Genomic DNA, 144,100 nt, shown 5'->3' on the forward strand with positions numbered 1-144,100 from the left:
TGCAGGTCTACAATTTTATCCCTGATGTCCTTACACAGCTTTCTGGTCTTGGCCATTGTGGAGAGGTTGGATTGAGTGTGTGGACAGGTGTCTTTTATACAGGTAACGAGTTCAAACAGGTACAGTTAATACAGGTAATGAGTGGAGAACAGGAGTGCTTCTTAAAGAAGTGAGAGCCAAATCATACAATGTGATTTTCTGGATTTTTGTTTTAGATTCCGTCTCTCACAGGTGAAGTGTATCTATGATAAAAATGACAGACCTCTACATGCTTTGTAAGTAGGAAAACCTGCAAAATCGGCAGTGTATGAAATACTTGTTCTTCCCACTGTATTTTACTTTGTATGTATAGATTATTGTTCATGTTAGAAAGACAAATAATTCCTTTCTCTGTTTGTCAGGTTTGTCTGGTCAAAGTGTGGCAGACATAAACTCAAAGGGGACTGACGGTGGAGTCGGCAACCTTGATTTCAGAAAGATTATGATTGACAGCCTACCACAGGGTCTCAGAGTGAACACTTAGCCTTTTTGTCAAGACTGAAGCCGACCTTCGCTATAGCAAATATGATAGGCATGTGATTATAGTTTTGGCAGATGAGGAACAATGGGAAACAAATTAGTAAAAAAGCGAGATACAGAAAGCAAAGGAGGTAGCAGCAAAAGAGGGTGGAAATTACAAGTGCCAGTTAAGTTAAGGAGAAGAACAGCAAGGGGGATAGTGCAGACAATGGATACAGAGTTAATGAAGTTGAAGGAGGAAGCACAGAGCTTATAATCAAATCAGTCATAATTGTTGTGAATGTTGAAGGAACTAATGGAACATTTTAAGAAAGAAGTGATAGGAGAAGAAGGCCTCAATGCAAGGCCTGAAAGACCAGGAAGAACAAATACAGAAATAATAGAAATAGGGGCAACTGCAAATAGAGCAGGTCAAGGCCAGGGATTAGTGGAACCAGTAAAACTGAAGGTAAAGACAACAAGAAGAGGGAACCGGAAGCTGGATGGAAGACATGGGAGAGGGGACGGATATTTGAATAGAACAGGTGGAGAAGATACTTGATTGGAAGAAGGGGGTGGGGCTAAGGTAGAACAGAGAGGAGAAGATACTGGATTGGAAGAAGGGGGTGGGGCTAAGGTAGAACAGAGAGGAGAAGATACTGGATTGGAAGAACATTGAGGGCAGAGAGTATTGTGATGAATCAGGGTTATGTGGGAAAGAATGTTCACCCGGGCCTCAGAGGTTTGGTATGTTGGACCAGAATGTCCTTTCATGAGGATGCAGATAGCAAGACATGTGGGACCAGAAAAACATTATACACCAAAGGAAACAAAGTGGAGTATGGATACCTCAATGGTAGGTTGGACTTTCTAGCCCAAATGCAGACAAATAATTTCAAGAAAAAAGGAAAGGCTATTGACAATAAGAAATGTGAGCAGATGATAATCGAATGCAAAAGCACTACAGGCGACATGGTTGGGAAACTGTTCACTAAGACTCCCAACAGTAGGCAAGCTGTAATAAACAGAATGCACAAGTATAGCTATCAGGTTCAGACCTACATGTACATTCTGAAGAATCAAAATAATTCTCAGGTGAAAAAGGCAGCAATGATTGTGAGACACTACCACCAAGGAGGGAACCCTCCCAGGGACATCCACTGGAGTTACCTAGAGGCAGAGCCCTCTGTCCAGCGTGAGATAGAAGAATTGAGGATTTACTTCCAGACTGAGGTGCTGGCTCGCTATTTAGCCCTCCTCAACCTGATCTTCCTGAGAGAATGTCAACCTTCAAAGCAGGAACTTTTATAAGTTTGATAGATACTGCAGTGCCATTCATATTTACTGGGTCAGTAAGCTTTTTTTGGCACCATTTAAAAATGACCATACTTTCTATACAGTCACCATATATCAGTGGAACAAATGATTAGTAAAACGTTTTTGGTAAGCGAGGAGTGCACTGCATATTTCCCAAGCGAAGAAAAAGTATACTTAATTGTACTTGAAATGTATTATATTTGTCCTCAATTTACCTAAAATATATACTTTTTTCCCCATACTTATTGAAGGTATACTTAAAGTCTAATGAATTATAATGATTATGTGCTTTCCCATACTTATTGGGAATGTATTGTAATATATTTCTGTAAAAATATATTTTACATATACAAAAATACATTTCAAATCAATCATGTATAAATTGTGATTAAATATATTCATGAAAAGCATATTTAGTATACTTTCCCGTCATTCTTGTTAAAGTATATTGACAAAAAGTATGGTATAAATTAAGGTCTGATTAATTATAATTAAATATAGTTCACAAATGTACTGAAATCTAATTTCCTCTTATTTGTATTTAAGTGTTCTTCCACAAAGTGATACTTAAATGTAATGTACTGTAGTTAGTTAACCAATGTATTCTAAGTACAGTTGAACTTAAATTCCTTTTTTGTATTTCAGTACATCAATGCTATTATCAATCCCATATTGAGAAATTTTAATAATACAATAAAGAAAAACAACAGTGCCAGAAGCGGTGGGGATGAAAATCAGTACCTCCAAATCCGAGGCCATGGTCCTCAGTCGGAAAAGGGTGGCTTGCCCACTTCAGGTTGGTGGAGAGTGCCTGCCTCAAGTGGAGGAGTTTAAGTATCTAGGGGTCTTGTTCACGAGTGAGGGAAGGATGGAACGGGAGATTGACAGACGGATCGGTGCAGCTTCTGCAGTAATGCAGTCGATGTATCGGTCTGTCGTGGTGAAGAAAGAGCTGAGCCGCAAGGCGAAGCTCTCGATTTACCAGTCAATCTACGTTCCTACTCTCACCTATGGTCATGAGCTTTGGGTCATGACCGAAAGGACAAGATCCCGGATACAGGCGGCCGAAATGAGCTTTCTCCGCAGGGTGGCCGGGCGATCCCTTAGAGATAGGGTGAGAAGCTCGGTCACCCGGGAGGAGCTCAGAGTAGAGCCGCTGCTCCTCCACATCGAGAGGGGTCAGCTGAGGTGGCTTGGGCATCTTTTTCGGATGCCTCCGGAACGCCTTCCTGGGAAGGTGTTCCGGTCCCGTCCCACCGGGAGGAGACCCCGGGGAAGACCTAGGACACGCTGGAGGGACTATGTCTCCCGGCTGGCCTGGGAACGCCTCGGTGTCCCCCCGGAAGAGCTGCAGGAAGTGTCTGGGGAGAGGGAAGTCTGGGCATCCCTGCTTAGACTGCTGCCCCCGCGACCCGGCCCCGGATAAGCGGAAGAAGATGGATGGATGGATGGATGGAACAGTGCCAGAAAGAAAATGCTATGTTTCGGGCAGTTTTCCCCAACAGGATTGTGTTTTAATTTGAAAAACTGGTGACAAACAATCATGATGATTAAACACATTTCACAAGCCACATTTAACGTCATATATTATTTAGTGAAATCAACACACAATGTACAGAATACATTCCAGTACAAAACATAATTGAAATAAATCACCCTTGTTTAACAATTAGGCATTTTACATGGCCGTGTTGTTATGGGGAGTCAGACTTCTAATCGGAAGGTTGCAGGTTTGATTCCAAATGATGTGGTGGCCTAGAGCAAGGCACGTCACTGTAAGTTGCTTCAGGGCAGGTCCCTGTACTTAGTGTAAGTCTGGATAAGAGTTTTGTTCAGTGTTCGACATTCGACATGTTCAATGTGTGGTTCTCTGGATACATCATGCAAAGTAACCCCGTCTCATTGGTCCCTTACAGGTACTCATACTTCGGAGAATAAAGTCAGAATTCTAACGTTAGTCAGTTTAACACAATGCCTAATGGTGTCCAGCGAAATAGTCAAACTTGGCATGATTTTAATGCGTGACAAAATGTTGAGATGTTATACCAACACTGAGCAAACGTATATCACTGTGGTGTAGTAGTTAAAGACAGCTATTCACGTGGGAGACCCTGGTTCACATCCAGTGAGGGCAACAACATTTATCACTTCTAATTGTGGGCCGGCTGAACTATAGGCTTGCCTGGTTCCTTTTCTGGTTTGTTGACACTGATTGTGAGGATCTGCACATTTATATGTATAAAGTACTTTTAGCAATGTGTTACATGTAAACAGAAAATGCACATTTCCATGCCAATTTATACTTATTTCTTATAAAGTCATATTTGGTGAGCTGATAATTCACCACAAAATGACATCCATGAAAACAAAAAAACAATGAAAATGAAACAATAAAAAAACCTAGTTCCTTCAAAATAGAAAAAGAATTGTACCTCCTCACGGTACATAACGATACAAGTCCCATCTTCTTGGTGGACATCCTGTGGCTCTTGTTGGTCTGGCAAAAGATTTTTGTCAACATCACATCTGATGTTCTCCCTTGCGATGCAGCGGGGGAAAATCTCTTTCATATTTTTCCTATTTGTTACATTGTTTCATTGCCACCTGGCCTTCTCAAGAATTACGTTCCTTGGGAACTATTGTAAAAACCGCTATTACGTTCTATGCCAACACATGTAGTGCCATTACGTCGGTCAAGAACGTTATATATCAATCCACATTTTGAATGGCCACACGTGGCGCTCTCCATACAGGTTTTGGTATTTTATTATTATTTTTAAAACAACTGATTTGGCTTGAGTGGGGATGTTGAGTGGGGATGGTCTACATAAATTGCCTTAATTGGATAGTTGACATCCTACAAAAATATTGGATTTATTTTTCTAAATATATTATGTTCTTGACCAACGTAATGTACAACAAGCGTGTACTGCTCCCTGATTATAGCACAAGGCCTTACGGATACTAAATCACATTCTAGGATGCATATTGACCGTAGCGGGTTTGACACATGGCTACAACACCCATTCAGATGTTTCATTAGGAGATAATGTAACTCAAAGAAAATGTATTTTGTGAAAATGTATAATGCTGAAGATGTTTTCTCCAAAGAAATTCTGGGTTTATTTGTGTTGGAACCCGCTGTATGACGAAATGTTTAAGTTGAGAAATTACTTTTATAGAACGTTTACCAGCATTGTGTGATGACAATCTGTTACCGATTCAGAAAAACAACCTTTTAATTATTGACGATTTAATGGAAAGTGCATCAGAGAGTTTGGAGATGGAGAGAGTTTTCACACAATATTGACACCAACCTGAGTCATCTACCTTTTCCATGGTTGTTTAAGGCAAATCTAGTAGAACTATTAACTTGAACACAAACTACCTCATCTTGTTTAAAAACCCACGTGACAATCAGCAGATTAGTATTTTAGGAATACAAATATACCCCAGCCTTTCTTGTTTCTTTAATGATGCAACACACCCACCCTTTGGTTTTATACTTTTAAGGCTACAACACCAGTCTGAGAACAGGATTATTTTCTATTGATTGGCCTGTTGTGTACATTCCAAAGAAAGTTTGATCATGTCTAAACAGATTTGTAGAAATCTACCATTTCTGAAGATGCTATTTAACGCTCCGGCAGGTCAATGAAAAGTTCTAAAAGTTCTAATTCTATCACTCTGCGAAATTGCTCTTAATCTAAGGCGCAGTAATATACGCTTGACAGAATCACAGCTGCATAAAGTGAAGTGAGAAAAATCCAACATTATAGATGTCTTGAAAGAACACTTCAGTCGCAAATAAAAGAAAAACAATCAACCAATCTGGAGGTTTGAGTGCCGTTCCTAACCAGTCTAATTGCATCGGGATGTGGTTAAACAACATGGATCCCGCTCAGAAAATGTTTCTGGTGCTGCAACATCAGTTAGAAAAACAGAGAGAATCCAAAACAACTAGCACCGATGTAGGACAATCCGTTGAAAATGAGATCCCCAAAATGTCCACTTCTTAACCAATGATTGAACAGTACTGACTGGCATTTGCAAGGCACTGAATATATTTTTATATCCTTTCTATCTTTATAAACTTCCATTACCTTGTTACGCTGGTCCTTTGGCAGTTATTTTCTGCTCCCCATGGCTCAGTATCTAGCCTGCTCAGTGCATCCAAGTGAGAGCTAACAAACTCACTGACTATTTATACACAAACACTAATTGCAATTTAAAAAGCCACATGTGTAGGAAATGTACCTTTAATTGCCATTTTCACCTGTGTATTTCACCTTGTGTGTCTGTAACAATGCCAAGCATTCAAGGATCAGGGCCATTTGGGTGATTTCTGTTCTCATTGATTTAAAAAGGAGACAAACAACTATGTGGTTATAAATGGCTTCTTTATATCACTATCCTTAAATAAGTGATCATATATGACCATGATGAATCATATTTTCAAAATCAATGCCAAAATGTCACAATTTCTGCCAGGGTATTCCATCTTATGAGCACAACTGTATGTACTGCATGAACCTGCCAGTCCATGCTCTTAATGCAAACTTTTAAAGTCACATTTACCCCACTAATTGCTTCCATTTCTTTCCAAGATTCCATGTTGCAGAGGCAGAACTTGGGGTGGCTCGAAGATCTTCTAGTTTGAGGTACTCAGAGAGCTCATAGGACATAATGGTGACCTCCGCACCAGTGCCACTGACACCTTTGACTTGGTGATTGTTAACATTTATGGGGATTTGTAGGCTTGGTCCAGCACTAGCAGCCCTACCTACAGTAAATACAGCAGAGTTGTTGTCTTCCCTGTTTTCTTTGACAGTGTGGTGGCTTGAAATACTGGCTAGGCCCGAGCCATGGTATTTGATACACTGCCGATTTTGCAGGTTTTCCCACTGACAAAGCATGTAGAAGTCTGTCATTTTTATCATAGGTACATTTCAACTCTGAGAGACGGAATCTAAAACAAAAATCCAGAAAACCACTGCAGTAGTCTTGTTTTGATGGCCACACTCACTGGCGGACAGTGGTAGGGGGATCCATTTGCCCAGAGAGGTATGTCAGTTCAATTAGGATGATATATTCCTCCCTGACATACTCCTGGAGTGAACAGACAAAGAAGATTGCGGAGCCTCTGAGTCTCTCATGCAGTTTATCCACTCTTTCAACACTGGTCCATACCTGCCTCTGAGCCATCCAGTCAAATGGTATGAAATATTTAATCAAAGGTGGAAGGGAGTTTGGCACTGGAACAATAGGATGCAGAGAGTGAGTTGCCATGAGAGCCACTGGCGTTGGTTTCTGCCGGGTTACTACCTCTGAAGCCATTTGGTCTCTACCTAAGATGTGCAGGTGAGTGTTGGTAGCAGGTGATTTGGATGATCTCCAAACCATCCAGAAAAGATCTTGAGAGGCATTAGAGTCAGGTAACAATTTGTCCAGGTGGGGGGTCTGCCTCGCAAAGTCATCACGAAAAGGTGAGGAGAAACCAATTTGCAGAGCCGTTTTCCTTTATTGTCTCTTTAAAACAGGTAAAAAGAAAACATAAACTGTTATAAAACTGTGCTACAAATGTCCCAATTATTTGTTTTGTATTATTTTATTTACTTCAAAGTTGGTGTGGTGGAAAGGTACTTAAGGTACACCCATAGCCTTGAAAGGGATTTGAACTTCAACTGGAAGCCTGTGTAGTGTGGAGAGAAGTGGGTTGACATGGGAAAACCTCTGAAGGTTGAAGACAAGGTGGGCCGCTGCATTCTGAATGAGTTGCCGGGGTTCGATTACGCACAACGGGAACCCTACCAAGACGAAGCAGGAGTAGGTCCTGAGATGCCCAAATTCGAGAGGGTGGAAAGTAGGATTTGAAGGTTCACATTGTTGAAGGTAGTGGATCGATCAACAAGAATGAGAACAGAGGAGAGAGTTAGCTTGGGCATTGCAGACAGTTTCTGTAACTTAAAGGACAGCAGTCTCATTGGAGTTGCTTCCGATGACCTCTGCTACCAGGCAATAAATAGGTTGCCAGGGAGGTTGCTGGGCAGGTTGTTAGAGGGCTAAACATCAATCCATCCTCCTCATACAATTTAGTCTTCTCCAATGGGTTTTACAGTTTTTCCTAATCGCTTTGGCTCAATTCTCAAATTAGAATATTTTCTTTCAAAACAGTAAGTTCAAATCTCTGAACAATAGTTTCTTGCTCACACCAGGTTAGAAAATCGTATTAATTTAAGCAAATTGCTTTTGTTGTGGCACGTGTACAAAAGAGTAAGTACAACTGTCTACAATAAGCAAAAGGCTTGCGATCAAAACCGATTCTCAGTGAAACTGTCATATTCTTCACAACTTCTAAACATTCAATCATCGTGTGAGCCATCACATGCAAAATCCATTCAACTATCAAAATCTGTCAGACATGTATATTCCCTAAATATCTTTGACATGGAATGTTTGAGATGTCTGCTAAATTGACAAATTACCTGCCAGGTAGTGCTTGGACACTACTCTGTTTTTCAGTGTGAATGCTCTTTTATCTCTAGAAATTGTGTCTGCATTAGTAAGGACATGATCACCATCAACACCTTTGCCTCTTACAAAGTTATCAACCAGTCTTGTTAGCGTCTCCAAATTTACAATGCCTGTGTTGTAGTGGTTGAGTGTAATGCCTTTTGCTTTGAGACGTTTCAGACCTTTAACGGTTTTGTCACTGTATGTCTTAGGGCCACCACTAACAAATGTGCGATGCTGTCAACATCTTCAAACAACATTTTCACCAATATACTGGTCTTTAGCATCATCGTCAACCACTGATGGTGGGAACCCGCTAGCTTCCTGCTTGTGCTTCTGGAATGTTCTCATGTAATCTACAAAGTCTTTACCCATTCTGCAACAAAAGATTATTCTGCAGCAAAATATTATCTGATGTCCTGGTGATATCCCAGAATATTTTCAAAATACAATAACCTTTCTCAAAAGCGTTTTCTGAATCAGTATGTGAACAATCAGTTACCTGGTTTTCAGACTGTGCACATAATCTACACAAGGGAAAGAACAGCTTACCACCGACACTGTGCGGTAAAATGTGGGTGATAAAAGCCTTTCGACGTACACACAGTAGCCCTAACAGACAGTATGTGTCTAGTGGTTTGAAATCTCGAAAGATTTGGTCTGGATGCCCAATAGGATACGTCTTTGTCTTGTTGCAGAATGGGTAAAGACTACAGATACATTATACTGAATAGTCTCCCCTTCTTGAGCTGTAAACTTCAAATGAATTGCATTGGCACGACCACTAAAAAGAGCATCCCAAATGTCAAGGCGTTCTGGAGCGTCAAAGGACTTCAAGAAAGCTTGGACATCTGCGAATGTGTTTTTAAGCAGATTCCATTCACACTCCCATATGTATTTAACATGTACGTTCTATTGTTCTTTTAAAGCTTCAAGCTTTGCTAGCCATCGCTGGTGCATCAACCCGTACTGAATCCTTGTCAGATTCAAACTGTATTAATCTAAATGAAGAGTTTATGCTCTGCACAGTTTTTTATTAACATAATTTTTTATATTTGTGCTTGGGGAGGGTATCAAGTCATTTCGAGTCAAAGTCTTTTTAGATTTTTTTGAGTCAAGTCTAAAGACATCATTTTTGTGACTTGAGTCTGACTTGACTCCAAGTTAGGTGACTCGAGTCCACACCTCTGTATTTCGGCTGTCTAAACTTTTGCAACAAAACCATCTCCGACCAAACATTACGTGTCAGTATCAAAGCTTATTGCACACACAACATTTGCAGTGTGTAAACCATCCACAGGATTGGCAATTGTCTCAAAATTATAAAATATGTAGCGCTCACTGGGTTCCTCAGGTTTGAATGGTTTTATGAAACATTCATGATTCATTTCAAGTCAGTTCAACGTTACAATTGGGACACATGTTAGCTGTGGACTTGTGCGGTTGGTGATACTAAAGTAACCATAATCGACAAAGTATTTCTTACAATCACACCTACTAACCCAACGACCTGCACCTTTGTGGAACTTCGATAACTAAAGTCATAATAAAATATTCATTGTTTTGTGTTCCAAGGCTGGTTATGTCAAACTATATGAAGACATACACAACAGCCATGTTTACAACCATGATCACCGCGGGTGTTAAAACCTGTATAACACCACTCACAGACATATGACACCCCCAGAAAACCTTTCAGATACATGATGCCATAGAAATGGTTGTCGTGGAAGTACATAAAGACAATTCTAGGATGATGGTCTTCACTGTTTCAAAACTTTGTAAAGCCACCATCACAGGTCCGGTGAAAGACAACTATTTTAGACCCTGTCTTTTGTTCAAAACGAGTGATATCTATGAATGCCACACAAGCATCTAACGCTAAACCAGCACCCGTATGTAGCTGATTACCACTAGCCACGGCCTCATCATGTGTGTACTGTGGTTCCTACATTACCATCAAACAGACTGAAAAGTATGTAGATTCATTATTCACTGCCACATAAATGTTTTCTTTTTTTGTGATAATCTGATATATCAGCAGTGTTTGAGCCTTACGTCGCACACCCCCTCCTCCCCCAGGGTTATTGACAATTTGCACTGCTCTAGTGATACATCGAACAAAAGCTCTGCATTACACTGCATAACACTTTCGAGTAACCCGCCAAACATATGATCATTATATTCATTAGCTCTCATGGTCACATGTATAGAGGAGATCAGAGATTCACCGAACAGTTCTATCTGCAGACGTTCTGCTGTGCCTAGTACAAAGTCTGAAGCTCTAACAATCAAAGTATCCAAACCTTCCATAACGCGTGCATAGAACACACCAAAATCATCAACTTCGCCAATATTTTGGAAATTTACCAACTGTCGTAATTCCACATTATCAAATTGATTATGTTGTATTACTCTAACAACACCATCACCGCTCTGTGTTAAATATCTGAACCTTTCAAAATCTGTTTGGGGGTTGTAATGAGTTTGCGTCAGAGAGTTTGTAGGGGATTCGAAAATATTTGGCCTACTAATCTAGGTTAACAAACCTTATATATACCAGGCGTACCGGGATCTCAAGAAGCGGTTCACCATGGCGCCCGTGCTGTCCCAACCTGACCCGTCCCGGCAATTCGTGGTTGAGGTAGACGCTTCGGACGTGGTGGCGGGAGCTGTTCTATCCCAACATTCAGCCGAGGACGGTAAGCTTCACCCCTGTGCCTTTTTGTGTGTGTGTGTGTGTGTGTGTGGGGGGGGGGGTAGTATATAGCCTACTAATACTAGAGACATACGGTACTAATTTAACGCTGCCCCTTAGTGCTCCTGTCCCCTCGTTACCCATCTCTCCTTTCATATTACAGTAATAATTCCACCAGCCATGCAGGAAGATAAATTTGCAGAAGCCCACGGGTTGGGGCATGTAGGGCCAGCACAGATGTTGAGGAACTTGTGCCATTGGTGGCACCCGTTTATGGTAGACATGGTACGTAACTACACTAGGACATGCACCATCTGCACTCACCACAATCCAAAACCGATGATCAAACCTGAGATGGGGGCGTTCCCCATGACGACGAGACCTGGACAAGAGATAGTGATAGACTACATGGACATGGGGGAAACTGTACGGGGGTGCCGCTACATGTTAGTGTGTGTGGACATGTTCACAGGGTGGCCAGAAGCCTGGCCGGCAAGAAGGGAGGACAGTCAGACAGTGATCAAGTGTTTAGTGAACCAGTACATTCCCAGACACGGCTTCCCAGAGAAAATCAGGTCAGACAATGGGACTCACTTTAAGAACAGTGATTTACAGAAGGTAGAGAGCTTTTTGGGCCTAAAACATGCTTTTGGCACTGTGTACCATCCACAGTCCCAGGGAAAGGTAGAAAGGATGAACCAAAACTTAAAAAACAAGTTGGCTAAGATATGTGCACAGTCTAAATTGAACTGGGTGGATGCACTGCCACTGGCACTCATGACGATTCGATGCTCGTTAAATCAGACCACTGGGTTCACCCCATACGAGCTGCTGACGGGGAGACAGTTTCCAGGACCAGCCGCGGGGCCTGCGGTCCCGGAAGGGGAAAAGTGGCCCAAAGATCACAGAGTGATCAGAATTCACCAACAGAGTTGGAGAACGGAGGGACCTGCACCCGCTGGACCAGAACCTGCCCCAGGCGGAGTGGGTGTTGCTGAAGGTCATCAAGCGAAAGTGGTCGGAGCCAAGGTGGACGGGTCCTCATCAGGTGGTGGAGAGAACGAGTCATGCGGTCCGCCTGAGGGACAAAGAAGAGACGTGGTACCATTGGAGCCAGTGTACACCAGCGCAGGAGCCAGGGAGGTCGCTAACGGACCTCATCCAAACCGGGAAGGAGGAGCTTTCCCCAGTGTGGACGGAAGGAGGACCAACACCAGCCGGATCGGTGCCAGGAGCGGATCCCAGGACACGGCGGGACTACGAGCGAGTGAAGGAGACAAAGGACGGCGTCAGGGGAATAGACTCTTAGGGGAAAGAACTGAAGAATACTGTAACAAAAGGGGGTATAGGACACCGAGTGGCTCATACCACTCGTACCAAGATGATAGGGTTACAGAGAAAGGTCTGGGGAGATGATAGTAGAATGAAATGGTATATGGGAATTGGTGGAATAATGATATGTGTGTTGTATGTTGCTACAGGTTTTCCTGGCTGGAGTCGAGTCTCCATCTCCACAGCGAGAAGGCAGGGGACACAAAAAGAGGACGCCTGCCTGATGCAGGGAGGGGGTATTGAATTGGATTATATCAAAGGGTCACATACTGCTTTCACGTTTGACCTATGCTCGGTCATAGCTTGCGGGAGATATAATGGCTCGTGGAGGGATTACAACCTGTATGTGTGTCACACTCCAGATGTAGATGGGATGTGTGGCCTGATGGGACGTCTGCCGGGTGAGAGGTGGTGGGACGAGGTCCGAGCGTATACGGGACAGTGGCAGCCCGGACTCCCATGGGGACCGAATGTCACTATGTGGAGCTCGTTTAAGTTCCAACGAGATTTCAGCTCCTCCCAGAATCCACTTACCTTGTCTGTCGGAGGTTGGGATAACTCTCCATACAGAGGCGCAGACAAAACATATTTGGTTCTCGGAGTGGAGCATGCAGGGACTGACACCAAAGCGTTTATTAAGATTAACATTAGGGTGCCGACCACTAGCTCTCCAGCTGTGGCAGTCACGGGGACTGTGGACACCTCAGCAGGTAAGGTGCAACCGGGGGAAGTGGTAGGAGTGGACTATACCAAATTGAAACCGTTAGAGGTGATCGAGAAAGCCACGGGGTATCATGAGAGTAATATTTGGCTTGATTGGATGTTGCAAAATGCCAAAGAACAAGATTTAGGGGACTGTGTGGCCTGTGCCGCCGCCCGACCTCAGCTATACACTGAGCCGGCTCCTTTGTATTCAGAGGACCCTTGGGGATATCAGTGTGTTAGCTCTTACACATAGCGCTTCCCCTGTGAATTGCATCACCCTGGCAAGGGTGTTTCCTCCGATAGCTAACGACACCAGGGCGGGGCCGTTCACTCCCCATAAAGGGGGAGGGGGATATACCTGTTTCCGCTTCACCAGTCAGAAACCCGTGGGGAACGTTGGAGAAATCCCCTTGCAGTGGTGTAATGTTACGATCCAGAGCGGATCTACTATCGGGGCCCGGTCTGGCCTGTATTACTATTGTGGGGACACCTGACTCCTGGTAAGAATCCCAACAGGCACCCGGAGGGTATGTGCGATGGTACGGTTAGCAGCACCCTTAGTACTGATAGGTGACCGAGTTAAAGCAATCTAGGCAAAAAGGAGCGATGCCCTTACTCAGCGCCGGCATAGACATGTAATAGGCCGTTGTTCACGTAATACATTCGACCTCACTGTGGACTCCCCAACTTATATAGATGCGATAGGGGTCCCTAGAGGGGTCCCCAAATAATTTAAACTCGCAGACCAAGTCGCGGCAGGATTTGAAAATATAACTATGTACATTATAATGTCTTACGTCTCTCTAATTTGATCCGTGATGCGGTTGAGGGCCTGTCAGAACAGTTGGGCCCCACCTCGTTGATGGCGGTGCAAAATCGCATAGCCCTCGATATGTTATTGGCAGAGAAGGGCGGGGTGTGTGTGATGTTTGGGGACATGTGTTGTACTTTCATTCCTAACAATACAGCTCCGGACGGGTCGGTTGCTAAGGCGCTGCAGGGCCTTAGGACTCTCTCGCGAACTATGCACGAGCATTCTGGGATAGATAATCCGCTGGAGGAATGGATGGTCTCGATGTTCGGCCAGTGGAGAGGTTTGATAATGTCTGTTCTTTCATCGCTTGCTACATTTGGTGCTATAATGGTTACTTGTGGGTGTTGTTGTATCCCATGCATAAGAGGGCTTGCCATGAGAGTGATCTCTACAGCCATTGAGAAGGCTCCAGGATCGCCACCAGGGATGCTGATGCCTCTACTGGAGCAGCATGACCCGGGAGAACTGGAGCTTGGCGAATAGGGGTGATCTCTCTGGGGAGAGATCAAAAGGGGGAATTGTAGATGTATTGATTGTATAAGTTAGTGAACTGTTGTAAGCTTGTAACCAATGAAACAAAATATTAAATGTTTGTAGTATGAGCTGAAACTGAAGGAGCTAGTAGGAGAATAGGAAACCCTGTTCAAGCGGTTGCCGGGGAGAGAAAGATTTAGTATGTCTGTCTTTGGAGAAACAGGACACGGTTAGAGACACACACATAGTCTGACAGACAAGACAGAAACCAGATGGGGGGGCAAGAAGATGTTTGCATTTACCCTTATAAGGAATAGAACTGGAACTGGACCAATAGCATACTTGCTTTGTGAATTTAACGACTCTATCTTTTGGACGTAGTAGAAGTATAAAATGATCTGTTGAATGTTTATCCTTAGACATTGTGCGGCGACACTTGTCTCCAAAAGCTTTTGTAATAAACGGAATATGCGGTATGGTAATTGACCTGACTCCTGCTGTTTTATTCTCCTTTCCAACAAACCAACTCGGGGAAGTGTTAGACTTCAACACTACATTTCCACACATATCCAGAAAAGTAATCACTAGAGTCGTATGCATGACTTTAGCTTAGATTTAGGTATTCTAACGAAAATAATGCTATATCATTTGTATCCCTTTGGCCAATTCAGTCCGCCTGGAAGATCTGGACATGTCTGTGGTGACTTGTCACCAACCAAGAAGTAATTTCAAGATTCCAGGAGAGCTGGGCAAACTCCACAACTATTTTCTTATTTTTCTTACGGTACCTATAAATTAAGCCGACCAGATGTATGAAATGAAAACCAGGGACATTTCCAGTATGGCGGTCAATATATCATTAAAGTATCTGATGTTATTATCTATGAAATAAAATAGGAGGCCAATTCTGGTTTAGTCTAATAGGCACATTGTTAGACAGATAAAACAAACAAAAAATGTAAACACCACAGACATGTCCAATCTGAACACCCATTCAGTGGTCCTGGTTGTCTGGGCAAAATAAGAGCAGAAGAGAACATTAACAACATTTTATACCAGAGACAATGAACTTTTTCTTCTACTACATTCTTCTCTTTTGTTCACTCATCTTTCTTCTCTTTACCTTTCCACCTCATCTTCCACACTCTTATCGTTTCACTCTTTTTACTACCTTAATTTTTCCTTCTCACTCTATTGTCCTTCCTCTCCAATTTTAATAATATATAATACACTATTAGATGCCTTGTTGATGCTAGAGGTCAGAGGAGAATGGGCCGACTGATTCAAGCTGATAGAAGAGCAATTTTGACTGAAATAACCACTCGTTACAACCGAGGTATGCAGCAAAGCATTTGTGAAGCCACAACACGCACAACCTTGAGGCGGATGGGCTACAACAGCAGAAGACCCCACCTGGTACTACTCATCTCCACTACAAATACGAAAAAGAGGCAACAATTTGCACGAGCTCAGCAAAATTGGACAGTTGAAGACTGGAAGAATGTTGCCTGGTCTGATGAGTCTCGATTTCTGTTGAGACATTCAGATAGTAGAGTCAGAATTTGGCGTAAACAGAATGAGAACATGGATCCATCATGCCTTGTTACCACTGTGCAGGCTGCTGGTGGTGGTGTAATGGTGTGGGGGATGTTTTCTTGGCACACTTTAGGCCCCTTAGTGCCAATTGGGCATCTTTTAAATGCTACGGCCTACCTGAGCATTGTTTCTGACCATGTCCATCCCTTTATGACCACCATGTACCCATCCTCTGATGGCTACTTCCAGCAGGATAATGCACCATGTCACAAAGCTCGAATCATTTCAAATTGGTTTCTTGAACATGACAATGAGTTTACTGTACTGAAATGGCCCCCACAGTCACCAGATCTCAACCCAATAGAGCATCTTTGGGATGTGGTGGAACGGGAGCTTCATGCCCTGGATGTGCATCCCACAAATCTCCATCAACTGCAAGATGCTATCCTATCAATATGGGCCAACATTTCTAAAGAATGCTTTCAGCACCTTGTTGAATCAATGCCATGTAGAATGAAGGCAGTTCTGAAGGCGAAAGGGGGTCAAACATAGTATTAGTATGGTGTTCCTAATAATCCTTTAGGTGAGTGTATATATATATCTATATATCTCAGTATCTCTTGAATGTGAGTACACCCCAACACTGAAGAAATGACACTTTGCTACAGTGAGCCATTAATGTCTAACCCGCTGGCAACAAAAAGTGAGTGAACATTTCCAAATTAGGCTACAGGTTTATACCGGTAGTAGCGAGGAAGCAAGCGTGAGCAGTAACTTTTGTCTTAATACTTTGCAGACTGCAAAAATGGTTAGAGAGCTTGGTAGGTTGCTTGTTTGGCTTGACATTACTACTTTGTCCAGTGCAATGTATGTAGCATAGGCAGACTCCTTGTTATTTCTTGGAGGTGGCATTACCTTTGAGTTTGTTAATATGTTTAGTTATTTCATTGAAACTGACTTGTGGTCTCCGATTTTTGTCAAGACCTGTGAGCCGGGTCATGACATATGACCCGGCTCATATGTAATGTTGGCAATTACATTTGTTTCCTGGGAAATGTAGATGACCTGGATGGGACAAAGCAAGGCTTAGAAACTTCAATACGAATACAAATCATTGCTACCTGACACAGGGTTGAGACACACAGTGAGGTACTTGCACTTGTAAACAGATACATTTCATTGCTTTGACATGAATAATGGCTTCTCAATGAGGGAAAAAGAAGGTAAAAAACATCCATCAGTGAGCTAAAAAGATGGCAGTTAAGTCTAAGTTCTGGACAGAACAGACAGCTTTGTGCTGTAGCAGAACTTCAGTTGATGCTTGTGAACGGTTAGCTAGCATCTTGCATGTGTGCATAAAATACTGCATGTTAAAAAGTAACAGTAAACACTGCCAGACACATTCAAGTCCTCAAGCACCTGTCCCACGTGTGGGAAGGTCATGTGACTAACATCACCAGGGTCGGATGCAAAGAGAGAGTTTCTTGCGGCAAGAAACTTAAGTGCTTTTTCTTTTTGATGCCATGTCTTGATAGAAGCAATCAAGTAGTTAGTTTTTTCTCACAATAGCCCAGTTAATCTGTCAAGCATTTGCTTTGTTGTTGTTCTTTGCTGTCAATTGACTGCCAGTTTAGTAGGGGTGTAGTTTGTCCCTCCCTTGACTGCTCACAATAAGTGTGAGCAGTATTTAGGCTGCCTAGTTCCATTAAGCAAAACCTTGACGCAGCATTTTGTCCAGCGGCAGTGTTGTTGCCTGCAACGAAGTCTGTTGCTGAAACAAAGGCAGTTGTGCAGTTTTCCTGCACAGTTATGAGAGGGAGGTACTTACGCAGTTTTTCTGTTTGACCAGTCTGTGTTCTTTTGTAAAACAATTTGTGTTGTATAGTTTTTTCAGTAGTGTGTTTTCACCATCTCCATCTGCCTGTCTTCTCATCATTTCTACATTCACTCCCAGTCCCGTGGCTGCAACCGTTCAAATCTTGCTGCAGTGGCAGCACAGGACTAGCAATTGGGGATTCTTTCTCGTCCTCTTACTCACCGACCTATTTCCCCATTCCTCACCTTCCTCACCAACAAGATTGCCAGAGTACCTCCCCTCTTAAAGAAACCAACACTTCACCCCTCTGACGTCAAAACTCCCTCCTGTCTTCTCCATTCCAAGACACTTTAGCGCGCTCTCTCCAACCAATTTACTTCCTCTCTGAACAATATCCTTGACCCGAACTAATCAGGATTCAAAGAGGCCACTCCAATGAGACTGCTCTCCTCTATGTAACATAAACTCCTTGCAATGCCCAAGCTAACTCTCTTCTCATACTTATTGATCAATCCACTGCCTTCAACACTGTGACCCTTCGAATCCTACTTTCCATACTCTAGGATTTGGGCATCTCAGGCCCTACACCTGCTTCCTGCCTGCTTCCTTCAGGTTCATGCGCCACAATATTTGTAGATTATAAACTTACCTCACACAGGAAGCATGTCCAGGCACTTGTCATCTCACGTTTGGATTGCTGCAACTTAGTCTTGGTATGGCTCCCGACATGCACAATCAATCCCCGGCAACTCATTCAGAATGCAGTGGCCCCCCTGGTTTTCAGCCTTCAGAGGCCATGTCACCCCACTTCTTTGCACACTACACAGGCTTTCAGTTTAACCTTGAATCCCTTTCAAGGCTATGGATCTACCTTATATCCCTATCCAGGCTCTTTGTTCAGCCTGGGTAGGGACATAGGTAGATTCCTACCCAGGCTGAAAAGAAAAGCCTGGGTAGGTATGTAAGGTAGATCCATAGATCCTTCCTTACCCAGGCTGTTTGTTCAGGATAGAGTCTCTGCCTATCTTCAGAAAACATCTAACATAGTTCCACTACCACCACCGCTGGTGTCTGTTGTCTTTGGTCAACTTTGCTGTTATGTTTATTTGAAAGGTTTTCTTTCCATCCCTTACTTTTGATGATTTAATAATTAATGAATTAGAATGCACTCACTACTAAGTTTTGTGCTTGTTTCACCTAGCACTCTCAAAATGTATGCACTTCCTGTACGTTGCTCTGGATAAGAGCTTCTGCTAAATTACAAAAATTACAGGGGGAGAGAAAATAAATATAAATAAATAAAATATTACTAAATTAATAATTAGGACATTTATAGCTCAGTTTTATAACCATTGACATTTTATTTTACCTGATCTAAAAGGGAAATAAAGGAAAACACTCAAGATAATGGAAATACAATGGCTCTGCTAAATGGTTTCTCCATACCTTTCCGTGATTATTTTGCGAGGCAGACCCCCGTCTGGTCAAATGATAAGTTTTTAGCTGACTCTGATGCCTCTCCAGGTCTTTGCTGGATGATTTGGAATAACCAACACTCGCTTGCAAATCTTGGGCAGAGACTCAAATGGCTTCAGAAGTAGTAACCCGGCAGACACCAACACCAGTGGTTATCGTGGCATCTAACTCTCTGCATGCTATTGTTCCAGTGCCAAACTCCTTCCTAGCTTTGATTAAATATTTCATACCATTTGACCGGCTGGCTCAGAGGCAGGTATGGCCCACCATTGAAAGAGAATATAAACTGCATGAGAGGCTCAGCGGCTCCACACTCTGTTCACTCCAGGAGTATGTCAGGGAGGACTATATCCTCCTAATTGAACTCACATACCTCTATTGGCAAATGGATCCCTCTACCACTGTCCGCCACTTAAGTGAGTTGTGCCATCAATACTACTGCAGAGTTTGCAGAGGAAGTGCAAAATCTAGTAACATTAGCATACCCAAAGGTTGACCTGGTACTGCAAGGCCACATGGCACAGTAAGAGTAGATATCACAACCCAGCTACACGGACAAAGGCCCAAAATGGTGGCAACGGATGAACATAATTACAACCCTGGACACTACAAGCACGACTGCTCCAGGTCCCCAAGCCCTGTGGTTCCAAGAAATGAGTAGAGGCCAGGCTCGAGCCTAGCCAGTAGTTCTAGCTGCCATACGGTCAAAGAAAACAGGGAAGCCAACAACTCCCCATATACAGTTAGGTCTGGAAATAATTGTTTACAAAACACTTTTTGCCTTAAACCCCAAGGGAGTAAACAACAGTAGCAGATGTGGGCCATGATCTCATGTTCAAAACGGGAGGAGACTGGGAACATTCAGAAAATGCATTCCTCATATCAACAAGGATTTATAGTGGAGAAGGAGAACTTAGTGGAGAAGGAGAACTGACCCTACTCCCCCAGCACAATAATATAGGCCCTATCTGGGGGAGGCCCAGGACAGGGCCCAACAGGCAGGAAATCAATCCACCCACATTGCCAAGCATCAACCAAATGGACACCCACCAACCGCAACCACCCTGAATGAGGGCCGGGTATTGCCAGCAGTGTACAGCCCAATTGCACATGTGCGCAACAGAGAGATAACAACAAGCCAGTGACTCCGCCCCGAGAGGCATTGGAGGGAGGGCATCCCAATGGCGATGAGAGCAATTTATTATGTTCATCATTGGCAAACCTAGCACAGGAAATAGCTCTCTAAGTAATTTTGTTGGAATCGGGTCTAGCTGACAATTTGTGGGTTTAGAACTCATTACAAATTTAGTGAATGTGTCGAGCAATAGGATATAAAAAAATTTAAGTGCCCCCATTGACACCTGGTCAGGGAGGTTCAGGACATTCTCAGGACAACTGAGATTTTGGGGACTATAATTATTTAAGGAGGAGTCAGTTATTTGTTTTCTAATGATGATGATCTTTTCATCAAAGTAGTTGATGTACCCATTACAGCTAAAGTGAAGACCCACTTCACTTGCTGAGCGTTGCTTTTTTGTTAACTTTGCAACTGTATCGAAGATACATTTCGGATTGTTTTTGTTCGCCTCAATCAGGTTGGAGAAATAGGCTGATCAAGCAAATGTGAGTGCTTTTCGGTATTGTAGTGTACTGTCTATCCAGGCTAGTCTGAATACTTCTAACTTGGAGGCTTGCTTGAGTGCTCTAGTATTGTCTGTTTCTTGTTGCGTATTTCTTTAGTTTTTAGTGGTGAAACCGTATCTAAAGTATTTTGCAGTGTTTAGATACTCGATTTGATCGTTTGCAGATTTTTTTACTCTGTTGTTGATGAGCGAATATTAAGGAATCTATTTGTAGTCCGAGAATTTATAGTACAGCTTTTGAAACTCATTGTTTGCAGAGCAAGTGGATTTCTTGTTTTAACGGTAAATGTAAAAAGACAGTGATCTGATAATCCAGAGTTTTGGGGCAAAATTATTAGATCTACAATATCTATTTCTCGTGACAGGACTAAATCCAAGGTGTGATTGTGGCAGCGTGTTGGACCTGAGACATGTTGGATAAAATCCACTGAGTCAATAAAGGCTTCTTGAAGAGGATCATTGGACTTTTCCATATGAATATTGAAATTGTCAAAAATTAGAATACTATCTGCCATGACTACAGACAAGAATTCTGGAAACTAATTGAGGAACATTGTGTATGGCCCGGGGGGGCTGTAAATAGTAGCTATGTAAAATGATTTATTGGCCTGGTTAACTTTCAGGAGTAAAACTTCAAAAGAATGAAAATCAGTGATATGTTTGAGAGTAAATGTATATTTACTGTCATAAATATTAGCAACAACCCCGCCTTTTCGGGATGCATGGGGGATAATATCACTAGTATAGCCAGGAGGAGAGGCCTCATATAGGGCAGTGAATTCATCCGGCTTTAGCCACGTTTCACACAAGCCAATAACATTTTGAGATGCAAGGTGATACAGTCATTTTTATTTGTGACCGAGGTGGAGGAAGGCTTTATCTTAATAAGTTTGCTATTGTTAGCACTACCTTGTTTAACTTTTCTCAGCCTGGAACGAGTCACAGTGGCAATAGGTAAAACTGTACTAACTACTCTGGCTATGCTATCGACAGACTCCACTATGCTAGCAGGCTGGCTAACAGCCTGCGGCCTGACCTGCACCCTATCTCATGGCGAGGCTATAGGAGTGAGACTCCTGTCAATGTTCCTAGATAAAAGAAGAGCACCACTCCAGCTAGGATAGAGTCCGTCGCTCCTCAGCAGATCAGGCCTGGCCCTATTTCTGTGAGAGTCCCAAAAAGAGAGTCAGTTATCCACAAACTCTACCTCCTGCGACAGGCAGAACTCCGTTTTCTGCCAGCGATTGAGTTGCTTAAGTCTGCTGTAGAGCTCGTCACCACCCTTAACTGGGAGGGGGCCAGAGACAATTACTCGATGCCAACACATCTTTCTAGCTGATGCTATGTTCTGCTTCGTAACCTCTGACTGTTTCTTCCTAACGTCGTTGGTGCCAATGTGAATAACAATATCTCTGTACTCTCTATACTTGCCAGTTTTAAACTTTGCTAGCACCAACCCCAGATTTGCGGCTGCGTCGGTGGCTCTGCCCCCCGGTAAACAGTGTACGTTCGTCAGCTGATTCTTTAGTCGAATACTGCGGGTAATGGAATCGCGGATGACTTAAGTTTTTAGTTTTTCCGGGCCACCGGTAGAACATGCCTGTTGATCATTCCCCTCCGAAGACTGCTCGGGCCTTGACTCCGATTTCAGTGGGGGAAACCTGTTGAAAATCTGTTGGCTCTAGCAACGACTCAGGTTTAACTGGTCGACGACATTTGTAATTTCTAATATATAGCCCCCTCTTTTTCCAAAGGACCAAAAGTATTTGGAAAATTGACTTAAAAGCTGTTTTCTGGACAGGTGTGGGTTATTCCTTCATATTTTTTCATAAATTAAGCAGGTTAAAGGTCCGGAGTTGATTCCATGTGTGGGATTCACATTTGGAAGCTGTTGCTGTGAACCCACAACATACAGTAAAAGTAGCTCTCAATGCAAGTGAAACAGGCCTTGCTTAAGGTGCAAAATATATATATAAATCCATCAGAGAGATAGCAGGAACATCAGGTGTGGCCAAATCAACAGTTTGGTACATTCTGAGAAAAAAAGAATGCACCAATGAGTGCTGCAACACAAGAAGGCCTGGACGTCAATGGGAGAAAGTGGCGGATGATCGTAGGATCCTTTCCATGGTAAAGAAAAAACCCTTCACATCATCCAGCCAAATGAAGAACACTCCAGGAGGTAGGCATAACCATTATCCAAGTCTACCATGAAGAGATTACTTCACGAGAGCAAATACAGAGGGTTTACCACAAGACCATTCATAAGCCTCAAGAATAGAATGGCCAGATTTTGCAAAAAAACATCTAAAAAAGCCAGCCCAGTTCTGGAACAGCATTCTTTGGACAGATGAAACTAAGATCAACCTGTACCAGAACGTAAAAAAAAAAGTATGGAGAAGGCTTGGAACAGCTCATGATCTGAAGCATACTGTTCATGTACCACATCATCTGTAAAACACTGTGGAGGCAGTGTGATGACATGGACATGCATGGCTTCTAATGGCTCTGGGTCACTAATGTTTATTGATGATGTGACAGAAGACAGATGCAGCTGGATTAATTCTGAAGTGTATAGAGATATATTGTCTGCTCAGATTCAGCCAAATTCAGTGAAGTTGATTGGATGACCATGTTACCCAGTGGGGGATGTTCTTGTCGTTAGAGAGTGCACCAGCAGTTTTGAGTGTGCACCAGCAGTTTAGGGAGTGTACCAGCAGTTTAGGGAGTGTACCAGCAGTTTGGAAAACGATGTGGAGGCCCTCACTGTCAGAAAAGAACACAAACAAAGAACCAGCTGGGCAGTATGGGAAAGAGTTGCGGAGTAAGCAGAGGAAGGATTCTTGCTTCTCGGTGCTGCATCTGTGGAAAGTTTCTGATGAGCTACCTACATATGAACACTTTGCTCATGATTGACCAGTTTGTTAATGGGAAGATGATTTGATCACAGGGTGCTGACAATGGCCGAGCACAGGACAATATGCACAGTATTGATCTGCATTATTGATGCATATCACTAAGAATGTTTTTTTGTTAAACCTTATTGTGTGTCATAGTAATAATATCATCAGAAAAATCTTGTTTTGACTGTACTTGGTTTTTGTCTTTTTTGCAGTACCCCATACAATCCAGATGGTGGAGATGTTGAAGAGGTAATGAACCTCGTTGGGCCTTGCATCAACAAGAGCCATTTATTTACAGTATTTATATTTGAGAGGTCAATCACAGAGTTTTAAAATTTAGAAGTTTGGTGTGTTATCATAATGTAATACAACATTTGACAGATCAGATTTTAATTTGAATTACAAACATATTCACAATCTATTCATCCGTGTTTCCAAGACAGTAAATTCTCAGGGAAACCCTCTTCACACTAATTGTATGTTTGCTAAATTCTGACTGGACAGTAAACAGTTACCTAACAAATATCAATGCTATCTTTTATAGATGTCTGCACTAAAAATAAACAATAAACTGCTCTTGCTAGTATGACAGTTCTTTTTTAGGGCTTAAATGGCTGAATGGCCTTGGTCAGAACTTTGACCAAGGCCATTCAGGCGAAACTCTCTGTTACCCAGACCCTGCAACAATTCAGAACAGTAACTTTTTGAGATCTGAAAAAAATTATAATACTTGCACTTTGAATTTTCAACAAGTAGGATATGCAAATTACTCAGGCATTTCTGACTGCTACATAATGTCAGCTAGCACTTTGAACTGCCCCTGTGTATGAAACCTGTTATACAAATAAATGTGCCTTGCTTTGACAGATGAAAGAGAAAGATACAATTTAGGCTGCTTACATTGCATTTGCCTGGAGCCAACCCTGAAATAACACATTCTACATACAGGGGGAGCAAAGTTGAGAAACATGGCAATAAAATAATGAGTCGACACAAAGCATTTCTTTTCGTTATCTGTTTAAATACAAAGAATATTGGGAAACGTGTGCAGCTTTGTCTGTCTGTGTGTGCTCGCTCATTGTTACAGTGAGTATTTAGCGAAGCAGAAACAGGAGTAATGTGCGGTAGGTAGAAAAACTACACAGGTAAAAGCAGCACATTGATCTCCTCTGGCACAGTACCACCTCTCGCTTGTGAAGACAGCACCACTCTAAAAACAACTCCAAAGTCTCCACTGGACCAAAAAGGGTCCTACTACACCCATCCATGAATATCTCTTGATTGTTGCAGACCCAGGAGGTTTATTTCATTTGCTGCAATTTGGGTGTTTGGTTCCTAGCATTCACTGGCATGAGCTGTGGACAGAAAACATTATTAGCAAGCCATATCAGACAAACCGCCATGGCATTTTCCATACCCTTCATTCTACCTTTATTTCCAAATCATTTTACATTTACAATTTCCTTTCACATCCACTAGCAGTCTTACAAGTCCAGTGTATTATAAATTGGCAGAAGTTAGAAGTCAGAAAACCAATAGGCCAATTTCAGAAGGACAGAGAAGGTGGGAATGGGTTAATTAGTGTAATGTATCACTATAGACTTTTACTGTGATTATAAACATTGCTTTGAGAGGGTGATCCATGCACATTGTGGACACTGAAACACCACCAAGCTAGCACGGTAGCCTATGGTTGTTGATGTACAGTGGCTCAAAAGTATTTACTTTTTAATCAACTCTGCCCAGGTTAAAGCAACACTGCCCATTCTGCAGCTTCAATTCAAATATGAAACGTGAGCATGCTTGAGAAAACAAACTGTAATCCTAATCTTAACCAAGTTTGGTCATTAACACTGACATCCTACTGACTTACACATTTTAGGTAAGTTCTACGTTCCAGGGACAAAAAAGAAAGTCAGAGATTAGATGTAGCAACTCTTTGGTTAGTTGTTAAATGCCATAACCCCAACCCTTCTGATAACTAACTAGTAAGGAATTGGAATTGACTAATTCAAAAGAATGGGTGATGTTGCTTTAACCTGGGCAGAGTTTCTTAAACATCAGCCTATGAGGCAGCAGTGTTTCCATTTTAGGGCACTTTTATGCTTTGAGCCACATGAAAATATTTTTTCCCACTGATCAACACAAAAAAGTCCATAACGTCAAACTGAAAAACTAAAATCTGCAAATAATTAAATGTATTCTAAATCTAAAACAGAAAATAACTGATTAAGTAAGTCTTCGCCCCCTTTGCTAGGACACACCTGAATGAGCTGTGGTACAACCAACTGTCTTTAGAAGTCACGTAAATAGTTCAATGGAGTCCAACGGTGTGCAATCAAGGTGTTTCACATGATTTCATGTTGAATACACCTGTCTCTAGGAGGCCCCATAGTCAGATGTTGATGAAAGGATTCAAGGCAAATCCTTAACAAGTTTCTTCAAAAGCAACCATCAGGGGTAGCATGTAAGAACATTTCCAAAGCAATAAATATCCCCCGGAGCACAGTAAAGTCCATGATGAAATGGAGAGAATATGGCACAACTGTGAAACTGTCTAGAACAGGCTGCCCTCAAAAGCTGAGTATCAGGGTAAGTAAAGGGAGCATTGCAAATTGGGCCTTTATGAGGAAGTGAGAATAACAAAACAACTTGCATCAAATCTCAGCATGTGGTTGCCAGAAGACATTCAGGAGACACTCAGACCAACAGGGGAAAGATTGATGAGACCATGGAACTTTTTAGCCCTCATTGCTAAGCAGTATATTTGCTGCAATCCTAACACTGCTCAACATCCTGAGAACACCATCCCTACCGTGAAGCATTGTGGTGGCAGTGTCATGGTTTTGGGATGCTTCTCTATGTCAGGGCTTGGAAAGCTTTTGAAGATTGAGGGAAAAATGTATGCAGGAAGTATAGAGAAGTTCTGGAAGAAAACCGTCTGAAGTCTTCAAGAGACCTGTGACTTGAGGGAAGACTTTTCTTCCAGCAGGACAATGACCCCAAACATACATCAACTGAGAATATGTGGAAAGAGTTGAAAATTGCTTCACATCAAAACATGTGTTGATATAGTTGACTAGATTTATTTCAATAGAGCAACAAGTGCGTAAGTAGTTACATGGATTACTACATCATTACTAAGAATATTGACCATATCTTAATTTCTGGTCGTTATTAACAGGTTGGTTGTATTAATCCCTGCATTCATTGACTCCAAGATGCACATGCATAGAATGTCTGACATATGGCACAGCCATTTGCTGGTGACAGTGTTATCCACACCAAAGCCTGGCAGTAGGCAAATAATACTGAGACAGATGGTGAGTGTAATAAGAGCTTAATTATAACCCCACCCCACCCATTCTTTCAACAGGACATATAACAAGGCACCCACATACACAAACACTGTTAGATACGTCACAAGCTGCTGCTACTGTTTATACTGTTACCTAGGCACCTTGCCTGGACACCTTAAGTCCACCTACATGTACATAAACCTTGAAACCTTGTACTGCTGCATCTATTTGATACTGGTACTCCCTGTATACTGAATAGCCATGCTGTTGTCATTATTTATTAATTGTGTACATATTCTTTGTGTTCCTTAATCAATCAATCAAATTTATTTATAAAGCCCTTTTTACATCAGCAGTTGTCACAGTGCTTTCACAAAACACCCAGCCTTTTTGGTTATTACATTCCCATCTCTTTCCCATCTCTTTCTCTTGGTTTTCAAGTCTACATTGTTGAAAAAGCACTTAACTGATAGCTTATGAAGCATATTTTATTTATTGCTAACAAAGACTTGGTCATTTTGCATTCATACAGATGCCTAGGAATTTGTAAATGTATAGTGTGCGACAAAGAGGAGACTGAGGTCAGGGGTACAGACCTTGGTCATTTAGTGGCTGGGTGGCGCCATTGCTTCCTGTTCTCCTGCAAACAAGTCAACCTCACATTACATTATGGTCCGGTTTTGCAAACACGGACTAAGCCTAATCTAGGACTAAAAAATCAAGTTCAATAGAAAACTCCATTGAGCTTGTTTTTTTTGTCCCAGACTATGATTAATCTGTGTCTCCGAAATCGGCACTATACAGTACAACACTTACAGATGTAGGATCAAATTTGATCTCATTACCATGCAGCAGAAATATTGTAAATGCAATGTGTATTCAAGCTTTAAAGTGGCTTCAGATTTTTGGGGGGATTAAAAATTTCAGACTAGATTTTCCCAAAATCAGAATCCCTGTAAAAATGTCCACTAATGATATTTGACATACAAATTCACATTTCCTGTTGCTGGTATATGATCTTTATTCAGATCCTACATTATTTAAATAGTAGCGTCTCCAGGCGGCCTTCAGCACTCAACGGTTGGAGGTACAAACTAATAAATCAACATAGACTCACTAGTCTCTGGAACAAAGCAGTGCTTTTTCTGCTGTACATTACAATGCACACACTGCTGAAAAAATATTTCTGTAATATTTTCATTGTTCAAAGTCATAAACAACAATGACATTTGGTAATAGTATTTATTACTTAGGGATTCAATGAAATGTCACTGTAAATTTGAACAATTTTAATAGTTGCAATAATTGTAATACTTAAATCATGTAACATTTAAATAATGTAATATTTAAATCGTCTTTACTTTGACACTCATTAAACATTGTATCAGTGAACATTTCCTGATGCTTGAACTGTCTGAAGCTTCATAACACACACCTAACCGAAACTTACTGTTTTCTACAAAGAGAATGTAATGATCTTCCTTACCTTTTGTCCTGGTTGAACTTGCATCTGCAGTGTCCACCTGTTTTGTAAAGAATGGCCACAAGTCAATCTGTGTTCTACTGGATGTGAAAACATTTCTCAATCACTATTAATACTTTTTGGGAACTGTGGTTAAACATGCCATTAGCAAAACAACAATCTTAAATTCTAAAATACAATTTCTGAATTCAACTATTTATTTTAAAAGCAGGTAAATCTAAATTAATTGGACTTTTTTGGAAGCCTGTTTATTTAAATTAGGTACATTTTACTGTAATATAGACAACATTTGAACAAATTAGATTGTATTATATCAATAAAAGCTTCTTGACATGTTCTTCAACCCTGTGCCACTTCTATGGAGATTGGGAATATTTTTAATTTAGGTGGGTTTTCAAAAATGAAACAGGCATGGAGGAGTGCAGGGTTGGGACATACGTCCTCCAATACATGTCCTGTAAAGCTGTTCTGTGTCTTTTCACACTGCTCACTCAACCAGGATGTTACTGGAATCAGTGCAAGGGAGGTAATACTCCTTCAACTAACAACATCAATATAGCTGAGGGATTTGCTACCTCCCTTAGCCCGTGGCGGTGCATTGGAGCACCAAGGTAACGATCAGGTGGGACGTATCCTGCCATGAGGCCAATAGTCATTTCTAAAGATTGTTATTTCCATAAATTTTAAGGACACACCTCTTAATTTAATGAGTTTAAAATTACAAATACTTGAACATCCATTTGTCAAATCATAGAGTAAAAGCACGTGAGTTGAATCTGGTCTTTTTTCTATATTTCTGGTTTTGTCGTGTAAAAGTGAGCGCACTGCATAGCAACCCTATTATCTATAGATAATTTTGACAGGCTAGACATGTTTTTAATTGTTTATTTTTTGTGAAGTTTGCATTCACTTGCCACTCTTTGTTGCAAACAACAAGCCTAAATTCCCAGAATAGTAAAAATTGTCAAACCTGTAACGTTAAACCTGTTAATTGATTTGTGATTGAATAGGCACTAACTATAGGGATATTTTGTATTTAGACACCAAAATATGGGAAAACATTTAATGAAGTTTCTACTTGTGTCAGAATGATAAATGTAGGACCAACAGTATCAAAGCTACTGACACCAAAACCACTTTAAAACATGCTGACCAACCATAAGTAGGCTGAAAAGTTAAACAGATACTGATGCTTCAAAAACATACAGAAAAATAAAAACCTTACAATAACCTGGTTGCATAAATGTGCACACCCTCTTATAACTGGGGATGTGGCTGTGTTCAGAATTAACCAATCACATTCAAACACATTACACACAGTCATTACACACCTGGCATTTGTTTCCTGACATTTTCTTAGTTGCATCTCAGAGCAAAAGCCATGGTTCGCAGAGAGCTTCCAAAGCATCAGAGGGATCTCATTGTTGAAAGATAGATATGTAGCACACAGTCAAAGTATTAGCTGTGTGCTACATGTGACAACAATCTCCCTTATTCTTCATATGAATGGGCTATTGGGTAAGGTGGCAAGATGAAAGCCTTTTCTTACAAAGAAAAACATCCAATCCCGGCTGAAGTTTGCAAAAACAAGCATCAAGTCTCCCAAAAGCACGTAGGAAAATGGGTTATGGTCTGATGAAACCAAGGTTTAACTTTTTGGCCATAATTCCAAAAGGTATGTTTGGCGCAAAAACAACACTGCACGTCACCCAAAGAACACCATAACCACAGTGAAGCATGGTGGTGGCAGCATCATGCTTTGGGGCTGTTTTTCTTCAGCTGGAACCGGGGCCTTAGTCAGGGTGGAGGGAATTATGAACAGTTCCAAATAACAGGCATTTTTGTCACAAAACCTTCAGGCGTCCGTTAGAAAGCTGCAGATGAAGAGGAAGTTCACCTTTCAGCACAACAATGACCCAAAGCACACATCCAAATCCACAAAAGCATGGCTTCACCAGACGAAGATTAATGTTTTGGAATGGCCCAGCCAGAGCTAGACCTGAATCCTATTAAACATCTGTGGGGTGATCTGAAGAGAGCTGTGCACAGATGTCCTCGCAATCTGACAGATTTGGAGCGCTTTTGCAAAAAAGAGTGGGCAAATATTGCCACATGAAGATGTGCCATGCTAATAGACTCCTACCCAAAAAGACTGAGTGCTGTAATAAAATCAAAAGGTGCATCAACTAAGTATTAGTTTAAGGGTGTGCAGTCTTATGCAACCAGGTTATTGTGATTTTTTTTTTTTTCCCCCTCAAAGATTTCAGTTTGTTTTTCAATTGAATTGTTCACGTAATAGGTCACATTAAAGGTGGAAAACGTTCACAAGAACCTGGCATTTTAACAGGGTTGTGTAAACTTTCTATATCCACTGTATTTATATACTATTTTTAACACTGCAACCATACTGGTATAAATCCTGAAGTATTTCAGGTGACATATACCTGAATGGGAAAATGTCTATGCTGCTAGATTTTAACCATTTAAGCTAGAAATGTAAAGGCCTTTTGATGCCACATATACTTTCTAAACTATAAATGTTGTACATTTCATCTCATTAGCCTGCACACAGTTCTTGGGACAATGTTACAGATTTTGCCTTCTCAAAAAAAAAAATGCCAGTGAATATAATTAGCTTTTTACCATACTAATTACAGCACAATTGTCACTACATTCTGATAATCAAAATTGGACATAAAAAATAGTCATGGTGCAAAATGATGGTTGATACCATGGTAATACATGATAAAAGTTATATGACATATGCTGAGGTCCATGGGAAAATGAATAGGTATTACAGGCCTATGTAATTATGCGATTATGCCCATAGTATGTGCAGCTTGCTGAGAAATTCAGTAGACACAGAAGGTCCAATTCAGATCCAATTATTTTGACCAATCAGATCAGCTATTTTACCCAAGATCCAAATTAGCCAGAGTAACCTATCTTTTAAGTACCATTTGTGGGTCATATGATCAGATGTCTCATGACAGTGTTTTATCAAATGAAATGCACTTTTCTGGTTAGAAGACCCTTTTGTTTGGTGATAAAGATTTTTTAAATGCCTTTGCTCTTTGAAAGTGTTAATGATGTTGAGGTGACTAACGTAAATAAACAGAGGATATGCTGTGAATCTTTGGTAATGTCTTTTTAGATGACAAAAGCAACTGTTGTGACTAGTTGATATGAGAGTACATCAATTGTGGAGCTCAAATTATTGTTTGCTCAGTCTTGTAACGTAAAGAGTTTCAGTGTTATATTTGTATGTTTTCTTGCATTTCTAGACAACTATTTTGACCGGCAATTTTTTTTAAGCCATTATTGGAGGAATAGCACAAAAAAATTGGAGAGTACTTGAAAGCACACAGAACAACTGTGCAAAGGTGTGCACATTTTCCACCTCACATTCATATGTAATTAGATATGTAAATCAAATACGTATCTCTCGTCTATTCATGTTACAGTATCACTACTGCCAACGTTCAAGTAGCTAGGGGTAGCCTGTAACTATAGCGTACATATACGATTTTTACCATACTACTAGCATATATACAAGCATAAATGAGTTTAAATAAATTGATTTTGAGTGCCTGAGATATTCCCCATTTAAACTTTCTTCCTGGTCCATCTATCAGTTTTCATTGACTTGTAGTCTCATACCCGCTTTAGCCACACACAGTCCCATCCACCCACCCTTGGAGACAAGTCGTGTTATTGTTGAGTGCATGATGATGGGTGTATGATGGAGTCTTACTGAAGAGGATGGTGATGCCGATCAGACACAGAACTGCTGCCAGGATCAGCCCTCCAACACGTAGCCTGTGATAATCTGAACAGAGGCAAAAACAGACAGACAAAAATGTGGGAGGGAGAATGTGCAGGAGAGAGAACAATGTGTGAGAGAGGGAGAATAAAAGGGGAAAAAATAAGAGACAGAGACAAAGATGGTCTTAAGACATGTTCCAAAGACAACACACCAGAACACTATGTGAAGATGCAAGTGTCTGCTTACCAAAGGTAAATGGATCATCCTCTTCCACTGTAGGGGCAAAAACATGACACCGGTCAAAGTCCTGAGTCAAGCAAATAGCTAACTGAGATTTCTGGAGACCATAATATTTAAGTTTAAAAAAAAGTTATAAAACAAAGCACAACCATGTACTATGGAATGTTATGATAAAGAATTGTCCGTTACATACTTTCTTTTTGCTCCTCTGCAAACACAAGGGACAAAACTGCTAACAGAAACAGAGAAACAATGCTAAACACACTGCAACATACATAGACAAGATGGCATGCCAGCAATGTCGCACAGAAACCAGCTGTCCGTCCCTGTGACAAGGGCACTTGTAACTTTAGAAGTCTATAAAATGCTTTGTCCTTAAATAGCATAAAATAAGATCACTGAATATATTTAATTGAGATTGTTATACTATTCATATTTTTCAAAACATTAAACACATTCTCTCTTTCACTCCAAACATACGCTATACTCTGTATAGTAAATAAAGTAATATTGTATGCTTGGATTGAAAAAGAGAATATTAGTGCTGCGAGGACTTCGCCACTGGAGAAAAAAAACATAAAAAACAAAACTTCAGAAATTGGTGGTATTATGAACTTTTTTTTCAGATTTCTGCTTAAGACCTGACTCTTACGTGTCAATAACAGCAGCACTGATATCTTTTCCATCTTTCCCTTTATTTCACCTGGGGAAGAAAGAACACAGAAACATATAAATACATATGTTGCAAATAATCAGAAAGTTATATACTATAACTAAGGGCCTGTTCACTTTAAGAGAATAAAACACCACATATAATTTCCATAGCATTTGAATTTACACAGGCATGTTCGAGATGTATCCACAAAGGATTGTGGCCATCAAAATATAAAACTCTGACCAACTAGATTGCCTGAAAATGACCCCACTTTTATTAAACAAAGCTAGAAGAAATTCCCACAACCATTTAATATGCTTAGACCTTCTTGAGGTCAGGAAGTAAATGGCAGCTCATATAGTGCCCAAAACTGGCTCACACCAGTTCCAATGTCAACAGAGACCTGATGTAAGTGACAAAAGAGTTTTGTATGGGAGCATAATTATGTGGTCATGCATGTTACCCAGAGTGGTTTGCTTCATCTCATCCAATACTTTGTTTCAGCATTTCATTTTTCAATCGCTATTTTTATATACAACGTGTTTATAATCATTATAATCATATAATGTCTAAATGTCATAGAGAAGCAAAAAACTCATTTAGAATGGCTCCAAGACCAAAGTATAAATACTGTAACATGAGCCTACAGAGATTTTTCATTGCGCCTGTGCACAAAGCCAGAGAAAACACTCTTCAGTAATCACACAATACACTTACAATCCTTCCTCATGTTTCTACAGTATCCATGAGAGAAAGAGACAATAGGAACCAACCACCAAACAATCTGAAGTTCGAGCAGCGCGTCAGGGTTTTGGTCATCTGATCACATTTAATACTGGAGTCTTGAGGAGATTTGGTACCTAAACCCCTTGTCACAAATGTTTAAATAAACAAAATATGACATGATACAAAGTAAATAACACAGATTACATATGGAGACATGAATATGAGAGATCTATTTTCAAGAGCTTATCTTCAATAACTCCATCTGAAAAAAAATTACTGTCAAACATTATCACTAACTAGGGTAGTGATATTAATACATAAATGTCTGCTATCCACATACACAAATGCTGTTGCAGAACAGGTTCCCTGAACTTGTTTTGCAAGCCCACCCCCCACTCAACACACAAAAGAAAGACTAACGAAAACTAACCCTGGTTCTTGACTTTTTTCCATACAACCAATGTCTTTGCAGATGGCTTCTTTAGTCAGTAAACACTAACTTTCTATGAGTAACTATCGGTGACTGTCCGACCTACTGTAACTATAATATGGTGAATGTACCAATTGGATAAGAGCAGCTCCTAAATAGCACAAATGTAAATGTATGTACTCTTATACTGGGTGTTATAGAAGTGAGAGTGCTCTTATCTTTTACTCTCACTACTATAACATCCAGCTCAAATATGGAGCTTCCTTACATCTTATAGCAGTGTAAAATGTCTCATAATGGGCACTTAACAGGAACTAGGGAAAATATCCCTTTCTTTTTCCACTCTCCCACTCCACAGCAACGTCAGTGAGGGACAGGGAATGTCGCAAACAAAAATCCCTCCAATAAACAGTCTTGAAAAGAATTACAATCCAATCTAGAGAGAGAGATGGGTTTCTTACTGTCTGCTTTTTTAAGGAGGGAATTACATAACATTCTAGTGAAGTGCAGATGTAGAGGTGGGACTGACGTGAGATTTATGTCACAATTTCTGTTGTCAAGTGTCTGTTGAAAACAGTGCCAGGCAATGCTGCAGATTATTCTTATTCAAACATTCATTCAATCACCCTGGATACCAGACTTGGTGATAATGGTACCAGTGTTCCAACATGGGTCACGCTGATTCTCTGCCACTGTGCCTGAAGCATAAGAAGAACCAAGCAGTTGTCTGTAAACAGTATGACTCCATTCAATCCTCTTGTTCAGCCTTCCACAGCTCTCCTCCATGCCCACTCACTGACAAATTCACTCACATAATTTAACAATGTGTTTCTACCGGAAATGTTTTATTAGATCAAAACTATCCACTCACTAACCTGCTGCTTCACAACAGGCTATTGTCTAAACTTAAAATGGGTACACACAGAAGACCATTCCCCCTGTGCCCACTCAGTGCATTTATACATTATTTATTTCCCTAAATCTCTTTCCAACTACGTCAATATATCACGACTTAAGACAGCAAATCTGTTTCTTTTTTCAAATCCCACAGCGATAAAAAGAGCAAACATTACAGCTCCTAGGCTCCTGCCCTTGCCTGAAAAGGCATTTACAAGGTAATCATTTATCCATTTCAGATATGAATTCTGGGATTGTTGCAGTATTTTTTCAGAAAATTTCTGTAAGGTTTATGTGCTCACATTGTGACACCATTGTTTGGAGCGTGTGCAGACATTTTGGTAGACAAGAAGTGTCTGAGAGGTGTGTTTCCCACTCTATTCAGGGACCTAACCCAGCATTTGGGGCTTGTTTTGGTTAATATTTGTTGGCTTGCTAAAAACAAGAAGATGTTTATACTGTTTGGCATTAACATTAGCCAGCTATGCAAGAATGAGAAACACTGATCTAATTTTGCGAGTGAAGAAACATTTAAACATTAACTATTTTCATTGGCTTAGTATGGTGAATGTCCTGCTCCTAGTGGCAAAAAAGGCACTGGCTTCCTAATGAGCATTTCTTGGTAATGAAAGAAATGTATTGCTTTTTAAACGAAAACTATTTAAATATAACATTATTGTCCTGGAGTTGTGCCAGTGCATGGAAGACTCAGCTACAACAGAGACAACCTAATGTGGGCTTACATTTTTTGGCTTGCTATTAGTACAGTGACATTGTTAGGCCTGGTCTTTGCTTAGCTTGTTAACATTTGTTGACAAGGAAACTATGAAATCACTGCTAAATTGGCTCATGCTTATGTCCATCCTGGTATGTGTGTTTGTGTGTGTACATAGCTCCCAATATGACGCAGTCAACTCTCCACTCCTGTATGGGTTCCTTCCCCCAATAGAGAGGATCAGGGATGCAGTTGTTATATGACTAATAAAGGACGTGATGCCTAGAAGTAGGAATACAGCTTTCAGCTAAATTAAGAACAAAACATGTTGCTGAGAATGGGCAGCACAAATGTAATACAAATGTAACACATACTGGAAAAACATTTTAATAAGATAAAAGACCGGCATAGAGTCCATCCATATTTCAGTAATGCTATTAAGAACAGTTAATTACAAAGGTTGCAAGTTCATTCTTCCACGCTGTCCCAACACCACAGCCAACCCAGACAGAAACCAGATGGGTAGACTGTAGCTAATCTTGGCTCGTACAGTCAGGCACATTGTTTCTCTATCAGTTCCTCATTCCTATTATAGCCACCTCCATGTTGTTTATTCTTATTTCATTAAAGAGTGGCTGTTACAGCAGAGAAGGGAAATGTTTTCCTGTGGTTGTTTAACTGAAAGGGAGAATTTAGCATACTAAAACCATGACTCATTCATCCTACCCACAGCCACAAGGTTAGCAACAGCAAAGGCAGCACCGCTGCTGCCTTCCCTTCAGGGAAAACGCCTTTGTGTTACTTCTTTCTTGTGTATAGTTACAGCCAGCAGTGGACTACCTACCAAGGGAAGTGGAATACAGTTAGCTTTTGAGTCTGAGGGCTCACATTGACTAAGGACTTCCTTGAGAAATTAAACATCTGAAGCAATTTATTTTCAGTGGAACGAAAGCGATGAAAAGTGGAGTTGGCACGGGACTCTTGGGCGACACAAGCATAGGCGAGGGAGAGTGAACAGGGTGGGATTAAGGTTATGAAAACCTTTATGCAAATGCATTGTGATATACCTACCTAGCATTTTATCACCTTACTAGCACCCACATGACAAAGCTAGTGTGGCTAGACAAAGTGCTATATTGTCAGTCATGGCTGTGAGAAAATGTGCCTGAAAATGTACCTTCCTGGTCAGAAATGACCTTAGTGATCACCTAATAACAATGTTCTGGAGTAAGCCTTGTGAAAACAGATCAGCCCAAGCTAACAGAAGTATCAGAGTGCTTGTTTGCACTATGAGAAAAACACAGATCCCGGTTATCAGTACTGTAAGCATAGCCTACAAGAGACTGGGAGAATCAGTTGTAATACCTTTGGTGAATTTCATTTCTGGTACTATGAAATCACTTAATATCTAATAGATTCTTAAAAAAGACAACAGTTTATCAATCATTAATACAATTTAAATAGTTAAATTATCCTGTCTATTTAATGATGCGAACTTAACTGAGCCAGGCAGAACTGTGTTGGCCTAGTAACGCATCCCACAAAACTACATGTGCTGGAGCCATGCTGACAATCTGAAGATAAATATCAAAGCCAGCATTGTAGTATATAAAGTTTGTATGGAAAAATACCCCCAAGACTTGAAATTGTCCTTCCAAAAGAATTTACCACACACACTTGTGCACTGAGGCATTTTTCATTACAGGACACTTTAAAGTCTATGGACAGGCTGCATAGGCCTATTGACAAGCCTGCCCAAAATCTATTATGATTCTATGGACAGGCAAGATTGAGGCATAAATGCTGACTGGCTAAAAGCGGTGATACATCAGGCCGTATATCATGAGTATGATGAAAAATACCACCTCTGGTATTTCAGGTAGTGTATATTGCCAATACACCATGGCTAAAGGCTATAACCACGCACTACGCACTGCTACATGTGTACGTTTGGTCCTTGAAAGAACTATATAAATCCCATGTATTATTATTATTATTATTACTACAAGAACAGCCCTAAGCAGCAAAGTTTTCAAAAAGTACATATGGGGAAAAAGTGTTGTGTGTCTTCCAGAACATGGAGGGGGCGGAGCTGTGAGCACCATGTCTTAATTATCGCCTGAGCACACCTCTACACATCAAAGCACAGCTGGACCACATCTGGACGATGAGCAACAGACCTTCTTAATCTGGCTAAAGACAGATGTATAGAATATAGCAGGGTTGGGGGCCCCTTGTCCATTTTACAATACATTTGATAACACGAATTACACTGGGCTACTTTTTATGAGCTTAGAATGTAGGCACCAGAACCTACGATAATCCTTTCTAAATGTCCAAAATATAGCGCAGTTTATTAAGTTGCCGACTTTTAATCGGATATAACAAATTGAAAACGACTGTAGAACTGCAAGTCACACCAACTACATTCTAAAAGGAAGGTTACATACTGTCCGTATTGTGAAAAATTTGAGCAATTGGCCATATGAAATAGCCTATGTGTGCGTATGTTAAATTTATATAAAACAGTGAACAAAACTAGTGTAATAAATATTGTAACCTTTGTGGCATGCCATTTTTGCTATGACTAATCTGCTACGCTGATTCACGGCTACTTTGAAAGCATAAAAAATATAATTTATAACTTTTGTTAAGATCTTTGTTATGGTTGATAATACAGTGATATTTTCTTGGGTCAAAGCCTTGATTTGGAATAATGAAAATGATTAATAAACGGCTAACTTACTAATAACACTACAGCTGTACCAGATATGGAAAATTAAAACTCACCTCGTCACGCGTTAAAGCCAAATGGAGATGTGAGGCAAGAAGTCAGGAAATCTCGGGCTTGCAGCGCCACACAATTGACGAATGTACTGTACTGTAGTCAGACATACGCCAACACCCTTTTCCACTGACGCTCAACAGGTTGGCTCAGTTTGAAAATAGGCTGAGTTTAAATTGAAGTTGCATGCGCTGGAGAGGAGGAGGATTTCATTATTTGTTTGCACGGCGCCTTAGGGAATGGTTCACATTTCTGTATTTGGTTTTGCTTTCAGTAAGCTGTCCTTGGCATTTGCCTGGACAAGAGCATGTAGAATGTTTTAGAAGCTACTAAATCCAACATATTGTTTTATGTCAAGTGAAACTCATAGCTGTGGCTGGCAACATATCTGGATAAATATTTGATTTTGCATATTACTTCTTAGAATTGAGCTCAATGTTATTTTTTATTTATTTGGATTTAATTGGTAGGACATTTGGCACAAACATTTGAAAGCAAGTATTTCACATTTTTTTTTGCACAATACAACTTTGTTTGAACATAATGTCTGTAGCTAAAATAACATTTGTGTTAGCATAATTCTTTCTACCACAGTAAAACATTTGAAAATGAGACCATAAATTATATATTTGAGGCAAAAATAATAATAGACAAAAGAGTAAATAGATATATTTTCGTCCATTCACTCTCTACCTACTTTCATACCCATTCAAGTGTTAAATATTAATAGCCAGATCACTGCCCAATTCCTGCCGCTTATTCTCCACCATATGTCCGGACATCAGCCACAAGATATTCAGATTCCATCCTGTAGAGATGCTCAAATTTCACTTGTGTTGTCATCGGATTTTCTTCAGTTATTGAAAGAGGAAAGAGCGAATGCAGATAGAAACAAGAGGACAATTGAAAAAAATACCTTGGGATATTGCTTATTCAGTATAAATTATTTGTAAAGCATATGTGTTGGCTTAAAATAAGGATTTATAAACATGTGAATATAAAAATAGACTCTTACTTGTTCTTTCTAGTGCATCTTTTTTCTGAAGAGAAAGTGAAAACATGTTACTGCAAACACTGACTGTCTGAATCTATTCACTAGAGTTATATTCACAATGGAAGATTGAAAGAATCAGTAATTGGGCTATGTTTACTCACGAAATAGGACAGCCAATCCTCCTACTACAAGCAAGCATGCAATGATCACGCCTCCAATTCGTAGTCGCTCATAATCTAGGAAATTCAAATGTTCAACAGCTTAGGATCACAATGAGTCATTCAATGACATAACCTGATTTTAAATTTTTTTTTGTAATTTTAGTTGTAACTGGCTCTAGAAAATGACATGACACTGCTAAAATAATAGACTTAGAGATGTCCAGTTAATAGAAGTTAAGAGTTCTCTGGTTATTGGGAAAGTGCCCCAAAATGCTACCCTGTTAAATTCTCTGGTGAAAACACAAAATGTGTTGCTGTAGATCCATAAATAATGACAATGGTATATTAGTTGAAATTTACATTAAAATAATAAATGTATTGTGTACATCTTATTACAAAAAAACATTAAAGTTTCCTGTAAAAACTAAGACCAGTTTTTTTATAAGACCATGATGGATAATCAAGAGGAATAATCCTGCCTAAAGCAGATTTATTCCAATACCTTCAGATTTCAAACACTCCCTTCACCCCGCTTGGCCTTACTCATCACCAAAACAGTTAGCAAGCACACATTGCTACAAGTCTGATTTATTTTTTATATAAATGAATGATAATATTATAATAATTGCATAATTTAGTTTTAAGGCCATTCACAAATATGATGTTTAACAAAAATATTGGTTTACATTTTTGTCAAATGTAAATTTTTCTCACATACGGTAAGCAACATACATACATACTAGGACCTTGTTTGTTTTTTACAGTTTGTGAATTTTGTGGAATTATGGTAAATTATAATATTTCAGAAAAATAATTATATTAATGAAATAGATAAGTCGTCAATATAACTAAGTGAATATGTCATGAAAACACACTACATTTTCAGATTTGTGTGAATGGTATATGTAACTATATGGTAAATAACACCCATGGTCAATTATAACTTGGTGGTGGTGGTGATTGATCAATACCATTTGAATAGTGTAAAGGACAAATTAGTTACTTACTGTATACGAATGGATCTTCAGACGGGCATGGCAGGGGGAAGGCAAAGAAAACAGAAAATTAACAAATAAAACACGTTGCTCTGGTTTCACATTAAATTGTTGTGAACATGCAGAAATTAGAGCGTTCTCATTCACAGTCATGTGAAAATAAAATCCTTATGGAAACAGATGAGTGAAAAATAACAAGTTTGGTCCAACACACAACATAGCTGAAAAAAAACCCTAAACAGATTTTCCTTACTTGCTTCAGTTTCCGTGAAGAATGCAAAAAGAACTAGGAGAAACAAAAATTCAACATTTGTCATTTGGTGAATGGGTATTAGTTAGTAGATGATGTAGCTTTGAAAATGTTCAAAAGGTAAGGGCCATGGGATTGCAAGGCACGACAAGATAGTTAAATGCAAGTGCGATATGATTAGAATGCTAAGGCCATTCAAAGCTGATTTAATGTTTAGCAGATAACTATTTTTACATTTCATGAAATTTAAATTGAATAAAATAATGTCCTTTAGTATAAACCAAAGCGATACACGGTTCCAGAGTAACTTCTCTGTTGTCTAATCATCTGTATTTCCCACTCTAGCTTCCCATACCATGTCCATAATGTTTATATAAAATTATACATTTTCAATTTAAAAAAAATTGCACCACCCCAAACATCTTTATCTTATCTTTACCTGCAAGCAAAACCAACGTTGAGAATTGGCCCATCTTGCACACAGTCTGACTGCAAAAAAAGAAAAGGCATCTGTTAGCATAAAACCTCACATAGCAGTAACAGTAGGGGTCATTCCTCGAATCAACCCATATTAATCTTATCTGAAAAGAAAATATAATTTGGGATAAATGTTTCTGACAGACAGTTCCCTGTCATGCATTTGATGTCTGGGGTTTATGACTAATTCCCAAAGACATTGTTTATTTTAATGTCCAAAAATTGTCTAGTTTGTGATAAATAATAACACCATGAAAATACCATGAAAACCATTTAGTCCATGTTGCGCTTGTGCTCAGTCATCCTTGTTACCAAACACAGTAGGATAGAAGAGCAGAATGTCCTTGTGGTGTAAGACAGACACCAGGCAGCAGCAGGGGGAACTGTGGATGTTTGGAGGGTAAACAGCAGAGAGAGGAAACATAGGGCAGAATCCACAGGCCTCAGGACACCCTTGGCTCGACCTTGGTCATTCACAGGGTTTACACTGTGATGTTTTGGAAATAAATATGACACCCATCTACTTCATTCTTCTTTGCTGACTCCCCACACCCAACACCCTCGTCACCCACATGAAGCCACCTCCAAACTGTTAACTGTTAATTGAATAGCTGCACTAACCTACTCCAAAAACTAGATATTGTACATCTATACATCAACTGTACATTAATGCATCAGATATTCTCATGCCGCTTATATTCCATAATCTCTTATGCTTACCACCCATTGTATATAAATGTATGTACATATTTCTGTAGATTTTTTGTATTCTGTCCCTATATGCTGTCTACCACTGGCAAAACCATTGTGTATGTGTACATGGACTTTGTACAAATAAAGACAAATCACATTCTGGTTATATTTAAAAACCTTAGTTTTACAATGGACAAGACTCCAGTCAATGCTACTGTAGCAATCCAGTTGTTCCTAAAGTGTTTTTAGAATTGTTTAATAATTTTGGAATACCCCCATAAGATGTGTTACAAGTTGAGTATCGACTGGAAATTATGAAAGTTTCCCATAAGTCAAAATATTATTTGTACAGTACAACACCGTTTTCAAAAAAGTTGAAAATAAAAACATGAGGTACAAATCATTAAAACACTATATTCAATAGAAAATAGTACAAAAACAACATATCAAATGTTGAAACAGCCCATTGTCTGTGAACACAGTACGTCACTGCATCCACAAATGAAAGTTAAAACTCAACCAGGCAAAGAAGAAATCATGATCCAGAACCGCCGCCGCATTCTCTGGGCCTGAGCTCAACATGGACTGGATAAATGTCCTGTGGTCTGACAAATCAAAATTTGAAATTATTTTTGGGAATCATGGACGCCATGTCCTCTGGACTAAAGAGGAGAGGGACCTTCAGACTTGTTATCAGCACACAGTTCAAAAGCCAACATCCATAATGGTATGGGGGTGCATTAGTGCACATGGCATGGGTGACTTGCACATCTGTGAAGTCCCCATTAATGCTGAAAAATGTTGAGATGTATTTTTCAAGGAAGGCCTTGCTTATTTCAGCAAGCCAAAACTAATTTTGCACATATTACAACCGCATGGCTCCGTAATAAAAGAGTCTGGGTGCTAAACTGGCCTGCCTGCAGTCAAGACCTGTCACCCACTGAAAACATTTGGCGTATTATGAAATGAAAAATACGACAAAGGAGTCCCCGAACTGTTGAGCAGCTGAAATCCTATATCAAGCAAGAATGGGAAAATGTTTCACTTTGAAAACTACAGCAATTGGTCTCCTCAGTTCCCAAACGCTTACACAGTATTGTTAAAAGAAGAGGTGATGCAACACAGTGGTAAATATGCCGCTGTCCCAACCTTTTTTTAAATGCATACTGGCATCAAATTGATAATGGGCATGTATTTTTCCAAAAATAACAACATTTCTCATTTTCAAGATTTGATATGTTGTCTTTGTACTATTATCATTTAAATATAGGCATAAATGATTTGCACATCATTGCATTCTGTTTTTATGTAAAATGCATGTAGCGTCACAACTTTTTTAGAAATAGGGTTGTATATTAATTCACATCAAATTTTATTTAGGGTTATAGACAGCAACCTATCAATCTTAATTAGTAAAATGTTTAGAGCATGCATGCATAAACACTACACATACAATGAAACATATGATGAAAACATTTTAAAAATGCCTTGCTCCTGTTGCATACAGACTCAAGGAAGTTCACCATGCTTGTAATTGAGCAAGATAGTTTACTGTGTTTCCTGCCAAAAACTTAAAAACCATCCAGATGCAGTAATCCTAAATGTATGCAAATCACACTAAATAAAGATCATCATTATGCCCATAGAACCCTTGGAATAGAATGCTGCTATAGCAAACCTTGTGATCGTAACAGACAAGTAGGTGTAAGCCAAAGGACAGCAAGTGAATCCCCTCCTCCCCCTTATTCTTTACCTGAGCACTAGGTCTGTGTCAGTGAAGGGTCCGGGTTGTCTGCTGAGTAGCTCAGGTCTTCCTACTGACTTCACACAAGCATTCTCTCTATTATTTTACCTTGTGGAATAGCCACTCCTGTTTGTTGTCACCTAAAACACACTAAAGGACAATCAAGATCAAGTCAAATCTAGCTTATTTGTCAAATGCACACGATACAGATGGTACACAATAAAATTAAACGCTTACTTGAAATGGCATGATAAGTATAAAATAAAAAAAGGAGAAAAAAAAAGTTTGTAGAAGTATTCCTTAAGTTTGTACCAAAATGCTCTATACACAGCATTTTGAGCAAAAAACTAGTTTTTACAGAATCTTTCTTCTGTAGATTTTTGGTGTACATGAAAAATGGTATATGCTAAATTTCCATTAGTTAGATGGATTAAGATATTAAAGATCTGTGACAGTCTGTGACTTTTGGGTAAAATAAATTATATTGTAAATCTCCCATTTTGTGCTGGATATGTATATGTTGGTTATATGTGTATAATCTATAAGTAAAATCTCTATCATTCATAGCCATGAAATTCCAAGTTTGAAAGTGAGTGTTTTTGATAAATGGGCACACATACAGGACAAAGCACAATATTCTCAGGAACCCGTTTTGGCTAAACAGTGACACAACCAGTGTCCAAAAATCCTAGAATGAATCTTTAACATCTTGTACACCTACAAATTAGCAATAACCTAAACAGGATTTAGCTGCTTCAGGTGCACTGTTGTGCCCCAAACAATGGGCATGTGCAATTCTGTTTAGGGTTAAAACAATGGGTTGGAACCACTTGGAGAAATGGATGTGTGGCAGTGCTAAATGGTTTATAAATTCCCACATAAATACAAATACTAACTCACTGTGGATACAAAATAGCAAATTTATTTTATTCCTCCCAAAACTGTTTTGAACTCTCAGTCATTCCACAGAGAGGAGGATACTTATTTATACACAAATACATAATTATAGTCAGCCATAATGAGCCAGATTGATTGCACAACCTGTCAGTGTAAAAATGTGTTATCCTTTTACCTGGTGTAGAAATCTATTAAAATACTAATTCCTGAAAAAGCTTGTTAACAAACACAAGTGTACAACATTTAACTTGTTACTAAACAAGTGTCTTTGAGATATATAAGCTCTGACAATCAACTCTGAATATAAAATATAAGCAAACTCAGAGGAATGCATATATCTCGAACATTTGCAGTGTCTTTAAATTTCAGGTTTATGTGTATTAACCATACCAAAAAATAGCAGCCCAGCTGACGCAACATTGCAGAACCTATGTATTTTGTCCTCTGAAAAACTTCCCTGTGAACACTACTCTTATTTCCTGCTCTTTATTGTTTATGCAGCTGGCTGCCAGCCTAGTTTATTAACTCTAAAGCTATTAACTGTAGTTATGAAGAGGAACAAAAATTAATTCTGAGGTATATTTCTTATGAAATAATAATAGACCTGCTTTTGTGTACCGCTTTGAGTAAGATTTTGAGTAGAAGTGCTACAACACATTATCAAATCCTTTAGTGTCCCAGCCTCATTGTGCTTCTTTTTGCTGTACTTTCATTGCTGCTCTCTACTGGACAAATAGTAGAACAGTGGCTGAACAAACCAACCCAACCAAAAAAGCAATTATAAAAACCATTATTTTGGAACCCCTCTGAAGACAGCACTAATCTAACTAACAGGCCTAGATCAAATAATCCCCCATACAGCTACATTGATGAAAAGAAACTAAGATTCAAAGTGGTTCACACCTATGGCATGATGCTAGGAAGCTGCGTCTAACAGACCAGCACAGCGAAACAAGTCCCCAAATGGACAGGACCTGACCGCAGAGGAGCCTCTAAGCATATCTGCGGCACTGTTTTCCGTTCTCTCCAATTAAAGACAGCTGCATCTCGTTTTCTTTTAATTGGGGACCCTATTTAAGTTGTTCTGTTTGCCTTTCAGTTTCTTGGTCATTGTTTTGGGTTAACTGTTGGTGGTGCTGCACTTCAGTTCCGGTTTGCACTGTCCTTTTGTTGTTTTCTGTTTGTTTTGTGAAAGTAAACCATTAAAGGGATGTACCTGAACCGTGATGCACCCTGACCATACTGGGTTGGGAGCCAGCCCACATGGGATTCTTGATGGAACACTGCTCCTTGAGATCAAGTGCCCCTTCAAGAGTTTGACATCTTTGACAATTTGAGTCAGCCAAATGGTGACATCAGAAGCTAGGATGATGGACGGTACCTAATTCCTCCCAATGGAAATGATGGATAGTTCCTTCAGGTGGGTAAAATGTTGTCAAGAAAATAGATTAGCTGTATTATTACAAATATTGAATATTGTATTGTAAACTCCTACTATTCAGAATTGTGTCAATGTGATTTCCTACTCCTTCTTTCAGACACAAATGATCACGATGTGCCTGGGCCTACAGAACTGCAATCGGGTCGTCTGGACATGAAGCGAGCACATAGCTGTGGACAGTCCATTTGATAAGGACTACACAGATGTACATGTGCAACAGCTGCAGGAGTTCTACGTTTTATACAAGCTACCCAGGTTAGCAAATTTAGCTGAAAAGATCCCAAAGTACATGGAGATCCCAAAGCAAATGGGGGTTTGAATATGCTTGCCATACACAATGAAGTGCTGTTATAATGAATATATTAAATATTTAAGTTACTATATTAGATAATTTTACCAAGAAATATACCTGTTCCTCTAGCAAGTCCTTAATTGTGAAGTCACTGTCCCTCTTCATCTCATCACCAGCATGCAAATGGTTGAGAAACCCTGAGTTCTGTGTGATGAACATATCGCTGTATTTCCCACCATCAGCCTCTGAAATGAATAACCATTGGAGCAGTTGCAACTAGATATTTTACAGTATTACATGCATAGTAGTGACTAAGATTCAGTTCTGGAGTACAGATTTTTTGCATTTCACATAACACTCTGTGCAGTCAATCACACAGATGTTCTTCTGAAAAAACCCTGTGGCATAGTAGCGTTTATCGTCTCACGAGGCAGCCATGGAATGAGATCCTTGGTTTGCTCAGCAATGACATCAATCCAAAATGTCAATGTTCCACTGACCTGACAGTGTGACCTTTTGAAGTGTCTTGCTAAATCCGCTACAACAAAGTTCTAAGTTTCATTAGTGTCAACAACTGGCATTGTTGATGTGGGGGCAAACCTTGTAAGCGAGAGTGAATTCTAGAAGGGGAATCCCTGTATACAGCACAGTCTGCATCATCTTTCAGTGTAACATCTGCAACAGACAGTGGCCTTTTGGACTGGTGCTGTCATCATGCCACGTGGTGATGGGTCGTTTGGAGTAGGTGTGGTCCTCCATTGCAGGGTCTGACCACTGTGTGGTGGGATACATGATTGTTTAATATTTTCAAAATAAATTATGTATCTATTAGAACAGGAAATGCAATAAACTGCCAAATACAGGGTAAATGTTGGCTGAGGAAAGTAAACATTTCAGGTCACCTGCTGCCATGGCAGAGGTTATTATTCTATTAATATTATAGATTACGAATAATCAGGGATTAAGGTAACATAATATATTTCTATATGTATATCATATGTCACGTAGCCACTCGGTGTTAACTGTTCTAAAGCGTTTTACATAGATTTCTAAAAGAGGCAATTTCAGGTAGAAATTTAAGAGAGAATTTTTAGACCCGGACTAGAAGCTATTATAGTCATATCCTAGTAACAAACTGAAGACGAACAAGCGATATCAAAACTAGTCGACATACCTGTTCTTGTGACATCTGTCGACTCCTCTGGTGGCCTCCCAGAAAGAGCTTTGGCTGGGTTATCTTGATTTGGGTTATCCTGCGTTGACGTTTTATAAACAAAGTGAAACGGGGGGGGGGGGGGGGGGGGGGGGGGGTTGAGACTATTTCTTCGTTATTTGGGAGGCGATGGAAACTACTGTACCATCTGACAGGAAGCTTCTGATTTAGTTTACGGTCGAAGTACTCCAAGCCAATCATTAAGATTTGTCTGGTTGTATGTACAACCATAAACAGCACATGTCCCCGAACTCTGTAACATTTCAACACCTTGCGAGTGAATATCTTACTATTGCTAACCCCAGTTAGCTCCCTAACTAAAACCAAAAATACCGCCGGTCAACTCAGTACTTCGCTACTTCCGCAGAAAGTGCCACCCATCATAGACAATAAAGAGTAGACGCCGCATTGGCTGCTGGGGCGCGAGAAATACGGCCGCCATCTTTGACCGGTCATACTCCTATTTGCGTAGCAGCAGAAGCAACGATGCCAGAGCACTGTGGAGCATACTCCTGCTCATATCGGCGGACCATCGAAAGCAGGGCTCGGGGGATTACTTTTCACAAGTAAGATTTAACATTGCCGTATTATTGGTTGTATTTTGTGACTAGAATATTACCAGAGAGTTGAGAAGGAGCAAGGATCTTTGATATTACTGTACTGAAATCCTATCCAGCTAGCTAGGCTATGTTTACTGCACCAGCCGGTGTTAACCCAGCGAACTGAGACTTGATAAGTCATATTCTATAACACTGACCTAGATTACAACTGACACAAGAATGCTATTGTAGAAATAAAGCAAATATTACTGGTATAACATTGGCCAGCTAATTATATATTTGTATGAATAAAAGACGGTGACACAGTCTATTGAGCTGTTGTAATACGGTTCGAGAGCCATATATATGAGTATGAGTAACATCGGCATAGTTAATGTTGTTGTTCTGTAGAATTTGGCCCAGAGGTAGCATATAGAGATTGAACAGAAGCGGTCCGAGAACTGATCCCTGTGGAACTCCGCATCATTGGCGTCATTAGGCCTGGGCGTCTGGGGCTATAGTCGCAGGTCTTTTCTGAATAAGCCCAGATCTTTTATATTACTTTTTTGTAAAAAAAAATATATATATATATATGATTTTTTGAATAATTACTCTAAGAGCAATATAAGAAGTGCAGCTGAAGTGTAGGGCTGCATTTAAAATCATTGAAATCGCAAATCTTCCCCTTCCTTTTTCTATTTTAAGCCAAAGCTTACAACTCAAAATTCCAGCTATGTCTCAAATTGTCAATCAAACTATACAATAAATTGTTCTGAACATGCCTCTCAATCAGACCAATTTATTAAAAGTGAGTATTCGTAAAATATCCCTATTCCGTGATGGCTCTATAACTAACGAAAGTAAAAACCACAACCCAAGTAACAGGCGTGGGTCAGGGAAATTATATTTGCTGTGCAGGCACTCTGAACAGCAAATTCAAACCAGTCAGAAACATCAAACATGCGACGTAGCGTGCACTGCTACTGGACTACTGGATTCCCTTTACACCATGGAGAAAAAGTTAACCCTCTCCCAATTGTCATTATATAATTCACACTCTGCTTCAAGGCAAATCTTGGCTTTGCAAAACCATGTTTCTCCTCTACAGTACATTGGCATGTGTATAATCTATTCTCTACTTATCATCTGGGGGTGTGAATTTGTTCCTTGCTATGAAAGTTTAAAATCTTTTTGTTCCCAAGTAATATTTTTTAAAATTAGAAAAAGTTGGGCAAGTGTTTTTTGTTACTTCTTGGGGAAAAAACAGAATTTGAGAAGAGATTTCTTTTTTTTTTTTTTAGGCCTATCGTAATTTCATGTAATAAACTTTTCTGTCAGGCGATTAAACTTAATGTTAGCTAATGCCTGAATGAAAACAGTAAGAAATTAAAAACAACATTGTGAATATAATTACAAAAAGCACAATAATGCAACATTATTGAAAGGTTTGTGTTTAATCCTTTGTCACCATTGTGGTGACATCCTCGCAGTCTTTTCCCCCTGTTGACACAAGCAAAGTAGCCGTTTACACTTGGTGTGAATGAGAACTCAGTGACTGCTATTTCTAGTAAACAATGCTATTCTAAAACTCAAGTGATGTTATAGAACAATCAATGTGCAGTGAGGGGGAAAAAAGTATTTGATCCCCTGCTGATTTTGTATGTTTGCCCACAGACAAAAATGATCGATCTATAGTTTTAATGGAAGGTTTATTTGAACAGTGAAAGACAGAATAACAACAAAAACATCTTTGAAAAATGCATGTAAAATATGTTATAAATTGATTTGCATTTTAATGAGTGAAATAAGTATTTGATCCCCTCTCAATCAGAAAGATTTGTCTCCCAGGTGTCTTTTATGCAGAGAACAAGCTGAGTTTAGGAGCACACTCTTAAAGGGAGTGCTCCTAATCTCAGGTTGTTACCTGTATGAAACACCTGTCCACAGAAGCAATCAATCAAATTCCAAACTCTCCACCATGGCCAAGACCAAAGACCTACACAAGGCTGGAATAGGCTACAAGACCATCACCAAGCAGCTTGGTGAGAAGGTGACAACAGTTGTCGCGATTATTCGCAAATGGATTAATCACAAAAGAACTGTCAGTCTCCCTCCGTCTGGGGCTCCATGCAAGATCTCACCTCGTGGAGTTGCAATGATCATGAGAACGGTGAGGAATCAGCCTAGAACTACACGGGAGGATCTTGTCAATGATCTCAAGGCAGCTGAGACCATAGTTGCCAAAAAAACCATTGGTAACACTTTGGTAAATCCTGCAGCGCCCGCATGGTCCCCCTGCTCAAGAAATCACTTGTACAGGCCAGTCTGAAGTTAGCCAATGAACATCTGACTGATTCAGAGGAGAACTGGGTGAAAGTGTTGTGGTCAGATGAGAAAATCGAGCTCTTTGACATCAACTCAACTCACTGTGTTTGGAGGTGGAAGAATGCATCCTGTGACCCCAAGAACACCATCCCCACCGTCAAACATGGAGGTGGAAACATTATGCTTTGGGGGTTTCTGTCTGCTAAGGGGACAGGACAACTTCACCACATCAAAGGGACGATGGACGGGGTCATGTACCGTCAAATCTTGGGTGAGAACCTCCTTCCCTCAGCCAGGGCATTGAAAATGGGTCGTGGATGGGTATTCCAGCATGACAATGACCCAAAACACACGGCCAAGGCAACAAAGGAGTGGCGCAAGAAGAAGCACATTAAGGTCCTGGAGTGGCCTAGCCAGCCTCCAGACCTTAATCCCATAGAAAATCAGTGGAAGGAGCTGAAAGTTCGAGTTGCCAAACATCAGCCTCGAAACCTTAATGACTTGGAGAAGATCTGCAAAGAGGAGTGGGACAGAATCCCTCCTGAGATGTGTGCAAACCTGGTGGCCAACTACAAGAAACGTCTGACCTCTGTGATTGCCAACAAGGGTTTTGCCACCAAGTACTAAGTCATGTTTTGCAGAGGGGTCAAATACTTATTTCACTCATTAAAATGCAAATCAATTTATAACATTTTTGACATGCGTTTTTCTTGAATTATTTTGTTATTCTGTGTCTCACTGTTCAAATAAACCTACAATTAAAATGATAGACTGATAATTTCTTTGTCAGTGGGCAAACGATCCCCTGCTGATTTTGTACAAATACTTTTTCCCCTCACTGTATAACAATGTAGACATTACTCAACCATCACAGCGTTGTCAAATATTGTTCTAATCTAACTGCAACAGAGTAAAGTGTCCATAAATAATACTAGGTGTAACATGCAGTCTTTATCCTGAACCTGTCCTTACCCTGCATGTGTCCACATAAAATAATTAATAATAATAATAAACTTGCCACTATTGACTAAACATATACCAAAAAGCTGTGGCGGTTGACACCACTGATGTGAAGGTAGAATCAGAATGTGGACAAACTCAGGACAAAGGATGCATGCATGTTCGCACCAGGTTTAAACAAGGCTATAGAAAAAAACATAAGAACGTTGCAGAGCATTTTATTGTACATTCATTCGGGCAGAGGCACTTACTAAAACAGTGTTGGAAACTCTCAGATCTCCTGAAAACAACATATAACAGGCCAAAGAAGATGAGAATACTGAAGAAACCTCCAATAACGCAGCCAATAAGGATGGCAAAGTTACTGACATTCGCTGAAAATGTACAAAAGACAACAGACAGGAGTCAGGAGAATATTATGGTTAACAAATTATGACAACTTCCAGTACAAAATACCCAGGCAAGACATGAGTATATTTACCATACACTGAGAGGTATCCATCTACTTCTGGTTGCCCTGAGCTCTTGCATACCACTCGTGTGTTGTTGTCTGAGTTGGATGTCACAGTTATAAGCCAGGTTGCAAAATACTTATTGCCCGTTTTGTTGCAGTAACCTTTTATTGTCTGTGGAGTGAAAAGCGTAAGGCTATATGTGATCCTCAGTTATACTATGTAATGCCAAATGACTACAATCAGCAAGTGATGGAGGCAATACAACTGTTTTGTACTCCAACAGCCTTTGTGAATAAAGATGTGTATATATAAGCCATGTGAGCTGTACCAATGGTTATGCCACTGCACTCGTCATCCCTGTTTGTACTGGGCAAGTAAACTGTGGTTGGTGAAAGCTAAAGCTGTGACACTTACCTGAAGAGCCAGGTACTCAGTGTGGTCTCCCGGGCAGATAAGGGTTTTGTTTTCATGGCTGCCGTAGAGGGTGAAGTTAAGTTGTCCAGTAGAATTGAACACACCACACTGGAAAGCAGCAGGCTGACCAATGGCCACTGATGCATTATTTGGAAGCGTAGTGTAGTTCTGGGCTAGAAGATGGTTAGTTTTGAAAGAGGTGAGAAGGAATAGCCAGAGAAATACCTTATGCTCATTTGCCTAGGATGCAAAAGCTCTAGTACTCATGGAAATGGTTGTTTGGCTATTTCAATGTGAACTGGTCTGTGGTTGACATTGTAAAATCAAGGGTATCTGCAACTTTTGCTTTCTGATTTCACACAATATGTTAAGCAGACGTTCTAGGAGACTTGCACTACGATTTAGGCACGTCATTCATTTTCATTGGCAGGTAGTCTAGTGCTTAGAACAAAGGGATTTCAACCAGTTACTGGCCCAATCTCAAAAAAGATTCAGCTATTGTTGAGCCTTTGAGCAAGTCACTTAACCCTAATGGCTCTTGTAAGGCACTGGAACAGTCTGCTAAATGTCCAAAATATTGTTAGCACAGGGATTCAAACAACCAATCCTTTGGTGCTAGCAAAATGCTGTGATAGGCAACTTGATGTCCCTGTTTACAGTACTGTAGCTACCTTACATGTACGATTGGCAAGACAAACCCAAAGGTCAGCAAAGTCAAGCCTACCTGTGGTGGATTGAAAAATAACAATCAGAGCCAAGAGAAACACAGAAAGACCAAATCCTGGTCCGGTCATCTGACATGTGGACATCAATTTATTCATATCCATAATTAAATTGTTTCTTTCCTATGGTGTTCTACTAATTCCTTTCAGGACCTTCACTCCTGACATCCACGTCCAGAGACGTTGCTACTGATTAGTTCCCCTCAATGATTCCAGCCTGAAAACACAGCAGAAAGTGACTAAATCCTAAACAAATGAACAAACATTATCTACGTTGAAAAACAAATGAAGGAACTCCCTGCACAGATTTGCAAGGAAGATTTCTGAGAAGGAAAACTATGTGAACAGGTTGAGCAGGCTGGGCTGCAAGTCTAGAAAAACATATGAGCCTATGGTCAAGGTTCTTTCATGTCTAACTCCAAATTATATTGTCAAAGAAGATAGTCTTGATGGGGGGTGGGGTCAGGGTTAGTTTTGAACAGCTAGCAATTACATATTCAACTGCTTTTTTGCTGTTTATACAAACAATTATATGGTTAAACTCATATATTAAGTTCCTCCTTTCCTAGTGTTTTTGGTTCTCGTACCACTGTAACTTTGTTTTCATGTGTAGTTTCTGTTTCTGTTGCTTTATTAAATGTCCTACATTCTCCCTGTACCTGTGTACTGCCTACAGTGGTACCCAAGCAACTTGAGGTATATGAAGTCATGTTCGGTTCATAAGTATAAAGACCACTTCTGCCCTGCCACACGAAGGGAAGCAGAAATGAAAACAACAAAACATGATTGAATAACCCAGTCTGCCACCCATTAAAACCATGGATGGCAAAACATCCATGGTTCACAAAAGGTCCCTTCCATTGAAAGGCAATCAGTTTAACTGCTTAGTTAAGGGTAGTAGGTAACATTCTTGATGTCCCATTTCCATGACATCGGGTCCAGGGCATCATATATAAAACACATTTTGATGCTTCAATCCATTCTATCCAGTTGAAACTATTTATTTTAAATTCTTGCAATAAAAAAAGCTCAAATGGTACTCTGTTCTGTTACTGTCCAATGGCAGCAGACTTCTGGAATAAAGTTCAGAATTGGTTGTTGGGTCATTGTATCTCTACTGATACTGATTGATGGTAAAACTTTCTTTTTTTTTAAGGCTACATCAGAAAAGATGGTATGACTGGAAAGGTTCAAATATATAGTAAAGCAGTAACAAAAGACAGATATATTGCAGTGGTAATGAAGTAATGTCAGTGTACTGGGTAAGATGGTTACATCTCTGGAATTTGGAAGGATTGAGTTAAAAGGGTCATGTGTGGGCATGTGGATATATATATATTGATTGCTGGCCATAGTATTGTGGACCAGGGTGGTCACTGGAGGTCAAGCACAGGAGGAACTGGCATCCAATGACACATTGTGGAAGTGATATCCCTAAGGATTCAAGAGGGAAGCATGGTGTTTCCTACTAGCTTTTGTAACACGATGAATTGTGCAGATGGTACATCCTCCTACATTCCCTTATATAGGGCTCGGAATATCATATATACCTACTAAGGTACCAAGTTCCCAATAAAGATGACAATGAAGAAAGACAATGAATATAATGAAATATATTCATGAAGAGGAACACTGCTCTGTTTAATGTTTAATCCTTCATGAAATGCATTCTGGATAACGCATTCTTTCATCACATTTAGAATTATAAAAATTCTAAAATAAGTCAACAAAACATTTGACTTTTAAACAAAATACTAACTCATTCATCCCCAGGAAAGAAAGCGAACTGCTGGTGTGTTTTAGTTACTAGATATGCGGTTGTTATAAGTTGTGTAATCACCCAATGGGCATCTGCATTTAAATTCCTGACCAGTATGGTCAAGGGCCATGAAGATGGATTGTCAGCCACCTACTTGGCTGTCATGCAGACCAGGTGCTGTTGGCATGGCTGGTCAGGGACTGTTTGCAAAAGTTATCAGTGTCTTTGTAAAAAGACCCACATTTTTCCACTCTAGCTGGGAACTTGCGACAGATGACACAGTGCATCTCAGTTCCATCAAAGTCGAAACGGTAAAAATGTTTGCTCATGTTTGAGCTCGTAGTAATCTTTCGCTTTCTTCCTCACTTGAGTGACTAGTGCGAGGTTTTTAAATGTTTTATTGAAAAACAATACCAGACAGCTGCACGTCACATCACTGCTCAGCCCTTGACTGCCCAACAGAGCGCGCAAAGAGCTACAAGGTAGTTATTTGTGCGTGTGCCAGATTATGAAACTGGAGTTTATAATGCAATTTATTTTATCTCAATGTTTTCGTAATGGTCCGATCGGGACAGTCACTTGCTAGTTTTATTAGTACCCACATTCGTTTTTGGATACCTTATATGGATAATTCTAGGCATTCTTTGGGCGGAGACCATAAGCACGTTCCTGTACACAAGTAGAGTATGGGTCTGAGTTATCAACGGAAGCATGCGTATGTGTTGCGTATGGCAGTTTGATAAATCACAATCATTTTGTGCGCACGCAAATCGTAGGATTTCCACATACGCCAGAATTTAGTTAGAAACCTACACAAGATTAATAAATGAGGCCCCTGAATTGGCAGGTCTGCCACTGGCACCCCATTCTCTTCACCGATGAGAGCAGGTTCACACTGAGCACATGACAGATGTGAAAGAGTCTGGAGATGTCCTGGTGAACGTTATGCTGCCTGCAACAGCATCCAGGAAGACAGAAATACACACAATGCATTTCTGTTTCACATGGGTCTATCAAAAATCATTACATGGTTAACAAATAATGCCTCCCACTAAACAGGTGATGGCTGCATAGGGAAGATGTAAGGCAAGATGATAACTGCAGTAAAAACTGAATGATCTTTAACTTCAAAAACACTTATCTATAACTCATACCCTTCATCTCCCAGTAATGTAACACCATTTGAAATGTTGGTCAATGGCTTCACCAGTGATCTGATCCAACACACAAATTATTTGCCTGATTCCACGTCTGTTATGTTGCTGGATGACGAAGTGGTTACAGGATGAATGTAGCTATAGTTCCAAACCCTGCCCATGTCAGTTTACTTTCAATACCTAAATACATTTGATGCAACCAGGTTATTTTAAGGTTTTCATTTTCCCCCCTTGAAGATTTGTTTTTCAATTGAATTGTTCACATTATAGGTCACATTAAAAGTGGAAAAAGTTCTGACATGATTTATCTTGGTCTCATTCTTTTACATCACAAAAACCTGGCATTTTAACAGGGGTGTGTAGACTTTATATATATATCCACTGTACATGACACGTGAGGTGTTGGTCCCATGTTTCCTGAAATAAAATATCCCCAAAACCTTACATCCATCTGTATTTCCAGTCATGTGAAATCCATAGATTAGGGACTAATTAATACATTTGAATAGGCTGATGTCCTCATTACCTGTAGCTAAGTAAAAAAATATTTTGATTAAATGGCTTCGCTTGGGTAGTACGTTTTGTGCATTACGATATGTTCATGTAGCATCATAAATTAACAATATATGTCACAAAGTCCACATTTGTGTCAAGACATATAATATAACCAAAGTAACCAGATGACACTGCACTCTCGCTAATTTGCACCTGCTCTCCCTGATTGAGAGTAGTACATGGAGAAACAGTCCAGCAAGTACTTCAAGTAATTTATGAACTTAAAACAAATTGTAAATATTAATTTGGCAAAGCTTTGGCAGAGGTTTAAGTCACACACTAAAATGCAGGCAGATAGCATAATTCATATACATCATCCAGTTTGTTAAATTTAATCTTTATTTCAATACAATATTCAATAGAAACATTTACAGAATGAACTGAGATGAAATCGGTAACAATAACATTGTTTACTAAGATTTCCTAATATACATACATTCACATCGGTTGAAGTCTTCTACACAGAGATCGCACTTCAAGCATAAAAAACAGGAAATGAAAGCAAACATACCAAAAAATAATTTTGATAAACTACAAAAAAATGTAGTTGATGATCTCCAGAAAATATCCTCAGAGTTACAGCAATCTAGCTCTGTAGGTTTAAAACTTTTGGCATTTAAACAATGTTCAGCTACCACACTGACAAGCTTGAACACTGACTAGGGGATGCAAACATTTGGATGACACAGAAATAAATCTAAATGGATAGGCTAGTTAGAAGAAATGCGTAGAATCTGTATTTGTGGGTCAACATAATCAAAATCATTATTTTTCTACTGACATAACTGAGGAGCAATTGAACACTGGGAGTATAAATAAATGTATGTTATTGTGACATGTTTTGAGTTAAGGTGTAAATATTACATTTGTGATCTTTCTTTAGGGTCAAATTTGAGCACATTCTAAAGTGTAGTAACCTTTCATTAACTAAAGAATTTTATGCAAATAATTGCCAATTTGGCAACCCTAGTAATATAACTCTATTAACAGTAATCACTTAGTAACTAGCACAGTTGAAATGGGTAATGTTTGTATGGTTGAAATTGAAATCAGTGGATAATTTACAAGTTAACATTTATTTGGAAAAAGGAAGCTTCTAATATTTACAATGACGCTAAACCAAACAATACTAATTCAAATATGTCACATGTGAAATTTAAAAACATTCTCAATTTGTAATCTACATACATAAAATAAACATCCTTTTCTCATTTCCTTGTTCCTAAATGCATGTCCCCACCAAAAATCAAGAAACATCAGTGTTTACAGAACTTTACAGTAACTCTGAACTGCATTCCGTGGAACAAAGGATAGAAAGACAATTAAAGACTTGTATATCTGACTTTCATATACATTTTATCAATGTTAAAATCTTCTTGGTAACTTTAGCATTATTTGCTCAAAGGATTCATTTCCAGATGAAACTTCATGGCAAAATGAGCCAGAAAGATTTCAAAGTCTGTTCGAGCAGTACATTTGTATTGACACTCTTGGTGTGTATTCCAAGTGTTGCACCAGAAAAAAGTCAAAATGTAAGCAAACCAAGAATACTAAAAACACCCCTATCACAGAAGACATACCCTAGGTTGACAAACAAATAATCCCCATATGATAGCAAAACCTGTGCATTAGTAGTTTTCTCTGACTTTTCTTTGTCATGCCCCATCAAGAGAATTAAGACTTCCTATCTGATGTCTTCTAATTTGACATGACCATACACCTATTGGCAATTCTTTGGTCAAGCTACCACATCAAGGTAATCTAACAGGATTTTCCTATACATCCAATACAAGTCATTATGGCCTGGGTCTCTCTGAACAAGATTCCCATAACAGGATAAGGCTAGGAATAGGGTCATTTCTGATCCCTTATTGTCCGGAATTTTAAAAAGGGATGGTTAGTAGTCTCATGTCCGTGCCATTTTGTGCACCCCTGGTGAATTGTGATAAGTCTGTGGAGACATAACGACAAAGTATTTACTTTCAACTGAGTGTGGGTTTTCTCATGCAGTGTTCTACAGAATTATTTGCAACCTTGGTACAGATAAGTAAACATAAACGCTATGAAAATATTGTTTGCTTTGTTGTTTATAACCTTTACCAAGACAACAGCCCTGAGTCTTCCCTTATAATGTTTCATAAGGTTGGAGAATACTGTGCCATGGATCTGAGACTATTAATAAATTCTGAATCTTTCCAGATCCTTCAGAGTCTTTGGTCCTCGCATGTGGACTCTCCTGTTCAGCTCTCCTCAAGTTTTCAAAGAACTGGAATGGCTATTGTGAAAGCTTGACTCTGTGTTTCTTTATTTAATTCAGAGTGGGGTGTGTGTTTTTAAGTTCCAGTTTCTTTTCACATCTGACCATAGAACCCAATAAAATCAAAGTTCCAATAACGTCCAGATGGTGACAGTTGTGTATCTATGAGAGAAAATACTTTCTTCTGGCAAGACTAATTAAATTATGCAGTCCGGTTCATTACAGCTCTTATTGACTTAAAACATCTTAATTATTGTCCAGATAGTGGACAGGCATGTTGATTTTTTTTTTATAGCTACTGCCTAATTTATGAAGGCCAACAAGCTTTTGTCACTGTGATTGTGTGCTCTCTGACCTTCCCATGTTGATAGATGACTTAAGGGGTTTGACATGTCTGTCACCTAATATTTACATTTCAGTGAAAAAGGGAATTCATGGATTCCCAATTAGTTCCTAAAGACTGAGATGCACCTGAAAACATTTACTGTATAAATGAATGTGAACATGGTTCCATCGGATTTGGACTTTCAAGGATTGCTAGTTATTGAGGCACGCAATTTGAAAATAATATGAAATCATATTTGGTACTTGATTAAGAATTTGTATATTCTTCATAGAATTTCACCTCAGGTTACATTTCTCATGTTTTCAGTGTAAGAATAAGATAATATTCAACAATGACGTTTTTCCATAGCAATTGTTTGCTAAATTTTACAGATGCTGCAATATTTCTGGGGTGTAATTCTGGCACTGTGTGTGTGTATATGTCTTTATACTACACTCACCCTCATGGCTGAGTAGATCCAGGGTAGGAATCGGGAAACTCTAGTGTAGACGCCAGGCTTCTTGGCCGTTGCACAGCCTGTACCCCAGCTCACAACCCCTAGAAGGCGGTAGCGGCTGGCCTTGGAAAGGCAGTCCTGAGCCACAAACGGACCCCCACTGTCCCCCTGGGATAACATATTCAACCACCCACATACAGTACTTTACTTATTCTTAATTGGATAAGTGTATTATATTGATTTGTCTTGGAATATATAACTAATTAATACTGAAAACTGTAACAGATACAAACATGTTAAGGATTTTTAAGTGGATGGAAAACATTGTCTACAGCTAGTTACCTGGCAGGCATCAGTGCCACCCTTCTCAAAGCCAGCACAAAACATGCTGGTGGTGATCTGGTTGTCATAGTAATCGGGAGCATTACAGACCGCGTCGTTTATTATGGGCACGTTAGCCTCCTGAAGAACATCAGCAAGATTCCCTGAGAAAGAGAGATCAAAGAAAGGAAGGAATTGAGCTGTTAATGCCCCCCAAACATGTTCACAACAGAGTGATCTGACCAACATATGTGAGGAAAATATGATTCCTGGCCAATAGCGATTGGCACACTATGGCACAGTTTCTGTTTCTATATTCAATGGTTATAGAAACATTTGGTGGATAAAAATGTTTTGACAATTATGACAATTTCACAGTCTTAAAGGACCATAATGGTCTGAAAGCCTTTTCTCTCTTAAACGAGATTAGTTAAAAATGTAATCTCCATCAATATTGTGGCTTTGGGCCCAAATCTGAACTATTTGTAAGTCACACTCACCATAGTAACCTACATTTCCCCAGCCGGTCACTGTCCCCATCTGACCATCAATCAGGCGCTGGCCATAGTGCGGTAGGCATACCGGCTGGATGCAATCTTCAGTACACATACATAAAGTGAAGAAAATAAAGAAAAATCTCATGCAATTCTAAAGATTGAATAGTACTTTTCTTTTAAATTGTTTACTTGCTGTACTTTACTTGCTCACAATACATTTTCACGTACTACAGAACAAAGCAAGGTGTGTAATTCAGGAAAGCACCAAGCAACAATTGATACCGTAAATATGAGTCAAACCACTAGAAGGCAGACTAGGCCTTTGGATTTTATGTGTCTATTTAACAGCTCATTTGTTCCTTCAGTTATACATTTAGCAAGAGATGAATGGGCCACACTAGAATGTTTCTGTAGCCTACTCCTGCAGCCATTTTATACAAACAACAAATAATAGGTACAACTGATACTGATAACTTATGACATTCCTCCGTCAAATACGTTTAAAGTTCAACATCACTGTCAACTGGTTATCATTATTGAGCAACAGTCTATATGGAGTGGAAATTAAATACAAGAGTTGTTAGGTTTGGCTTTTTAGGACAATGGTTGAACAGTGGTGGATTGATTAGATAGGTGTTTCTGTGAATCTGTCTGATGGTGATTCTTTTCAGATTTGGTGGAACACATATTTTATAACTTTACAATTCTTTAGTAAACTACTCATTCACGTGTGGTGGGATAGTTTTCTATTTTAAATCATAGCAATGAAAGCTCTTTATAAACATGCAGAAATGCCAGAAAGGGAATGTCACAGAGTAACAGAGCTGAGGGGAAACTCGTTTGCCCTATTTTGATATTATTGTCTTTGGTCAAGGTGGCTGCAGATAGGTAGTAAATAGGGCCTTTGTTTGGTAGTCTGACTGGAAACCTGAACCCTGAGGAAGGGAATTACCTTAGTGACTTCCCTCTATTTACCTCTCCCTTTAAGTTTCTCTCTTCTCTTTCTTTTCCCTTTTCCTCTCTCTTCACCTCTCACTGTTTCTCTCCCTTCGTCTGACTCTTCTACCTCCAAACACACACTCTGGCCTTGACTGATGTGGCTGGAAAGACTAAGATAAATAATAACGCTATAAAAAAATGCAAACAGTAATGCTTGACAATTTGGCCTCAGTTGTGGATACCTGTGAATTGCAGAGGCTGTGCCAGAGCCAGGACAGCAATGTCCCTGCTGTTGTCGTCTATGTTGGGGTCTACAAAGGGGAGGTAGCTGCTGTGGTAAACAACAGTCTTCACCTCAAGAACCCTAACATTCTTATGAGTGGGCTTGTTGTATATAGAACCCAGTAACACCCTCCATCGAGCCACGTGACGGTACCTCCTGAGGAAACAAAAAGGGATACTTCACAAGAGGTGCAAGTGTGTCAAAGCGAGAGTGAGTGAGTGAGAGAGTGAGAGACAGAAAGAGACGGAAAGAGTCAAAGAGTCAGGGCTTACTCTGGGAAGCAGTGGGCAGCACTGACAATCCAACGGTCTGAGATGATGGAGCCTCCACACTGGTGAACCCCATCATACTGCAGACTGACCTGCCATGGCCAGCTACCCTGTCTGGCATCCACACCACTCACTATCCGGTCCTCTGTGAGACTACGCCTGCCACAGTCTACATTGGAGGGTTTGGGGCAAGAGCGAGAGAGATGAGAGGGAGACATAAGCCATTAAACACAATTCACAGGTTGCTGTCAATCAAAGTGAAAAATGGGTATGACTTTGTCAGGGTCCAAAGCTCTCAGAAAAACCTACCTTGACAAAGCAGACTTAGAACCTGGCCACTTTCACAGTCACTGAAAAACATAGTATTGAAGTTGTTACTCAAAGAACTAATACATTACCTATTACTCCTTACTTACTCTAAAGGTATCACATTACTTATTATTCCCAGGGAAAATAATGTTATAAAATAGATACAAACAGAGTTGGGGAGTAACGATTACAAGTACATGTAACGATTACAAGAAAACAGTAACTGTAATCCATTATGTGACCAACAAAAATGTTGTAATCGGATTACAGAATTTTGAAAGAAATGTATGATTACTTCTCGGAATACTTCCACTGAAAAAGAACAGGTGCGCGATATAATTTACACGTTGTATGTTAGATTTTTTGGTAATTTTATGTTTTAAAAACAACTAACCAAATAACAATTGCACGCCTCACTTGTGTGTGTGATCATCATGCGCGCAAAGGTGGGTGCACATAACAAGATTAGTGACCGAAGAAGCACTAGTTTAATTTTCTACGGTTGGTTAAAACAGAGTAATAATAATCTGAAGTTCCTTCATACAAATCTGATATTCTCAAACCTTAATACACAGCTTGCCTGCTCTTATGATGCTAGTTCACCCAAAGACACACCCGCAAGTATGCTACAGGCGAAGCACTGGGCGATGCTAGCGTTGGCTATGTGAAATTTGGTGAATAATGTGAATTTGCATCTCGGAAAATTGCGTTCATTAGCTACAACATCGAATTTAAGTTACGAGTGCCGATGTGTAATCTGTTTCTTTAATCCATCGCTGGCTGCCCTAATAATCGCAGGTTACGTTCACGCGGGTAAAACGTATGTGTGCGGGTGTTTGTTCATGATTGTGAATGTGCATTTGCGTGCCTGAGGTTTCTGCAATGTTTTGACAATGTGGATGGTTGTGGAACAAAACATCAGACTACTGCAGATTTCGTGTACGCGTGAAAAGCTACGGATATCTTGATTTTTATTTACCATTATTGAGAAATTGAATTTTTTTACGATGTTTTGAAGCAATAAAAAACATGAATAAAACGCAACAGAATAGGTTAACACATCCATTTGGGTTTATGTTCAGATAAAAAGTCAGATTCTGGAATATCAAGGGTTATTGGATTAATTGGAATGACTAAATATCTGACAGACAGCATATATTGTAGAGATGTAGCACAATCATATTGAAGTAGTAAGCAATGGTTTAGAAACCCTTTCCAACGTAACCCATAAGGTAAAATGCTAATTCAGTTTTTGGCCAGCTATGTAAACTCTAACTTTGATCCGGTAAAAGGATCCTATTTGTCTTCTAATGCCTCTTAATATGAAAGTAATGACAAAAGTTACTGATTACAAATGTGGACAGGTATCGGATTACATTTAATTAGTTTTAACTGTATTTTGCTGTTAAGTCAAGACAAATTATGAATGCAATACATTAACCAACTGGCTGCAATAGAGGGGTAGAAAAGTTTAATGTAACAATATATTTGTAGTTGGAGATTATGTATCTAAAAGAGCATAATGGTGGCCATGTCCGGTACATTAAACTTTTAGCATAACTATTGGTGAGCCAGCAAACGTCTCTTCATGGGTTGCACATTGCACTGCTTGAGGGTTGTTGTTCATATGAGCATTGTACTCAGTGCATCCTCAAAGAGCCGTTATGATTTGGTGTAAACTGGATTGAAAACAAGATGCCATCTCCAAAGGCAATAAGTAGTAGTTAAACCCATTAAATCTTTTTAATTTCACTATATTGTTTTTAGATGGAGTATAAAATCAACTATATAAGATTGCTACGGTGTACACCGAATTTGAGCTGGAATGAAGGAAACCTACTTAATTTTTGCCCACTTTTGAATTGTTAGCATACTCCCAGCTGCTGTAGTGTAATTTGTACAAAACAGTTTTTAGCCCATTTTAAATAGTTAATTCTGTTAATACAGAGGGGCTTACACTGACAAGCGGCAACCCTTCTGTCTCTATTGTTTTCAATGTATGCTTGACGGCAGACTTGCCTCTCACCCTGGCTGCAGCGGCAAGAGGAAACAAAGTGGCTGCCGTCCACGGGAGCATGAATTATATTTGGCCTTGCCACAAAAGCTGAACAATGAGCAACTATTGCCTCTTGTCTCCAGCTGGTTGCCAATCAGAGAGAGTGGGTGATGATTCTGCAACAACCTGTCATGGTTGCGATAGTAGACCTGACTGGGGTCTGGGTATCTGGAGTTATGTCACCATTTCAGGGTCATACAAAGACACCAACAAAAAAGCTGTGCATGCGAGACGGGGAAACATTTACACAAGACCTTCCTGGTAAAATCTGCCCAGAAATAGTGCTCGCCATATCAGGAAGAATTATTGTGATGAGACCACACTGGTCAAAACGGTGCACTTGTCATCTCAGCACTATACATGGCCACATATTACCAAGGATTGTGATTATTACCCTCACCTGTGTTCCTGATCACTGTCCCTATTTACGTTTGTCCTTTCCTAGTGTCTTGCCGGTCTTTGATTGGTCTCACCCAATGTAACGTTGTTCTGTCTTCATTTACTTTCTGTTTTGTTTCATCTATGTTATTTTATTAAACGTCCTCCGTTCTCCCAGCGCATGTGCCCTGCCTCCATGTCTGCAGCGTTACAGCATTGACTCTGTGTGAAAACCCCCTTAAGAAATGTATTATATTGCAGAAAAAAAATTTACTAATCAATTGAACGAGAGAACTGTTTACCACTGGTCGTCCACACTTTTTTTGTTGTTGTTGCGGACAACCCTAATAATGATGTAGTCTTACCAAGGATATAAAGACTCTTTGATCTTTTTGCCATAGGTCAGCTCTTTCTCTTTGACACAGAAAAACTCCCCACGGTCATTATTTCCTTCAGGCGTACTTGACACAGAGTAATTCACCACACTAGACAGGACACAAAGGCATACATCCATTCATTAGATTTCAACCACTGACAGACAAGTTCAATAGCTCTAGCTTAAACCTGACTTCAGAGGTATACATTTTGTGTGGTCCTCTTGCAGGTCAACTCACCTGACAAAGCCCATTTCCTCACAGCTAATGTTGGCAAGGAGCTGGTTGTCCTCTGAGGAACAGACGTGTCTCCACCGTCGTTGGGCTGAGTCAAACACCCGGAGACGCAGGTCAGAACCTGGATTGGAGTTCACCTGGACTGGGGTGGTGCAAATAGATACAGGATCAGACAAACCATTCAGACACCTGAAATTAAGAGGCTGGCTTTGAGAGTTTTCCTACTCACCATCATATAATCCAGTGTCTTCTTCACTGATACAAAACGTAACTAAGATTTCCCAAAGAAAAAAAAAAGAAAGATTACACACAAATTATATAAACATGAAACTATTAATAGAGATGGTTTTAGTACACCTCAAATAAAACCTAAATGTTCAAATTAGTTTTTCTGAAGTATTTTTTCAATGAAGCGAATGTGAGAGCACCATTAGGATGTGCAAGGACAAAAGAGTAAGATGAGGTAGGCCAGTGTTTCTCAAGCCTGCCCCTGCACACCCTCCTGCCCTGCATGTTTTAGATCTCTCCCTGCCCTAACATACCTGACGTAGCTCATGAAGATAGTGATGGCCATTCGAGGCTTATTAGCGTTATTTTAGCAGCAGGATATTATGCTGGCAGCACTCAGATTTTCTTTATCACAATAAAAGCCATCATTGAAATGTATAAGGCAATATAGTTAACAATCTAGTCTGTGAAAAAGAACAGACAAGAATAACATTGGAACGGACATTAAACATAAAATACAGTACAGACTAGATTAACTATATTACCTTATATAATACAATGATGGCTTTTATTTTGATAAAGAACATCTGAGTTGGCACTGCTAGCATAATATCCTGCTGCTAGAAGAACGGTAATGAAGCCTTGAATGGCCAACACCACATGAAGGACTTGATAATGAGCTGATCATTTCAATCAGGTGTGACAGAGCAGGGAGAGATCTAAAACATGCAGGGCAGGGGGGCGCCCAGGAGCAGCGTTGTGAAACATGGAGGTAAGCTAACATTATCGTGCACTTCCTAAGCTATGGGTTGGGGTCAAATTGGGCCCTGGGTACACTGTTGTTTGTAAAGTTATGAGAATGTAAAAAAAATAGAATAATTGGGTCACAGGTAATTTTGAGTTCAGGTAGCCTATGACTTAGAAGCATCACTGTATTGTTTCTTAAAAGCTGACAGTGTATGGTTCAACAGATGTATGGAAGAAAGTGAGGTGTGGCAGCGCTACAGCAGGAGCATGATGTTTTGATTTCAAAGCATTTACGGTCAACTGTAAAATCATGCAGATTTTAGAAAAATATTTTGAATTATCAAATTGAAGAATTTTTTTTGGAGGTGTGGCTTTCAGGTTCACTTTTTGTAGAGATATTAGTATAAATGTGTATTTTTCTTCATGTTAAATTTGTACAGTGCAAATTCAAATGTTCCTTTAATATTTTATGAATTTCTTTATATTTTATTGTAACAGATATAATAATAAATAATTGAAAACAGTAATAAGGTGGTAACTATTCCATCTTTGGAATTTGCATAGGACCTTGAGGAGCTCAAATATCTGTTAACCTCAGTGAAGCTATAAAACTCTGTGTTAACCTTAATGTGAACCAGATGAACACGAGCAAAACAATATTGATTCCTAAAGCCACGCCCTTGTCATGCAATAAAATGCTAATTAATTACTTAAAAATCATACAATGTGATTTTCTGGACTTTGTTTTGATTCCGTCACTCACAGTAGAAGAGTACCTATGATAAAAATTACAGACTTCTACATGCTTTAAGTGGGAAAACCTGCAAAATCGGCAGTGTATCAAATACTTTTTCTCCCCACTGTAATTCTATTTTTCATATTATTCAGAACGTCATACTCTATCGGTCATTGGTGCGGAACCACTTTCTGATCAGAGAGTAATTGCAAAATGCTGTAATTGTGTTTTTCTTTACTGAAAACAATCAAACCTACTGCATACTTTAAATACAGTGGCAATGGGCAAAGTATATAACTTTGAAATAAATAAAAATATATGTAATGTTTTGCAAGATTTATATATTTCCATCTTGCTATGCACACATTTACAGTGGTCAGTGGGCATCCCAGAAAATGTGCACATTACAAAATGTACGCAGGAATACTATGGAAGGGCAGAAGCAGAAGTCTTACCTACTGCCCAGACAGCAGCTCCAATCCCCCCCAACAGCACAAAAGTCAGACACACACCCACCAAACGACATGGTGTCAGATAGGGCACCCCTGCACTTCCCGGCAGAGTCATCCCCAGACTTCCTGTGGTAGATGACACAACGAAAACACACCATTACACAAATTGTGTTTTAATAAAAAGAAAGAGAGAGGATTGAGATACAAATGTTTGACCAGGAGTAGTGCCATAATAACATACTGCCAAATTGGCATGTTGAAAAAGTACAAGTGAATAGGATCAATAGTCCAAAGTCTGCAACATTTTCAATAGAGCTTAAACAAACTGCAGGCTTGATTTCAGTGCCACCTTGGGCCACAATAAATTGTCACTGTGTCCCTACCTAGACCACAAGGTTGGACTGAATGAGAGGTCAGTTTACATTAAGTTGCTGATAATTATGAAAGGTCCAAGAGCTGACAACTCAATAACTTTAAAGTTTGGTTGAACTAAAACAAAGGCCCTCTTGATCAATCAGGCACACACACTGGTAGCATGTGTACATCGGCTGTGTTTGCAGGCAGGCACCTGAGGGATAGAGGTGCTCTAGTGTGATCATTAACCGTGCAAGCCTAAGCCAGCCTCAGCCAGTGTGGAGAAGTGCCACACACCAGACAATACCCGCTGACCAGCAGACCAGACCAAAAGACTGATTGCTCTGAGACCTGATAAGCGCCTGACTCTGCGCAAACAAACACCGTTTCTGCCGGGATCTGTAAGTATGTAGGTATGTAGGTAATACACAGGTCTGCTATTACTATGTAGGTGGGTACATGTTTTATGTATGCTATGATACCATGCAGTATTAGTGCTCTAACAATGTGGATCCAGCTATGTGGTTAATACATCAGTGTTGGAACAATCTCCTCCAATATACCCAATATGATGCAATGATTAGTTGTGGAAGACCTCAGTCAGTCATTTCACATCAACCCAAAACAACCTAAAACAGTTGACTCAGATGGCTGAGATTACTGACAAGAAAGCAATAGGGAACTGCTTTAAATTTCACATACAGTATTGCTCATACTATAAAAAGGGCAGTGTCCCTTACTCCAATGAAAGCAGAGGGCAAATACTCTGTTAATAAAAAAAACCTGCATGGCACTTGCATGTTTTTCTCTTTGCTCACCACTGTCAACAAATCTGGACTACGTTTCAAAAATAGCATCCATAGATTTTTACTGACACTGTTAAAATAACATAACATCCTTTAAGTTTCAACACAAAGTAAATTAAGATCTTGGCCTAACCAGTTCCAACAGGTTTGAATAACACAAATGTGACCTTGCACTAGGTCTGCTAGTGTGTTTACTGTATACTAAGTACTAAACAATTTTCTATCAAAAGTAGTTTTTGTTGTGGTACCCTTTCCATTAACTATCTGCTAACCCTAACCTTTACACTAACCTAACCCCTATTCTAATCCTTAACATTACCCCTAACCCTTATTCGAAAAACTAACCCTAACTGTAACATTAGCAAACAGCTGTTTATCAACAGACAGTATGTTGATAGTTTGCTGATAGAATGAGCTGTCATCTCCAGATGGACATCGGGACTCTCAAAGTAAGGGGTAACTGCATATTGTCTGGCTGCTGATTCGGCTGACATTCCAACACGTCATCCTGGAGCCATTGGATACATTGTATCAGCGGTGTGCTGGCAATAGTGTTCGAACCACAGCACTAACACTAACATTTTAGAATAACTGGGGTCCAGAACTAAGACCCTGAAACGGTATTGGATAGCACAAAACCCTACTCACCCAGTCAAATATTACCACCAGATGGGTAGGTCCCCACACTAGAGATTTTAATGACAGCGTCTATTTTCTGCACAAAAGCCATGCACAATCTTGCTTATGTCGAAGAGAAATTTTCCGTTAAACAAAAAAATGTATTCAATGACTATAAAACCCAGATCTATCTATCTACCCACTTATGTCCCCTAAGTTGGTATCTGTGGATTCTGGTTTTTCTGACCCTGTCCTACACTCTGGATACTGACGACGGGGTGAGAAAAGGACCACATATTCTATTGACATAACCAGACCTTGTCTGAGGGCTGACTTCTCAAGCCAGTCCCCTTCCAGTGTTCCAGCTGTTGGTTCCAGGAAAGTCCCATATTTCTTAAGCCCACCAGTAGATCCTGGAATCACAGGCCTGGAGCTGGAGAACAAGCTCTGCTATTGTTTCAGCCTTTACCTGAGGACTGTATGATGGAAAGAGACGTCTCATTTACCAACAGGAGATATTTTCTATTAAGAGGGAGGCCTAGTTCATTCCCCTTTCTCTGTAATGTGTATTGTAATTTGTCTCTGTGTTGTGTACTGTATATATTTCCCAACCAATATCACCTTACAGTAACTGCTTTTGTGTAGAACAGCATTGGTAAGGGGTTGATATACATTTGTGCTCTTAAGTTTGCATACCCTGGCAGAAATTGTGACATTTTGGCATTCATTTAAAGAATATGACTGATCATGAAAAACAAGAAAACAGGCAAGCCTAGTTCAGCCAGCCCATAATAGAAAGTGTTGCCATCTCAAGATTTGAAGCCGGGTCTCCCACGTGAAAGGCTATGTCTTTAACCACAACACCACAGAGCTCTACATTTACAGGGTGTCAGTATAGCCTCTTGTTTCTATCCTGAACAAATCTTTTGCCAAGGGCCGTTTTTATAGTTTATTGGCCATTCGTGAATAACATTGACACAGTAAAACTGACTATTGTTTTTTACTATGTTTACCTCCACCACAAATATCGGCTATGTATTGCGTTTACCACTGGCCATTATAACAGCGTATTAGCCAGTAATAAGTTTTACCGGTATCTACTAACTTACTGGAATAGTCATAAGAATTGAGCAATTGCTAGCGAGTCTGCAAAAGCTATTTCATTTCATGGCATAATAACTTATTTCTTTCATGGCAAAAGAACATACTTTTTTGTTTCATTCGTGAACGATAACTAACTTTTTCATCAAGTGAAAAGACGAGAGAATCGTGGAATCTACCAGAAATAATTAATACATGTCATTGCTCTCAATAGATTTGAACCACATGAGAGGCATCTTTAACTACTACTCAACGGCATTACACGTTTCAGCAGTTGCTAGACTCCATTGAGGATTGTGTTAAACTGACTAGCGTTTCTTAAGCTTACCTCCACCATAGCTTCTATGAACTGTATTGCTCTGCCCATTGGCCGTAATTAGCCAGTAATAGGCTTACTAGTATGTACTAACATCCTAGGAAGAATTGAGCAATTTCTAGCGAGGCTGAAGATTAACTTTTCCATGCCAGAAACCGTCGCAATATATCCGTATACAGTTTAAGTTAAGGCTTACTATAACGTAACTAATGTATGTTGTAGCCAGCAAATGTTTGTCTATCCTGACCCAAAACGCATGCACAGATGCGTACTTCGAAAATCCACCAAAAACAGTTGCAATATAACGGTAAACTGTTTTATTTCGGGCTTACGATAATGTAGATACTGAAGGTTTAGCCTGCAAAGTTTTCGTCTATATGGAATAATTCATAATGAGTACTACGGTTCACCCGCGAGGAGATACGAAAACGGGACCTATAGCTTACAACTCCACTTTTCTAACCACTACGCTATTTAACAAGGTGCAGTCACTCAGTCACTCCTTCAGTAAGAGACATTCGCTCTTCTTGGCTGGCTCCGCTTACGCGGACCGGCAAAAAAGTATTTTATTTAAGGATAGTGATCATATGAAGCCATTTATTATCACATAGTAGTTTGGCTCCTTTTTAAATCATAATAATAACAGAAATCACCCAAATGGCCCTGATCAAAAGTTTACACACATTTGAATGTTTGGCCTTGTTACAGAAAAGTGAATTTCCCACACCTGTGGCTTTTTAAATTGCAGTTAGTGTTTGTTCATAAATAGTCAATGAGTTTGTTTAGCTCTCATGTAAATGCACCAAGCCGGCTACATACTAAGCCATGGGGAGCAGAAAACAACTGTCAAAAGAGCTGCGTAACAAAGTAATTGAATATAAGAATATAAAATGATATTTAATGCCTTGCAAATGCCAGTCAGTACTGTTCAATCACTTATTAAGAAGTGGAAAATTTGGGGGTTAAAGCCAAGGTATAAACAAGGTCTATAGTGAAAAGAATATCATGCCTACTGTGAAGCATGGTGGTGGGCTCACTGATGCTGCTGTATGAAAGCTGCGCATCGGGCGCTCTTGGACTTTCCACCATGACGATGACCCTAAGCACAAGGTCAAGTTGACCCTCCAGTGATTACAGCAGAAAAGGGTAAAGGTTCTGGAGTGGCCATCAGTCTCCTGACCTATATATCATCGAGCCACTCTGGGGAGATCTCAAACGTGCGGTTGATGCAAGATGACCTAAGACTTTGCATGACCTGGAGGCATTTTGCCAAGATGAATGGGCAGCTATACCACCTGCAAGAATTCGGGGCCTCATAGACAACTACTACAAAAGACTGCATGCAGTCATTGATGCTAAAGGGGGCAATACACAGTATTAAGAACTAAGGGTGTGCAGACTTTTAAACAGGGGTCAGTTAATTTTTTTCTTTGTTCCATGTTTTTGTTAGGTCCAACTCTTGACTGCAGAAAATTTCAAGCTCAGTCAATTTTCAAGGGGATCTCCTGGGTGGAGCTCTCTTCAGCCCGCAGATTTTCTATACTCATTTAAGGTTTGGGCTCTGATATTAGTTTTCCAGGTATGATTGATTTGGCTGTGTTTCAAATTGTTGTCATGTTTAAAGGTGATATTCTTCAGCTTTCTAATAGGGCTACTCATTGTCATTTTTACCCTTGCCAGAGCCCTGTCCTCATTGTATGACGCTTCCGCCACCATGCTTAACAATAGGTACTGTATACTCCGTTAAATGAGATGTATCAGCTTTGTGCCAAACAATACATTTTGGAATAAAAACTAAATAGTTCTGTCATGGTCTTTTCAAACCATAACCATAACACGACATGGTTCTTTTGAGGTTTTGTGGCTTCTGTGTTGCCAACCTACCCCACTGCTCTGACATCCACAATAGTTTTAATAAGCAAGGAGTGCCCAGCTCCTGACTGAAATTCCTGCTGCTCATTTTTAGTTGCCATGGACTTGTTCGTAACCTCCCTGATTATCTTTTTTCTTGTCCTGTCATACAATTTCGAAAACAGTCTTTGCAATGTCCTGGTGGTGCCATCTTGCCTCCACTTTAGTGTTCCATGAAATAAGTTATCTAAGGCTGCTAACTCAATATAAATTGATAATGTTGATAATAAAAATTATTGGCTACGAATGTCACTATCAATTTGTTGGGTCTACACGAGACGCAGCAAAAAAAAATATTCTGAAAGACTGCAAAGGCTGAGGTGGCAGAGGCAACAGCGAAGAGAATTTGCATACGACAAGAAACGTCAAAACTACAGACCACTTTACACTGAAGAATTTAATGTTTGTTTGCAAAGTTTTGCAATGGGGGCATACATGTAATGCATGAGCATTTAAAGAGAAAACACATTGTAGACTTGATGACAGAGAATGAAGAGAGTTCAGCATGGTACGTTAATATAATCACAATTAGTCATCCATTTTAATTTGTATTCATGGAGTTGTTCATCTTGAATGCATGGCTGAGTTCATGTTAATGTCAAGTTTTTCACCACCGTACCGGTGATCTACTTGAGCATGTTTGTTTGTGTATAGTCGAGCAGCTCCGGCTAGCTAAGCATTCACAACATTACTGATGAATTAACCCAGTGGTTCCCAAACCTTTTCAGTTACTGTATCCCCAACAAGGTTTTGCTCTGTTCGGAGTACCCCTAAATAACCCCCTCATGTTAATTTGTCTATTAAGCCTATGGTTTCATGAGTGTTTTCAAGAACCTCCTGTGGAGAGGCCGAGTAACCCCAGGGGTCCTAGTACCCCTGGTTGGGAACAACTGAATTAACCCACTAGTGTGAACTTGGGTGAGTTCTATATTTCTCCACAATGGAAACATTGAAGTATTTAAAAGCCTTACAATTTGCATTAACATTTACAGAATTAGTCAAAGGTCTCTCAACCTGCTTCATGATGTAGTACCCTGGAATGTTTTGCAATAGTCTTAAATTATATGATAATTTTTGCACTTTATTTGTTTTATAACTACCGCCTAGAGTTGTTTTAATAAAGGCATTGTAAAAGGATAAGAAACACTGAAAACGTTATCTTAAATGAAACATTTATGTATTTTTTCTATACAATTAATCGAGGTAGTAATCAACAGATTAATTAAAACCGTTGTTAGTTGCAGCCCTAATGTAATCCTTTCAAAAGTATTTGATTTCCCTCTCCTGATCTGTACCTTTCAACAGTAGACATTTTCTTAGCTCTTTGGGGACCATACTGCATATGCAACAAAGAAACCTTCAAGGAAATTGTAACAGCCGGGCACAGCCTGTCTTTTATTTCTGTTTCTATGTTATTTGATTGGTTTCACCCGTGTCTAGATAAGATTTCACCTGCATCCTATTTTCCCCTCAATATGTCACTATTTAAGTTCCTCCTGCCCTATTGTTTCTTGTCAGTCATTGTTTTATGGTGACACTTGTGTTTTAGACATCCTGGTAAAATCCTTGTAGTAAAGAACCTTGGTTAAGTTACCTCTGTTCCTGTGTCCTGCAACCTTGCTACCTCAAGAAAGTTACAGAAATCCTCCAAGAACAGATGACTTTACTTAGGGCTAATCAGAATTACTTTAATTTATGTCAGGTGATGGCAAATTAACTTTGTTCAGAATTTGACTGGCTGAATCTAAACATAGTTACAATGCCTAATTTAAAGGGTGTGCACAACGCAACAAATGTATTGAAATCTATTAAAAAAAAAAATTAAATTTCTGATTATAATACATACTTAAGGGTCTGATACAATTTGTCTTGATTTCAACATTTACATTAACAAAAGTTGGAATTTCAATAAGGCTGCGTAGAATTTTTAAATCTACTGTATGTGTACATTGTATTCAAACCACTGACAAATGCTCTCATATTACCAAATTACAAATTATACAAACTTTTTATGTTATTTGATTTTAAAACACTGACCCTCAAAAGCAATTACTATAAAGTGACATTGGTTGGGAAATGTTGCGTAAGTATTCAACCCCTGTGCTGTGGAAGCTCTCAGTTTACTCAGATGAAAGAATAAGGACACAGTTACCTTACCATCTCCCACCTGTGAACCATGAAATAGTATATCGGTGGCAGCTATTATTGCAGCGAAAGGTGGTTCTACCATTAATGTATAGGGCTTGAATACTTTTTTTGTACATACAGGTGCTGGTCATATAATTAGAATATCATCAAAAAGTTGATTTATTACAGTAATTCCATTCAAAAAGTGAAACTTGTATATTATAGTCATTCAGTACACACAGACTGATATATTTCAAATGTTTATTTCTTGTAATTGTGATGACTATAACTGACAACTAATGAAAATCCCAAATTCAGTATCTTCGAAAATTAGAATATTACTTAAGACGATGACTTTGCTGGCCAATTAAGAACAGGTACTGGCCCTTAAACCAGGTACTGGTAGCTTTGGCACTGTGTGCAAGTGCCAAGAACTGTTGGAAAATTAAATCTGCATCTCCATAAGGTTGATCAGCAGCAGGAAGCATGAAGTGCTCTAAAACTTCCTGGTAGACGGGTGCGTTGACCTTGGACCTCAGAAAACACAGTGGACCAACACCAGCAGATGACATGGCACCCCAAATCATCACTGACTGTGGAAACTTTACACTGGACTTCAAGCAACGTGGATTCTGTGCCTCTCCTCTCTTCCTCCAGACTCTGGGACTTTGATTTCCAAAGGAAATGCAAAATGTACTTTCATCAGAGAACATAACTTTGGACCACTCAGCAGCAGTCCAGTCCTTTTTGTCTTTAGCCCAGGCGAGACACTTCTGACGCTGTGTCTTGTTCAAGAGTGGCTTGACACAAGGAATGCGACAGCTGAAACCCATGTCTTGCATACGTCTGTGCGTGGTGGTTCTTGAAGCATTGACTCCAAGCTGCAGTCCACTCTTTGTGAATCTCTCCCTCATTTTTGAATGGGTTTTGTTTCACAATCCTCTCCAGGGTGCGGTTATCCCTATTGCTTGTACGCTTTTTTTCTACCACATCTTTTCCTTTCCTTCGCCTCTCTATTAATGTGCTTGGACACAGAGCTCTGTGAACAGCCAGCCTCTTTAGCAATGACCTTTTGTGTCTTGCCCTCCTTGTGCAAGGTGTCAATGGTCATCTTTTGGACAGCTGTCAAGTCAGCAGTCTTCCCCATGATTGTGTAGCCTACAGAACTAGACTGGGAGACCATTTAAAGGCCTTTGCAGGTGTTTAGAGTTAATTAGCTGATTAGAGTGTGGCACCAGGTGTCTTCAATATTGAACCTTTTCACAATATTCTAATTTTCTGAGATACTGAATTTGGGGTTTTTATTAGTTGTCAGTTATCATCAAAATGTAAAGAAATAAACACTTGAAATATATCAGTCTGTGTGGAATGAATGTATACATTATACAAGTTTCACTTTTTGGAATTACTGAAATAAATCAACTTTTTGATGATATTCTAATTATATGACCAGCACCTGTATAATACTGTAAAATGAGAAAATTGGTCAGGGATTTGACTTTTGCAAGCACTCTACAAATAATTTCATTAAAATGTTTGATTCCCAACTGTGAACATCCGCTACTAGCCTACATCAAGTTAGAAAAATGTCTAACACGTGAATGAGCCCAGCAACTAAACCACAAAAATAAACACCACAGCACTCTACAACTAAGCCCACAACACCATCCGACCTACTGTAGATAACAACCCATAAACATCCAGTAATGTTTTTACAGGTATATTATACACAATCAACTGAAAAACAGACAGCTTCATTGTCTGGATAGTGATTCTGGTTTGATAGTGGCTCTATATTTAAACCTCTCTAACAAAGAGTCCTGTTGAAAATTTGGCATTCACAGATATCATTACTGGCAGGTACTAAATTACAATACTGATACGACTAATCATAAATCCTCAATGATGTTTCAAAGAAAATACATACACATTGAGTGAGTACGTGGATTGAGAAAGTGGGATGTTATCGCTGACATTTAATAAACTTTTTTACTATTTGGTCAGCATTGTAAAATGTTTAGCATTCATTTATTTATTATTTCATTGTTTTTCTTTAGAGAGATAAAATAAGAAATCTGGAAGCAGTTGCTCCTTGAAATGTTGCTTGGTTATATAGAATAAAGTATTCAGATGTTTTCAACAGTCAAAATGCTGTTTCATACTATACAGCACAACTGAAATTAATCTCACACCATGGAAAATAAAAGCTGTCATCTTCTCTCATTGCACGTGCTTCATTGATACCTTCACAGCTACAAAAACTTCATGTAATGAACCTTGCGAAAACTGGATAATCAGCTAATTTGAGCTTCTGGGCTTGCCTTTTCGCAATCTGAATTATGTTAATCTAAGTAAAGCAATTGTACCTGTGACATCGCAAACGTAAACAGAGTAAGAATATCATTTGAATCTATTTGTTATATAAAATAGCAGCAGCAGGCTACATTTATCAAAGTCCACACGTTCTGCTTTCAGTGAAAGTGCAATAAAAGGGACAGAATCACATTATGCAATGAATGGGGCACTTCACCCTATGGGGACCTGAGGTGGTGTGTATCATGTCGGACAGATTTCTAGGGCAGTGAGATGTGTTTCACACACTTGGCCAGGAGGAGTGAGGTTTAACCAAAAAAGCACATTATATCACATCACTGTATATAGAAGGGTGAGCGAGAAAAATGAATGAATGTACAATAGTCATGCAGCGTTTCATTTCGCTAAGACTCTGTGTTGTACCAACTGCTCTAACTATATGTAGTTGTGATTGTCCTTACTAGAAAGCGCCATCGAATGGTTTTCAGTGATGCCATAGTTCTGCCATAGTCCCCCCTCTTCCTCCACACTTGGCATGTTCTATAAATCTGCAGTCTGCAAACTGCTAGCTAGCTAGCTTTACAATACACAGAAAAATTGCTTGTCATTCTGAGTTGAAGGATACATTTTTAAAGTAATCTAAAATAGTGATATTGAACCATACATACTTGGACTGGAGTAGGCTACTGTACAACAGAGCTGGATATTATTGCATTTTTGCCGGACCCCATAAGTTGAGCCGGCCAAGAAGAGCGAATGTCTCTGACCGACCCTTTTTAAATAGTGTAGTGGTTAGGGATGCGGACCTGCAACCCATAGGTCCTTCGTTCGAATCTTGTCAAAGCAAATTATGTATTATGATTTTTTTCAAAATGTTTTCCCACTTCAGGTTGGTGGAGAGTGCCTGCCTCAAGTGGAGGAGTTTAAGTATCTAGGGGTCTTGTTCACGAGTGAGGGAAGGATGGAACGGGAGATTGACAGACGGATCGGTGCAGCTTCTGCAGTAATGCGGTCGATGTATCGGTCTGTCGTGGTGAAGAAAGAGCTGAGCCACAAGGCGAAGCTCTCGATTTACCGGTCAATCTACATTCCTACTCTCACCTATGGTCATGAGCTTTGGGTCATGACCGAAAGGACAAGATCCCGGATACAGGCGGCCGAAATGAGCTTTCTCCGCAGGGTGGCTGGGCGATCCCTTAGAGATAGGGTGAGAAGCTCGGTCGCACAGGAGGAGCTCAGAGTAGAGCCGCTGCTCCTCCACATCGAGAGGGGTCAGCTGAGGTGGCTTGGGCATCTGTTCCGGATGCTTCCTGAATGCCTACCCGGGAAGGTGTTCCGGGCCCGTCCCACCGGGAGGAGACCCCGGGGAAGACCTAGGACACGCTGGAGGGACTATGTCCCGGCTGCCTGGGAATGCCTCGGTGTCCCCCCGGAAGAGCTGGAGGAAGTGTCTAGGGAGAGGGAAGTCTGGGCATCTCTGCTTAGACTGCTGCCCCCGTGACCTGGCCCCGGATAAGCGGAAGAAGATGGATGGATGGATTTTTTTCGGATAGATAAAAACTTTGCTGGATACAACCTCCAGTAGCTGTGTTATAGTAAGCCTAAAATAAAACTCTTCACGGTTATATTGCGATTATTTCTGGTGGATTTTTGAAGTACGCATCCGTGCATGCTTTTTGGGTCAGGATAGACAAAAACTTCGCTGGCAACAAACCTTCAGTTGCTACGTTACAGTAAGTCAAAAAATAAACCTGTTAAAATTGCAAATATTTCTGGTGCATTTTCAAATATGCATCCCTGCATTATTTTTGGGTAGTGAAAAAATAGGGTTTTCCACGATTCTCTCATCTTTTCACTTGACGACAAAGTCCGTTATCGTAACCTATATTGATAGTTATTGTATCAATGTCATTCACAAATGAATTCAATCTATTCAATCTCGCTAGAAATTGCTCAAACCTTATGACTAAGTAGTCCAAGTAGTAAGTTAGATACTAGCAACGGACAGTGGCAAAACACATACATTTCATAGATGGTATTTGTAAACGTAATAAGGTAAGCTTAATAAGAAACATGAATCAGTTTAAAACTATGCTTAATGGTGTCTAGTGAAATATTCAAATTTGCGTGATGTTAACGTGCAACAAAATGATCTAATGTCAAGATGCTATACCGAAACTGGCGAACGTATAGCACTGTGGTGTAGTGGTTAAAGACACAGCCACTCATGTGGGAGACCTTGGTTTGAAGGGCAACAACATTTATCACTTTTAATTGCAGGCCGGCTGAACTAAGCTTGCCTGGTTCCTTTTCTGGTTTTATTTGTCTGGTGAAATGGTTTCAACACCGAATGAAAAATGTATTTACTAAACACATACGGAGTACAGCAGTTTAACAAGACCAATGTGGTAAATATTTAAGTTACATATAGTGATTTTTGCCATGCTTCTTGTTAAACAGACAGTGGGAATGTATTGTTTATTTTAACTAGATTATGAAGATAAGTATTGGGGTATGTGGTTGGTAATCTACTATACTGTAAAATGTATAGCATTTATTTTTACATATGGTTAGTTACTGTCGTTATAAAAGCAAATGATTTGAGCCTTGATTATAATAAAACCGTGACTGTGGAATTAACTATTGATCTGTGTCCAGCATTATACTACATAACGTGTTAATAAACAGGAATACAGCTACTTTGCTGTTATTCAAGCTACTGACTGAACATTTATTACTACAAATGGTACTTCTTAGCTATCTCTAAATGTGCGTTAATGTTTGTTTTTGTACACTGTAGCTAAATATAACAATAGTATAGCCTAGTCTTTTTCGCTGCCTTGTCTCGTGGGCGTATGTTAACTACACAGCTCAAAATAACTAAGGGAACATGTAATCATTACAGTATAACACCAAGTCAATTAAACTTCAGGGTATCAATCTGTCCAGTTAGGAAGCTTAAGTGATTGTTAATCAATGTCACCTGTTTTGGTGCAAATAAAAGTGACAACAGGTGCACTGGACAGGCAACAGCAAGACAACCCCCAAAAAGGGAATGGTTTTGCAGGTGGTGGCTACAGACAATTGCTCTCTCCTTATCCTTACTGAATGATACTTCTCTAGTTTTGCATTTTGCAAGTGTCCTTGTCACTACTGGTAGCATGAGCGGTACCTGCAGCCCATTCAGCTTGCACAGGCAGTCCAGCTCCTCCAGGATGGCACATCCATACGTACAATTGCAAGTAGGTTTGCTGTGTCTCCCAGTAAAGTCGCAAGAGCATGGAGGAGATAACAGTAGACGGGCCATTACATGAGGAGAGCTGGACAGGGCCACAGAAGGGCCTCAACCCAGCAGAAGGACCGGAATCAGCTCTTTTGTGCGAGGAGAAACAGGAGGAGCACTGCCAGAGCCCTACAAAATTACCTCCAGTGGGCTACTGGTGTGCATGTTTCTGAAAAAACTGTCAGAAACAGACTCCATAAGGAAGGCATAAGGGTCCGACAACCTCTAGTGGGACCTGTGTTCACAGCCCAGCACCATACAGCTCGATTGACATTCACCAGAGAACACAAGAATTGGTAGGTAACCATTGGCGCTCCGTTCTCTTCAAAGATGAGAGCAGGTTCACAGTGAGCACATTTGACAGATTTCAAAGAGTCTGGAGCCGTGGTGAATGTTATGCTGCCAGCAACATCATCCAGCATGACCGGTTTGGCGATGGGTCAGTGATGGTCAGGTGAGGCATATCCTTGAAGGGTTGCACAGACCTCCACATGCTAGCCAACGGTACCCAGACTGCTGTTAGGTACCGGGATGAAATCCTCAGTGTCATTGTCAGACCTTACACTGGTGCATTGGTCCCTGGGATCCTCCTCCCTGGACAATGCCAGGCCCCATGTGGCCAGAGTGTGTAGGCAGTTCCTGGATGATGGTGTTGATGCCATTGACTGGCCCTCACATTCCCCAGACCTGAATCCAGTTGAGAACCCCTGGGATTTTATGTATCGATGCATCCAACACCACCATGTAGCACCACAGACTGTCCAGGAGCTCACTGATGCCCTAATCCAGGTCTGGGAGGGGATCCCCTAGGACACCATGCGGCATCTCATTAGGAGTGCATACAAGCATGTGGGGGACATACACGCAACTGAGTCACATTATGAGTTGCCGTGATGAAATACTCACAAGTTGGAACAGCCTGTGAATTCAATTGTTTACTTTCTGATTTTTGGTGTGAGTTTGAATCCAGCCCTCAATCAGTTGGTGGTTTTGGTTTACATTGACTGTTGTTACGTCATTTTGTTCTCAACGAATTACACAATTTACAGTAAAGATTTTGATATTTAATGTTTCATTCATCAAGACCCAATGTGTGATTTTGGTGTTCCTTTAATTTTTTTGAGCAGTGTATTTTATGTAAATCTTTGACATCCGAATTCGTAAGATATATTACGCTAGGTAACGAAACAATATTTCCACCCATCCGCTGAATTTTTTTGTAACCATTACCCAAACCTTAACCCCACTGCTGTGATACTTAGTAGCATTGGTAATGTATTATACGTTTTGGTAGCACATTGTAATGTAACCTAAAGTAACGTAACATATCATACAAAATTGTCACAGGTTTATGTATAATATATTACGTATTCCGCTGAGACCACATTGCTTTTTACATATGTTTAGTTCAAACGCCAAGTGATTTGAATCTTGCCTCTTTCATACTGAGGCAGTGGAAATGAACATTAAGATCTGTCGTTAGCAATCTCTTGTACAATGTCTACTCTTTTTAAATATGGTTACTTTGCTTTTATTGCAGCAAATGTTGGCGTCCTGCACAGAACAACCAGATTTAGTGGAGAGTTGTGAAAGCATGAATTCTTAGCTTTTTCCTCTGGTAAACATGTGTTTACGTACTGTATGTTCACGTTTTTGTCAAGTAACCACGAAGTTAAAGAATTAGCTTGTCAAAAGCAGGAAACTGTCATTTCTACTGGTAAATATGTGTTAATGTAATTGTTTGTTGATATGTTTTGTAACGTGGTGTTTTCCAGTGAGATCTTTTATAGTTACTGGCAGTGGCACCAAGCAAACAAAACGCGAAAGAGCATTTTTCTGCATTGGCTTGAAATTACTACAGACAGGCACAGAACCTGGGCATGATCAGCATTGATGTTTGAAATATATCTATAGTTTAAACATGTTTTTTTCATCTTCTAAATATTTAATTTGCTATTTAATTGGGGAGGTGGTATCTACGTTCACTTTGAATTCTGGAATTGGTGGTATTTCATGGACAGACCAAAAGAGGAAGCAGATTCTACTGTGAAATTCAAATTTGTTTAGGAAACCTTGTTTCTATGACAGAAATGTATCATTGCTAACATTATTAATTGGTACTGTAAGCATTTGTGCTACGGTGTAATTGTCCCCTTTAAGGACAATTACACTAAACAAAGATAATTCTCCACACCTACATTTTTTTAATTCAAATGTAATTTTTTTGTTTTTTAACTTTGAGTATCTGTAATATCAGTAGATATAAATAAAAAAATAAAAAACCCTAAGGGAATTTGGAAAATTTGAGGCTAAACTGAATTTAAAGTGCCCCATCTAGAGCAGTTTATATGCCTACAGTAGGAATGTTTAAGGAAATGTTATGCAGTTGTTTCTCTAGTATTATAAAGACCTAGGGAGAAGTTGCAGGGGAGAGAAGATTGTGCCTAGTTGAAAGCAAAAAGGGTGGCTCATAACAGGTAAAATAGTTTAAAAAAATAGCTCTCATACCTGCAAAGGTTGGAGATCCTAGCATACATATTTATGTAGGGTATGTTTTCAGCTCTCTGTTGTCCTCAATAATTGTTATTAACAATTTCAATCTCTCCCTCAACGACTGAACTGTGCTCCTAAATGTATCTGCATGTGCCAATATTTTTCATCTTAGGAGCACATGAGCTCCTCTTAAAACCGCCAGTCTAGAGCCCTGTGTATGTGGTGGTATTTTCTGATATAGAATTATATGAAAAAAAGTGAGATTTTTTTTGCCACATCGCCCAGCGCTAATACATAGTAAAAAGCCAACCGTATAACTGTAGTCTAAATAATATGTTCAGTTAAGGTAACTGTACCATTGTCATTGTCACAAACTAATTAATCAGTAGTTACAGGTATAGGTATAGCAATATTCTCAGACCACAAATTGAATCTTGATATTGAAATAATCAGATAACAAACTGCAATTATAAGCAGTAAAATATGACAATACTAAAAACAATTAACTATGTTGATGTCCTTCCAAGGAAGATACATCTGGGCCCTTATGTCATTCCATGAACAGAATCAGAGGAATCTGGGCACATGCACATATAGACCCCAGGGGACTTGAGCCCCTGCCCTTTCCCCTCAGACTCAACAAGTGCCCATTCTGCCCATCAGTTATCGGTGCCTGCATCCTTTCTGAGGGACACACGTCATTCACTCAGACAGACATGCGTTGTCCATCTGCGTAACGCACATCTCGGATGCTGACAATCATGAGGAAGCCGACAGGCACAGGGTACCCAATGTCCGTTCCGCTGCCTGCATATATCCAAGGAGACCCTTTTTTGTCATTTTGGCCCAGTCCCTTTGAAAATTCTGTACACGGCCCTGAGAGGATATATTGTTTTCCCAACCCCATTACAATTTCATTAATATGGAGAGTTCTTAGATAAAGTTTATATTCTGCAACAAGTTAAGAAAACAGTTCAGAATTCCAGTAGCAAAAGTAAAAGTGAATGCTTGAACCAACTTGGTTAAGTAAGGATTATCAGAGTGTCAATGGAGAAGGAAATGAGTCATGCCCAGGAGATAATGTTCCTGTTATTATAGATAATAAATACACAAAAGTTATTTTGATAAACAGAATATAAGACCATTGAATATAGTATCACTGTTATTTAAAAACTTTAAGTGAATGATGTTTCATATTTAAAGATTCCTAATCTAGATCACAAACTCAACAAAAGATTGTAGACTAACAGAACCAACAGGTAGTAGTGCCCAATTCTATTAATCTTTAACACAGGTCTTCAAATGTCTGATGTCAAGTATAGAGGGAGAAAACTGTGGCAAGCACAATGTCTGGATGTTTGTGGTACACTCACCCTTCTTCTTCTCAGTCATTTATTCCCACTCAAAGTAGAAAATTAAAAGTAGTAATGAAATTTCAGAGTGGCTCTCCTTTCCCAGCTTCTGTGATGCCCAACTTGGCCCTCAGAATTATATTCAGCCTGAATAATTAAGATAGCATAGAAAAGTGAATGTTAATTAATTGTTAGACTGGGCAGAGGTGGGTTAAACAAGTTAAATAAACCAAAGGGCAAAGTGAGTTGTTTTGAGCACAAATGACTAATAGTCCAGGCTAAAGGGGAAATTATATATTTTTCTATGGAATACCATTGTAATAAAAATGTATTGACAGTTATTGGGCCTATTCTTAGATGTATCACAGAAATTGATTATTATGTGGTTTTCCCTGTAAATGTTAAGCATTTCAATGAATCCATAAAGAAAAATCCCCTTTCTCTATCATGAATTGCACCTATCCTTTTCTTATTTCCTATTAATATAAGGGGGGTCTAGTAGACATTTCACATGATTGGTTCCTACGAAACCATACAAGAAAAGCCCAAAAATAAATGTATAGGATTGGTTCAGTATTAAACCCATTATGAATATTTTAATTATAATCCAGAAAAATGGATTTCTTCCACTACGTCCTAGGTATACTAGGTAGATAACATCCAATTCAGTATAGATAGAATGTGAATTCATGTTTTTTCGCATATGTATTTTCAATAGACAACTCAGTGTTCCAACATCGTATTTTGTTCAGTTACTCCAATTTCTCAACGCACTCACCTCTCTTTCGCACTGGTGTATAACTGCTTGATAAGTGTGATAAAAATGAATTTACAATTACTCGACAGGTTCGCTGTTCCCTCCAGGGTAGAGGTAAAAACAGGCTGTAAACTCCACAACGAACATTCCTAGTAGGCTACAAACCTTAATTTTCGTCAACAGGTGGTCGTTTGACTACAGGCAACCAAAAGAAAGCGTTACCAACTGTTCTCCGTTGACATTTGAAAATAATATATATTTTTAACAGAAAAACCGTTTCAATAATTATCCAAAGTTGTTTAAAAAAGTAAAATAAAAACAAGTCCGTTCAGCAGCACTTCTTCAATACCCGCTTGTGCTCATAGCCTGATGCAAAAAAGTTGCCTACACTGTTGACGTCATGACAAGGTCAAATGGCACCTCCAGATCAGAGCACAAGACTAGACTTCAAGGCCATTTCTTATAAGGCTCACATTTTAAGATGGATGTGTACTTTTTTTGTACTGTATTAGCAGCAGAATCACTTCATCCCTCATATAGCTAAGGAATTCCAGTTTAAAAGCAAGTGTTTTTTGGCGACATGTGGTCAGTACAGGATAGCTTCTTTGCAACATTTTGATGTTTTAAAAAAGCTGGGACAGAGGCACCAAAACACTAGAAAAGTTGTGTAATGCTAAAAAACTAAACCTTGTGGAATAATACACAACTAATTATGTCAATTGGCAAGAGGTCAGTAACATGATATGAAAAGATTAATTCCAGAGAGGATGGGCCTGTCAGAAGTGAGGATGGGTAGGGGTTCATCACTCTGTGAAAGACTGAATAGTGCCACAATTCAAGAATAGCGTATTGCAACGTTAGATTGCAAAGATTTTGGGGATCTCATCATCTACAATACATAATTTCATTAAAAGACTCAGGGAAACTGGAGTTATCGCTGTAAGAAAGGACAAGGACTAAAACCAATATTGGATGGCCGTGATTTTCAGGTCCTCAGGCGGCAATGCATTAAAAACAGAAACGATGGTGTAGTGGACATCACTGCATGGTTTCAGGAACATTTCCGAAAACCATTGTCTATTAACATAATACGTAGCAGCATCCACAAATGAAAGGTAAAACTCCACCATGCAAAAAAGAAACTATACATAAATAACATCCAGAAACGCCAGCCCCTTCTCTGGGCCAGAGCTCATTTTAGATGGACTGAGGCGAGCTGTCCTGTGGTCTAATTAAACAAAATGTGAAATTATTTTGGAGAATAATGATGGAAGCCACATCTTCTGGGCTATAGAGGTGAAGGACCATCTGGCTTGTAATCAGCGTACAGTACAAAAGCCAACATCTGTGATGGTATGGGGGTGTATTAGTGTACATAGCATGGGTGACTTGCAAAACTGTGAAAGCACCATTAATGGGGAACAAAATATTTCTAGCTTTTGGAGCAACATATGCTGCCATCCAGACAATGTCTTTTTCAGGGAAGGCCTAGCTTATTTCAGCAGGACAAAGCCAAACCATATTCTGCACGTATTACAACAGCATGCCCCTGTAGATAGTTCCCGACCTGTCCCCTTTTGAAAACCTTTGGTGCATTATGAAATGACAAATAAAGGAGGCTGTTGACCAACTGCAATCCTCTATCAAGCAAGAATGGGACAACGTTCCACTTTCAGCAATTGGTCGTCTCAGTTTCCAAACGCTTACAGAGTGTTGTTAAAAGAAGAGGAGATGCAAAACATGCCCTTGTTCCAACTTTTTTGAAACATGCTGCTGGCATCAAATTCAAAATGGGCATGTATTTTTCCAAAAACAATAACATTTCTCAGATTCAACACTTGATTTGTTGTCTTTGTAATATATTGACAAATGATTTGTACATCATCGCATTCTGTTTTTATTAGCATTTTATGCAGCATCCCAACTTTTTTGGAAACTGGGTTGTATGTTAACTTTATGTTTTAGCATGAATAAAAAAGCCTGCATCAAGAAAGTAAAAAACAAATCCATGGCTTTTTTTTTGTTTTGAACTTATTTTGAACAGTTCCTGGATAAGAAAAGGAGAAGTGTACAGACTGAAAGAAAGACACAGTTAAGGTCTTCACTGCGGATGTAAAGTCATAAAATGTCTGAACGATTGAAGAAGCATCAGATATGGCTTTGGGACAACTAAAAACTGTCTGGGTGGGGCTGATGGTCTTACTTATACTGCAAGGTAAGACGGACATGACATCATGCTCATAATTATCGTCATACTGAACACACATTCAGGGTAATTCTCTCCTTATCCCAGACTGCCGTGTGTCTGTCCTATCCAGTGACTGGGCTGTGCGTGTACCCTCTGCCCCGGTGTGTGCCGACGCTGGCTCCTCTGTGGTCCTCCCCTGTTCCTATAACTTCCCTGAGCCTTACAGGGTACTGTCTGAAATGTGGTGTCGGGACCAGAGCCGCTGCATCACCCCGAGGTATGTATACCACAGCCAAGGAATCCTTCCTGAGCTAGCATACCAAGGCAGGGTGGAGTATTTGGGAAAAGAAGGAACCAGGAACTGCTCTCTGAGGATCTCTGATTTGAGGATGTCTGATAATGGGAAATACATGTTCTACTTTATCACGAACCATCCTGTGGAGAAACCACCTGAACAGATTGGAGTTACCCTGCTTGTTGCAGGTAAGACCACAGTACTTCTAGTGCACCTAGCCATGCATCATATATACTCTTCTGTAAATAATCTGTTACTAATGTATGTTGAAGTAACCGAAAGTTTGAGAAACAAGTACCTTAGAAACAAAAGCATTTTCACAACAGTCAGCATTCAAGGTTATTATACATTTAAACTACAACAATTTGACTCCTATGAATAGGAGAGCAATTTAATATGTAGTCAGCTCCAGTCTGCACTGATATAAGACCAGATCACAAGCCTCTAAGGTTCCACAGACATAATGTCACTATAATTTATGAGTCACTCTAGAGAGAGGAGCCATTGTTTCCTCTTTTCAGTATGACCACATGATTCCGAGATACTTTTATAGTTTTCTAAAACTTCCACAGGTTTTGCCTATTTCCAAATAAAATATATATATATATATTCACTGGTAATCTCTCTGAGTGATGGTGACATTGTTATTACTTACAACATGTTTTAATAACTTCCAGATAATTCCAGTGAAGTAGCTGTGTCAGTCAGTCCTTCTGGTGAGGTTGTTAGTGGCAGGACAGTGTTGTTATCCTGCTGCTGTACCACCCGACTCCCAGTAGAGAGCTACACCTGGTATAGGACTGGACGCTCCAAGGCTGTTCACAAGGGACAGATATGGACCATTGTCAATATCAGCACAACAGAGAGTGGAAACTACTATTGTGAGGCTCTAACCACGGATGGGTCATTTAACTCCTCTACAATGTATATTAATGTCCAATGTAAGTCCTCGTAAATACAAACACGCATGTATGCACATAAGTACACAGTAAAACGTGTCTATATTTATACTGGACAATCCTTTCTATTTTCAGAACCTTTCCATATAACAATCTTTCATGCATTTCATCATATTTAACTCTTGTTTTTCAATGGTTCACTCATGGTTATTGGATGTTTACTGTTTTCAATGTATTATTTATTTGTGTGATGGGAGTATGTTCTAATCCAGTTTAATTAAATGTGGTATACACTACAACTAAATACACACACCATTCTGCCTTCAGATGCTCCAAGAAACACATCTGTGTCAGTCTATCCTCTTGGAGAGGTAGTGTTGGGCAGCTCTGTGACTCTGTCATGCAACAGTGATGCCCACCCCCTAGTGGAGAGCTACACCTGGCTTCACAGGACAGAATTCCAAACATCATTGAGAGGGTCAGGAAGGAGTTACAGCATTGCTAGCATTCGTCCTGAGGACAGTGGACAGTACTGCTGTGTGGTGGTAAATAAGCATGGATCACACAGTGGTAATGTAACAATCACTGTGGTAAATGGTAGGTACAAGGTGATGCATTGACAGCATACAGCATGTGTCCTTCAAATAGCCTCTGTTGTAAGATCAAGATTGTCAATTAAAATATTTGTCTTATTGTGAATATGACATTTAAATAAATGACAGCATGTATACCATTGTGCAGTTATCCATGGCTTGCAGATTTCACAGTAGCTTCCTCTCTGCACAGCAAATGGCAAGACTTCTTCTCTGTGGAGGAGGTTGGTGACAGTCGGGATCCCTGTTGCTCTCACACTGATCTTCATAATAACACTGGCTTGCATAAGGATGTGAGTGAAGTTAGAAATCTATTGAAAATGTGAATGAAAGTGATCGGTTGTCACTTTATGTACTGATTTGTGCTGTATATTATTTTACTCCTTTACTCCTAAGATTATTTATAAACAAGATTTGATCCACAACAATGTTCCCACATAGGAAACGTGCATCGAGTCATCAAGCATTGAGTCTCTCAGAGACCACCATTTCACTGCCTTTATCATAATGATACATCAAGGACGACCATAACATGCATATGGATGAGACAGCTGCATTGGCTACAATTGATGGAAACTGAATGAACGGTGGGGAAGTGCCTAGTTTCCAGCCACACAGTTGCACAAAAGTCTCAATTCAACTCTTTCAATCCCATTTTCAATCCCAATCCTGTTTCCATTGATCATCCTTGAGATGTTTCTACAACTTGACTGGAGTCCATCTGTGTCATATTTAACTGATTGGTCATGGTATGGGAAGGCACTCATCTGTCCATACAGTGCTATTACAAGAACCTTACAGGGATGGTTATTAAAATATTAAAATAAACCCGTAAAAAACAAGGGCAAATAAAAATGTGTAATAAAGATATTCAAATTATATGTTTTCATTGTTTATTTTTTTTTTAACAAAAATGTAATAATTAATGTGTGCAAATCCATGTAAACCCCCTATTCTTTAGTTTGTGCAACCTCCATTTGTGGCAATTACTTGGAGTTTATGTCTACCACAGCCACTAATCAGTCTCTGACATCTTTTTTTGAGGGACATTTTGCACAGTCAGTTTGCACAGTCAGTTTGCACAGTCATTTTGCACAGAAGTCACCCGATTGAGTGAGATTTGTGGGGTGTACTACCTGCTTCAGGTCCTACCACAGCATCTCGATTGAATTTAGATCAGGACTTTGACTTGTCAAATGTTATTTCTCCTGAGCCCTTTGGGAGATTTGCTTGAATTCTTTTGGTCGATGTCTTGTTGGAAGAACAGTTTTTGGCCCAGCTTTACCTCCTTGACTGATTTCCTGACATTCGATTCTCTCATAGTGAACAATGAACTCACAGTTCTCTTGATGATGTTCAGTCAACCATGTCTGAATGTTGAGAAGGTGCTTTAGGTGGTCGGCATTGTTGGGTTTTTGCCAAACATAGCGGTTTTGATTGTGACAAAAAGGTCAAATTTGGACTCATCTTTCCAGAGAATGGACTTCCAGAAAGCTTCAGGTTTTTCCAGTTCCAGTCTGTGGCAAAGTTAAGACAGCAGTTTGCTTCTTTTTTGACAGCAGAGACTACATCCTACCAACCCTCCCATGAATGCCATTTCACTTCAGTGTTGTTCTTATGGTTACAACATGCAGAGTAACCTGAGATGGTTTGTTGTTATGTTTGGTTTGACAATTACCTGATGAATTATTTGTCTTGTAGCTTTTGGGGATATTTTGGACATCCACATGAAAGGATAAAGGGCATCCACATCTGGGCCAAGTTGCTGTGATGCTCTCCATTTGTAAATGTTTTGTAAAGTATTTTTGTATAGCCTTCCCCGGACTCACTACCCTCTTCCTGGTGTCCTCTGAGAACTCCTTTCATTTGCATGGTGTGTTTTGCCTTCACCTGAATGTGTAACACCAAAATGACCAAAGTGCCCCACCCCAACCTAAGACTAAAATCCTTAATTTGATCAGTTCAGTTTGTACCCAATTATGAACCCACCTGATTTTACTTACCTAATTAATTCCTTTTTATTTTGTTTTACTATACATATGATTTCCTTTAAACCAACATATGGAGTTGATAACAATAAACCTGTTATGTCACATATAAGACTGGTTCTGAATAAATAAAGATTTTACGGTGAACACTAAAAACATCTATAATTGCACAAGGGGTTTACATATTGTCAAGCAGCATTGTATAAGGTCCCACAACTGATAATGCATGTCATACTGTAGTCTATGAGAGTCAAAAAGATTTATCATAGTGCTTAGAGACAGGATTATGTCGAGGCACAGTTTTGTGGAAGGGTGAAAACATCTGCAGCATCAAAGGTCACTAAGAACATAGTGGCCTCTGTCATTCTTAAATGGAAGAAGTTTGGAACCACCAACACTCTTCCTAAAGCTGGCCATCTGGCCTAACTGACCGATTGGGGGATACAGGCCTTGGTCAAGGATGTGACCAAGAACCTAATGGTCACAGACAGAGCTCCAGAGTTCCTGTGTGGAGAAAAGACCTCTTCATATAAAAAATATAGTAACTAGTCAATGTATTATGACTTCATATCTGCTTTCATAGTTTGTGCAACAGTAAACCAACACACAATTTTCAAGTTCTCTTTTTTTCATTTATTTCTCAGTAGTGATTACACACATTACATCCGTGTTTCTACATCTCTGTTAGTCGAGCCAGTTCTGCTTTTGTTATTTTTTAAGGATTTTCTACAGTTATTGACTGTGAATCTGATTTTGCTTGTTTTAGAACACGTTTCAGCCTCTGTGGCAGCCTTTTCAATGTATTTTTGTAGGTGCCCAATGTTAACTTCAAGTCTTTATTTTATGTTTAGTTTGATCACCTTTCCACAGCTGGTGAAGTCCTCAATCTTCAGTCTTCAGTGATCTGATCTTTACTTCAAATAAACAACAAACACTGGACCAATAATCACACTCTGTGGTGTCTCTGTGGTGAAACTCCAAAACACACCTCTCAATAACCTTGTCTGTCAGCTGTATCAAGGCCCTGTCAGTTGAAAAAACCCAGGTCCACTTTAAATGGGTTAATGGCATTCTCATCTACAGTATAACTGCATATTTTGACATTGGGATGGAATCATTCATGGACTTGGTAATTTCTCCTTTTTGGACTCCTTTATGCTTACCATTCCACCCAGTCAGCAGTCATGAAAGGAACCATGGAATAGTCTGTCTGTATATAGTTCTGCAAAGTGCTGCAACAAGTAACCCAACAAGTACAGATTGTTCCTGTAACGATCCCTAAAGGTCCTAACATTCTGAGAACATTGTGGGAACGTTTTTTTTTATATGAACCAAAAGAGAATCTTTTTGTCAGTGATATATTAATATTCTCTAGGAGCATTGTCAAACAGGATGTTGAGTAGTACCCCGGTTCTGTGATTTTGTTCTTCATTTTGAACTTGACTTTGTTCTGATTTTAAATAGGCCTTGTTGAAGAAAACTGGCCTTTGAAGTTGTAAACATCATCTTTAAATAAAACCTTTAAGAAGTAATTTGGTATTGAATTTGTCTAGCTTTGATATAGCATTAGCCAATATGAGGTGTAAATGTTCAGTTTTTGTTCAACATAATCAGTGTCACAATTTACCCCTGTGGGTCAACTTGTGCTCTCCCTAGGCTCAACTTTCCCTTCACTTTTTTTGGATAGTCATGTTCTGAAAACTGTTTATTGTAAATCCAAAGTGATTATTCCAAAGACACCTCAAGTAAAAACTGGCTCGACTCACCCCGCTCTCCCCTACTGTTTGTCTCTCCCTCACCAACAAAATCAACAGGTTACTTTTGCTTTAGATTATATTCTATTGATAACAAGGGTCACAATTTATGTATCCAGATACTAATGTAGCATACTTGATTAATCATCATTATTATAAGCTTAAAAAAGTTAAGAGAACCATCTGTGGAAGACTGTTCCCAATGTTGTAACCTTCACAGAACATTTACAGAACATTCTTAGTGTTCTCAAGTCATTCACTGCTTTGTACCTTTAGAGAACATTCCCTGAACATTCATACAACCCCTCAAAACTTTTCCAAGTTGCATTGTTAAGGAAAAATTCCCAGAACCGAAAAAACATTCATAGAATGTTGTGGGAACTAACTTTTACTAGTAGGGAATAGACAATGTTGATAACGTTGATAGTGAAAAATTGTGGGCATAAAAAGTCTGCGCTTCAGAGACTTTGGCGAGAGCTGTGTTTTGAATTTAGAGATCGTTCATCATGAATGCATGGTTGAGCACCACATTTAACCTAGTGTTACCGCCACAAAACTGGTGGTCTTCCAATTGCGCATAGTCCGCAACTGATACTTTGCAGGAAATGTTTTCTCAGTCTATCCATTCATTTTAACAGTGATGTTCTGTCTACATACTTTCAGCCTGCTACTCTCTACCCATCAATGTTAATTGTGCCCTATGCAGCATTTTCCATTTTAAATATCCGATAACCCACACTGTTGTTTTTAAAAGTTTGCATACCCCTGGAGAATTGGTAATATATGTAAAATTTGTAAAGAAAACATGAGTGAGCAAGCAAAACACATGTCTTTTATTTCTTACGGGATTCATATTCAAATGTAGGTCATAGCAGAATGGCACAATCATAAAACAAAACATGGCAACAAGGATTCTTTTTTACTGACGCCTGTTTAAAAGTCTCCATACCCTTAGTTCTTAATACTGTGTATTGCCCCCTTTAGCATTTGCCCCCTTTTGTAATAGTTTATTCTTGTAGGTGGTATAGCTTCCCATTCTTCTTGGCAAAATGCCTCCAGGTCATGCAAAGTCTTTGGTCGTCTTGCATGAACCGCACAGTTGAGTTCTCTGCAGAGTGGCTCAATGATATTAAGTTCAGGAGACTGTGATGGCCAATCCAGAACCTTTACCTTTTTCTGCTGTAACTACTGGAGGGTCAACTTGGCCTTGTGCTTAGGGTCATTTTCGTGGTGGAAAGTCCAAGAGTATCCCATGAGCAGCTTTCGTGCAGAAGAATGCAAATTGGCTGTCAGAATTTTCTGATAACATGCTGCATTCATCTTGCCCTACATTTTCACAAGTTTCCCCATTCCTTTAGAGCTCACACATTCCCAAAACATCAGTGAGCCTATGGGCCTTGTAGACCCTTCTCTAAACATAGCGCTTATGGTTGTGACCATAAAGCTCAATTTTGGTTACTCCAAATTACAGTCTGCCAGAAGCTGAGGTGTGTCAAGGTGTTGCTGGGCATATTGTAACTGAGTTTTTTTGTGGCCTTGGTGCAGTAAAGGCTTTTTTCTGGCAACTTGAACATACATCTCAGTTTTGTTCAAAAATGTTCATATTGTGCTCCTTGAAACAACCACACCGCCTTTTTCCAGAGCAGCCTGTATTTCTCCTGAGGTTACCTACAGGTTTTTCTTGGTATCCTGAAAATTTATTCTGGCAGTTTTGGCTGAAATTGGCTTGGTATCAACAGTTTCTTGAATTTTTCACTTCTTAATACGTGATTGAACAGTACTGACTGGCATTTGCATTTCCATTACCTTGTTACGCAGGTCTTTTGACAGTTCTTTTCTGCTCCCCATAGCTCAGTATCTAGCCTGCTCAGTGCATTCGCATGAGAGCTAAACAAACCCATTGACTCTTTATACACAGACACTAATTGCAATTTTAAAAGCCACAGATGTGGGAAATTCACCTTTAATTGTCATTTTCACCTGTCTGTGTCACCTTGTGTGCCTGTAACAAGACCAAATGTATTTTAACTTTGGATCAGGGCCATTTGGGTGAATTCTGTTATCATTATGATTTAAAAAGGAGACAAACAACTATGTGATAATAAATGGCTTCATATGATTACTATCCTTAAATAAAACACAGTTTATTTTGCACGACCAGTCATATTTTAAAAATCAATGCCAACAGTTCAGAATTTCTGCCAGGGTATCCAAACTTATAAGCACAACTGCACATACCATCAGTTAACATTAAAAAACTCTTTGGCAGAGTGTGAGGACTAACATTATCCCCAGTGCCATGGTTGCAAGTAAAATGTATAAGGCCGGGATGTTTGTAGGCGTGTCGTTACTTGAAGGAGAATGCAAGCATAAGACAAAGCACGGAGTAAAACGAGGGTCAATAAGGGAAGATACTACGCATGTGTGAGGGTGTTCACAGATGGGTCTAAGGCCCTGGTCAGTGGGTAAGGATGTGTATGTTCTGGACTTTGGTCTTCAGTTATGCCATTGGCTTCCAGATGATTTGGCTGTGTACACGGTGGAACTGACCAGGTTCAGAGCAGATGGCCATGGTTATTGCAATTTGGTGGGTGGAGGATGTGCGACCCTACAGGATTGTGATATGTACTGATTCCCAGTCTGTGTTACTCTATGTAGTTTAGTCTCTCATGTGACTGCAGATGGGATAGCAAAGAGGGTGTTGGAGAAGAACATAGATGATATCAGTGTGACATTGGGGAAAGGTGAAGCCAAATGCAAGATCAGAGGGATTGTGATAGATGTCTGGTACAGAAGGGGGAGCCCAAGGGGCGGCATTTACAGGTGCTGGTCATAAAATTTTAATATCATCAAAAAGTTGATTTACACAGAGACTGATATATTTCAAATGTTTATTTCTTTTAATTGTAATGATTATAACTGACAACTAATGAAAATCCCAAATTCAGTATCTCTGAAAATTAGAATATTACTTAAGACCAATACAAAAAAAGGATTTTTAGAAATGTTCAACTGAAAAGTATGAACATGAAAAGTATGAGCATGTACAGCACTCAATACTTAGTTGGGGCTCCTTTTGCATGAATTACTGCAGCAATGTGGCGTGGCATGGAGTCGATCAGTCTGTGGCACTGCTCAGGTGTTATGAGAGCCCAGGTTGCTCTGATAGTGGCCTTCAGCTCTTCTGCATTGTTGGGTCTGGCGTATCGCATCTTCCTCTTCACAATACCCCATAGATTTTCTATAGGCTTAAGGTCAGGTGAGTTTGATGGCCAATTAAGAACAGGGATACCATGGTACTTGAACCACGTACTGGTAGCTTTGGCACTGTGTGCAGGTGCCAAGTCCTGTTGGAAAATGAAATCTGCATCTCCATAAAGTTGGTCAGCAGCAGGAAGCATGAAGTGCTCTAAAACTTCCTGGTAGACGGCTGTGTTGACCTTGGACCTCAGAAAACACAGTGGACCAACACCAGCAGATGACATGGCACCCCAAACCATCACTGACTGTGGAAACTTTACACTGGACTTCAAGCAACGTGGATTCTGTGCCTCTCCTCTCTTCCTCCAGACTCTGGGACTTTGATTTCCAAAGGAAATGCAAAATGTACTTTCATCAGAGAACATAACTTTGGACCACTCAGCAGCAGTCCAGTCCTTTTTGTCTTTAGCCCAGGCGAGACGCTTCTGACGCTGTGTCTTGTTCAAGAGTGGCTTGACACAAGGAATGCAACAGCTGAAACCCATGTCTTGCATACGTCTGTGCGTGGTGGTTCTTGAAGCACTGACTCCAGCTGCAGTCCACTCTTTGTGAATCTCCCCCACATTTTTGAATGGGTTTTGTTTCACAATCCTCTCCAGGTTGCGGTTATCCCTATTGCTTGTACACTTTTTTCTACCACATCTTTTCCTTTCCTTCGCCTCTCTATTAATGTGCTTGGACACAGAGCTCTGTGAACAGCCAGCCTCTTTAGCAATGACCTTTTGTGTCTTGCCCTCCTTGTGCAAGGTGTCAATGGTCATCTTTTGGACAGCTGTCAAGTCAGCAGTCTTCCCCATGATTGTGTTGCCTACAGAACTAGACTGAGAGACCATTTAAAGGCCTTTGCAGGTGTTTTGGGTTAATTAGCTGATTAGAGTGTGGCACCAGGTGTCTTCAATTTTGAACCTTTTCACAATATTAACATTTTCGGAGATACTGAATTTGGGGTTTTCATTAGTTGCAGTTATAATAATCAAGAATAAAAGAATTAAACACTTGAAATATATCAGTCTGTGCGAAGGAAAGTGTGTATTATTATACGAGTTTCACTTTTGGAATGGAATTACTGAAATAAATCAAATCTAGGTAGGAGGATTTAGGGTCGGGTGGGAAGGTTTATGATTTGTGCAGCGCTAAACAATGTTTACACCCCAGCACAGTAAGTGGCGGCATGCACCTACATGTTAGCTTGTGGTCTGCCAAGATACCAGAGAAGGGTCAATTTTGCATTTCATGGCTAGAGCTGATGTTTGTGCAAACAGTGATGCAGAGTTGGCTACCTTTCTACTTGACAAGTAGGTTAGCCTACATCACCTTATTTAGCTAGTTGGCTAGATACAGTGGGTATAGAAAAGAATCACCCCCCTTTAAAATAATCACATTTTGTTGCTTTGCAGCCTGAAATGAGGACAGACACAGTTTTTGTTTCATTCAGCTGTATTTACTCAGTGCAACTTAAAACATCCAAGTGAAAGATATAACACAAACATGTCATTAAAAAATTTGATTCTTTTCTATACCCACTGTAGTCAAGGAAAACTATGTGTAAGTTACTAGATTGATAATGATGGAGAAACAATTATACTACGTAGAAAATCATTCATTGTTTTTGTTTATTTTATTTGTAAGAGTGCAGATATGTTTTAGGAAGGTTTCCCCAACGTCTTTGGTCGAGACAATAAGATAACGTTTTAGCAAAGTTGTGTCCAAGCAGACAATCCTTGATTCCATTTCTTGCTAGAAATGTGTGTTACAACCTGGTGTTCTCTGTAAAATGTTAAGAAACATGAACATGCATCGTGGGCTGTTTGACCAAACCTAATGCATAAGCAAATATTGCTTGGAAGAAGAAATAATACTGCCTTTTTAGCTAGATTTAGCAAACTTGTCAAAGTGCGCATATGGTTTTATGTTTGCTAGATAGCCATCAACGAGTCTGAAATATGGCAGTGCATCTAATGCAATAAATAGCCCAGATTACGTTTTGATTGGTTTAGCTGTTTACTTTGTTTATTCTGTTTGTGGTTATGGAAAAGGCTCATCAGCTATAATCCCATTTGAAACAAAAGTCTGTGTTCATTGTTCCAGCATCGATGGTTGGAGGTGACACTGATTCAGACTGGTTAGTATGCTCTTAGTTAGTAATGACAATGTCAGATCCTAATGGAGTTATATAACTGATATTACACTCACTGCCGATAGGTGGCGTAAAACTGTCGTTAAATTTGCATTGTGCACATTTTCGATCTTCCGCTCCACACAGGCAAACAATTTACCAATGATCGGAACTCAATATGAAATACACTACAATTTTTTTTCAGGTTTGGGGTCACTTAGAAATGTCCTTGTTTTCGAAAGAAAAGTACAGTTTTTATACATTAATATAACATCAAATTGATCACAAATACAGTGTAGACCTTGTTTATGTTATAAATAACTATTGTACAGGTGTACAATAGCACTAATTCCAAGAGCCCATTATAAGCAACCATCATGCTTGTATTCCAATGGCACATGGTGTTTGCTAATTCAAATTTATAATTTCAAAAGGCTAATTGATCATTAGAAAATCCTTTAGCGATTATGTTAGCGCCGCTGAAAACCGTAAACCGCAATAAACCGTAAACCGCAATATGGCTTTCTTCACACTAGTTCAGTATCTTCAGCATCAGTGTTTGTGGTTTCAATTACAGACTACAAATGGCCAGAAAAAAAAAAAGTTCTTCTGAAACTTGTCAGTCTATTCTTGTTCTGAGAAATGAAGGCTATTCCCAGCCAGAAACTGCCATGAAACTGAAGATCTCATACAACATTATGTAGTACTCCATTCACAGAACAGCGCAAACTGGCTCAAACCAGAATATAAAGAGGTGTGGGAGGCCCCGGTGCCCAACCAAGCAAGAGGACAAATACATTAGTGTCTAGTTTGAAAAACAGACACCTCACTGGTTTCTCAACTAGCAGGTTCAATAAATACTACCTGCAAAACACCAATCTCAACAGCGAAAAGGTGACTCCGGGATGCTGGCCTTCTGTTAATAAACACCTTTACTGCAACCCTGTGTCTTCCCCTATTGCCAGGGCCAGCTCTGGACTTTTCGGGACCCTAAGAAAAATTTGACAAATAAATCATCTGGAGCTCAATGGTGCTAACTGGATTCCTCATCTCTGGCCCAGGTGTCTGTACCTGTGCAACATGACGGGTAATTATAGCTGCACTCAAACAGGACTGATGATGATTCTGACACCATATTGTCAAAGGTCCTCAGGCCTAAACACCACACCTGTTTGATGTAATACATCTAAAACAACATTTTGAAAAATAAAGCAAAAAAATTTGACTAACAATACATTAATTGATTACACACACAAAAAAACAAAGTCACATACTATCACCTAGCTTACTTGAATTGGTCTTACATCTACAATAGTGTATTAATTTAAAATGTATGTTTGACAACAAGCTATTTCAACAAGCCTCTTGGGCCATATGTCCCTAAACATAAGGCATGCACCATGTCAGATGTATACACACCCAATGAACCTAGCATGAGTGATTTTGCATACCCAACTGGGTTCAGTGGTAAAGATTGCTGCATTTTCATGATACCTTATCAACAAGCAAAAGAGAACCTTGGAAGAAACTGCACAAATTGAATTTCTTCTGCAGATATACAAAAGGTTTTATCAGATTGAATCTGCTATCAGAACATTTTGACAAGGAACAAACATAATATATCTGGTAACCATTTAATTACATTTTGAATGTTTATACATTTTATATAATGTAACTTGGAATTTGAATAAACTAACATGAACTCCCAGTACTTGAACTATTCACAGCAAATTAGGATTTGTAGTATATTAGAAAAAAAATGAATTGGATTTCCTCTTTAGAAACTGAGACCCTACACACGTCAGGAGTAGATGGAAATGATGCTTCTGGTGATGACATGGAACATGTTCTTAACTAGGAGAAATTACAATAAATAATGAGTTAATTGACAACAACAATTGACCATATTCCAAATTATTTCATGAAAATGTGATGTGTACATTCTTGATGTTCATTTGTCAGCAGAAAGAACTTAGTGACATTGAAAACTGCCCCACTATACCTGCAACACTAATGGTGTGGCCTGGCCAGGACAGTGTAAACAACACTGGCAGCCTCCTTTGACTCCTTCTCGCCATCGAGTGGTATGTTTGAAACTTGAATCTGGTCCAGGCTTGGAAAGGAAAGAGGGAGGAACAGAGTTAATATAATTGTGCACCAGATGTTTTGTTGTTTTGTCATGAAGCACTGGTCTTTCAGGAGGAGGAAGAGAGAAGGTTATGTGGGGAAAAAGGATAAAAGTGAGGAGATGAGATACAGTAGGACACAAAAAGAAGTGAAGAGGAAATGTAGTACAGAATTGAGGGGAAATTAAAAAATTAAATGCAACATTTGTTTGTTAAGGCTGAAATCAATGTTGAGAGGTATAGATCAGGAGAGGTATAGATCAGGAGAGGTATCGAAAATAATTTTGATGGGACGTATCATTGCAACACTGAAGACCATCATTAAGAAGTGGGGGGAAGAGAGCACAATCAGAGGCCTCATCACAGAGGCTACCATTTTGAAAGGCTATGTGATCATTAGAAAACCCTTTTGCAATATGTTAGCACAGCTGAAAACAGTTGTGCTGATTAAATCCAGTGGCAAAAGAATATTTGCTCATAGACACAAGAGGCTATTATGACACCGATCAAACGTAGAGCTCTGTGGTGTAGTGGTTAGCGATACAGCCTTTCACTTGGGTGACCTCGGTTCGAATCTCAAGAGGGCAATACTTTCTATTGCCTGGTTTCTTGTTTATTAACTGCAATCGGCTGGATGGAATTGCCTCATGGGCCAGCCCACAAGCGTTAGTTTGTCCACCAATGATTTAGAGCATCAGCAATTGTGCGTTTGATGAAGGCTCAAAATGGCCAGAAACAAAGAGTCTATTTTTGTTTTGAGAAATGAAGGCTATAACATGAGAATTTGCCAAGAAACTGAAAATCTCATACAGCGTAGTGTACTACTCCCTTCACAGAACAGCACAACCTGTCTCTATCCAGAATATAAAGAGGAGAGGGAGGCCCTGGTGCACAACTAAGTGAAAGGACAAATACATTAGTGTCCAGTCTGAGAAACAGATGCCTCACAGGGTCTCATCTGGCAGCTTTATTAAATAGTACCTGCAAAACACCAGTCTCAACATCAACAGTGAAGAGGTGACTCCGGGACGCTATCGAACAGATTATATCAAACAGATAAGAATTTGTTTGGATTCAAGTTTCTTTTTAGCGACAACATTCAAACTGCAGTGCATGTGTGGACGTTGGAGTTCCACCGTGATAAAGGTTAGGAAGAATAATTGGGTTAAAAGAAAGAGTTGTAGAGAGGTCAAGAAAGGGGAAAGCAATAAGAGCAAGGGGGAAGAGAAGAAATGAAAGAGGGAGCGGGGGAAAGCTTAGAATGTGATAAAAGTAAGCAAATGAGAGTTACCTGGGTATTCTGGAGTAATGCACAGTGATGTAGTTGAGGGTGCTGTCTACATCTGTGCAGGGTGAAGCCTCCTTCAGGGGTACAATGGAGGGATGAGCACTCTCATACACATCTTCTGGCTCCTCCTATCAAACACAGAAAATAGATTTCCATGAGAAGAAAGGTTGGTGTTGGTTCAATTTGAGAAAAGAACCCAGACCAAGGGCTTAAAACTGAAGCCAGATCTGTCCCCATTGCAGAAATTATGCTTGTGATTGGTGGGCACAATGCTGAGAGCTGAGTTTGTATGTAAATGGGCTAAATCCTCAGAGAGGACATTTCATCAGGGTTAGTGGTAGTCAATACCCTAAACTCTAACCGTGAATGCCTAAGGTTAGTCTTACCGTAACCATATATTACTATTGAGATAGTTCAGAATGGATGCATGAATGCAATTTCTGCTTTGGGGGCAATCCATTTCCCGAACACAATTCATGAGGGAAAAAGTGTCCCCATTTGAAGGACTCCACACTTTAAGAATGTGGGAATCTATTTCGGGGTGGCTGATAGCTCAGTGATCTACAGCAGTGTTTTTAAACCCTGCTCCTGGGGGCACCTCATTCAGGGTGGTTGCGGTTGGTGGGTGTCCCTTTGGTTGATGCTTGGCAATGTGGGTGGATTGATTTCCTGCCTGTTGGGCCCTGTCCGGGGCCTCCCCCAGATAGGGCCACAGTGTCGCCGGACCCCCCCTGTCTCAGTCCCACGGTCTTATGCTGCTTTATTATTGTGCTGGGGGAGTAGGGTCAGTTCTCCTTCTCCACTAAGTTCTCCTTCTCCACTATAAATCCTTGATGATATGAGGAATTAATTTTCTGAATTTTCCCAGTCTCCTCCTGTTTTGAACTTAGAAGGGTATGAGGTCCTGGCCAACATCTGCAGAGTACCTGGCTTGGGGGCCCCATTGCTGTCCCTGTCCAGAGTCCTCCTTGTTGTGTTGCAGATCGAGACAATGTCTGACGATTTCAGCTGTCACTGTGCTGACACCTCCTCCTCCCCTGTGTTGTCCCTGTCCATCAGGTCATGCTTCCGACCTGGACTAGGTTTAAATAGACTCTAGACTCAACCCAGACGCATTTATTAATTGTAATCTTAATATGTTCATCTGGCACAGCCAGAAGAGGACTGGTCACCCCTCTGAGCCTGGGTCCTCTCTAGGTTTCTTCCTAAATTTTTCCTAGCCACTGAAATGCAACACTACTGTTGTTTGCTCCTTGGAATTTAAGGCCAGGTGTTTTGTAAAAGCACTTTGTGACATCTGCTGATGTAAAAAGGGCTTTATAAATACATTTGATTGAAATTTGATTGGTTGACCTCGCCCTGCGTGTTTTGGATCTCTCCCTGCTCTATCACTCCCAATTCAAATGATCAGCTCATTAGCAAGTCCTTGATGAGCTACATCAGGTATGTTAGGGCAGGGAGAGATCTAAAACATGCAGGGCAGGGGGGCACCCAGGAGCAGAGTTGAAAAACACTGATGTAGAGTATTAGGCCAGAAACTAACAGGTAACTGGTTGATATTCCTGAGCTAACATGGTCAAATAGTATTTCTATAATGTGGTGCCCTTAACCAAAGTACCTAGTTTCTCTTGAAAACAGCGTTTGCAAAAGGTTTAAGATGTAAATGTAGAACATTTCTAATTACCAAGAACTATGTAATGCCATAACCTTTAATATTATACTGTCTCCATCTAGTGGCATAAAAAAGGAGTTGTTGTTTGACCTACCGGAATGTCAGACATCTTCCCAGTCCTCAGCTGAAAGGTCTGCTGGACTGACTCATAGAACAATGTATCAGCTGTCACTGACTGCCTCTGTTATACCACATAAATACAATGTGATCAGAAAATGCTATATTTATCTTTACTTGTCCATGTCATATTTCATCACGATATTCAGGGCTTAATTGATCTCAATGCTTGGAGATGGAAAAACTACAAGGAGAACGAGTCATGTACCTTTTCGTTTTTCTCAGGATATTCCATGTCTACTCTGTGCATGTTTTTGCTGTGAACAGGGCAGACAATCTGTTGATTAATATAATAACACACAAATAATTCAGGTTCCCTGCCCTCCACAGCATTAAATCATAGTATGTTGTGGACGTCACCTGATCATGATGGCCACAGTGAGAGTGATGAGTCCAGCCGACACACCCACTGCTGAGGCCAGAGCGATGACCTTCAGTCTACCTGCCAATTAGAAAGCAACCACTGGTTCAGCCTACATGTGAGTGTATTCTTCATTATAGAGGGAAGTTGAGGCCACATGGGTAACTGGAGTCCAGACTCTCAGTATTTTGATGTTTTGCATGCAAAAAAAAATATATTGATTAGAAATACTGAACTTAGTCTCTTATGGAGTAATTTTCCACCCTCTGTCCTGCCCAGTCCACTGACCTCTGACCTTGACAGTAAGGACAGGTGAGCTGTTGGCGCCGATTCGGTTGCGCGCCTCACAGTAGTACTGGCCGCTCTCCCCGGAGCTGACCTCAGCAAAGGTGTAGCTGGGGCCTGATCGTGTTACCCAGGAGTCAGCCGCATTGATCCTGAACCACGTGTAGTTATCCACCGCTGGGTTGGCTTGGCTGTTGCAGGTAAGAGTCAGAGGACGACCAGCGTCAATCACACTCGAAGGCTGCGCCAAAACTGACGTGTTCTTAGGGGCATCTGGGAGAGGGAGGGGGAAGGAGAAGTCGTAGAGAAAGCAAGGAGGAACACAAACAAGCATATGGTGAGTCTAAGAGAGAAAGCCTAATAGGGTGGACAGATAGGCAGCGGGAAAGGAGGAAGTAGACAAACAGGAAGCCAAACATGATGGAGAAAACAAAATAACTTTTTTCAGTGCTACTGCCTGACAAATGTCTGAAAAGATATACAGCTGTTGAAGTTTGAAGTTCTCGCTCATTGCTCAGCCCATGCATATGCTCCTACATTCAGTGTTGACAACTTTGCAACTTCTACTAGATTTAGCCTGCGTAGTTTGGTTCCCGACTGTTTCTATACAACCATCAATGCTCCCCCTACCTTTGTCTCTGAGCTTGCCAATAGGGTTGTTAGAGCACAGAAACTCAAACAACTTCACATTGTTTGAGTGATGAAAATCCCATTTTTCTTTTAAAGAATTACAACTTGGCTACTCTTTGTGTCTTTTAACCTACCATTTATCCACAGGTTGGGTTAGGGAGTAAGAGAGAAAACCATACTCCATTATCTGCAAAAATATTGTAACCAGATCAATTAAATACTAGACGAGTTATTGTACTGCTTGAAAAGTCTGAGTACTGGGCACACTGCCCAGTGACAGTGGATGGTTGGGCACACTGCCCAGTGACAGTGGATGGTTGAGCACACTGCCCAGTGACAGTGGATGGTTGAGCACACTGCAGACAGGCCATGACATACTATCCAGCCAATCCTGCAACCTCTGCTGGCCGCTGCATAATGGTAGGGCAAATGATTCTGCTAGCTCTGGACCAGAGAAGCAACATGATATCCCTGGTTGATATTGGCAGATGACAACATTGACTTGAAGCCAAAAAATGCAGGTGTAAATCAGTTTATTTCTGTATCGTTTGTTCTGGAATTCATTTGCGATTGGCCCAAATACTAAATTTGCTCACAATTATATTTTCCTGTGAAGTGTGCCTGTGAAGAACACTGCTGATCTCGAATTGCCTTTATTATCAGTGAATATAGTTAGAATTTTGCTCAGATATCAATGTGTCCAAATAGGCAAAAAAGACAACTATCCAGGTGGTGTACTCACTTTTCACATGACTGTACGTGCATATAGGTGCACATGAGTGGAATCTTATTTTTGAGCAGCAGACTCCAAACACCAGTGCACCAACAACTGCAATGCTCTTCCTGAGAGCCTAGAAAGCTCACTGGGAAAGACAGAGAATATCGTCAACTGTAGCCTTTACTTCCTTAAGAATCAGAGAGTAGGGTGGATCAGCCACCAAACCTCGATTAAGCTCTGCTAACATCGCCATCTGATATTACTGGAGAATGATGAGCAGTTAAGCCAATGCGCTCCAGGAGCCTGAAGAGAGTAAAACTCTCTGAGCTGGTCACACGCAAGCATCACCTGTCGATCAGGGAGACCAGGAGAGGTCGCCCAAACAGCCACCGGTGAAATGTATCTGCTAAGCCTATCGTCAATGAGAGGAATATGGAATAATGTCCACTCCATCCGTTCCAGCTGTGAACTGGAAGGGGAAATATCTGGTTTCCCCTAAAACAGACTTTTAATGATAATTAGTACTTTAAGGTACAGAGTGACAAAACAGAGAGCTAGAGAGATGAGATGGAGAGAGAAAGAGGGAAAGAGAGAAGGAAAGAGAGGGAAAGATATAAAGGGAAAGACAGAGACATTGACGAAGACAGTGCTATATCGACTGGTTCCTTCACAGGAAGAGAACGATAGGGTAGGTGTCATTTTGCAGACAGAGGTGAGCCTCCCGTCTACCCTGCAGAACCTGAGAAGCACACTGGGTTTAGGAATACTACTGCTCACCTGCACACACTCCCACAGTTGGCACTCTTGGAATTAGTGCTAAATAACCACTGCATTTTGACAAATTTACAGCAAGCAGTCATGAACTATCATCATATTTCTTATGATTTTTATTTAAAAAAAACTTCACCCCCTCACAGCATCACAGCTAGATGTCATCCATCAGTTGCCCTTGACCACTTCCTGAATGGGTTTGACAACTTGATTTGCAGATTTCCTGACAGTGCCTCACCTCTTATATTTCTGGGCAACTTCCTGTCTTTGATTTATTTCTCTCCAGTCCTTTCCTCTTTTAACCTTTTAAAGACTCCTCCCAGTTACAAGGCAGATGTTCAGTCTCTTCTGTCTTTCCTTCCTTTCTCAGAGCTATGCCTTTCCGGCTTTGCACACTCAGATTTGATTCTACCTGGTAAGCCCAAATTAATAAAGGATCTTTGTCTGCTTTATATGCTCTCACAACTGGTGTTCACAAGGGATGAGTTCTAGGCACTCTCCACTTCACTCAATACACCATCACTTCTCTCAGTCATGTCTTTACATATTCTCTCTAATCACACCTACACAGATGACACTCAATTACTTTTCTACATTCCCCTTCTGAAATCCAGGAGGCAACATGTATTTCTGCATGCCAGGCAGACATCTCTGATTGGATGTCCACCTACCACTTCAAGCTCAACATCGACAAGACGGAGCAGCTCTTCCTCTGGGGGAAGGTATTTCCACTGAAAGACATCACTACAACTGACATCTCCACGGTGTCCCCCTTTGAGTGCAAAGAACATTTGCATGACTATAAACAACCCTGTGCTTGCCCACTGAGAAGCTAAGAAACTGCCATTTGCTACCTTCAGGCTATTATTAAAACCTACATTCCGACCCAAGCTCTTTGTTCTGCTACCTCTGGTCTCTTGGTTGTTCCAGCCCTATTGGAAGCCAGCTCCCGCTTATCCCAGTCAAAGTTATTCTCTGTTCTTCCAATATAATTCTGGAACCAGCTCCTCCTTGAGGTTAGGACAACAGGATATATAACATAATTCCCCAATCTTTTTGCACTGACTTTGCTGATATTACTGATTTGTGTGGTTTTCCAACATAGCTATATTTATAGGCTCTGTGCACAAGCGTATGGACGAACTTCCGCTTTAGCCAGATGTCGTCATATCATTTTCTGGTTTACTTAAGGCGATCACCCGCGTAACCCAACATTTCAGTTTTTAGTAGATGTCTCCAAGACCTGGCTAAAATAAGCATTAGTGATGTCCATCGAATTGTTGATGCCTGGTCCCCTGCTCCAACAAGCAAGTGGAACTAGGGATTCAAACTCTAGGTATCGAGTTATCTGCACAACTACAAGGGTAAGTAGTTTACTGTGGTGTAAGCTAGTTAGCGATGTGTTCCTTTTTAGTGTAGTATTAGGCAGGACAGTAGAATGCATAAAAATTCACCCTAGCCTCAAAAACGGCAAAAGAACACTGGCTGAGCTGGAACGCTAGCGCGTCAAAGTAAGTGAATTGAAACAAACCTTTGTTCAGCCTCTTCTAACCTGAATGAAGCTTAAAATTCTATAGCCTCAAAAAAGCACCAAAACAGGTCTCCTCTTTTATTTTACTACTGCAACCTAATATCACAACGAAACTGAAAAATAACAACTGGCATAGGAAGTTAACATCTGGTCCTATAGGATATTAATTGCGCTTAAACCTGCGTTACGTGGAAGTATATAAAAAAAAAAAGCCTTTTCTGACTATTTCTAGTCTAGCGTTTGAAGTCATTGAATGGCGCAAGCCATATTTTATTAAAAAGAGGACATTCTCCTGATTAAAATGATGCCCCACTTGTACCTTGAAACTTAAATGAGTCACGTACATTATATTTAATTTTATTTTGTCGTACAAAAGCATCACTCATCTTGTTGTTAGTTTAGGTGTTTACTAATGGGGATGAGTATTAGTAAGTAAACCGGAAACTGCAATACTGACTTCTAGACAAAAGCGGAAGTTCGCCACTACGCTGGTGCACAGAGTCTATTGCAATGGGCAAATCAAAGTCACACAGTGTTTTTAAGTAGTGACAAATTTAGTTTGAAGCAAAAAGTATACACACATTATAGGCTTTAAAAAATGAAAATATCTGAATGAATTTGTTTATATAGATTTTACATATAACAAAACCTAGGCATCCCTTATTGTAACCTGGACTTATTGTGCAGGTTTTGATGTATGGTCCGCTGACAGCTGGTAATTCATGACTTCATTACAGATGGGATAGACTGATGAACTGTTGATTTTTTGAGGAACAAGAAATGTGTATTTTTTTTATTATGTTTAATTAATTTTTCATATTTACATTTATAATAAACCCCATCTCCAGGTCCCCCAGGGGATAGATTATACTTTTTCTTGCCTAAAAATAAAGATTGGTATAAGATATCGGCTACATTATTCAGGGTAAATTTCAACAAGATGTTGGAGAATTACTAGAGGGGGTTAAGGTTAGCATTTTTGAATTGTAGAGTTTAATACTGAGATTAAAACTTAATCATATTCAACAATATTTCTGACATGGTTCTGATGAAAATGGAAATGGACAGGACCCAGCACAGCCAGAAGAGGACTGGTCACCCCTCCGAGTCCAGTTTGTCTCTAGGTTTCTTCCTAAATTTTGGCCCCTCTCAGGGAGTTTTTCCTAGCCACTGCGCTTCAACACTGTTGTTGCTTGCTCCTTGGGGTTTCAGGCTGGGTGTTTTGTACAACTGCTGATGTGAAAAGGGCTTCATAAATACATTTGATTTGCTGATTGACAGGACCATTCCTTTAATTTACTACTTAAACCAAAAACTTCTGCTATTATTTTGCTTTACTTACAGAGAACTGCCAAGGTGACTGCAGGGGTGCTCTCATGTCCGTGTTGGTTCCAGGCTGTGCAGAAGTACTGTCCTCCATTCTGTGGGTGGACACTGGGGAAAGAGAGGTTCTGACTTGACCCTTTGGCCCAGGTTTGATCACCAATGTTCTTGTACCAGGCATACCGGTCCACTGGGGGGTTGGCCTTGCTGCTACAGGTCAGGTTGACATAGTCCCCCTCCTTGATGTCTCCTGTTGGGCTGATCAATACTCTGGTGTTCTTTGGAGAATCTGGAAAATAAATACATGATTGTTATGATCTTTGGACTGAGCAGTAAAATAAATTGCCATGGTGCGTGAGAATTGAGTGGTGAATTAACAATGTAAGAGGTAAAACTGTAGAACATTATAAATCTGTAGAATGTGAACTTGAACAGGACTGCAAGCTGGTAATGATGAATTTCTCAGTCCAAGAAAGAATCACTCAGTCCATGTTTTGTGCAAGCTATTATCATTGAGTGTGATAATAACTTTCTTATGGAAGAGTGAGTTTCAAGCTACCTAGTAGTTGCAGTCAAACTTTCAAGGTGGCACTGAGACATGTTGAATGGAGTGTGAAGTGTTTTGTCTGCCTGCCACCATACACCCTGCTTGCTCACCCCCCCCCCCCCCCCCTTAGCAAACAAAGATAACTAGCTACACTTGTAGTGTTAGCAACTAGCAAGCCATGTTTTGACCAAATCACAACATTTCACAACACTGTCTGGAATAAAAAGACCTACAGGATGTAGTCAGATCTAGAGAACTGAGTTTAAAGACAGACCAGCCAAGGTTCAGCATATGGACATGTAGATATAAACATCAACAGCCATGCCCTTACATGTGATATTAAGCAAGACAGGTTTGGACCTCTCTGTGCCCAGTGGGTTGCGCGCTACACAGAAGTACTCTCCCTGATCCATGTGAGACACTTTCTTCAGGTGGAGAACGGGTCTGAAATTGTCCGGGATGCTGCCACTTTCCTTGTCCTTAAACCAGGCATAGCTCTCTACTGCTGGAGCCCCGCTGCTACTGCAAGTAAGAGTTATGGAGCCCCCCTCTGTGACCGCACCTGTCGGACTGACCTCAATCGCTGTGGAATGGGGTGCATCTAAAGAGTTGACAATGGGAGAGACGAAAAGAAGAAAGAATACATACATAGTAACATTAGTAACATTAGTGTCACACCCTGTCACCTCTCTGTTCTCGTCAGAAAAAGGAGTGTGGTAAGATGCTGTCCATCTGTCTTGTTGTCAAATTTTACCCAAAGGGAGGGCTGTCCCCCCACCTTATCCTTCCTGCATAATGTTTACTGTTGCGTTTACCTAAAGAAGCCAATTGCTCCTACTTCCCCCCAAGGGCCACATTCCTAAGGAACAAAAGACTGGCACCCTTCTTGGTCTAGGCAGGCGAACAGATGGTCAAAGTACCTAGTGATGCTCTGATATTATACAAACATGTGTGTCACAATCAAAGTAAAGATTTACATACCAGGCAATAGAAAGACAGATATATCTCAAATGTACCTTAGTTCAAAATTTCTATAACAGTACCCATACGGAAATCTAATAATGGCCATATAGATTAAAAGAATTAACATATTTTTTAAAACACATGATCATATATGGTAATTACATATTAAAATGACCAATTCTTGAGTATGTTGTCCTACATGTTGATCAAACCAAATATGTGTTTACAACATACAGCTCTGGAAATAATTAGGAGCCCACTGCACCTTTTTCTTTCCTTTCCAAAAAAGTTGGAAAGGAAGGTTTTGAGTGAGGAACAGAGGGGTTAAAATTAAGAGACCACTGCAAATTGAATGCTTTTGTTCCTCACTCAAAACTTTTCTATTCAACTTTTTTGGAAAGGAAAGAAAAACGTGCAGTGGCCTTTTAATTTTTTCCAGAGCTGTATATGCTCATATAAGTTACATACATGTATTGCCATATATTAGATTTCCGTATGGGTACCAAAATCTAAAACCTCATATTTTCAAAAAAAGTGTTTTCATCAGTAAACCACGCAAAATGATTACTCACGTCCCAGAGCCACGGTTTGTGGTGGAGACTGGACATTCTGCGGAGGAATTGGACGACAATAGTAGGAACCAGAATGTGAGCTGTCAAAGTTGTAGATTATTAGCCACTTCTCTGGTGACCCTAGGTTGATGCCGTTCCTATAGAGGGCCAGGCTCCTTCCTGCTGCAGCACAGCCTCTGGCCATACAGCCCAGATACACCGTCTCTCCTGGGCCAAACAGGTTGGCTGTCCTCGCTGGCTGGACCTGCACTTGGAGCTCTAGGAGAAACACACAGAGGTTCTTGCATGGTATTCAGCAAATGTACATGTTTCTTCCTATCTGCCTGGATATGACCGTCTGCTAGATGACGTGAAGTGTAAATGTAGCATATTCCCATGTGCTTTGATGTAAGGTGTGGCTTGGAAAAGCAGCTATTATAAGCATAAGACATGGATTTGAATGTGAAAAATGCTAATTATAAGGCACAGCCCAACATGGCAGTTACAGAGATGTAGGCCTAATCAAATAAATAAAATGGAAAAGCTGTTTTTCCAATCGAGGTTTAGGTGACTGACCTGTGACAGAGAGTGAGACAGTGTCCGGTGAGGTCCATCGTCCCTGAGGGTGGTTGGTCTCGAATCTGAAGTAGTACTGTCCAGCATCGCTGAGCTTCACATTGGCAATCTGGATCCCACAGCTCTTATGACTGCCTGTATACTTGGTCCTCTCTCTATAGGACAGGCTAATTAAGCTTGAGTCTGAGTGGTGGGCAAACTCCCTCCTGCCAGAGACCCTAAACCACATCACCCTCTTGACAGTGAGTCCGGATGGGTAGTCAAACCAACAAGGGAGTGTGACAGTGGTCCCAGCCCAGACACAAATCTCTTTCCGGGTGAAGGAAACAGTCCACTTACTACCCACAGAGCCTGGAGGAAAACACAAAAAATACTAGTGAATTTATTTTCTGCACAATAGTTGTCACATCACCAGCATTTGATAGCCTACTGTTACCAGATTTAGAAGCACAACACCACAACTATATGAAATCAATACCAAAGACAATAAAGCAGAATAGACAAGAGGCCAGGCAAGGTGAATGAGAAACAACATTATGGTACAGTGTGAATTTAACATGTTTTGTTGACATCAGCTTCGAAAACATCGTTGTTTCATATTATCACTAAGTTTAAATTGATAGCATCCAAAGATATCTAGTTGGAAACTTTTTTTTCAGGGTTGTAAAAGTTCCTGCACGTTTTGACACCGTTTTGGAAATCGTAAAAAAGTTTAAAGATTTATAGATGCCCTATAGATCAAATGAATTACCCATGCAGCAAAAGCACAACTGTAAGAATAGCCAGAGTAGGCACAGCGCGGGTATGCATTCAATACTCTCAATGACGTTTGACAGAAGTACGGAACAAAAATAATTCCAGTAGCCAAACGAACATTTTTGTTCTACCAAAAGAGTACAGACGTTTCAGTATGCAGGGTAACATGACTGAGCAGTGATGCCTGCTGCTCTACGACCGATCTATAGCCTACCGCATACATAACCTGTGCGCAGTGCAAGGAAGGACACCTGGGTAATTTTAGCACATACTGTACATACAGTACACATAAATGTTTTTTGTTTAACATTTAAAAAAACATAACTTCTGTGATGTGGTTACCTGGTAAAGCGGTGAGGATAACGCTCAATGCAAACGCAACTGCCAGCATGTCTCAGCAGAGTCCTACAATGTAAAATCCAACCAAAGACTGGAAATAGATTAAAACAGATGCAAGTGGACAGAGGGACATTGGAATGAAAGCAACCGTCATTATCCAGAAATGACCAATGGTGGAACGAAAACACCCACCTTGCAAAGTGTTCTTGTCAGCCTCTTTCACAACAGGATTGGGACGTCCGTCAGCAAGAAGGGTAATTGTGTCTTTTATTGAAGAGAACGCATGTTCAGACAGGAGACTCGGAGTCTGAGCCTAGTTCGAATGATATGGACGGGCTTGAGTTTTTTTCCATCACCTATAGCTACGTGATCATATTGTGGAGTCGTGCTCCTGAACACCTCTATATCCAACAACCAAACTTTGCTCCTATATTTGAGGTGAAACTTATACTAGTCCACCTCATATCCCTGATTGATGCGACTAACGTGAACTCAAAAGCTGGTGTTTTAGACAATGCAGTGATCCGCGCAGTAACATGTGACAGTGCAATCCATTTCACCAACGTAAAAACCTTGAAGAAAGCACGTTGATGCCGAAACGTTGCCCGAATAGCAAACATTTTTGGGTTGTGGGAACGTTCCCTTAACGATGTCATTTCTGAACGTTTGGGAACGTCCAGGGAATGTTCTCGGAAGATTACAATTTTGAACTTTCTGGGAACGTTTGTGAATGTTTCCTAAAGTATTCTCACAGATGGTTTTCTTAAAATGTTTAGCTCATGCTTCTAAAGTTACATCATGGTATGGATAAGATATATTCATCATTATATGGATAAGATAGTTCAGATATGGTGGTTAGACACCACCATATCTGAACTTAACCCACCTCTAAAATGAGTGGCAGGGATACAAAAAATTGTTAACTCACCCACCTAATTACACTGAGTGCAACTGATGTTTATATTTAGAACAAAGCATATTTGATTAATCCTTATTATAGCTCCATCTGTTAAAAATAAAACGGTTTCAAATGCATCAAAATTCAGTATCAAATCCAAAGTGGGCACATATATTTCTCGAAGAACAATCAACATTTTATGTTGATGACATTGAGGCCTGATAAGTTCTGTATTACAGCAATAATAAAAACATAAATATGCACATATGAAATACACAAATTATGAAAGGCAATCACAGTGAACAATCAAAATGTATTTTCTAAAACATTTGAATTGCCTTATGGGAAATCAACACTGCATTTGTAATTTCTACGTCAGGAACATTTTCTCATCAGTTTTTAATATCACATCTTAAATCAACCATTGGATCCACCGTATTTTATGAATGTTAAACTCCAGCGTTTCTCTCGTAGAGATGTGAGATCACCAGGTGATGAATGACGTCCGAAGCTTGGTTTGATCCCATGTCTTTTTCGAAGTGGACTACACGTGACTCTCCAATGACTGGCACTGAGGCATTCCTCCATGCCAATTTTTTTACACGCGCTTCTCATATTTTGCACACAAACAATAGCTGATTAGGTAACCCATCCCAATTCCCGTTCGCAAAGCTAACCATTGCACCACGAAGTCTTGTAGGATATAAAGGAAAATGCGTCTTTATAAACATTAAACATGCAATATTTATTGATGACCAGCAGGTGTCACCACTGTGCTGCGAGTTCACTGCCTCGAGACAATGAACAGCCAACATGGAAATCAAAGACAAAGAAGAAACAGGACGCAGAAATAGAACTTCGGAATACCGAAGTGTACACCAAACAGGCCATACTTTTTGGAACCCTCTGCAATGGCTTGACAAATAAGAGAAGAAAATTGCTTGGGGTCAGGTTAGAGCAGTGGTTCCCAACTACGGTCCTCAAGTACCCCCAACAGTACACATTTTCATTGTAGCCCCAGCCAAGCACAGCTGATTCAACCTGTCAAATAATTATCAAGCTCTCATTGAGTTGAACTGGGTGTGCTTGTCCAGGGCTACAACAAAAATGTGTGTTGTTGGGGGTACTCGATGTCCGGAGTTTGCAACCACTAGGTTAGAGCTGTGGTAAATTCTGCCTCATCTGAGTGTATACCAGTTAATGAAATTAAGAAGAAATGGTTTGATTAGAAAAATAATATTATGATCCACAATATTCGTATTTAATTTTATTGAATGGTATTATATTTTTTCTACTTTAGTTGTTAATCTCTATGGTAACCCGTTCCAATATCATTGAGTCCCCCTTCGTCTTAAAATAATTTAGTCCCGGAGTGACAATGCTGCCACCCCTCCCAGTGAAAACACTGGGCGTCCACTGCCTCGGACAGATACAATTCAGTGTAGGCCATAAGGTGAAGCCGGTTTTTGTTTAATCCCGTTCCCATATATGGGGCACAAAATTATTTTCATTGCATTAAAAATATGTATTGGTTTCGAGCGAGAAAATAAAAGTTATCCATGTAGAATCCTGCAGTTCATTTTTTATTAGTGTTTAAAGCATAGACTGTATATATAATGGACGACGCCCTTTCGCTCTTTTCCATTGGTGAAAAATGAAGCCACCAGTGTCCTGATACGACGCTGACATCTTGGACATTCGTCTGCGCAGATAGCGATCTTGGGACCAGTTCTGCGCAGTAGTTATGCGCAGTAGCGAGAAGGAAGTAAAGCCGTAAAGCCGCGAAATCAACGGCCCCACCCCTGTGCCCCGCCCTCAATCTCCCTCGCAGAATGCGCACACCGTAATCAATCGCAAGTCCAAGTACAGTACAACCTTTGCTTGTTAAACCTAGACGATATGTTATAGCCTAACTTACATCATGTTTAACCTTAATTTAGAATAGGCCTAATACAAAAATAATTGGTAACTTCTAGCTAACGATCACCTGCTAGCTATTAACATGGCTATTAACGAGGCTTGTTGTCTTTTAGCTAACGTTAGCTAGCCCATTACATTTATTTACTAATTAAATAGCTTATAAATTTAACTTACCGAAAAAAATTCAAAGATCGATTGGAAATGCCAGATCGGTTAGCACAATGTACTGCAGAACAACCCATTATGTCCGTGTGAAATTATATTAATTATAGAAATTTAGAGATTAAATGTAAAGTTCCAATCTCCTCAGTCCTCCGAAGATTCAGTGGCTCCTCGGCTCAGATAGCTGTCAATCACAGCTGTGAATCACGACGTCACACCACCGTTTTTAGAGCATTAAATAACTAACTAAAAACAAACTTATTTTAATAAAAAACTCTTGAATTTACATTAGCGTGATACAAACTACAGTAAATGACAGAAACCAGCTTCGGAAAAAATATATTTGAAGGGTAATTTAATTGTTTAGTTGGTCTCGCGTCCCATTGAATAACATGGGGAGGGCGGGGTTTATGACCTATACTGGGACCACTCACCAGGGGGCGATCGAGACGTTTTGGCTTCACTTTTCAGGGCTTGTGCGGCACGCTTGGTTTAAAGTCGGCAATTGACCTTATTCACCGCGCCTCCATCTTGAAATCCAAAACGAGGCTAGGGGGTACACTCTAAACCGGAAGTTCATTGACAGAGCGCAGCAGCGGGCGTCTGTCATCATGGCGATACCTGTGTGGACATCAAATCTTTCATGTCTTCCCGAAATAACAGTGGACTACGTCGAAAAATGGGCCAATAAGGACTGCATGATTCCCCGGGCTGTTTTTCTGAAAGGATACAGCAACTGGATTGAGGGATATGTGCACAACGTGGAAGGTAATGCACGGAATATCACTGCTTTTTTTCTGAAATCAACATTAGTTAACGTTATACTTTTAAAGTTAGCTTGTTAGCTAGATAAAACAACAGGACGTGACAACATTACAAGCTGATGCTAAGCATTGTTAAGATATTAACCACACCAGACTGACTGTTATTTTGAGTGTTAACAATAAATTATTTTACCGACAGTCAAGAGGAGCGAGACAGTCAGTGTGAGAACGAAGTCTTTTCGCTCAATGCGAAAAAACGAGGCACCTTACAACATTCAGATATCATGACTGTGGATAAACTGCTCAGTTTGAGGAGTGGTGCCACTGCTAGAACAAATACGCTTGCTAAACATTCAAATGTTCATCTTGATCGTTCATATCAACAGTACATCTTGATCGTTCATATCAACAGTACATCTTTCCCTGCTAGACTAAAAATAACATGTTATGTGCAGTTGATGTGATCTTTAGCTAAAAGTGTATTGGAACCCTCAGTCAAAATAGCTTGTTTCCAAAGTGTCACTACAAAGCAAGGCAGGTTGCTACTGTTGGTAATTAAAATGATTAAATATTAAGTATAAGTTAATTTGTTTACAGGCATGGGTTGCTCAGTTCACATAGCGATGTTACATAGGGTTGGGGAAGGTACTATTCAGGTCTCACAGGTAACAGATGCTAAAAACGAATCAGTAATGTCATCTACTGGGATGCACAAACCCAGTAAAATGGATGTTACTGTGCTTAACATGGTCTAGATTAGCAATGGTTATTATCATAAACAGGCACAGATCACGTCTTGTTTATATTTTGCTGTAAGACATGGCTACCCACGGCAGGACGTTAGCTGACCAGGCTAGTAAAAAGAGCAACAACTTGCTTAACGTTACCCCCGAATCAGCCCTTCGATTGTAATAACTTAAAAAGGACGGGTGTGTGGCTAATCAAGTCATGTCTATTTAGCCGGAAGGTTTAGCTAGCTATCTCCATGACAGTTAATGTACATATGGCAAACGTTAGCATTGTAAACTAATGTTAATATCTTACCTTGAAATGGTAACCGGGATCTCTTCTTATTTTATGAATCCATTCACTCCAAAGTACAGGATCTTTGGGGAAACGATGGAAGGTTTGACCTGTATAGGATTTCTTTCTCTTTGAAGACGTACATTTGGGAACACAACAATGCGGCGGCATTGTAGGTAACGTTATGACAGAAGTCTACAGATGGGCGGGCCAACGTTACTTCCGTACCCCACAGCCTCGTTTTGGTTTAAAGGAAGTGCCGTAGGTGAATAAAGCGAATAGTTCCTTCCTCGCGTAATCACATTTTGATCATGAGTGATGAGGCTACGCGGTCTAATCGTCAAGTGCGTCTCGCTAGACCAGGGGTGTCCAAACCATTCCACAGAGGGCCATGTGTCTGCAAGTTTTTGGTTTTTCCTATTAATTTGTACCCTGTTCACACCTACACAACCAGGTGAGGGTAGAAACGAACCAATTAGTAACCCAATTAGTCAATCAAATACAAGTAGAGAGCAAAAACCTGCAGACACACGGCCCTCTGTGGAATAGTTTGGACAACCCTAGACCAATAGGGTGGCTGCTTTTTTGGACCTACAGTCCAAGATGTCTGCGCCCTTGTTGCCAACATTGAGTAGCGAAGAAGATGAAAATACGGCCAGACCTCCTTCAAAAGTCAGTAAAAATTATTATAAACAATGCTATATGCATCTCACGTCCATAAAGAAAGAAAAAACCAAGGATTTTACACGCACACGGTGGGATACATTCAGAAACAGCGTCAAACGGTGGCTTGCAGGGTGAGAATCAGAGAATAGCAGAAACAAACAAACATTGTCTAGAAATAGAGTTTGAGAATGTTCCCGAAGACACTGGGTTTCACTCCATTTCTGCCAACTTGGGCCAAAGTGTGCTGCATTTATTATTATTTTTTCCTGTGGTTTACACAGTGCCTACTGAAATGTTTGATGAATAAAACATGACAGTTTTGCTAAATTTACTATGTATATGTTTAATTTTGCTTGGTGCCAATCCATGAACTTGAAGTGTATTTCCTACAAATAATAGGTTTTACCCCCTAATAGGTTGCCAGGACGACCAAAACAGAGGCACAGACAGAAAGGGGAACAGACATCCATACACACACAATCACGGGGGATCGTGACAATTCAGCTGCCCATAAGCCTGTTTCCAAAAATGCTGGGAGGCTGTGTAAAATGCAAATATAAAAGGAATGAAATGATGTGTAAATGCTTTATTCCTATTTTTAATTGAAAATAGTATAAAAACAAGATATCAAATGTTAAAACAGAGAACTGTTACGGTTTTTGGAAATATACATGCCCATTTTTGATTTGATGTCAGCAACGTTTAAAAAAAGTTGGGACAGGGGCTTGTTAACCACTGTGTTGCATCACCTCTTTTTTTAACAATACTCTGTAAGCGTTTGGAACTGAGGACACCAATGCTGTAGCTTTGAAGGTGATATGTTTTATTATTCTTGCTTGATACAGGATTTCAGCTGCTCAACAATTCGGGGTCTCCTTTGTCGTATTTTTCATTTCATAAAGCGCCAAATGTTTTCAATAGGTGACAGGTCAGGACTGCAGTCAGGACAGTTTAGCACCTGGACTCTTTTACTACAGAGCCATGCTGTTGTAATACGTGCAGAGTGTGGTTTGGCATTGTCTTGCTGAAATAAGCAAGGACTTCCCTGAAAAAGACTTGATCTGGATGGCAGCATGTGTTTCTCCAAAACATGTATATATTGGTCAGCATTAATGGTGCCTTCACAGATGTGCAAGTCACCCATGCCATGTGCACTAATGCATCCCCGTACCATCATGGATGCTTTTAATCTGTGCACTGATACAAACCTGGATGGTCCCTCTCCTCTTTAGCCTGGAGGATGCGGCATCACAAAAATAATTTAAATGTAGTATATTTACAGACCACAGGACAGTTTTCCACTTTGCCTCAGCCCATAAGCTTGGGCCCAGAGAAGACGGCAGTGTTTCTGGAACTTGTTTATATGTTTTCTTCATTTCATGGTAGAGTTTTAACCATTGTCTGTGAACTCAGCGATGTACTGAGTTCACAGACAATGGTTTTCAAAAGTGTTCCTGAGCCCACGCAGTGATGTCCACTACAGAATCAAGTCTGTTTTTAATGCAGTGCTGCCTGAGGGCCCAGAGATTACGCCCATCCAATACTGTTTTTTGGGCCTTTCTCTTGCGTACAGAGATTTCTCTGGATTCTGTGAATCCTTTAATGCTATTATGTACCATGGATGATATTGAGAAACATTATTCTTTAATTGTTGCACTATTACACAGTGTTCCAACTTTCAACATGATTCAAAATACATTTCAGGTATCAAAATGTATTTCAAAATGTATAAATTCATGACATTTTTGTCCAAATGTATTTCACTGACAAACATTGGTCTCATTACAATATGTATTTTGTGTGGTAAATACATTACCGAATGCATCTTTCACAATGATATTTATTTACTGGATATGACTGGTCACTCCTCTGAGCCTGGTTCCTCTCTATGTTTCTTCCTAAATTTCGGCCTTTAGGGAGTTTTTCCTAGCCATTGAAATTCTACACTGTTGTTCTTTGCTCCTTGGGGTTTCAGGGTGGGTGTTTTTGTAAAAGCACTTTGTGACAACTGCTGATGTAAAAGGGGCTTTATAAATACATTTGATTGATTGATTTACCTTTTGGTCCTGTTATGTTTGATTGACCTTTCTCATAGGCTAGTGTATGTTCTAGTAATGTAAGCAATCATTTCCCATCTAGTTTTCTAACAGGATTAATTTACCTAAAATGGTGGGTTAGAATGGTGGATCATTTGATAACAGACAAAAACGCTACCATTAAGGCTTATTTTATTATTGATTAATTTTGTGTAGACATTCTTTCTATTTAATGATAATTGATATGTACAGAACTATAAAAATGTGTATTTCACCTTGAGGTGTACATGCTTAGTATACTTCATAAAACAATGTTCACAGTCCAAAATGACATTGTTGTAAGGCTTGTTATATTTGACATCACTTCACAGCAGACCAGAATATACAACCACACTTTCAAAATGTTACTGACATATTACTTTTATCTGTTTAAATACATTTTAGCAATACATTTACAAAATGTGTTTAATCTTACAGTCAGCAAGATATTCTTACGTACTGCAGCGACCTTTGTAAAACCACTATAAGTTAGAATTGGCAAACTATAAGTTCACAGTTACTTTGACTGGCTGTGCTAGCTAACGCAAACATGGCATTTGTCATTGCAACAATACAGTACTACACCCATATGTTTACCAACACAATACTTGCTTTCTGCTGCACAGTTCTTTTTTTTTTTTTTTTTTTACGTTTCTATGGATGCAGAATCGCAAAGATCACAAGGTTAATATTGCAGCGCCACGAAGCTTAGGTTACCAGACGCATTTTAGAATGAAGACAATGTCGGGAGCAAAGAGCAACAAGTGGACGACATATCACAAGCTCCCTTTGACAGAAATAAATATTCGATAGCAGCGCATGCGCACTTCCGACAGGCACACTGAATTCGCACGGTCACTGAATTATTCGTAACACCGGCGCGTTCAGAAGTTGGGCCAGCAAAAAATCTGCAAGATTTTACATTTTGGACATGCCACAATATCTCAGTGTTCCTTTTTATATTATTTAACTGGTTTAACTAAACTGCCTCCAAACTTACATTCCATTATCTTTATAATTTACTTAATTATTCAATTAGGCTTACATGGTTTCATGTTTATGAATTTGATAACTGACTATTGGTAGCCTAAGTGTTAAGTGCAGTTTGAATTAACATGCAAGTGTAAGGTTTGAATCTATGTTTGGCTGTATAACAAGTCTGACATTGAGTTTAGAAAATTCACCAAATGCTTGTGAAAATGGCACTAAAATGCAAAAAAAAAAACATCAACATGTTAAATATACAGATTAGATAAAATATATCAATAACGCAATACTTTTATAAGTAAATATACATAAGACAACAGCAACATGAAATATAAGTAAAACAACAACATAAACATTTTGTATAGAAAACAAACACGCCAAACATTGTAAAATTGTATTTAAAAAAAACAAAAACACAACATTTTAAAATATCAGTGAGGAGAGGAGTATGAATGCACATCTTAGGTCTTTTCATATACATGCAGTTCAGTACGGAAAGAAGACAAATTTCCCCAAAAGTATTCTAATCTCTGAAACTGTTGGAGATCAGTGTAAACATGTCTGACTGAACTCCATGCAGACCTTGAGTTTAGAAAATTCATCATAAAATTGTGAAAATGGCACTAATGTGCTTAAAAACAGCAACACGTTAAATTAAAAGATTAGATAAACTATATCAATAAGGCAATACTTTTGCAAGTACACCGTATCCCTGTACTGTACAATTATTAAAACAACTTAAAAATATCAGTAAGGAGAGGAGAATGAATGCACATCTCAGTTCTTCTCTGATTTAGGGATCAGTATGCAGTTCAGTACAGAAATAAGTCAAATTACCCAAAAGTATTCTCATTTCCGAAACTGTTGAAGATCACTGTACACGTCTGACTGAACTCCATGCAGCTCCTAGTAAAGGCCAAATAAGTATTATATTTCAAAACAATTCAACAAGAGAAAAGAAAGTCAAGGGAGAATCACATATATTAATTATCATATTAATATATGTCTCTATGCTTTGAAAACTACAGTGTGCTCTGCTAGAGGTTGTCTCTTTACCTGGTAGGGAGACTCTGTGATTTCGATTGTCTTCCTCTTGGATGCTGTGAGATTTTTCCCTTTACCTGAGCAAATATAGTGTAGAGGGTTGAAAAATGATCCCCCTTTCATTTTGTATTTATTTTAGTGGGCCTGGAAATCAAATTGCAGTCAATAAAATGTGTGTTTTGTTTGTGCAATGTAGAGCGCGATAATCAATGGAGAGCCTACAGACTGAAGTTAAGGAAACGTTCAGATTAAACTAGAACTTCAGAGCCATAATTCTAATTGATGTGTATTCCTTTTTCATTCAATTTAGCCTATGCGGGCCTGACTGCTGGCTCAGGTAATCCTTGGCCTGAGAGAGGTAACATTAACAAATCAATGTTTGAGGATGGGTAGAGATTTTAACATCTAAATATATGCCACAGTAACAAGCAGCAAAAAGGCACATGCATGCATGTGGGGTGGGAGGGCAGCCTATGGGTCATAGAATCGGACCAGTAACAACTGGTTGCTGAAGTGAATCCCTGATCTGGCAAGGTGAAAAATGTGTTCTCAGTCATACATGGGAAACACACACTTTCTCACCCTCCTGTCTGGATTCCAGTTGACTCCTCTTCTTCTGGAAGGCAACAAAACAGAACACGGTGAGAGCAATGAGGAGCGTCAGGATGATGTCACAGGCAATGACACCCACTACTGCGCCAATATCTATCTGGTAGCAATGGCCACAATCTTAAGAGAAGGAAAAGACAGGAGTGCAAGGCAGTGAAAGAGAGAGATGAGGCACACCACAACATTTTGGAGGGACATGGTTTACAGAATATTGTCTAAACAATAGATTATCAAATTGTATTACTTGCTGATGATATGAAAACCTCCAAGTACTGTACCTTGTTCTATTTCAGCAGGATCTGAAAGAAAATTTTGAATGAAGAGTCAAGCAATCAGCGCAGGGATTGTTACTTCCTATACAAAAGTTAACAACGTTGTCCTCAGCATGCAATACAGTACATTTACATTACAATATTGCTTGAATGACCCCTATACCAGGTGAAAATCCTGGAAAAAATGTAAGTAATTTTTCACCAACTTTCTTCAAAATACACTTCATGTACACACACCAACTCACACACAGACAACTACACACATAATTTTTAACTATCTGTTTTGTTTTTGGTATTAAGAATTGTACAAATGTCTTACTTTCCAAAAAGGCATAAAATGGCATAAAACACTCCAAACAATAAATGAACTAAACGATTACAGAAAGTTAATCTCTGTTAGTAATATTCATTTCCGAAACAAGTTTCAGTACCTAGAAACATGAAGAAAAAATATAGTACTAGGCTATTCCTTCACTGTATGTTGCTATTTCTTCAACTTTTCCAAAGAATTAGAGATTCTCATACCAAACATTCCTGTAAGGGGAGACACAATACATAGAGCCTTGCTCATCTTCAGCTTGCTCCTACTGCAAAGATGGGAGGTTAGGTCTTAAGCTCTTGGTCCCTGGGTCTTTGTCCAAGGAACTCTGTAACAAATGGTTCAGAGATTGATCCTAAAAAAATGACACGATTGTCTAAAACCTTCTAGTGAAGTATTTGCATATCTGTGAGTGTATCTGTGAGAGTAATGGAGAAGTAGACTGAAGGGGAAGTCAGTTTTGTTTCTTCCACTGTGATGTCATGTCCATGTGAGGGTTGTTCTGTGTGTCTCTACACAAGTCAGCTTAAACAGTTTGAGAACATTTGCTTAAAGAACAAAAGCCACTGTTGTTGGCAACATGTTTTCACCGTCCAAAAATAAATCAATAATTTTATTTTGTCACTTGTCATTTTGTCACATCACAAACAGTCAATGTTACTGTAATGTTTTGTTTACCAAAATAACTTATATGATGTAGTTTATAGAGTATAGTACTGTGTAGTATGTAGTCGGCCATTTCTGGTGACCAGTGTGCCAGGCGTGTCTTAACATATTTCTTATGAAACAGCATATGAAAACCTCCACTCTATTGTGCAGTTGGTAAAGCCAATACTAGAGAAGCCAGTGTGAAGTTTTGCTCGTAAATGGTTAAATTCACCAATTCAGGAAATCACCTAGTCGACCAACATGAGGAGCCTCAACGTGCACTCCACTTTATTTGACTGAGCACATTGTGTACGCTTCTCCTTTTAGATTTAATCAGTAAATCAATGAATAAACAATTTAAACACAGAGTGAAACACATTTCACATAAATATAAAGATGTAGTATCAGACATCAACACTGAAATACATCAATAATGTGATTAGTCAAAAGGCCAATTAGTAAAAAAAGATTACAATAGGGCTTTCTGTGTAAATACAACCACATAATATAAATGTATTTGTTCACACTGTTCTTTAATTCAGATGGCCAATAATTATATTTTATTGTTATCAATTGGTCTTTTGACCAGTCAGATCATATCAGAAAAATAGCTGATACAAAAAGACCGGACATGGATTGCCTGTGAAAATCTAGCCATAGTGTTGTCCTGCTCTGCAAATTGTCAACGAGGCATGTCATGTCCATTATCGGTTTTGGACAAAGTGGTTGTTTGTTACCGTGGTGTCTAAACCTAAACCATTTCCTCTCAACCTCCCTTCAGTGTTTGCCTTTCTCATAAGTGGTTTTCTGTAGGCTGTGGTTACCAACACCTGAGAGCAGCACTAATCAGGCCATGTTGTTTTAACCACTAGTTAATCTGAAATGATATCCCTGTCAACATCTCAGGTGACAACTGAAAATGACTATAGTGTGTTTCCGATCCAACCTGACAGATCTGCATAGAAGAATCGTAAAGCTCCCCAAATACAGGTGTGCAATACATGTCATGTCCAAGAATATTCAAAGCTGTAGTCACTGACAAAGGGGATTGGTCTGAATTGTTTTGCAAATGTGATATTTATGTTGTTGCTTTTTAATATATTTGCCCAAAAATTTAAATACCTGTTTTTGCTTTGACATTATCAGGTACTATGTGTAGGTTTAAGGTTTAAAAACATGATTTAATACATTTTTGAATATGGCTGTACTATACCAAAATGTGGAAAATGTGAAGGGCTCTGAATACTTCTTGAATGCACTGGAGTTCGATCACACCAGAGAATAATTTTCCTAATGCTCTCAACGGTCCTTCAGGCTGCATGCCAAATGCAAAATATGGTTTTCTTTTTGCCAGTTACTCCCATCTGCAAAAAAAAAACTCCTCCCTGACCAAGGCTTGTCTTGCTCGATTAAATAAGTAGGTCTGATGGCCAGCTCTTGGAAGTCTTGATTGATCCAAATGTCTTCCATTTCACAATGGAGCCCATTGTGCTCTTGGAACTTTCAAAGCACTAACATTTTTTAATAACTTTTGAATAACCCCAAATGTATGCTTTGACATTTCAGAGGTCTATGGAGAGTTCCTTGGACTTTACAGCTTGTGTTTTTTTCTCTTACACGCACTGTGAAATGGGGGACCTTATAGACAGGTGTTTGGTGGAGCTTGCCATGGATAGGACTTGTTGGTCCAGCACATCCCACATATTGAGATCTCGGGAATTTGGGGTCGCAACACCTTGATTTCTTCATCATGTACCTCAAACGATTCCTGAACAATGTGTGCAGTGTGGCAGGGAGCAATATCCTACAAAAGAGGCCACTGCCATCAAGGAATACCACTGCCATGAAGGGGTGCACCTGATCTGTAGTGATGTTTAGGCAGGTGGCATGTGTCAAATTGACCTCCACATTAATGACTGGACCCAGGGTTTCCCAGTAGAACATTACCCAGAGCATCACACTCCTTCCATGTTGTCTTCCCACAGTGCATCCTGGTGCCATCACTTCCCCTGGTAACAGTGCACACGTACCAGGCTGTCCACGTGATGTAAAAGAAAACAGAATATTCTTCCACTGTTCCATGGTCCAATTCCGAAGCTATCATGCCTATTGTAGATGCTTTTGATGGAGGACAGGGGTCATCATGGGCACTCTGACCAGTCTGCAGCTGCGCAGACCCATATGCAGCAGGGTGTGATGCACTATGTGTAGTGACACATTCCTCCCGTAACATTTTCTGTAGGTTGTGCCACAGTAAATCTTCTGTCAGTTCGGACCAGAATGGATAGCCTTTGTTGCCCTTGCACATCGATGACCCTTGGGCTTCCGACACCCTGTTTCCTGTTTGTGGTTTGTCCCTCCTTGGACCACTGTTGTTAGGTACTCACCACTGCTGACTGGGAGCACCCCACAAGGCTTGCCATTTCAGAAAAGCTCTGACCCAGCAATCTGGCTATAACAATTTGGCCCTTGTCAATGTCGTTCAGGTCTTTACTCCTGTCCATTTGTCATGCATCCAACACGTTCATTATGAGAACTGATTGTTCGCTTACCATCTAATCTACCCAGACCTTGACATGTGCCCTTGTTTGGAGATGATCAACGTCATTTGCTTTACCTGTGTGTGGTCATAAGGTTTTGGCTCACCAGTGTATATGCCTTGTTTATAGTCCACAACCCTATTTAATTTTGTCTCTCGGTACATGCAAATTGAAATGTTATAGAAATAATAAGACACACTTTTCTGTATTGTTTACATTATTCTGGTTGAAAAGACTCTTTTATATTGCAGCAAAATCGAGTGGACTTCCTGGGTGAATAAGACCCTACTCGACTGGCTTGGCCAGCACCCTTCACAACCCATTTTACAACCCCATTTTGGTAATAAGGGCCTTCTTTGTTTGTTCCCTTTCTGTTTGAATGACAATGCTTTTGGTTGGTTGTTAGGGAATGTAAAAATCACTGGTCAAAAGGCAACAAAATGTTAGGTATTTTAGGAAGAGGGATTTAGGGATATTATCTGTACACTCATTCACCCATGGTCTGCTGCAGCTTCTCAAATCTATATTTATCTTAACCAAAAGATGTTCCTACTGCTTTTTGTACATGATGGATTAACGTCTCTCCTCTTTTCAACCCATAAACAAAGACATTTAGAGCCATCAGTAGACAGGATGTTGATCAGACAGATGGTTCAAAGTTACAGATCTGGCTGAGTAAAAAGCGTAGTGTGTGAAGCATGTTGACTTGGCCAGTATAGAACGAACAGATTAACAGATAAAGAATACATACATAGTAATCTAAAATGTTATTTGCATAGGCTTGTCATGTCCGAGGGACTCCTGCACATCTCTTTACTAACTGATTCAACACAAAGTTCTGTGCATCTTCTTTTCATTTGAAAGAAAATATTGTTAGATATAAAACATTCAGTGTAAACTTGAAGCTGTAGCTTTGAGGTTTTATCAGGAGGTGGCAGTGAACATCTGATATTCAATGAGACAATTCAAAATTACAACTTTTATTGAAAGACAAGGTAAAACAAGAGTGCATATAAAAAAAAAACATAAATGTCAAATATTATATATAATGTGGTTTCAGGTTTTGCAGTTAGCCCTGACGTTCATGTAGACTTTATCAGCTAGAGAGAGCAAAAGAAAAAGAAAATTTGATTATTTTTTTAGGGCCAGATTGTAACCTAGAAACATACACCTTTCCAGTGCACACATTTACTACAAATTTCTCAGTACAAATTACACATATGTGGCTATCTTGCACTCAATGATATATCTAATTCAAACTGTTAAAATGCCAGGTTTTGTGATGTAAAAGAATGAGACGAAGATAAATCATGTCAGAACTTTTTCCACCGTTAATGTTACCTATAACATGAAAAATTCAATTGAAAAACAAACTAAAATCTTTGAGGGGGGGGGAAATAAAAAATAAAAAACTCACAATAACCTGGTTGCATAAGTATGCACCCTTAAACCAATACTTTGTTGAAGCACCTTTTGATTTTATTACAGCACTTAGTCTTTTTGGGTAGGAGTCTATTAGCATGGCACATCTTGACGTGGCAATATTTGCCCACTCTTCTTTGCAGAAGCGCTCCAAATCTGTCAGATTGTGAGGACATCTCCTGTGCACAACCCTCTTCAGATCACCCTACAGATGTTTAATTGGATTCAGGTCTGATCTCTGGCTAGGCCATTCCAAAATATTTTTCTGCTTCTGGTGAAGCCATGCTTTTGTGGATTTGTATGTGTGCTTTGTGTCGTTGTCATGTTGAAAGGTGAACTTCATCTTCAGCTTTTTAACGGACGCCTGAAGGTTTTGTGCCAAAATTGCCAGGTATTTGGAACTGTTTATGATTCCCTCCACCCTGACTAAGGCCCTAGTTCCAGCTGAAGAAAAACAGCCCCAAAGCATGATGCTGCCACCACCATGCTTCACTGTGGGTATGGTGTTCTTTGGGTAATGTGCAGTGTTGTTTTTTGGCCAAACATACCTTTTGGAATTATGGCCAAAAAGTTAAACCTTGGTTTCATCTGACCATAACACATATTCCCACGTGCTTTTTGGGGACTTGATGTTTGTTTTTGCAAACTTCAGCTGGGTTTGGATGTTTCTCTTTGTAAGAAAAGGCTTCCGTCTTGCCACCCTACCCCATAGCCCATTCATATGAAGAATACGGGAGATTGTTGTCACATGTAGCACATAGCCAGTACTTGCCAGAAATTCCGGCAGTTCATTTAATGTTGCTGTAGGCCTCTTTGAAGACTCCTGACCAGCTTTCTTCTCACCTTTTCATAAATTTTGGAGGGACGTCCAGTTCTTGATAATGTCTCTGTTGTGCCATATTTTCTCCACTTGATGATGACTGTCTTCACTGTGTTCCATGGTATATCTAATGCTGTGGAAATTCTTTTGTACCCTTCTCCTGACTGATATCTTTCAACAATGAGATCCCTCTGATGCTTTGGAAGCTCTCTGCAGACCATGACTTTTGCTCTGAGATGCAACTAAGAACATTTCAGGATAATCCTACTCGAACAGCTGAACTTTATTTGTGATTAATCAGAGTCACTTTAAATGATGGCAGGTGTGTAATGACTTATATTTAACATGAGTTTGAATGTGATTGGTTAATTCTGAACACAGCCACATCGCCAGTTACTGTATAAGAGGGTGTGCACACTTATGCAACCAGGTTTCCCCCTCGAAGATTTCAGTTTGTTTTTCAATTGACTTGTTCACATTATAGGTCACATTAAAAGTGGAAAAAGTTGATGATTTATCTTTGTCTCATTCTTTTATATCACAAAAACCTGGCATTTTAACAGGCGTGTGGACTTTTTTATATTGACTGTATAGGCTTGACATAATTTTTTATATCTTCAATAAATGCATATGTATAATCTTTATGGACTGTAGAGACTTGAATGTGTTGCAATCACCATAGTTAAAATACTTTTTTTCCCAGTTACTCCCACTACTTCTTAACCGGATGTTTCATGATGTAATCTGCACTCAAGATTTTGTTTATAGTGTAATATCAATTAACCATTGTAATTAGGTCAACCATGTATATTAATAAAGTATACTAAGGTTTAATTTTCTCCATAGTTGCATGATGACCACTGCACTTACTGTGTTTGTTTTTCCATGATTTTGCGAAAAACGTTGGATTAATATAATAAAACCACTGTACACTTTATTAAAACACATTGTTGACCTATTAAAAATGGTTAATAGATATTACACTATATAAGATACATTTGGTGAACGCTGATGACAAAGATAGAACTTTAATTGAACTATTTTTTTAGAACCTCAGATTATTTTTTTTTAACAACTTTGTTGTTAGTCAGGAACAAATTCAAATTCCTGAATAGTATTTGAGTCAATAGGGATTATCCACTGCTCTTCCCCAGCGTGAAACATGTATTTGCTGAGCCTGCATGAGTTTATTCATATTTTTCTTTTGTCTGAGCCTATGAAACAATGCACAAGGTGTTGGCTTGGAGGACCAAACTTGCAACAATAAATAAATAGAGATAAATGAATAAATAAAAAAATACAAATATTTATATTATAAATGTATCCATAATATTATATTTATGTATTTATATACTTAAATACTTTTGTATTAATTTCCGTATTCTTTTATTGCAGTTTTTATTTATTTCCATATTCTTGTAATTCTGTATTTATTTATCCTTGTCTTTAAGCTAATGAGACTTTGGGACTTTAAGAGTCAGATGTAGCAATCCAGACCAGAGCGGCAGATAGAATCAGACTGTGAAGACGGTGAGTGCTGTTTTAGATCCTTGGCGCATCTCCATGTTGCCTATCACTATTCATAGTTTAAGCACGTAAATAAATACAGAAGTAAATATATTTATATATATATATATATATATATATGTGTGTTTGAATATGTAAATTAAAAAAAATATATATAGAAATGAATGATCAAGGATTGAAATTAATAGGGAAATAATAATGATTAATACATTTATTATTATATTTTTATGTATAAATATATTTATTGATACATTTATTTATTGATTGATTTCAAATGTAGTCAAATTTGGTCCTCCATAGTTGGCAAGTGAATATCCAATGACCAGTAAGGAAACAATTCCGTAGTTGCAGTCAAAGCTAGCTGTAACTATGACATGTGAAAGTGGAAGCTAAACTTTAAAGCATCTGCTTTAAATTTCACATACAGTATTGCTCATACTATGCAAAGGGCAGTGTCCCTTACTCCAATGAAAGCAGAGAGCAAATACTCTGTTAATAAAAAAAAACCTGCATGGCACTTTACCCCTCTCTTTTCGAAGTCTGCGTCTGCTGGCACAGTGGTATGTTACAATGACAATACCAATGGTTAGGATCACATCTGCAATGATTACGCTAGCCATGGTGCCAGGCTTAATTCTGTAGCAGGACAAGTTATCTGGTAGAGAATTGTGAATAATTAAGAGAAAACAAATAAGGACAAGTGTGGTTTCTTTTGGTTGAAAGTGATAATGAGCATTACAGTATTGCCACCCAGCATCTGAAAGATCTCAAGTCCCTACGAATTGTTATGCTTACAGTAAGTGACCAGTGTTTCCAGATACAAGGCATTCAGAAAATATTCACCTTGGAGAAATTATTTGCCAGGTACAGTGGATAAAAAAAGTCTACACACCCCTGTAAAAGTGCCAGGTTATTATGATGTAAAAGAATGAGACAAAGATAAATCATGTCAGAACTTTTTCCACCTTCAATGTGGTCTATAACGTGAACAATTCAATTGAAAAACAATCTGAAATCTTTGAGGGGGAAAAATAAGAAATAAAAAACTCACAATAACCTGGTTGTGCACACCCTTAAACAAATACTTTGTTTAAGCACCTTTTGATTTTATTACAGAACTCAGTCTTTTTGGGTAGTAGTCTATTAGCATGGCATATCTTGACATGGCAATATTTGCCCACTCTTCTTTGCAAATGTGCTTCAAATCTTTCGGATTGCGAGAACATCTCCTGTGCACAGCCCTCTTCAGATCACCCCACAGATGTTTAATTGGATTCAGGTCTGGTCTCTTGGCTGGGCCATTCCAAAACATTAATCTTCTTCTGGTAATCTTCTTTTTTGTGGATTGGTTGTGCTTTGGGTCGTTGTCATGCTGAAAGGTGAACTTCCTCTTCAGCTTTCTAACGGACGCTTGAAGGTTTTGGGCCAAAATTGCCTGGTATTTGGAACTGTCTATAATTCCCTCCACCCTGACATTCCAGCAGAAGAAAAACAGCCCCAAAGCATGATGCTGCCTACACATGCTTCACTGTGGGTATGGTGTTCTTTGGGTGATGTGCAGTGTTTGTTTTTGCGCCAAACATACCTTTTGGAATTATGGCCAAAAAGTTCAAACTTGGTTTCATCAGACCATAACACATTTTCCCACGTGACTTGATATTTGTTTTTGCAAACTTCAGCCGGGGTTGGATGTTTCTCTTTGTAAGAAAAGGCTTCCGTCTTGCCACCATACCCCATAGCCCATTCATATGAAGAATACGGGAGATTGTTGTCACATGTAGCACACAGCCAGTACTTGCCAGAAATTCCTGTATTTCCTTTAATGTTGCTGTAGGCCTCTTGGAAGCCTCCCTGACCAGCTTTCTTCTCGTCTTTTCATCAATTTTGGACGGACATCCAGTTCTTGGTAATATCTCTGTTGTGAAATATTTTCTCCTCTTGATGATGACTGTCTTCACTGTGTTCCATGGTATATCTAATGCTGTGGAAATTATTTTGTACACTTCTCCTCACTGATATCTTTCAACAATCCGATCCCTATGATACTTTGGAAGCTCTCTGCGGACCATGGCTTTTGCTCTGAGATGCAACTAAGAAAATGTCAGAAAAATCCTACTCGAACAGCTGAACTGATTAATTAGTGATTAATCAGAGTCACTTTAAATGATGGCAGGTGTGTAATGACTTCTATTTAACATGAGTTTGAATGTGATTGGTTATTTCTGAACACAGCCACATCCCCAGATATAAGAGTGTACACTTACGCAACCAGGTTATTGTAAGGTTTTTATGTTTCATTTAAACCCCTCAAAGATTTTAGTATGTTTTTCAATTGAATTGTTCACATTATAGGTCACATTAAAAAGTTCCGACATGATTTATCTTTGTCTCATTCTTTTACATCACAAATACATGGCATTTTAACAGGGGTGTGTAGACTTTTTATATCCACTGTATAGTAAGTTAATAGGTTAACATTATTTGGATATAATTTAACAGAATATCAAAAAAAGATTAGACAATTTTAAAACTATATGGTCATACATACCTGTATCTGTTGCAGTCACAACATTTTCTTGAGGAGAAAAAAATTGAAATTGTAATTAATGTAATGCTTATGCTCTAATGTATCAGTAAAACAATGAATTTTAGTACATTTCTGATAAGCAATAGAAGCTCCATTTCAGTTTCATTTCAAACCAACTGTTCTGTGGTCTTACTTTCCTGTGTGGGATAACCCACCCACTTGCAGCATACATGCAGCAGGCATACATGCATGCGCTCACACATTCAGATGGACATATAGGTGTGAATGTTAATCAGAATTACCACAGAGGCAAAGGAAAAGAACCATCAGCAATGACGCATTTTCTGCCATTTTGTTAACCACTGCAATATCTGCTGAAACAGAACACAATGTCATGAATTACCATTTACATTCAGAATGAAAAGCCACAACAAAACCTTTGAGTCTTTGAAAAAATCATGAGCTTTTAAAAGAAAGTGTACTATTCTGAAATAAATTTTTTGTACCAGTTAGTCGTGATAACAACAAATTCCTATTTACATTCCTATTTACAGGAACGACCTGGGAACCATTAGGATTAACTGTCGTGCACAGGGAAAGAATGAAATTTATTATAACCAGCAATCTTTGTTTACTTGCTTAAATGCTCTTGACCACTAGGCTACCGTGTTGCGAAAACTGTTATTATAAAGGCCATTGTGACCACCATGTCTATAAAAACAAAGAATACACATCTGACTTTGTCAGTAGAACAGAAGTAGAGTAACGTGATTCATGCAAAAAATTAAGAAAGAATGAGTCAGATATGGGAAAACAATAAAAAGATTGCCTGCAAATGAGAACATGACACAGAAAAGGTTATATATTCAACTAGAAACCTTTTTGAACATGCTATACAGACACCAAACTGTCCTGCAATTAAAGAAATACTAAGACATTCAATTAATTAATTAAAAAAGATTTCTTAATTGACTGAGTTATGGAATTGAAACACGCAATTGCAGATAAGATGAACAATTTCAATTCATTGCTTTGTCGACTACTTAAAATAAACAAGTATGTTGACCAGAATGAATAGATTCTGTTGTGAATAGAATGATCTTACCTCAATGTAACCTTAACTATAGCACCGTGTTTTACTAGTGCTCACCGGCAGTTTTCATTTTTATATACTGACTGATTTCTTTGCACCTCCCCCTCCCTTGTTTCTCTTTTCTGATACAGTACACTTCCTGTTTGTAGGCCTTTGAAATTGCACTTTAGTTCTCTGGAAAATGTTGTTTGTGGTTTCAAATCCTGAATTCACTAGCTTTATTATAATCTTGTGAAAATCAAATAATAAGCATTCAAGGAAAGAGTTGAATTTACCATTGACTTTATTAGTTAACAAATAAATACTCTGTTTTATTGAAAACTATGGACAGTATGCCCTAATTGACTTAAAATAAAATAAGTCGAGGAGATGTTTTTTGCCAGTGTCAAGGCCCTTAAATGTCTCCACGCAAATTACCACCACAACTGGCAGTATCTATTTATAGCTACTGGTCTCTGCATAGTTCCACCATATACTATACTTGTTCAAGAACAAGTAGCCTACAATAAAGGCTGTGTTAGAAATCGGCGGCTACGTATAGTGGTCAAATAATGTAGAACCCGTATCAAATCGAGGGAGAAGTTTGCTCAAGTTTATTGGAAAATTGCAGCACAGATGTCATTCGGTGAATGTTCCATTATCTTCTCACTGTAATGTTAGTTGCCAGCTAGCCTATACATTAAGGGCTTTCTACACAGGTTTCCAAGACAGTAACCCCCATGCCAAATGGTCAATGTGAACATTCCTGGGGTTTTCAGAGCGCAACCTACAAAGAGATAATCTAAACAGAGTTGTTTCACATTAGAGACCATCTTATATGGAGAACTGCCGTGTGTGCAGGCATTTGATTCAAAACTGAAACATATTTGCAATATTTCCCAAACAGCTGCCGTTTAACCCACTTTCCCGGGAAGATGGAGAAAAAGTACAATTATTTTATACATTCCTCTGCTTGTCAGCTATTTAAATCAGAAAAAAATACAAATACAAACTAAACTCAAGCTACTTCAACCAGAGTAACCATAGCAACAGTATTTTCCCTAACATTTCAAAAAAGCTCCATTGGAAAGAACTTACTTAACCAGATACAACAACATGCATTTAATTAAATGTTACCTATTGATAGTTTTCATGTGACGTCACGGCATATGATAGTGCCCACTTGGTGGGAAAAAAAAAGTCTCCTTCCATTGCCCACCATCGACAACTCTACAACTTTTACCAGTTATATTTCAAAATGCCAGATAGGTGCAGTTCCATTGGATGCCCAAACTGCATGCATATATATATATATATATATATATATATATATATATATATATATATATATATATATATATATATATATATATATATATATATATGTATGTATATATGTATGTATATATATATATATATATATATATATATATATATATATATATATATATATATATATATATACACATATATATATATATATATATATATACATATATATGGTCTGTTTTCGTCTGCACCGAGGCAGCCAACTCCAATGATCTACTGTAGAAATATGAGTGAGGCTAGCTAAACCTCTCTTGTTTAAAATAGAGGGGTGATTTCGCAGACATGGATTGAGCCTAGTTTAGGACAAAATAAATAAAATAAATAAATATGTATCAATAAATATATTTATGCATAGAAATATAATAATAAATGTATTCACCAATATTATTTACCTGTTTATTTAGTTCCTTAATCTTTCATTTCTGTATATATTTATTTGAATACTAATTTCCATAATCTTATATTTCTGTATTTATATATTTCTGTATTTATTTATTTCTGTGTTCTTTTATTTCTGTATTTATTCATTTCTGTATTATTTTCCCTCCTCTGGGTTTATCTATAGGCTAATTGGCATACATTTGCACTGGTCAAAATATTATCCACTCTCAAATATCAACCATATGTCACTCAACATTGGGGATGGTGAGACCTAAAATAGTTTTCCATGATTTCAGTGGTGTGATTTGGATGTTACAAAAAATATAGATCTATATATTAGCAGTTTGCCCTAACTTCATGCCTGTCTCATGGCTCAGTGATTTAACCTTGTGTTTTTCTGCAGTAATTGTCTCAGGTCTCTTCATAGTTTGAATTTCTACTTCTATCATCTATGTGGCTTCATTAAAACACCTACATGAATGAAGCTGTTAGAAACTAGCTCAGCACCAAGATTAAAAACAAGTTCTTTTTTTATATCAAGTTAAACAGCAGCAGCCCACCAAGCAGCCTGCAACGTACGTATGACAAAGGTTACTGCTCACGCTTCCTTCCTCGCTACAGCCTTGTGTACAGAAGGCCAGAGGCGTTTCTGGGCAATCTGGCGCCCTATGCCAGATCTCTAAATGTTGCCCCCCCCCAATTTTTTTTAAAATCAGGATGGAGGGGTTATATATTTTTTAATAATGGTTATTTTAAATGTGTTGGTGTTGAGTTGCTAAGTGTATATACTTAAATCTAACAGAACGCACAGTTATCTTTTATACTGCAGGGCGATTATTCTATTTGTATTCATTTCCACTGTTTTTCAAACAGGGTCTATGACCATGTTATCCAGATTTTGATTACTTTTGATTTGCCACGTTTAAAGCCTGTCAATTTCAAAGAAATGTTTTGGAGTTTGTTCAATAGATTTTTCTGCAAGGTTTACGGTAGTCGGCAAATGCCAGCTTTTCACTGGTGTCAGGTGTAGTTGTCCAGCAGATTAAAATATCCAAGGCCAAAATGTCTAGCAGGATAAATGCCAAATTAATCAATGAATAGATTAATAGTATATCACATAGCATATTGTGTGACTTATGATCTTTTGCCAAGAAAACAGCTCCGCTCGCTCTTACAGTAAGACATTAGGTGAGTGTTTGTTCATGTGACTAAGTGTGGCACCAGATTCAAAAGCCACACACTCCCGCAACAGCTCCAGAAAACGACTACGAAATCTTGAAGGCGAAGCAGACACCTCCGGGAGGGTTTAAAAAAATAAAAAGCAATGTTTCAACTATGCCAGAAAGACCACAGAAAAGCATAGTTATTTGAAATAGCCTACTTTTTAAAAATAGCCTTCCTTACAAAACATGTTTCAACATTTAATATGCAATGGGAAGATTTATTTATATCCATAGATTTTAATGCATATTATCTAATTAGGAAATAGGGTTGTAAATGACAAAATTCGACAAGATTAGTCAAAATATTTTGCACACTGTAACGAGGGCGCGAGTGGAGGTCATCGCTGGCCTTCTAGCCACGCCGCTCCTCCTCCCACGGCACTGTCATGTCTTGTTATTGCACGCACCTGGTGTCGATTCCCTTGTTAGATCGCATGTATAAGTTCCTGTGTTTCCGGCTGTCTTTGTGTGGTGCTGTTCTATGTCCTTTGACTGTACCAGAGAGTATGTATGCACGCTTGTTTGCGCGCCATTTTTCACTGTGTGTTAAATACAAAGAAACGTTCATCGCCTCCCTGCATTTGGCTCGCCTTTTTTCAACGCACTCCACTACACACACCTCGTGACAGAATACCACACCCAACCAAATGGAGTCAGCGGGGAGCGACCTACTACACCAGCATGGGAACATGATCGCGTCCCTGGGGGAGGCCGTGACGGAGATGGTCCAGGCTATGCAGCGGTTGGAGGCGAGGCTGCCATCTGAGCAGCAAACCCCGACACACACCCCGGCTGAAGTGCCCCTGCCATCGTCTCCACCGTCACAGACGAGGACCATTCAACTGAGACTTCCCCAGGGATTCGGCCGGGACGCAGCCCAGTACTCTGGGTTTTTGCTCCAGTTGGAGCTCTACTTCACCTCCCTCAGCCCTCACCCGGGGGATAGGGAGAAGGTCTTGGCCCTTATCTCCTGCCTGAGGGGCAAGGCGCTGGACTGGGCCAACTCCATTTTGTCCACTAACAGGCCGGAGTTGGCCCATTACAGGGCGTTCGTTTGGCCTCTTCCCGGGCCGTGTTCGATCATCCGCCCGATGGCAGGGAGGTCGGCGAGCGTCTCGTGCACCTCAGGCAGGGGACAAGGAGCGTGCAGGCCTTCGCCCTGGAGTTCAGGACCCTGGGGGCACTTATTGATCATTTCCGGTGCCACTTACAGCCTGACGTCCGTAGGGAGCTGGCATGCCGGGACGCCATGTTGACGTTTGTCCTGCTCGTCGACATGGCGATCCGGCTAGACAATCTGCTAGCCACCCGCAGACGCACCGGGAATGATCAGCCCCCTCCGGCACACCCCGTCACCAGACCTGAACCCATGGAAGTGGGAGGCGCCGCACCAAGGGAGACGGTGCGGTCTAGGGAGTGTTCCTTTTGTGGGAGGAAGGGACACTCTGCCTCCTACTGTTTCCAGCGGGAAAGGGCCGAGTGGAGGAAGCCTGACACCCCTACACAGAGTCAGGTGAGTAGACCACACACACTGTCAGGTCTCTCTGCGAAGCACATGACACTTTTGGTGGCCCTCCCTGATTTTCCTGCTAACTCCCAGTGTAAGGCGCTCGTAGACTCAGGCGCAGCTGGGAATTTTATGGACAGCAGTTACGCACAGAGACTGCGTATTCCGCTGGTGCCGTTGTCTCAACCTAGGTCCATTACAGGCTTAGACAGCGAACCACTAGGCACTGGTCTCATTGAGAATGTCACGGTGCCCATCACTATGACTGTACAGCACGCCCATACTGAACAAATTGAATTCCATGTTATCCACTCTCCTGCCTTCCCTGTGGTGCTGGGTCTTCCGTGGTTGTCGGGACACAACCCAACTATTTCCTGGTCGCAGAGAGTGTTGACAGGGTGGTCTCAGGGGTGTCAGGAGAGGTGTCTAGGTGTTTCCGTTGGTGCGACCTCGGTGGAAAGTCCAGATAGTGTCTCCGCAGTGCGCATTACCCCGGAATATGCAGATTTAGCGCGGCAGGGGCAGATTTCTGCGGCAGGGGCAGATCCGCCGTTCCACCTCGCCCGCCTCCTCAAGTTTCTTTTTCGTGAAGAAGGAGGATGGGGGTTTGCGTCCATGCATTGACTACAGGGCGCTGAATAAACTGACAGCCCGTTATTCATATCCCATCCCCCTTATTTCCCAGTGCATTGAGACGTGCTTCTTCACGAAACTGGACCTCAGGAGCGCGTACAACTTGGTTGAGAATCCGAGAGGGAGACGAGTGGTTGACGGCCTTCAGCACCATCACGGGGCACTACGAGTACCTGGTGATGCCGTATGGGTTGATGAATGCTCCGGCAGTGTTTCAGTCCTTTGTGAACGATGTGTTTAGGGACATGCTGGGGCGCGGAGTTGTGGTTTACATCGACGACATCCTCGTGTATTTCGCTACGCGTGCTGAGCATGTGTCTCTCGTTCGCAGGGTGCTGAGGCGGCTGTTGGAGCATGGCCTGTACGCTAAAGCAGAGAAGTGCGCATTCTTCCAGCGAGCCGTCTCCTTCCTCGGGTTTCGGATTTCCGCCGATGGGGTGGAAATGGAGGTCGATCATGTGTCAGCCGTGCGTAATTGGCCCGTTCCTACCATGGTTAAGGCGGTACAGCGGTTTATTGGGTTTGCCAATTTCTACCGTAGGTTTATACGGGGCTTTGGCCTCCTAAGCGTCACCCCTGCGCTTTTTACTCGCGGTGAGGCAGAGCGCAACTATGGCGTCGGTGATAGGGAGCTGTTGGGTGTGTTTAGCGCCTTGACTGTTTGGAGACATTGGCTCGAAGGAGTGAGACACCCGTTTGTAGTCCCCTGGGTAGGGCCACAGTGTCACCAGACCCCCCCGTCTCAGTTCCAAGGGGTTACGCTGCTATATTATTGTGCTGGGAGATATGAGGAATGCACTACTAACTGTTCTCAGTCTCCTCCAGTTTTAAATTTTTGGAGGAGTTGAGGTCCTGGTCCACACCTGCGGATTACCTGGTTTGGGGGGCCCGTTGCTGTCCCTGTCCTTGTCCACCTGGTCATATTTCTGACCTAGTCTAAAATCAAATAGACTCTGGATTTAGCCCAGAGAAATGTATTTATTATTCCAATTGGACTCTTAATATCTCACCCGGCACAGCCAGAAGAGGACTGGTCACCCCTCTGAGCCTGGGTCCTCTCTAGGTTTCTTTGGGAGTTTTTCCTAGCCTCTGAAATTCAACACTATTGTTGTTTGCTCCTTGGGGTTTAAGGCCGGGTGTCTCTGTAAAGCACTTTGTGACAACTGCTGTTGTAAAAAGGGCTTTATAAATAAATGTGATTGATTGATTGATAGTCTGGACCGACCACCGAAACCTGGAGTATATCCGGGCGGCGAAGAGACTGAACCCTCGTCAGGCCTGGTGGGCATTGTTTTTTGCCCGGTTTGATTTCACGCTGTCATATGTGCCGGGTACGAAAAACGCCAAGGCAGACGCACTAGATTTAAAAAATACTGAAATTTAGAAGCAAATGAGTTTCAGTAAATATCTGCGCCTAGCTTTCCGCAGAGCGGTCAACCCAGCTAACGTTACGCAACCATGACCAACTGTGACGTTATGGATTTGTAATGGATTGGTAATGTCATGACATTGTGACAACGGAAAATTGGTAGCTGGGAAACACTCTGACAGCCTATGAAAATTTACATAATTGGCATGGTAGGCTATTTGTTGAGACGTTTAGAACATTGGCTTGATGTTAGAATTCACGTTTCTACATGATTTAGGAACCAAAATACTGCGCAAAAAGATTGCTGTCTATAAAAATAATTGCGATCTGGCTCAGATTATTTCGTTCAGTCAATTATCTAATAATTGCGACAGCCCTGGGTGTAGCCTATATGCTCAGTTCACAAAGATTGTGAAGAGTTCATTCTGCTGACTAATTTAAATAAAAAACATTTTGTGATGTATTGCTGTTTATTTGAGGCTATTATGTGGCTATACATATATGTAAGGTAGCTGTTCTATATGGCCAGAATTCTCTCATTTGAATGGCCATATTAGCTCTCAAAAGAAGTCTAGTGTAAACTGCTGATAATATATAACCGCATTCGACTTTTGAAAGGGATTTAAAATGTTTTTTATGTAGTCTATACTTCCACGGCTTAGTTATGTTAGATCATATTTAGCATGACCTTTAAACTGATAGCTAAATTATTTTGTTTGATGTCGAAAGTAATAGCATAATTACTGTAACATCTGTCTTCCATTATTGTAGATGGCAATGTCATCTCCGCCTAAGACGAGCTATGCCTAATGAAATGGTACTATGTTTGCAGGGTCGTCTGGTCATTAGGGGCATGTGGGGCACAGCCCCACCTGTTGTCAACAGAAAGAACTCCAACAAAATTATTATTATTATTTCTCAAAGATTACTGCCTATAATTTATTATCTATGAATATAGCATCTTCCTAAATTGCATATAATTTGTGTTAGGATTTTATTTCATGTTCATTGGTCCCTACCTTGCTGCTTCAGAATGTGTTCTGCCAATTCGAGTTTGCAGTAGTAGGCCATAGGCTAAATGTGAAAATTGGCCTAGCCCCTCTCTCACAATGCATGTGAAAATCAGAACATGTATTAAACTGTGTGGAAAATGTGAAACTGCACTGTGGGGGCACGATGAGTTGGTGGACTCCCTGAATCCTGGAATATTCAGATGCATTTTCGAGACTATGTGTGAGGGCGATTCGAGACTTCAGAGGCACTATGACGCTCAGCCCATCTTCAAAGGGACATCTAGCAATGTACAAAACAAACTGTTAAACTTTATGTATGAAGTGTACAGGGAAGAGATAGCCAGGCCAGTGGACGAGACATAATTTGTTGCCATACAGGCAGATGAGACAACTGAAGTCTCCTGTAAATCACAAATGGTGGCTATGTTGCGATACATGTTGCCTGACAATACAGTGACAGAGTGGTTTTTGGAGTTTGTGGATGTCAAAGATAACGGAAAACCGTCTTGAGACTGGGCCAGTCTGAGCACTGGGTCAGTTAGTCATACACAGAGGCTACATTCTCATTCACTTCTGATGGTTTCAGGGGTGGAAGTAATGAATTACAACGACTCACGTTCCGGCAGTTGAGTAGATTTTCTGTGTAGTTTTTTGTACTTTTACTTAAGTACATTTTGAATTAAGTAAAGTACTTAAGTACATTTTCGAAACCATCCATTACAGAGTACAATCCATAAAAAGGAGACACGTCATCATGACATGCACATAAAGCTGTGCCTTTTGTAGCAGCTAGAACTGTTCACTTGAATGTCAGTGACAGGTAACATGACCCAATGGACCAATACAATTCATTTTCACGCATTGCGTGAAAACGGACCAATCACAACTGTTTATGCAAACCAAATAATGATAGGTGGCAGGAGTTAATAACAGTAAGAAAGGATAGCTATATGCCATGAAAAATTGTTTCCTAATCAGCTTGAAAGAATGAACTTCAAAACTGAAATGGCAAATTATTTCAGATGTAACTTAGTAACCTTTACTCTGAGTGCTTTTTAAGTGTGTTACAGACAGGTGGTTCTCCAGGTCATCCACCAAGGGTCAGTCTGTTATAGGAGGAGGATGGGATCCCAGTTTAGTGAATCAGAGAATATTTGGCCAAGCAGTTTGGCCACCATGTTGTGCAAAGAAGTAGAACCAATCACAAGAAGTTCTCCACACTGAAGTGGTGACTTACTGCCACTATGAGAGTCCTGAAAGAAGTGGGTGTTTACGCTTGAGTAGAATTCAGTCACACGGTTACACGTGATACTGTAAGCTGAAATACACTTAGAGTGACATGACATGACAGTCCCAGTAACCTCAGTATCTGCAGCACTCAGGGCTTTTCTTAAGGCAGTGGGTCCACCAGCCACACTCAGCGGTTTATCAAGTATGGAGAGTACAATCCTGACTTCCACAGGCCTGGAGTAGATGATTTGCAGCTGCTTCATATCATTGAAGGCCTCTGTGATCTGTAGACTACCAGAAAGATCCTGCAGCACAGATCACCACACACATCATCAGGTGGACCAATTCCATGTTGCTTGATCTCTGTCCTTCAGATGAGTCTCTGCTTGCAGTGTTGGCTCCAACTCTGAGAATCAGACCGGTTACGATTTCCACTACTATCCAAGTTGCCCACTGTGGGCGGGAGGCTGGGAGGTTGGTCAAGTCCCTGATGATGTCTTCAATGGTCTTTTGGAGTAAAATACTGCTGGGAAATCCAGTTGCTTCCTCTGTCGACAGTCTGCTCCCCGCTAGCAGGGTTTATGCTAGAGACAGAAAATACAGCTGACTATGAACACTACAGAAGCCAACTGTACAAACATGAAACAAGGGATCTGAGGTACATACATAACCAGTTAACAAAGATGCATGATGAGAAGACTTACAGGTTTAGAGAGGAAAGGGAGAAACACAGTGACCCTTCAAGGCCATTTCGAGGCTGGGTAGATTATGTTTTACCAAGAGATGTAAAGAAGACTGACAACCCTTCAGTCTGTAACAGCTCCTACTCCATCTGAAGAAGCTTAAGGTGAGTGTTCACCTCCCAACTCTGGAAAAGAGAGCACATCAAGATGGTTCTTCCCTATCAGTGACACATGATTTAATGTATCAAGCCCAATCCTGGTCCAGCTTTGTTTTTCACAGTGATCCAGTGCAAATGTTTCTGTTGATTATGTTCAATTAATTACTAATTTTGTTACTGATTCTTATTTGTTTCATTGTACATTCCAGATTTCTTAACATACATGGAAATATGTCTTCTATTTCTAGTCTGTATGTATGTTGGCTGAATGATTTACAGAACAGTGAAGGACTAAAGACTATGCTCACCGCATCAAGCCACATTCATACTGTTAAATGTTTATGAATAGCTGTACTATACTGAAACTAAAAGCCGTGTTCATGTCCTAAAGACTGTAGTTCTCTCGACTGGCCTGGATAACTAGGACTACGAAACGGGTTTTTGGCCAGTGTGTGCAGGTAGATGCATATTGGAATTGTAAATGTACCTTCATCTACTGAACCACTTTGTCACACAAATTACAGGACTTAAAGGATCTGCTGCTTATGTCTTGGCGACAGATACCACAGCA

At 39.8% G+C, this 144,100-nt stretch overlaps 6 protein-coding genes and 1 long non-coding RNA gene across 14 annotated transcripts; 1 reads left to right on the plus strand and 6 right to left on the minus strand.

Annotated features, from left to right (window-relative positions):
- Positions 1-24,316: 24,316 nt before the first annotated feature.
- LOC105019134 (FXYD domain-containing ion transport regulator 3) lies at positions 24,317-38,891 on the minus strand. Of its 2 annotated transcripts, none has more exons than XM_010885070.4 (8): positions 38,727-38,891; positions 33,166-33,216; positions 32,707-32,745; positions 32,520-32,546; positions 32,262-32,336; positions 28,511-28,547; positions 27,621-27,664; positions 24,317-25,080 (listed from the first exon to the last, which is right to left on the minus strand). In XM_010885070.4, the coding sequence occupies exons 2-8, from the start codon at positions 33,197-33,199 to the stop codon at positions 25,061-25,063; spliced, it is 276 nt and encodes a 91-aa protein (XP_010883372.1). In that variant the 5' UTR covers positions 33,200-33,216; positions 38,727-38,891; the 3' UTR covers positions 24,317-25,060.
- Positions 38,892-41,862: 2,971 nt separating this feature from the next.
- LOC109614803 lies at positions 41,863-47,922 on the minus strand. Its single transcript, XR_002195738.1, has 6 exons — positions 47,840-47,922; positions 47,266-47,439; positions 46,783-46,910; positions 46,149-46,346; positions 44,045-44,185; positions 41,863-41,981 (listed from the first exon to the last, which is right to left on the minus strand). It is a non-coding gene; the product is annotated as an uncharacterized LOC109614803 (long non-coding RNA).
- Positions 47,923-57,116: 9,194 nt separating this feature from the next.
- On the minus strand, positions 57,117-85,449 carry hpn (hepsin). Of its 3 annotated transcripts, none has more exons than XM_034288692.1 (14): positions 85,226-85,449; positions 85,082-85,104; positions 84,325-84,450; positions 67,633-67,755; positions 65,696-65,737; positions 65,470-65,608; positions 65,221-65,340; positions 62,422-62,462; positions 62,116-62,281; positions 61,803-61,999; positions 60,625-60,720; positions 60,146-60,288; positions 59,807-59,971; positions 57,117-58,715 (listed from the first exon to the last, which is right to left on the minus strand). In XM_034288692.1, the coding sequence occupies exons 3-14, from the start codon at positions 84,341-84,343 to the stop codon at positions 58,671-58,673; spliced, it is 1,296 nt and encodes a 431-aa protein (XP_034144583.1). In that variant the 5' UTR covers positions 84,344-84,450; positions 85,082-85,104; positions 85,226-85,449; the 3' UTR covers positions 57,117-58,670. The 3 variants fall into 3 exon arrangements, with proteins under 3 accessions (XP_034144583.1, XP_028971323.1, XP_028971322.1); XM_029115490.2 differs by adding an exon at positions 69,438-69,883 and having other exon boundaries at positions 85,082-85,449; XM_029115489.2 differs by lacking the exon at positions 85,082-85,104.
- Positions 85,450-87,116: 1,667 nt separating this feature from the next.
- Positions 87,117-89,914, plus strand: LOC105019131 (B-cell receptor CD22-like). 2 transcript variants are annotated; one of them, XM_020041147.2, is made up of 6 exons: positions 87,117-87,275; positions 87,354-87,731; positions 88,221-88,484; positions 88,770-89,039; positions 89,229-89,328; positions 89,477-89,914. In XM_020041147.2, exons 1-6 carry the CDS (start codon positions 87,215-87,217, stop codon positions 89,541-89,543), a joined length of 1,140 nt encoding a protein of 379 aa, XP_019896706.2. In that variant the 5' UTR covers positions 87,117-87,214; the 3' UTR covers positions 89,544-89,914. The 2 variants fall into 2 exon arrangements, with proteins under 2 accessions (XP_019896706.2, XP_019896707.2); XM_020041148.2 differs by having other exon boundaries at positions 87,119-87,275; positions 87,379-87,731.
- A 9,895-nt stretch (positions 89,915-99,809) lies between these two features.
- On the minus strand, positions 99,810-113,492 carry si:dkey-33i11.1 (B-cell receptor CD22). 3 transcript variants are annotated; one of them, XM_010885065.3, is made up of 14 exons: positions 112,901-113,492; positions 112,712-112,774; positions 111,614-111,964; positions 111,059-111,316; positions 109,855-110,124; positions 109,160-109,265; positions 108,996-109,087; positions 104,007-104,276; positions 103,718-103,799; positions 103,566-103,614; positions 103,335-103,421; positions 101,572-101,696; positions 100,157-100,267; positions 99,811-100,008 (listed from the first exon to the last, which is right to left on the minus strand). In XM_010885065.3, exons 2-13 carry the CDS (start codon positions 112,758-112,760, stop codon positions 100,165-100,167), a joined length of 1,842 nt encoding a protein of 613 aa, XP_010883367.1. In that variant the 5' UTR covers positions 112,761-112,774; positions 112,901-113,492; the 3' UTR covers positions 99,811-100,008; positions 100,157-100,164. The 3 variants fall into 3 exon arrangements, with proteins under 3 accessions (XP_010883366.1, XP_012994790.1, XP_010883367.1); XM_010885064.3 differs by having other exon boundaries at positions 99,810-100,008; positions 108,996-109,265; XM_013139336.3 differs by having other exon boundaries at positions 99,810-100,008; positions 108,996-109,265; positions 112,712-112,799.
- A 7,342-nt stretch (positions 113,493-120,834) lies between these two features.
- Positions 120,835-124,478, minus strand: tyrobp (transmembrane immune signaling adaptor TYROBP). Its single transcript, XM_010885062.4, has 5 exons — positions 123,654-124,478; positions 123,135-123,155; positions 122,830-122,976; positions 122,260-122,324; positions 120,835-122,109 (listed from the first exon to the last, which is right to left on the minus strand). The coding sequence occupies exons 1-5, from the start codon at positions 123,697-123,699 to the stop codon at positions 122,053-122,055; spliced, it is 336 nt and encodes a 111-aa protein (XP_010883364.1). The 5' UTR covers positions 123,700-124,478; the 3' UTR covers positions 120,835-122,052.
- Positions 124,479-127,609: 3,131 nt separating this feature from the next.
- hcst (hematopoietic cell signal transducer) lies at positions 127,610-134,099 on the minus strand. Of its 2 annotated transcripts, none has more exons than XM_034289076.1 (5): positions 134,037-134,099; positions 133,234-133,302; positions 132,953-132,979; positions 130,928-131,059; positions 127,610-127,735 (listed from the first exon to the last, which is right to left on the minus strand). In XM_034289076.1, exons 2-5 carry the CDS (start codon positions 133,280-133,282, stop codon positions 127,692-127,694), a joined length of 252 nt encoding a protein of 83 aa, XP_034144967.1. In that variant the 5' UTR covers positions 133,283-133,302; positions 134,037-134,099; the 3' UTR covers positions 127,610-127,691. The 2 variants fall into 2 exon arrangements, with proteins under 2 accessions (XP_034144967.1, XP_034144968.1); XM_034289077.1 differs by having other exon boundaries at positions 133,234-133,305; positions 134,037-134,058.
- Positions 134,100-144,100: the final 10,001 nt, after the last annotated feature.

The sequence above is a fragment of the Esox lucius genome, chromosome 20 (genome assembly GCF_011004845.1).
Source record: "Esox lucius isolate fEsoLuc1 chromosome 20, fEsoLuc1.pri, whole genome shotgun sequence".
NCBI lineage: Eukaryota > Metazoa > Chordata > Actinopteri > Esociformes > Esocidae > Esox > Esox lucius.

Bases quoted from the DNA above. Each gene is read 5' to 3' on its own strand.
- hcst (XM_034289076.1), bottom strand. From the start codon at position 133,282: ATGGCAGAAAATGCGTCATTGCTGATGGTTCTTTTCCTTTGCCTCTGT. The intron at 131,060-132,952 runs GTATGTATGACC...ATTCTCTACCAG, and splicing joins TGTGACTGCAACAGATACAG to ATAACTTGTCCTGCTACAGA. The intron at 127,736-130,927 runs GTAAAGTGCCAT...TGCTCTCTCTAG, and splicing joins CAGACTTCGAAAAGAGAGGG to CTGATAAAGTCTACATGAAC.
- tyrobp (XM_010885062.4), bottom strand. From the start codon at position 123,699: ATGAGCAAGGCTCTATGTATTGTGTCTCCCCTTACAGGAATGTTTG. The intron at 122,977-123,134 runs GTACAGTACTTG...CCTTCTCTTAAG, and splicing joins TCCTGCTGAAATAGAACAAG to ATTGTGGCCATTGCTACCAG. The intron at 122,325-122,829 runs GTGAGAAAGTGT...ATATTTGCTCAG, and splicing joins ACTGGAATCCAGACAGGAGG to GTAAAGGGAAAAATCTCACA.
- LOC105019134 (XM_010885070.4), bottom strand. From the start codon at position 33,199: ATGGAAAAGATATCAGTGCTGCTGTTATTGACAC. The intron at 32,337-32,519 runs GTAAGCAGACAC...GCCTCTGTTCAG, and splicing joins GGATGATCCATTTACCTTTG to ATTATCACAGGCTACGTGTT. The intron at 25,081-27,620 runs GTCTGTACCCCT...TTCTGTCCACAG, and splicing joins CCAGCCACTAAATGACCAAG to CTCATGCCAGTGAATGCTAG.
- si:dkey-33i11.1 (XM_010885064.3), bottom strand. From the start codon at position 112,760: ATGCTGGCAGTTGCGTTTGCATTGAGCGTTATCCTCACCGCTTTACCA. The intron at 103,615-103,717 runs GTGACGTCCACA...CCCTGTTCACAG, and splicing joins ACTGTGGCCATCATGATCAG to CAAAAACATGCACAGAGTAG. The intron at 101,697-103,334 runs GTAGGTCAAACA...TGTGTTTGATAG, and splicing joins GGAAGATGTCTGACATTCCG to GAGGAGCCAGAAGATGTGTA.
- hpn (XM_029115489.2), bottom strand. The intron at 65,738-67,632 runs GTAAGACTTCTG...GGGAAATCTTAG, and splicing joins AGCTGCTGTCTGGGCAGTAG to TTACGTTTTGTATCAGTGAA. The intron at 62,463-65,220 runs GTAAGACTACAT...TATGTTTTTCAG, and splicing joins AAAGAGTCTTTATATCCTTG to TGACTGTGAAAGTGGCCAGG.
- LOC105019131 (XM_020041147.2), top strand. From the start codon at position 87,215: ATGGCTTTGGGACAACTAAAAACTGTCTGGGTGGGGCTGATGGTCTTA. The intron at 88,485-88,769 runs GTAAGTCCTCGT...TTCTGCCTTCAG, and splicing joins AATGTATATTAATGTCCAAT to ATGCTCCAAGAAACACATCT. The intron at 89,040-89,228 runs GTAGGTACAAGG...CTCTCTGCACAG, and splicing joins AACAATCACTGTGGTAAATG to CAAATGGCAAGACTTCTTCT.